The 144,179-nt window shown below is 35.7% G+C and overlaps 1 protein-coding gene across 1 annotated transcript; it reads right to left on the bottom strand.

Moving 5' to 3' along the window:
• Positions 1-38,718: 38,718 nt before the first annotated feature.
• Positions 38,719-97,524, bottom strand: LOC117975111 (NADPH oxidase 4-like). Its single transcript, XM_063608313.1, is given in 11 exon segments — positions 38,719-38,878; positions 47,843-47,943; positions 49,480-49,548; positions 52,080-52,188; positions 54,095-54,214; positions 67,092-67,173; positions 86,384-86,444; positions 91,016-91,078; positions 91,214-91,378; positions 93,654-93,989; positions 97,438-97,524. Coding segments are annotated over 11 exon segments (1,314 nt in total). The 3' UTR covers positions 38,719-38,757.
• Between the last annotated feature and the right edge of the window lie 46,655 nt (positions 97,525-144,179).

Genomic DNA, 144,179 nt, shown 5'->3' with positions numbered 1-144,179 from the left:
GAGAAATTTAGATCAATTTATTATATCAGCCATGGTTCTTAGGTGATGACACAGAATTATCTCTGGCTAGTTTAAGCAGAAGGGATTTGCTATATGCAATTAAGTTTTTTAAAGAACCTTTGGAAAGGTTAGAATTACAGAGTCTGACATGAATGACCAGGAATAACTTGTAGAAGCTCATCTGTTGGGACAGGTGCTCCCAAGGAGCCGCTGCCCTTCTGACACCATAGTTATGTTGCCACAGGCACATCTCCACAGGTGCTGCTGCTTCTCTGACCGCAGAACCACTTCGCCTTTGTTGACATAGTCAGAACCCAGCCTCAGGTAACTAATTTCCAACTCAAAGACTTGCACGGATGCTCCTGGTTCCTATCTCTCAAGTCACGTGTCTAACCTTCTGGGACTAGCATTGTATAGCATATGATTTGGTAGCAAATCTCAAGCAGCTCTTCTAACTTAATTTGAGATGCTTATTAATGGAAGATTCCCTTAATTGAAAAAATGCTTCCCTTACTTTACTTTCATTTTTAGATAATATTTCTATTTTTTATTGTATACATTTAAGTTATACAACACAATTTTTTGATATACATGTACATGGTGAAACTATTACTACAGGTATGCACTTTAACATATCCATTATCTCACATGGTTATCTTTTTGCATCGTAATTTTTTTTTTTTGTTAGAGGACCCAAAGCCTACTCTGTTAGAAAATTTGCAGTATACAATACAATATTATTAACTATAGTTTTTATATATACTTTATTTAGATCTTTAGATTTATTCATCCTATATATCTTCCCATTTCCCCCACCCTCTGCCTCTGGTAACCACTGTTGTTCTATTCTCTGTTTCTACATATTCAGCTATTTATTTATTTTTTTGTATTCCACATATAGGAGAAATTATGCAGTAATTTTCTTTCTGAGTCTGGCTTATTTCACTCAACATAATGACTTCCAGGTTCATTCGTATTATTGCAAATGGCAGGATCTCCTTGTTTTTAAAATGGAAATAATATTCATATATGAATATTATATATTATATAATATAAAATATATATTATATATTTAATATAATATAAAATATATGTTATATATTTAATATAATATAAAACATAAATTATGTATATTATATATTATATTAAAGTAATATATTATAATAAACATATTACATTATCAATATAGTAATAATATGCTCTGTTAATATAATTCATAATAATAAATTTTAATAATAATCACATTCATATTTTATGCTTTTTAAAAAATCTAGTCATCTATTGGGAAACATTAGGGTTTTGTTTTCATATAGTGGTTATTGTGAATAATGCTGCAATGAACATGTGAGTGCTGATATATCTACAAGTACTACTTTCATTTACTTTGTGTGTGTATCCAGAAGAGGGATTGCTGACCCATATGGTAGTTCTACTTTTAATTTTTCGATGAGCCTCATGCTGTGTCCCCTAATGGCTGTTCCAATTTACATTTCCACCAACAGTATACCAGTGTTCTCTTTTCTCCATGTCCTCGCCAACACTTATTATCTCGTCTTTTTGATAAAGCCATCCTAAGAAGTGTGAGGTGATGTCTCATTGTGATTTTAATTTGCATTTACCTGATGATTAGTAATATTGGGCATCTTTTCTTTTATCTATTGGCCAAGTTTTTGTTTTGTTTGGAGAAATATCCATTCAGGTTCTTTGGTAATATTTAATTGGGTTATTAATTTTTTTTGCTGTTGAGTTATGTGAATTCCTTATATATTTTGGATATTAACTCCTTAACAGATTTATGGGTTACAAATACTTTCTCCCAATTTCTAGGCTGTCTTTTACTTTTGTTGATTGTTTTCTTTGATATGCTGAAGTTTGTGGCTTGATGTAGTCCCACTTGTTTGGTTTTTGCTTTTATTTCTTGTGCCTTTGGTGTCCTATCCAAAAAATTATTGGCAAGACCAATATCATGCAGATTTTCCACTATGTTTTCATCCTAGGGGTTTTATACATAATAGTTTGTGTTCAGTTCTTTAATCCATTTTGATTTGATTTTTATTTATGGTATAGTATAAGTGTCCAGTTTTATTCTTTTGCATGTGGATATCCAGCTTTCTTAACACCATTAATTGAAGAGAGTAACTTTTCTCTATGTTTCATTCTCGGTGCTTTTGTTAAAGATTAATTAGGAGCCAAGATGGCCGAATAGCAACAGCTCCGGTCTACAGCTCCCAGCGTGAGCGACGCAGAAGACGGGTGATTTCTGCATTTCCATCTGAGGTACCGGGTTCATCTCACTAGGGAGTGCCAGACAGTGGGCGCAGGCCAGTGGGTGTGCGCACCGTGCGTGAGTCGAAGCAGGGCGAGGCATTGCCTCACCTGGGAAGCACAAGGGGTCAGGGAGTTCCCTTTCCGAGTCAAAGAAAGGGGTGACGGACGCACCTGGAAAAGCGGGTCACTCCCACCCGAATATTGCGCTTTTCAGACTGGCTTAAAAAACGGTGCACCACGAGACTATATCCCACACCTGGCTCGGAGGGTCCTACGCCCACAGAATCTCACTGATTGCTAGCACAGCAGTCTGAGATCAAACTGCAAGGCGGCAGCCAGGCTGGGGGAGGGGCGCCCGCCATTGCCCAGGCTTGCTTAGGTAAACAAAGCAGCCGGGAAGCTCGAACTGGGTGGAGCCCACCACAGCTCAAGGAGGCCTGCCTGCCTCTGTAGGCTCCACCTCTGGGGGCAGGGCACAGACAAACAAAAAGACAGCAGTAACCTCTGCAGACTTAAATGTCCCTGTCTGACAGCTTTGAAGAGAGGAGTGGTTCTCCCAGCACACAGCTGGAGATCTGAGAACGGGCAGACTGCCTCCTCAAGTGGGTCCCTGACCCCTGACCCCCGAGCAGCCTAACTGGGAGGCACCCCCCAGCAGGGGCACACTGACACCTCACATGGCAGGGTATTCCAACAGACCTGCAGCTGAGGGTCCTGTCTGTTAGAAGGAAAACTAACAAACAGAAAGGACATCCACACCGAAAACCCATCTGTATATCACCATCATCAAAGACCAAAAGTAGATAAAACCACAAAGATGGGGAAAAAACAGAACAGAAAAACTGGAAACTCTAAAACGCAGAGCGCCTCTCCTCCTCCAAAGGAACGCAGTTCCTCACCAGCAACAGAACAAAGCTGGATGGAGAATGATTTTGACAAGCTGAGAGAAGAAGGCTTCAGATGATCAAATTACTCTGAGCTACGGGAGGATATTCAAACCAAAGGCAAAGAAGTTGAAAATTTGAAAAAAATTTAGACGAATGTATAACTAGAATAACCAATACAGAGAAGTGCTTAAAGGAGCTGATGGAACTGAAAACCAAGGCTCGAGAACTACGTGAAGAATGCAGAAGCCTCAGGAGCCGATGCGATCAACTGGAAGAAAGGGTATCAGCAATGGAAGATGAAATGAATGAAATGAAGTGAGAAGGGAAGTTTAGAGAAAAAAGAATAAAAAGAAATGAGCAAAGCCTCCAAGAAATATGGGACTATGTGAAAAGACCAAATCTACGTCTGATTGGTGTACCTGAAAGTGATGCGGAGAATGGAACCAAGTTGGAAAACACTCTGCAGGATATTATCCAGGAGAACTTCCCCAATCTAGCAAGGCAGGCCAACGTTCAGATTCAGGAAATACAGAGAACGCCACAAAGATACTCCTCGAGAAGAGCAACTCCAAGACACATAATTGTCAGATTCACCAAAGTTGAAATGAAGGAAAAAATGTTAAGGGCAGCCAGAGACAAAGGTCGGGTTACCCTCAAAGGGAAGTCCATCAGACTAACAGCGGATCTCTCGGCAGAAACCCTGCAAGCCAGAAGAGAGTGGGGGCCAGCATTCAACATTCTTAAAGAAAAGAATTTTCAACCCAGAATTTCATATCCAGCCAAACTAAGCTTCATAAGTGAAGGAGAAATAAAATACTTTACAGACAAGCAAATGCTGACCGATTTTGTCACCACCAGGCCTGCCCTAAAAGAGCTCCTGAAGGAAGCGCTAAACATGGAAAGGAGCAACCAGTACCAGCCGCTGCAAAATCATGCCAAAATGTAAAGACCATCGAGACTAGGAAGAAACTGCATCAACTAACAAGCAAAATCACCAGCTAACATCATAATGACACGATCAAATTCACACATAACAATATTAACTTTAAATGTAAATGGACTAAATTCTCCAATTAAAAGACACAGACTGGCAAATTGGATAAAGAGTCAAGGCCCATCAGTGTGCTGTATTCAGGAAACCCATCTCACGTGCAGAGACACACATAGGCTCAAAATAAAAGGATGGAGGAAGATCTACCAAGCAAATGGAAAACAAAAAAAGGCAGGGGTTGCAATCCTAGTCTCTGATAAAACAGACTTTAAACCAACAAAGATCAAAAGAGACAAAGAAGGCCATTACATAATGGTAAAGGGATCAATTCAACAAGAGGAGCTAACTATCCTAAATATATATATGCACCCAATACAGGAGCACCCAGATTCATAAAGCAAGGCCTGAGTGACCTACAAAGAGACTTAGACTCCCACACATTAATAATGGGAGACTTTAACACCCCACTTTCAACATTAGACAGATCAACGAGACAGAAAGTCAACAAGGATACCCAGGAATTGAACTCAGCTCTGCACCAAGCGGACCTAATAGACATCTACAGAACTCTCCACCCCAAATCAACAGAATATACATTTTTTTCAGCACCACACCACACTTATTCCAAAATTGACCACATACTTGTAAGTAAAGTTCTCCTCAGCAAATGTAAAAGAACAGAAATTATAACAAACTATCTCTCAGACCACAGTGCAATCAAACTAGAACTCAGGATTAAGAATCTCACTCAAAGCCGCTCAACTACATGGAAACTGAACAACCTGCTCCTGAATGACTACTGGGTACATAACGAAATGAAGGCAGAAATAAAGATGTTCTTTGAAACCAACGAGAACAAAGACGCAACATACCAGAATCTCTGGGACACAGTCAAAGCAGTGTGTAGAGGGAAATTTATAGCACTAAATGCCCACAAGAGAAAGCAGGAAAGATCCAAAATTGACCCCCTAACATCACAATTAAAAGAACTAGAAAAGCAGGAGCAAACACATTCAAAAGCTAGCAGAAGGCAAGAAATAACTAAAATCCGAGCAGAACTGAAGGAAATAGAGACACAAAAAACCCTTCAAAAAATCAATGAATCCAGGAGCTGGTTTTTTGGAAAGGATCAACAAAATTGATAGACCGCTAGCAAGACTAATAAAGAAAAAAAGAGAGAAGAATCAAATAGACACAATAAAAAATGATAAAGGGGATATCACCACCGATCCCACAGAAATACAAACTACCATCAGAGAATACTACAAACACCTCTATGCAAATAAACTAGAAAATCTAGAAGACATGGATACATTCCTCGACACATACACTCTCCCAAGACTAAACCAGGAAGAAGTTGAATCTCTGAATAGACCAATAACAGGAGCTGAAATTGTGGCAATAATCAATAGTTTACCAACCAAAAAGAGTCCAGGACCAGATGGATTCACAGCCGAATTCTACCAGAGGTACAAGGAGGAACTGGTACCATTCCTTCTGAAACTATTCCAATCAATAGAAAAAGAGGGAATCCTCCCTAACTCATTTTATGAGGCCATCATCATTCTGATACCAAAGCCGGGCAGAGACACAACCAAAAAAGAGAATTTTAGACCAATATCCTTGATGAACATTGATGCAAAAATCCTCAATAAAATACTGGCAAACCGAATCCAGCAGCACATCAAAAAGCTTATCCACCATGATCAAGTGGGCTTCATCCCTGGGATGCAAGGCTGGTTCAATATACGCAAATCAATAAATGTAATCCAGCATATAAACAGAGCCAAAGACAAAAACCACATGATTATCTCAATAGATGCAGAAAAAGCCTTTGACAAAATTCAACAACACTTCATGCTAAAAACTCTCAATAAATTAGGTATTGATGGGACGTATTTCAAAATAATAAGAGCTATCTATGACAAACCCACAGCCAATATCATACTGAATGGGCAAAAACTGGAAGCATTCCCTTTGAAAACTGGCACAAGACAGGGATGCCCTCTCTCACCGCTCCTATTCAACATAGTGTTGGAAGTTCTGGCCAGGGCAATCAGGCAGGAGAAGGAAATAAAGGGTATTCAATTAGGAAAAGAGGAAGTCAAATTGTCCCTGTTTGCAGACGACATGATTGTTTATCTAGAAAACCCCATTGTCTCAGCCCAAAATCTCCTTAAGCTGATAAGCAACTTCAGCAAAGTCTCAGGATACAAAATCAATGTACAAAAATCACAAGCATTCCTATACACCAACAACAGACAAACAGAGAGCCAAATCATGAGTGAACTCCCATTCACAATTGCTTCAAAGAGAATAAAATACCTAGGAATCCAACTTACAAGGGATGTGAAGGACCTCTTCAAGGAGAACTACAAACCACTTCTCAAGGAAATAAAAGAGGATACAAACAAATGGAAGAACATTCCATGCTCATGGGTAGGAAGAATCAATATCGTGAAAATGGCCATACTGCCCAAGGTAATTTACAGATTCAATGCCATCCCCATCAAGCTACCAATGACTTTCTTCACAGAATTGGAAAAAACTACTTTAAAGTTCATATGGAACCAAAAAAGAGCCCGCATCGCCAAGTCAATCCTAAGCCAAAAGAACAAAGCTGGAGGCATCACACCACCTGACTTCAAACTATAGTACAAGGCTACAGTAACCAAAACAGCATGGTACTGGTACCAAAACGGAGATATAGATCAATGGAACAGAACAGAGCCCTCAGAAATAACGCCACTTACCTACAACTATCTGATCTTTGACAAACCTGAGAAAAACAAGCAATGGGGAAAGGATTCCCTATTTAATAAATGGTGCTGGGAAAACTGGCTAGCCATATGTAGAAAGCTGAAACTGGATCCCTTCCTTACACCTTATACAAAAATCAATTCAAGGTGGATTAAAGATTTAAACGTTAGACCTAAAACCATAAAAACCCTAGAAGAAAACCTAGGCATTACCATTCAGGACATAGGCATGGGCAAGGACTTCATATCCAAAACACCAGAAGCAATGGCAACAAAAGCCAAAATTGACAAATGGGATCTAATTAAACTAAAGAGCTTCTGCACAGCAAAAGAAACTACCATCAGAGTGAACAGGCAACCTACAACGTGGGAGAAAATTTTCGCAACCTACTCATCTGACAAAGGGCTAATATCCAGAATCTACAATGAACTCAAACAAATTTACAAGAAAAAAACAAACAACCCAATCAAAAAGTGGGCGAAGGATATGAACAGACACTTCTCAAAAGAAGACATTTATGCAGCCAAAAAACACATGAAAAAATGCTCATCATCACTGGCCATCAGAGAAATGCAAATCAAAACCACTATGAGATATCATCTCACACCAGTTAGAATGGCAATCATTAAAAAGTCAGGAAACAACAGGTGCCGGAGAGGATGTGGAGAAATAGGAACACTTTTACACTGTTGGTGGGACTGTAAACTAGTTCAACCATTGTGAAAGTCAGTGTGGCGATTCCTCAGGGATCTAGAGCTAGAAATACCATTTGACCCAGCCATCCCATTACTGGGTATCTACCCAAAGGACTATAAATCATGCTGCTATAAAGACACATGCACACGTATGTTTATTGCGGCATTATTCACAATAGCAAAGACTTGGAACCAACCCAAATGTCCAACAATGATAGACTGGATTAAGAAAATGTGGCACATATACACCATGGAATACTATGCAGCCATAAAAAATGATGAGTTCATGTCCTTTGTAGGGACATGGATGAAACTGGAAACCATCATTCTCAGTAAACTATCGCAAGAACAAAAAACCAAACACCGCATATTCTCACTCATAGGTGGGAATTGAACAATGAGATCACATGGACACAGGAAGGGGAATATCACACTCTGGGGACTGTGGTGGGGAGGGGGGAGGGGAGAGGGATAGCATTGGGAGATATACCTAATGCTAGATGACGAGTTAGTGGGTGCAGCGCACCAGCATGTCACATGTATACATATGTAACTAACCTGCACAATGTGCACATGTACCCTAAAACTTAAAGTATAATAAAAAAAAAAGAAAGAAAAATATTAGAAAAAAAAAAAGATTTATTAATAGTATATGCCTGGGGCCGGGTGCTGTGGCTCACACCTGTAATCTCAGCACATTGGGAGGCCAAGGCAGGTGGATCACCTGAGGTCAGGAGTTCAAGACCAGCCTGGCCAAAATGGTGAAACCCCCGTCTCTACTGAAAATACAAAAATAGCTAGGTATGGTGGTGGGCAACTGTAATCCCAACTACTTGGGAGGCTGAGGCTGGAGAATTGCTTGAACCTTGGAGGTGGAGGTTGCAGTGAGCTGGGATTGCCCACTGCACTCCAGCCTGGGTGACGGAGCGAGAATCTGTCATAAAAAAAAAAGAAGAAAAACGTATACATGTGGGCTTATTTCTTGGCTTTCTATTCTGTTTCTTTGGTCTATGTGTCTGTTTTTACATCCATACTGTTTTTATAACCATACTGATTTGATGATAATAGCTTTGTGACATAATTTTTATTTTCTATTTATTGTATTTTATTTCAAACAGAGTCTTGCTCTGACACCCATGCTGGAGTGCAGTGATGTAATCATGGCTCACTGCAGCCTGCACCTCCCAGGTTCAAGAGATTCTCGTGTCTCAGCCTCTCAAGTAGCTAGGATTACAGGTGTGTGCTGCCACACCTTGCTAATTTTTGTATTTTTAGTAGAGAAGGGGTTTTACCATATTAGCCAGGCTGGTCTCAAACTCTTGGCCTCAAGTGATGCACCTGCCTCAGACTTCCAAAGTTCTGGGATTATAGGTGTCAGCCACCACACCCAACCACTTTGTGACATAATTTTTAATCAGGAAGTGTGATGCCTCCAACTTTTCTTTCCCCTCAAGATTGCTTTGGCTACTTGAGGTCTTTTGTGGTTCCATTTGAATTTTATTTATTTATTTATTTAAAAAAGTCTAAACTTTACAAAATGTCACTGGAATTTTTACATGATTACAATGGTACAGGTAACATTGAATCTGTATATCACTTTGGATGGTATGGACATTTTAACAATATTTATTTTTTCTATCCATGAACATGAAATACCTTTTCATTTGTCTATGGTCTACCATGCTGAAGAAACCCAATCTCTGATTTCAGAAGGAAAGCTAGGTTGAACCTAATTAGTACTTTCATTGTTTTTTAATAAACCAAAAAATATATTGTTCAGTATTGTGTATTAGGCACTGCGTAAGCACTTTACACAACTTATATCATATTATCATCATAATGTCATGAATTACATATTATTCTCATTTTAGGGAAACAATGAGACTTATAGATGTTCAAAATAACTTTTTAAAGTTATAACATTTTAGGTAAGAAGGCTAACTCTGATAATCTGTCTCCAACTTAAATTCCTGTTTAAAATCCATAGTCACCTATGTCCAAAATGGTAAAATCATTTCATATTGTCTCATCTCTCTATCTGGACCTTGGCTCCAAATGTAGGCTCCAGAATCATTTATCCTCAGGCAGGTATGAGCTTCCTTTCCCTGATTGCTTGTTGGGTTGTTGTTGTTTTAAACACTAAATTTTATTTTTTAGTGTCACAGAATTTGAGCAGGTAGTACAAAGAGTTCCTATATAACCTCTGTACCTACACATGCATAGTATCCTCTACTATCAACATTCCACACACCACAATGGTACACTTTTACAACAATAAATCTCTACTGATACACTTATGTAACTCAAAGTTCTTAGTTTACACTAGGATTTGCTCTTGGTATTGTATGTTCTATGAGCTTGCACAAATATGTAATGACATGTATCCACTGTTACAGTATCTGTTAGTAGAATAGAGTAACTAACATAAAAATCCTCTGTGCTCAAGACTTGGAACCAACCCAAATGCCCATCAATGATAGACTGGATAAAGAAAATGTGGCACATATACACCATGGAATACTAAGGAGCCATAAAAAACATGAGTTCATGTCCTTTTCAGGGACATGGATGAAACTGGAAGCCATCATTCTGAGCAAATTAACACAGGGACAGAAAACCAAACGCCACATGTTCTCACTTATAAGTGAGAGTTGAACAATGAGAAAACAGGAACACAGGGAGGGGAAAATCACACACTGAGGACTTTCAGGCCATGAGTGGTAAGGGAAGAGACAGCATTAGGACAAATACCTAATGCATATGGGGCTTAAAACCTAGATGACAGGTTGATGGGTGCAGCAAACCACTATAGCACGTGTATACCTATGTAACAAACCTGCATGTTCTGCACATGTATCCCAGAACTTAAAGTAAAACTAAAAATAAAAAGCCTCTGTGCTCCACTTATTCATCCCTCCTTCCTCCATAAACCCTAATGTCCACTGATATTTTTACTGTCTCCATAGTTTAGCCTTTTCCAGAATGCCATATAGTTGGAAATATACAATATGTAACATTTTCAAATTGGCATTTTCTCTCAGTGATATGTATTTTGTTTTCTCCCTGTGTTTTCATGGCTTGGTAGTTCATTCTTTTTAGTACTGAATAATATTTCATCGTCTGGATTCGCACATTTATTTATCCACTCACCTACTAAAGAGCATCTTCATGGCCTCTAAGTTTTGGCAATTATGAATAAAGCTGATAGAAATATTTGTGTTCGAGTTTTTGTGTGGGCATAAATTTTCACCTTATTTGAGTAAATGTCAAAAATCCCAGTTGCTTGATTATATGATAACAGTATGTTTAGTTTTATAAGAAATTGCCAAACTGTCTTCCAAAGTATCTGACATCATTTGTCTATTGTATGATCTATCTATTTCTTCACCAATACTACATTGTCTTGATTGCTGTACCTCTATAGCAAGTCTTGAAGTTGGGTAGTATCAGTTCTCCAACTTTGTTCTTTCCCTCAGTATCACATTAGCTATTCTTGGTCTTTTGCCTTTCCATATAAGCTTTAGAATTAGTTTGTCAATATTTACAAAATACCTTGCTGGAATTTTGACTGTGATTAAAATGAATGTATAGATAAAGTTGGGAAGAATAGATATCTTGAAAATATTGAGTCTTCCTATCCATGAATATGAAATATTTCTTCATTTATTTAGTTTTTTCATTTGTTTTTTCTTTTTTTTTTTGAGATGGAGTTTCACTCTTGTCATCCAGGCTGGAGTGCAATGGTGTGATCTCGGCTCACTGCAACCTGCGCCTCCTCGGTTCAAGTGATTCTCCTGCCTCAGCCTCCCGAGTAGCTGGGATTACAGGCATGTGCCACCAGGCCTGGCTAATTTTGTATTTTTTCTTAGTAGAGACGGGGTTTCTCCATGTTGGTCAGACTGATCTCAAACTCCTGACCTCAGCTGATCTGCCTGCCTCAGCCTCTCAAAGTGCTGGAACTACAGGCATGAGCCTCCGTGCCCGGCCTTAATTTGTTAATTAGAGCTTTGTAGTTTTTCTCACTTGTACACAATTTTGTTAGATTTTTACCTAGATTTTTTTTTTAGAATCATAAACAGGTGTTAGATTTTTTTTCAGAATCATAAATAGGTGTTAGATTTTTTTCAAATGCTTTTTCTGCATCTATTAATATGGTAATTTGATTTTTTCTCTTTAACATTCGAGGCAATGGATTATGCCAATTGATTTTTGAATGTTGATCCCACCCTGCATACTAAATTGTACACCAGGATCTACTGAGATTTAGTCCGGGTATGCAGGGTGGAATCAACATTCAAAAGTACCTGGACTAAATCTCTGTTGATCCTGGTGTACAATTAGCTTTACATATTGTTGAATTTAATCTGCTAATATTTTGTTGAGGATTTTGCATCTATATTAATAAGAGATATTAGTCTGAAGTTTTCTTTTGTTGTAATGTCTTTGTTCTTGGGAGTAGGGTATGGCTGGCTTCATTGAATGAGTTAGGAAGTCTTCTTTCCTCTTCTATTTTCTAAAAGAAATTTAGAGAACTGGTATAATATCTTCCTTAAATATTTGGTAGAATTTACCAGTGAACCTGTCTGACCTGGTGCTTTCTGCTTTGGAAGGTGCTATGTACTTAATGTTTGTGTCAACCCAAAATTCATGTATTAAAATTCTAACTCCCTATGTGATGGTATTAGGAGGTGGAGCCTCTGAGAGGCCATCAGGGTGGAGCCCTGATAAATGGGATTAGTGCCCTTATAAGAGGCCCTTAGAGAAGGCTATGATTGGGTATTTCATTTACTCCAAGTAGGTTAGGCTCTAATAAAACCCCAGCAAGTTAGGGTGTGGCTAACAATAGGTTCTTCTGAGGGCCAGCCTTGTTAAGAAGAACAGAATACTGTGGATATTTAAAAATGTTTTTCCCCATCTCCAAGAAGATGAATTTATCACTTATTTCCCTACTTTGCCATAGCAATTATTTTCCTTTTATCTAATACTTGATTTTTTTCCCATTAGTGTGGGTTTGGATATATTTTGTAAAAATTTTATTTAACATATGGACAGGCCTTTTCCTAACATCTTCTGTGAGTATCAGGTAGGGATCATGAAGTTAAAACTCACAAAAGGTGAGAGACCCCCTGCCCTGCCCCACCTTGACTGATTCCCCTAGAATTTTTATTTTTCAGCCTTCTCCATTAAGAAGTTCATCAATTAAGTTCAGGTTTTTCCTACCTATATCTACCCTCCTTGGCACAGGTTCTTGTGGGGTTTCTGCTTGTGGGTTTCTGCTCAGGGAAGGTGTGATTCTCTCTATCTGCCTGTCTATCTCTGCAATTTTGAGGGCAGCAGTTTGCGCTGTGAGCTCACTTCTGTGATGGATTTAAGATGAATTGTTGATATTTTAGTTTGTTCAGCTTTTTACTTGTTGTTAGGGTACAGTGGTGACTTCTAAGCTCTTTACATGCTAGACTATAAGTCCCCGTTACTTTCATTTAAAAAGAACTTTAAATGAAATACAAATTCCTTACCAAGATCTATACTGCCCTGCAGGGCTTGGCTTCTGTCCATCTCTTCAACTTCAGTTTGTTCTGTCCATTCTCTTTTCCTTTTCCTTTCGGGCACTAAGACCTTCTGTTGACTTGCACTTGCTCAGCTCTTTAAATATTGGAGCTTTCCACATGTAACAATACTTTCCATGGAGCAATATTTTTTCCTTTGGATCTCAGCTAAGTATCACCATTTAAAAAGACCTCTGATTACCTTCTTTACAGTAATATCTCACTCTTATTTTTCATAACAATACACAGTATTTTAAATACTGATCATAGATTATAATTTGTTAAATGGTTTCCTTACTTTCTTAGAAGATATAAAGTTAATGTAGGCAGGACTTTTATGCTGTTGTTTTTTTCTGTTTCATTAACTATTGTATCTTAAGCTTATGGCATAGAACTTGGCATGAAAAGGATACTCATAACAATTTTTTAGAATATAAATACATAGATAAATAGTTATTACAACTAAATAAAATATTTTAAAAACATATCCAAACCCACACTTGTAGGCAGAAAAAATGGAAATTAGATAAAAGGAAAAAAGCCTGCTATTGCAAAGTGGTGAAAATATGATAAATTAATCTTCTAAGTGGCTAGGTTGATATTTTATTCTTCTTTGGCAATCCTACTATAATGGTTGTTTTTTCTTCCCTTGTTACATCTTTCTGACCCTAGTTATGTGATTGATCTGACAATATCTCTACATGCAAATGTTCTTTAAAAATATGTGGAAAATCCCTGTGAACTTAATTAAGCAAAAATCAGTCTTGAACAGAATCCAATTCCAAAACTCCATGATTAATGTGCTTATAAGGTACAAAGTCTTCAATAACATTTGCCCCTGTCAGGTAGAAGATACTATCATCCTTTTAAGGGCTAATTATTTCAGAAGATGTTTTATTAGGTTTACCACATGATATAAAAAAGGCACAAGAATTTCCTCCTCAAGGACACCCAGGAATTGATCTGAGCTCTGCACCAAGTGGACCTAATAGACATCTACAGAACTCTCCACCCCAAATCAACAGAATATACATTTTTTTCAGCACCACAACACACCTATTCCAAAATCGACCACATACTTGGAAGTAAAGCTCTCCTCAACAAATGTAAAAGAACAGAAATTATAACAAACTATCTCTCAGACCACAGTGCAATCAAACTAGAACTCAGGATTAAGAATCTCACTCAAAAGCACTCAACTACATGGAAACTGAACAACCTGCTCCTGAATGACTACTGGGTACATAACGAAATGAAGGCAGAAATAAAGATGTTCTTTGAAACCAACGAGAACAAAGACACAACATACCAGAATCTCTGGGACGCATTCAAAGCAGTGTGTAGAGGGAAATTTATAGCACTAAATGCCCACAAGAGAAAGAAGGAAAGATCTAAAACTGACAACCTAACATGACAATTAAAAGAACTAGAAAAGCAAGAGCAAACACATTCAAAAGCCAGCAGAAGGCAAGAAATAACTAAAATCCGAGCAGAACTGAAGGAAATAGAGACACAAAAAACCCTTCAAAAATTAATGAATCCAGGAGCTGGTTTTTTGAAAGGATCAGCAAAATTGATAGACCACTAGCAAGACTAATAAAGAAAAAAAGAGAGAAGAATCAAATAGATGCAATAAAAAATGATAAAGGGGATATCACAACCAATCCCACATAAATACAGTCTACCATCAGAGAATACTACAAACACCTCTATGCAAGTAAACTAGAAAATCTAGAAGAAATGGATAAATTCCTGGACACATACACTCTCCCAAGACTAAACCAGGAAGAAGTTGAATCTCTGAATAGACCAATAACAGGATCTGAAATTGTGGCAATAATCAATAGCTTACCAACCAAAAAGAGTCCAGGACCAGATGGATTCACAGCCGAATTCTACCAGAGGTACAAGGAGGAACTGGTACCATTCCTTCTGAAATTATTCCAATCAATAGAAAAAGAGGGAATCCTCCCTAACTCATTTTATGAGGCCAGCATCATCCTGATAGCAAAACCAGGCAGAGACACAACCAAAAAAGATAATTTTAGACCAATATCCTTGATGAACATTGATGCAAAAATCCTCAATAAAATACTGGCAAATGAATCCAGCAGCACATCAAAAAGCTTATCCACCATGATCAAGTACTCTTCATCCCTGGGATGCAAGGCTGGTTCAATATATGCAAATTAATAAATGTAATCCAGCATATAAACAGAACCAAAGACAAAAACCACATGATTATCTCAATAGATGCAGAGAAGGCCTTTGACAAAATTCAGCAACCTTCTAGCATGAAGGCATGCTAGAAACTCTCAATAAATTAGGTATTGATGGGACGTATCTCAAAATAATAAGAGCTATCTATGACAAACCCACAGCCAATATCATACTGAATGGGCAAAAACTGGAAGCATTCCCTTTGAAAATGGGCACAAGAGAGGGATGCCCTCTCTCACCACTCCTATTCAACATAGTGTTGGAAGTTCTGGCCAGGGCAATTAGGCAGGAGAAGGAAATAAAGGGTATTCAGTTAGGAAAAGAGGAAGTCAAATTGTCCCTGTTTGCAGACGACATGATTGTATATCTAGAAAACCCCATTGTCTCAGCCCAAAATCTCCTTAAGCTGATAAGCAATTTCAGCAAAGTCCCAGGATATCAAATCAATGTACAAAAATCACAAGCATTCTTATACACCAGTAACAGACAAACAGAGAGCCAAATCATGAGTGAACTCCCATTCACAATTGCTTCAAAGAGAATAAAATACCTAGGAATCCAACTTACAAGGGACATGAAGGACCTCTTCAAGGAGAACTACAAACCACTGCTCAATGAAATAAAAGAGGATACAAAGAAATGGAAGAACATTCCATGCTCATGGGTAGGAAGAATCAATATCGTGAAAATGGCCATACTGCCCAAGGTAATTTACAGATTCAATGCCATCCTCATCAAGCTACCAATGACTTTCTTCACAGAATTGGAAAAAACTACTTTAAAGTTCATATGGAACCAAAAAAGAGCCCGCATCACCAAGTCAATCCTAAGCCAAAAGAACAAAGCTGGAGGCATCATACTACCTGACTTCAAACTATGCTACAAGGCTACAGTAATCAAAACAGCATGGTACTGGTACCAAAACAGAGATATAGATCAATGGAACAGAACAGAGCCCTCAGAAATAATGCTGAATATCTACAACTATCTGATCTTTGACAAACCTGAGAAAAAGAAGCAATGTGGAAAGGATTCCCTATTTAATAAATGGTGCTGGGAAATCTGGCTAGCCATATGTAGAAAGCTGAAACTGGATCCCTTCCTTACACCTTATACAAAAATCAATTCAAGATAGATTAAAGACTTAAATGTTAGACCTAAAACCATATAAACCCTAGAAGAAAACCTAGGCATTACCATTCAGGACATAGGCATGGTCAAGTACTTCATGTCTAAAACACCAAAAGCCATGGCAACAAAAGCCAAAATTGACAAATGGGATCTAATTAAACTAAAGAGCTTCTGCACAGCAAAAGAAACTACCATCAGAGTGAACAGGCAACCTACAACGTGGGAGAAAATTTTCGCAACCTACTCATCTGACAAAGGGTTAATATCCAGAATCTACAATGAACTCAAACAAATTTACAAGAAAAAAACAAACAACCCAATCAAAAAGTGGGCGAAGGACATGAACAGACACTTCTCAAAAGAAGACATTTATGCAGCCAAAAAACACATGAAAAAATGCTCATCATCACTGGCCATCAGAGAAATGCAAATCAAAACCACTATGAGATATCATCTCACACCAGTTAGAATGGCAATCATTAAAAAGTCAGGAAACAACAGGTGCTGGAGAGGATGTGGAGAAATAGGAACACTTTTACACTGTTGGTGGGACTGTAAACTAGTTCAACCATTGTGAAAGTCAGTGTGGCGATTCCTCAGGGATCTAGAGCTAGAAATACCATTTGACCCATCCATCCCATTACTGGGTATATTCCCAAAGGACTATAAATCATGCTGCTATAAAGGCACATGCACACGTATGTTTATTGTGACATTATTCACAATAGCAAAGACTTGGAACCAACCCAAATGTCCAACAATGATAGACTGGATTAAGAAAATGTGGCACATATACACCATGGAATACTATGCAGCCATAAAAAATGATGAGTTCATGTCCTTTGTAGGGACATGGATGAAATTAGAAATCATCATTCTCAGTAAACTATCGCAAGAACAAAAAACCAAACACCGCATATTCTCACTCATCAGTGGGAATTGAACAATGAGAACACATGGACACCGGAAGGGGAACATCCCACTCTGGGGACTGTTGTGGGATGTGGGGAGGGGAGAGGGATAGCATTGGGAGATATACCTAATGCTAGATGATGAGTTGGTGGGTGCAGCACACCAACATGGCACATGTATACATATGTAACTAACCTGCACATTGTGCACATGTACCCTAAAACTTAAAGTATAATAATAATAAATAAAAAATAAATAAATGCATTACTAGCAATGAAAAAAAAAAAACAAAATTTCCTCTCCAAATTTCAAGCATGAATGCCTGGCCATAAGACAAGAAAGTGAGATGGTATAAACATTGGAATGGCAGTTATTCTTTATTGAAATTAGTAGAAAAGAAGTTACAAGAGAAAAATTTCCCTCTTAAAAAGGCTAATTACCTTTTTAAGGTATCTTCTTATGTAGACATAGGATTTGTTTGTATTTTTAATAAATTATCCTAACATGAAAAGTTCTAATTTTCTGTTTGCACCATGGAATTTCTTTAAAATAGTTCTACAATGCAAGTCATAATTTTCTGAAATACTTAGAAACTCTGAAGACAATGGACAGACATCACCATATGATTTCAAATATACCAAGGAAAGATACAGCTTTTTGTCTTCTGTGTGCATATTGAAGAGAGACTTCCAGCTCTTTGAGTGAGGTAAAACGTTTTTCAAATCATAAATAAGCTTCCCAAAGGTAAGATTTTAACAGGTGGTAGTGAAACAAAGCTTTGCAGATGTGTGAATTTTTTGCTACATAGGAAATTATATCACTTGATTTTGTAAGAATTGAAATGTTGAAAAACTTTTGCTGGTGCAAAGTTGCTGGTTAGGTTTTATATGATAATTGTCATGAGTATATTTAAAAAATAGAAAAGTTAAGTCAGCAACCATGATATATCCCAAAAAGTTATACCTCCACCTAGAGAAGTAGGAGACTCATTGTGAAAAGGTGATTTCTTGGACAGCATCAAGACTTCAGTCCTCTGATAAAATGACCCCTGGTATAGATCCTGAGATGAATTGAGTTAGTAGATGCTTGGTGATGCCTGGGAGTCTATCTTATTTGATTGGTGTGACACAATGTATGTGTTCAATTAACACTTGGTGGTTGAATGAATAAATGAAAGATTGAACTTATAGTACACCTTTCCACAATATTTAGCATTAATTTAGAGGTAAACTGCTTATGATTACTGAGATTGGCATCTGCAAAAGATAGATAGAACTAAAAAGATGCAAAAGCAGTTTGGATATTTGAGGACTAGCAAAAAGCCTTGAGCAGGTAAACATAGAGAATTGTAGGAAATTAGCTGAATAGGTTTCCTGGATCCCAGTCATCTAAGATCTTGTAGGCCAAGGTAGGGATATTGGATTTTATTGAGCATATAATAGGAATATCTTATAGGGGTTGTGATCAAAGGAGTAATAGGATCTGAATAATATAAGAACATAAAAAAAGGATCATTTGGGCTGCTTCAGGAACACAGATTGTCAAATGCTGAAAAGAAAGTTGGTAGACCTGGCTATTGCAGTAGACCAGGAATGAATGCAGTGTAGTGAGAATGATCAAGTTTGTACTATATTGTAGAAGAAGAGTGAACAGGACTTATTAAGTATATAAATAAACAATGTGAGCAGAATAAAGGGTGAAGGACACTTGAAATTTGGTCTGAACAATAACACAAAAGGGAGTACCATATTATTAATTTGATAGAAAAAGCCTAGGTAGGAATAGATAGATTATGAAAAATTAAAAATCTGCTTTTATAAATCATAAATTGAAGGCTATTTGGAGGCGTCAATTAGATAGCTGCAGATATGAGTTTGAAAATTAGGGGAGAAATGGAGTAAAGGCATACAATTTTAGAGTGCTTCAGGATTTACAAGTTAGGGAAAGGAGAAATATTCAAGTAAAGACACTAAGAAGAAAGTTTCAGTGGGTCGGTAAGATATCTGGTACTGTGACAGTTATGGACCATACATTGTGTTGTATGATAATTATTGTTTCATTATGTTCCCCCCACAAATTCATATTTTGGGGCCCTAACTCTTAGTACTCTTATCACTCACTGTTGCCATTAAGTGTCCTTCCTATGGAACACCCATCTCTTTGTAAGCTCAGGAACCCAAGCATTTTGAAATTCCTGAGTTTTTACTTCACTAATTTTCCTCATTCTTCCCTGTGTCTTCAACCCTTCCCATACTGTAGGGTCCTTAATGCTTCAGCATTCAGATATGCTTAACTTAAAAAAGAAAAATCACTCTCCATTAATAGCACATGAGCTAAAATAAGTTATGCATAGATGAGAATTTCTTTGACCAAGAAAGGCCAAAATTAAAAAAAAGCTGAGTTTCCACTCAGCTTTTGCCCTATTTCTTTCTATAGCCAAGCTTCTTAATAAGGCTGTTTGTATTTGTGGTCTTTACTGCTATGTCTTTTACTGACTACTTAACACACATCGATTTGTTTTCTGTTCTGCCTCTCTATGGAAATGTTCCTTACCATGGTCACCAAAGGTGTCTATACTGAGAAATTAGATGACATTTTTGCTACTCATTTAACTTGATTCTCTCTTCTACATAAACACTCTTTCCTTATGGTTTCTGAGCAGTAACTCACCTGTAGTTGTTTTCTTCCTGTGTGCTTTTTCCTTCTTGGCATTTCCAAAATGTTCAACTCTTCTATCTCTAGATGTTGAAGGTTTTTTAGTTTGGGTTCTCTAAGGCAGATGTTTGCATGCAGGTGGTTTTTAGAGAGTGTTTGTAAAATTTGTTCTCACTCATAAGTAGGAGCTAAATAATGTGTACATATGGACGCAGAGTTTGGAATGATGGACAATGAGGAATCCACGGGGTTGAGGAGTGGGAGGAGGATGGACAATGGCAGGTTTCTTGGTGGGTACAATGCACATTGCTCCAGTAATGAATGCACTGACGGCTCTGACTTCACCACAATGAACTATGTCAATGTAGCAAAAATTGCACTTCTATTCCATGATTATAAATAAATAAAAATTCAAATAAAGGAAATAATAAAAGAAGAAAAGGAAAAATGCTTGCAGAACTAATATCTCTAATGGCGTAAGAGAAGTATGGAGTGAAAGGAAGAGAAAAAGCAATGTAGTAGAGGCTTCAGCCCACCCTATGGGGAGCTCTGCAGCTAGGAGAAATATGAATATATATACAAACATATAAACATACATATAAGCATATGTATAAACTTTTTATAAGAAATTTGTCCCACATAATTATAGGGGTTGACTAAACCAGTCTGAATTTTGTAGAACAAACAGGAAGGGAAGATAAGCTGACTGAAACTAGAACCTCAAGGACATGAGCTAATGCACAGGTGAAAGTTTCTTTGACAAAGAAAGGTCAAAACCCTTTTTTAAAGACTTTCCAATGGATTAAGCTCCACATTTCAGCTTAAATTGTAGATCCCTTGGGTTCACAATTCATTTTAATCACCCCTAAACTTTCATTGTCATTTTTCAGCATCAATGTATCAATAGCACTCAACAAGAGCCACTTCCTTTGAACTTCCCAAATCCCTAAATTATGCTTTAGTTACAGGTGCATTTAATTCTTCTATAAGCCCATTCCAGTTAATACTGGTAAAGTTTTTAACAATTGCCCACTATGTCATGCTAGGAGCTATCCGTATTCCAACTACTACTAGTGATGGAGTTTTCATTGCCAATTAACTGGTGGATTATCCAGCAGCAAAATCCTATTTCAGAGAATGCTTCCTAAGACTACTTTTGGCACCAGTAGTCTTCAGGTTCCCCAGAAGTCTCAGGTGATCCAACAGCTATCTGCAGTTGGGATGGTCTTTTAGAACTGCCCCACGTCAACGCCAGGAGCTTCAGTATTTGTTTTCCCACATTGTCTAGTCATTGCATTTGAGCTGCCCCAGGCAAGAGACTCAGGCCAGAGACTCCCTTCTGTGAGCACAGTTCTTGAAGAGGGACTCAGCTATGAGCAATCAGCAGCCAACACTAACAGTAGCTGGGGGAAATGAATGCTTTGGTCCTTCAGGAACAATCTGTTCAGTACAGCAGAGCATCCACTACACGGGGATGATCTCATTACTCTCATCTTTCCATTCTACTTCCTGCTTAAGTATTCTTTTCTAAAATTCCAGAATTGTTGATGACTCCCAAGCTTATATCTCTAGTCCAAGCTTCATCTTAGAGCTTCCGATTGATATATCCAATTGCTTATTTTAAAATTTACTTAAATATTTTACAGGAATTAAAACTGAACACATCTAAAAGTGAACTCTTACTATCATCCTAAATATCAATTCTCGGTGAAATGATGTCTCTTGTAGCAACATGGATGGAGGTTTATTATTCTAAGTGAAATAACTCAGGAACGAACCAAATACCATATGCTCTCACTAATAAATGACAGCTAAGCCATATGCTATGCAAAGGCATATAGAGTGGTGTAATGGACATTTGAGACTCAGAAGGTGGGAGGATGGGAACAGGGTGAGGGATAAAAAAGTTACCTGTTGGGTATAATGTATACTATTTGGGTGAGGGGTACACTTAAAACCCAGACTTCACCATTATACAATTTATCCATGTAACCAAAAACTACTTGTACCCCTAAAAATTATTGAAAAAAATTACTTTCTCTTCCAAACTTCCTCCACAACTTAATAAATGGCACCTGTACCCAGGTTATTTCTCATGCAATAAACTTGGAAGTCTTCTCTGATATAGTTTCCCACACATCTAATCTATTTGCAGTAGTCCTATTTCTGCCTGCAATATGCAATGACTTTGGCATGTCTCTACTTCATTCTAACATGCCCTCACTGTCACATCACAGCAATCTCTCTATTTCAGTTCTAGACTAAGTCATAATCTTCTGTTGTTGAAACTACTGCAATAGCCACTTAACTTAATTCTAACTCCCCCACTTGCCTTCTTCTAATCCACATAGCAATTAAAGTGACCATTTAAAAAGATGCTTATAACACTTCAGAAGCTTAATATTTCTCTCCAGTTAAATTCCAAATCCTCAACAAAGACCTGCTGTTTTAGCCCCTGCCTGCCTTTCCAGTTTTATTTCATGCTATTCTGCAACTTAGTTTCAGTACTTTGGCAAGTAAATTCAATGAATCCGTTTCCACTAGATAATAAATTTCATGAAGATAAATTCTGCATTAATTTTGAGAAATTAGATTCCCAATGTCTGGTCCATAGTAAGAATAGGATAAATATTAAATGGAAGAATGAAAGTGAAACTCATCAAAAATTAAATCTAAGCAAATAGAGAAAAGTAAAAACAGAATAAACGTATTTTATGCTTAAAAAATAATAAGATCTAGCCCTCACTTCAGTATGTCAAGGACTTCCAAAAAGTGAAGATTGCTGATAGCTCTGAAAGAAGTCCAGGTTGCATTAAACTAGGTAATACTTCAACTAAAAGGAAATAGAGAACCCAAACTGGTAAACATGGTGACACTGAGAAGTGGGAACTACCTATAGAAAAATCCTCAGTACGAGTTGAAGGCATGCTGATGTGATAAATCTTTCAGTGACTCTAAAAGACAATGTTCTAAGATGGAGATGGTGAACATTTCCATCAGAGCTTCCATAGCATTATAGATCATAAAGAAAAGTTATTAATAATAGGCAATACTGGAACAATTCATAAAAATAGTTTGGTTCAAAAAAATTATTTTCAGATATCAATGGATGAAACATGAGTTGAAATTAGAATACCAGGCTAAGATATGTGGGGCTACAGAAGTAGCTAGAAAGAAGTTCTGGCCCTTAAGATGGTTTCAGCCTAGGAAGAAATATAAAAAATATTTATACTCCCAAGCTATAAAAATATGATAGATTTGGCTTAGGGCTATAGAAGAAGAGTTATGAAAGATTTTATGGACTTAATACTTAGGGAGGATTTTATAATATGTGTCAAGATCTGGGTATTTTACATATTTGATCTCATTGCATTGTCACCAAAATTTTGTGAATTTATTATTATCGTCACTTGCAAGATAAAGAAACTGATATGCTAAGAGGCTTAGTAGCATGCCCAAAGTCATGCTGCCACTATGAAATTGAGATCCATACCTACAGCTTAACTCAAAGTTCATTGATTTTCCAATATACCGTGTTGGTATAGATTACTGCCAGGTGTGTGTGATTGTTTAATGTGTGTATATGTATCTGGTAGTAGCATCAAGGAAAAATCAAGGAAATAATTACATTTAAACTGATCTTTCTGGTTATTCAAATGACTGGTGTATCTTAAATCAAGGTTTGAAGGCCAACGCCAAAAGAGTGTGTTGAGAATTTTAGTTTGTGTCCTTTGATAATAATGTAGCTTTTCTAGAAAAGAAACCCTGCTCTCCCGTCAAACAACTACAGGTCACCGGTGTGTGCATCTTGTAAAACTTCATTAAGGTACATACTTAGTTGATGCCTAAAAATATTTTGAGTGTAGGCACAGACATTAAGTAAAAAAGAAGACCAGGAGCTATAGATATTAAAATTTTTATGAAAAACATTTACAAGTACACATGGAAAAAACATTTTTTATTGCTAGTAGTCTAATGTTAGTAGTCTTGAATTTAATGCTGCTCTATATTAGAAAATGAATTAACTAGCTGGTGTTAAATTATCTCTAAAACTACGATGGTGGCCATGGAAGGAGAAAAGGACAGATGTGAGAAACCTCAAAATGAGAAAATTAAGAGGACTTAGTGACATAAATAATAGAAAGGAAAAATCAAAATTCACATTCAACTTGAAAGTCTGTTTTTTCCCTAAGTTTTTCTTTTTTCTAACTAGACTAATAACTAGTCTTTTCTCTAACTAGACTATTACCTAATTTTTAAGTACTAAAAAGTAATGCGTTGATCATATACATAATTAACTGTTTCCATTTAGTTTTTCTTTATAATATTTTTAAGGAAAACTATTAAGATTCTTTTTATGGTTCTAAGTACCCCTAACAATACTCAATATTTCCTATTAGGCATGGCTTTTAGGTATAACAACACAATGAGAATTACATTTAATTTACCAGTTACTGAGAACTTATTGAAAATCAGAAATTTTGCTAGAACTCAGGGGTGAAAAGATGATTAAGACTCTAAAACCATGTACTACTTTGAAGAAATGCACACTTACTGGAGGTGACAGGCAAGCTGATAAATACCTATGAAATTATAATGAAAATGTAATCACTTCTGAAAAATATTTTTAAAACACACTTTCATAAATAGGTTCATAATATAGAAAAAATAACAAAGTATCCATAGCTCACTACATTATTTCTTCAGGTTGGCCCAATTTCTTTCATAATTATTATAATAGATGCCTTTCTATCTTTTCTATGTTAGACATAATTCAATCACTATTGCTATGTAATTGACATATAGTTGTCACATACACACTGGACATGAGTATATTATTTCAATTTTAATGAGGAGGACACTTGAAGAACAGAGGACTTCCCAAAGTCACACAACTAGTAAAATGGAGAGACCAGGACTTTTAATCATACATTCCTGATTTTACATCCTCATCCTTCATGCTATCCATACTATTTCCTTGACTTTCAAATTCATCTTTGTCTAATTAGTAAAATTATCATTATTAATAGCATTTAGAATTTACTTTGTGACCCTAGACACCTTACATCTTATTGACTCATGTAACACTCATTCTACAGATAAAAAAACTAAAGCTGATAATCATTTTTAAAACATCATCCAAGGTAACAGAGCTCACATTGGTGCAGGCAGGATTTTAACTCAAGCAGTATGACTTTACATTTTAGAGAGTTTGTCTCAGAAGAAATTGTAACCACCACATTATATGGTCAGTTCTGGAATTCAATAAGTCCAGAAAGATATCAATCTATAAAGTCAATTAAAAGAAATCATCAGCCATCATCTTGACAGAAACCTAAAAGCTCCTGGATAAGCAATTGAAGCAGCATCACTGTGTCATGTATTGACCTTAAAATTGCTGCCTCAGGTAAACTGTTTATTCTGAATTTAAAAAAATAAACACCGGAAGAAAAACTCATCACTGGTAGTATATAAAACCATCATAAAGAACAGCTGATGAGGTATATTCTATTTTTCCTAGGAATATAACCTGTTGTCTAGGTTAAGGTTGGAATTATGAGATTCAATGAAATGAGATAGATTGGAGAATGCAGGAAAGATTACTAAAAGAAGAAAGAAGACTTTGGAAAAGCTAATTCTACTAACACAGATGACATCTACCACAATACACTTTGGAAAAAGATGGGAGGAGATGTGTTGAGTAGAAAAATGAGCAGAGAAAAAAGCAAGGAATATTAGGGCTTTGGTGATATTATAATGTTTTAACTCTGACCTGCCAATCACCTCTGTTTTGTGTTAGGGAACTGACAGAGGAATATACAATAAACAATATGCAAAGGGGAGAGAAGGTTCTATTAACAGCGATGTCAGTGACTAACTTTAGTTTGGGGTTCTCTGCTAAAGCTAGGTTGGTGCACAAGACTTAAGCAATAGTCTCAAGTGAAACTTTCAATGGTTAGAAAAAAATGACTCCAAATCTGGGGCACTTACCACCTTTAGTCTATCAAATTGTGAAAGGAAGGCAAAGAGAGAAAAGAAGCACAACAAAGATGACAGCAACCTCATTGACAGCCTAGCATATGTATGGCATAGAAGAAATGGAAGAGAGAATGAGAATATGGGATAAGGTCCTGCATCCACTTTTCTCCCAGGGACAAAAGACAATGAGAGATGAAGGTACTAAGAGGCATGCAAATTGTGTCAGGGGTGCCCAGTATCACCTAGGTTTACTAATTCTCTAAGGATACTCAAGATCTCAGTATAGTTTTACTCACAGCTATGATTTACTACAATGAAAGAATACAAAGTAAAATCAGCAAAGGGATAAAGTGTGTGGGGTGAAGTCCAGGGGAAATCAGGCACAAGCTTCCAAGAGTCCTTTTCAGTGGAGCTGCACAGGATACACTTAATTCCTCCAGCAACAAGTTGTGAGTTGCATGAAGTGTTGTCTATAAAGGAAGTTCTTTTAGACACTCAGTGCCCAAGGTTTTTATTGGAGGTTCATCACATAGGCATCTTGCCTAGCACTTATCACAATTCCAGAGTCCCAGAAAAAAAGCAGCTGTTCAGTATAAACCTTATTGTTTGCACGAAAGTTTTGTAACATTCAGTCATTGTTATCATTTAGGGTAATGAGAATTGTCCTGAAATTTCAAGTTCCCAAATGCCAGCCAAGAGACAAGCTTGCAAGCACACTTTTCTAAAAAGGATATCAGTCTCAGGCCTGGTGTATTAACTTTTTTTCTGCACACAGATATATGCATAATCCTTTACACACAAGAATCATAGCTATTAATAAATGTGACCAATAAAAATTTCACACCCTGTCCAAATTATTGTTCTCTATTCCCTATTCTTGAAGGCAGAAGAAAGAAAGGGATGAGAGGAAAGGCTGACCAATCAAAATAGAAAAGCATCTCTGTCTCCTACAGAAATGCCGAAGTTGGTTCAAAACCAGTAAGTGAAGAATAAAAACTAAAGATATAAAAAGTCGCAGAATCTTCCTTCCCAGTTACCACACCTAGAAAAAATATATACTGTCAAGCCTCATTATATGTAGATTCCATATTTGCAAATCACCTGCTTGCTAAAAATTTTTGGGACCCCCAAAATTAATACCTGCTGCACTTTCATGGTTATTTGCAGCCATGAGTAGAGCAGCCAAACATTTGTCTCTCCAGGCTGACATTCCCAGCTGAGCCCCAAGTGTAGTGAAGTTTTGTTTAGTGTTCCTAAGGACCTCCCATTAAAGTCTTTTGTCAGAATAAAACAAAAAGTCTATCTTCTTGTCTTGTGGATTATATATATTAGATAAACTTTGTCCAGGGATGAGTTCAATGTTAATTAATCAACAATATATATTAAATAAGGTGTCTTTAAAAAGAATCACACATATACAAGGTTATATATTAAAAGGTTGATGGAAATTTGATCATAGGTTCACGGGAGCCTATCTGAGAGTAATGGTTTGCTATTCACTAATTCAGTCTGTGTGGCAAATTTATAGAACAAAACTACCATAAATAATGAAAATTGACTCCACTTCAAACATCACTTCATACAAAAAGAACCTCTATCTACCATAAAGTCACCGGGTTCTGCAGCACATTGTGCACGTTAGGGAGCTATAGCAACCATGGGCACAGAAGGGGCTGTGACTGGGCAGGGCCAGTGCCTCAATGACTCCTCTGAGCCCTGGGGCAGAGAAAAACTCAGAATCAAGGATAATAGGCTAATTCAAACGCTGAATTGGGAACAGACAAACTCAGAGCTTGGATTAATCCAAAAACCCAAACAAATAGGCTTTTGCCAATTGTGGCAGCGAACTTTGGGTCTTCAAGTCTGTAGCTGGGTTATTAACCAACAGGGAAAAACAAGGTTCAAGGTTAAAGTTAGGTTCCAGGAAATAGGTGAGGAAAAGAGTTTATATTAGAAAACAAAACAAAAGATGTAGTCATAGTACAACTTCAAGGTATAGCTGTGGCTCTCAGGGCTCTGTCTGTCTGTTAGACCTAATTTGAAGCACTCTTCCTGTTACTGGTAGATAAGGGTTAAAGGGAAGGGGCAACTGCCCCAAAAGACAAGGCTTAACAATGCCCACATGGTCATAATATATATTACTAGATATTTTGTTTCAATCTGCTTTGGAAAACAGGTATAAGGTAACTATGCCCTCAATATTTCCCAAGTGTCCCATTAGATATTTAAAATAAATAACTAAACAAACCACTTCCTATGATCACTGTAAGAGAAAACCAAGGCACAGAGGCTGCTATTTAAAAATCTTGAAATCTGAGTTTACCAGTCAAAACCTCCATTAAAGTCTTTTATCAAAATAAAACACAAATTTAATTTCAGAAATCACCTTGTCAAAATGCATGTGCATTTGGAATCTGTCATAATTAGCAGTTACTCTAAGTGTATTTTTTCACACAATATTTGGGTCTATATCTGAAATGCAAAGCCAATTCTGGCATGCATGCTTATATCTCCCAGTTGATTACACATTTATCAGCAAGCTGCAAACTTGGCCTCTGCAACACAAGCCACTTGTAAAGATTTCTCAGAGATTTTCTTGCCTAATAAAAAGTCTGATGAGAAACTTTTACTGTCACATATTTTCATATATTTCAGCCCTAGCAAACACATTCCTGACATGTGAATCAACACAAATAAGGGAAGACATTTCAGAGAAACTGTTAGTCTTCAGAATTGAGATTTGCATCAATGCCTCTCTGATTTGTGCATCCTTCAAATATTTTTTCCCCAATTATCTTTTGTGTTATTCTCTCGCTGGCTGCTGCTGATGAGTAATTTTACCACACTGGTGCTATTAAAGCATGCACTCATGACCCCATTGTGACACAAAGCAAATAGTGCACATAGCAAATGCAAGCACATAACTGCTAATCTTGCCTTTTAAATGCATTTGAACTTGACCTATTGAAATAACCATTACAGAATGTATGACAGCTTGGCGAAATACAAGGGGCAAGACACCATCTCAGGAAAGCAGACTCTTTGAAAATAAATCACTTGAAAGACTGCAATGTGGTAGGAATTGATTGAGAAAAATGCAGTACCACAGTGAAGTAACCTGCTTAAACCCTACAAAACAAGTCACTACTTCTAAAAGCTCTGTAAATTAGAGCTCAGTGGCATCTAATTTAATCCATAAATGACTCTAAAAAAAAAATGGCTAATAATTTAATGTAAAGAGCATATATTTAGAAACATCAATAATATAATGTCTTGTATTCTGAAGCAAATATATTTTCTTTTTTCTTTTTTTCTTTCTTTCTTTTTTTTTTTTTTTTCCCCAGATGGAGTTTCACTCTTGTCGCCCAGGCCGGAGTGCAATGGCACAATCTCAGCTCACTGCAACCTCCACCTGCCTGGTTCAAGTGATTCTCCTGTCTCAGCCTCCTGAGTAGCTAGGATTACAAGTGTGAACCACCACGCCCGGCTAATTTTGTATTTTTAGTAGAGATGGGGTTTCACCATGTTATCCAGGCTGGTCTTGAATGCCTGACCTCAGGTGATCCACCCACTTCAGCCTCCCAAAGTGCTGAGATTACAGGTGTGAGCCACCATGCCCAACCAGCAAATATATGTTCATGCTGCTGATGCAGGAACGCATTTCAACTTGGTATAGCCTAGGCATATCTTAGGACCTTTAAAGGTGTCCACAGTCATATATACTGAAGCATTTTTACTTATCCTATCCACTATAAAATTATCAATTCTACTGAGAGTCAAAGTCAACATAGAAACACAAGCTATGATGATTCTCAGAGAGCATTTTTAGAAAAAAGTCTGATATGCATTTTACTGACAGGAAAAGTAGTTTTCAGATGGTATCAGAACACTGGTCTCTAGGACAGGGCTTATGGCAAATGGCTCATATCCCACCTTGGTAAATGTCAGGCACACTTGACAGTAACTCTACTATTATTCTTTATTTTATGTAATTTGAAGATTCCAAAAAAGGGAGATTATGATGTGCTGGATAAAATAAACAAAAATCTGTAAGCAGGAGTTTTTACATGTGTGCAAATATGTACTGTATACTCAATGTTTAGGTAAAATTGACTCCTCAATGGTCAAACATAAAAGCTCAACATTTAAACTTCATAATGAACATACTATGTGCAAATATATATATATTTTAATATTTTTTATATTTTTATATTAAAATATAATATTTTAATATTTTAAAATTATATAAATATTTAATGTTCCTATCTTACTGGGCACAATTATGAGATTTAAAAATAATAACAAAAAACAAACCAAAAATAAAACCAAAATCCCAAACCCCACATGTTAAATTTAAATATCAGGATCCTATCATTCCCAATTACATATCCTGCTGTAAGGAAAATTACAGAAGCATTGAGTGGCTTGGAAATTAGAACACTTTCGAAGTGTTTCAAAGGAGCAGTTCTTAAATACTACTTTTTTATTATCTTCACATGTAAGACTGATCCTTCTTTAGGATGAAAACAACACTATGCTCTTCTCAAAATCCTAGAGAAAATTCTTGATTATTATTGCCAAAAGTGCATAATTCCCAATGAAAAGAGATTTTAAGTATGTTTGAACAAATTTTATTTGTTTCAATTGTAAGCACTGTGTCATGTTCTAAAGCAATAAAGGTTTTCCTACATACTATGACTTTATACATGCTATGACTTTATAGCAATAAAATTATATATAAGTATATGCATATTTTCAATTATTTACGAATATTGAATTTCATTTAGTGCTTTCTCTTCAGCATTGTATAATGCCACACTTCCATTTAACTAGATAACAAGGATCAAATGCCAAACCTGGATTGCTGAGCATCTCACACTTGGATGGGAGGACTACACTTTCTCTAACTGCAAACCCGAAATTGTTGAATGCTATGAAAGCTGGAGGGTGTTACCAAGCATTATTCTAGAATTTCATTTTCACTCGAGTTTTTTTTATAATTCACCATAAAAATACACACATGCACACACACATTATTTAAATATAAAAATATACAAGATAACATGAGATTTGATGAAAACCCATAATGTAAAATATCTCCAGTAAGAGTAAAAAGCTATACATTTACTTTATTCCCATCTAAAAAAAAAAAAGCAGATAAAACGTCTTGCATTTTTTGTAAATGGAAGGATTTCTAGTGATAAGACATAGGTCTTGAATTTAATTCAGTAGAACAGCTCATAAACACTTAAATTTTCCTCCATTAAATCTTAAATAAGTGGGAAAACTTATGCTACCCTCTGCAATTCCTAACTTAATTTTCATAAGTCAATACAACTATCTCTAGCCATATTGGGCCCGACCAAAACTAGCTAAGAGGAATTCAGAAAGCATATACTAGATTTAACAAAAGACTTTCTTTGTGGGGAGCAGAACGAAGACAGACAGTGGTGCTGGTTTGCTGTGTGTGTTTCTCTACTCGCCCAGAAAATAAAATTAAATAATCAATCTTTCAGGCACAATGGACTGCAACTCATAAAAGCCTGAGTTTTACTTTCTTACAACAGTGTTTGATTTTTACTCTGTCATCAAAAGTCTACTAAGGGAGATTTGCCTAGGAAATCTCTCTCTTCACCACACTTCTCCTCCCTCTTCCATATTTTTGCCACACTACATCCCTGGTAGATATTACTCCCATTTTTCTGTAAGTGGCCTAATATATTTCAGGGATGAAGGCTCCAAATTTTCTGATTTCTCTCTCAGAAGCCTATTTACTCCATAACCATTGAATGTGGCTGAATAGAATGGTAACACTGGCACACTCTTAGGGTAGAACAGCATGTCATCCAATTGTATGCTTAATTTTTAAAGTGATTTCTACTTTTCCCACCTCTAATTTAATTTTTTTATTATTTATTTATTTATCTATCTATTTTTGAGACCGAGTCTCACTCCTGTCCCCCAGGCTGGAGTGCAATGGTCAAGCTTGGCTCACCGCAACCTCCGCCTCCCAGGTTCAAGTGATTCTCTTGCCTCAGCCTCCCGAGTAGCTGGGATTACGGGTGCCTGCCCCCATGCCAAGCTAATTTTTGTATTTTTGGTAGAGACGGGGTTTCACCATGTTGGCCAGGCTGATCTCGAACTCCTGACCTCAGATGATCTGCCCTCCTCAGCCTCCCAAAGTGCTGGGATTACAGGCGTGAGCCACAGTGCCCGGCCTTAAAACAAATTTTAATGAAAAGAGAGAAAAAAAAAGATAATCTTCTGCTAACGCCTTTTGGTAAGCAGATAATTGTCATATTTAAATAAAGGTGTAATTGCACCTGGTGGGCACCCAGTTCTGCCATTAAAAATGCCACACTGACTGAAGAGATTGTATTTTCCTAAACCTGTTAGTCCCTGGGAACCTAAAGAATAAACTGTGCAGCACATCTAATCAGAGTGTAGGGTATGTCCCAGGTCATGTTCCAACATACATGCGGTAAGGTATTTTACATTCCTTTGAGGTTCAGCTGCAGATAGAAACCTAGAAAATTTAACAGCTTTGTCTTTAGCCAATGTGTTGGCTGCAGTAAATTTTTAAGCAAGTAAGCAAAGCTCCCATTTTATGCACTGTGGATATTTCTCACCACTAAAATGAATTACATAGTCATACTAAATTGATACTAGGTTCAAGTGAATATGCTGTTATAAGTAAATATATATACTTTTATTTTACAACAGAGACAATGTATGTATCTCAATGTCTACAATTGTTAAGAAGGTTTTCATTCCCTCGGTGAAAGGAGAACGGTTGTGAAATATGACCTTGCAATGACAGAATTTTAATGCATTGTGTATGTGACTAAAGCAATGCATGGCATCCTGGCCTTCTTTATTGCTATGTATATTAGAGTATTTTGCAGTGCTGGCTCTCATCTAAGTGTCAGGGTCTTCTCTAGGTCAAATAGCAGCTCATCAGTGCTTTATTTCTTAAAGAACCTAGATGTAATTTTAATCTAGGGTAAAGTTTCTTGCTAAAATTCTAATGTCAGTGAAAATGTGAAAAGTTCCCTAAAATTTAGCCAAACATCACATTTTTTCGCATTCTCCCAAACCAGAGAAATAGCCAGTTTACCATGTATTTAAGCATCTTTTGAGTTATAAAAGGAAAAACATTATTATGTCCTGATGTGTTAAATGATTTTGCTTTCCCTGACAATTTTTACTCCTCCTATGAGACATTTCTTGCCCTTCCTAGTTCCAAAATGTGAATTTTGACACTTTGCATCAGGTTGTTGGTCTCCGTTCTAAAGCAACATTAAACTTTCTGCTAATTTTTATAAAAGATCCATATGGCCTTTTTTTCTCTTATCTTATAATAAACCCCTCTTTCCTAAGTATTAGATGTTTTCTGCTTTTTCTCTTTAGAAAACTTAGTTTAGCTAGTCTTTGCAATTCTGTCCTTTGAGAATAAAGAATATAATAGTATAGAATAGAATAAAGAGTCTCACAGAATAGAACAATAAAGTTAGCGCAATAGAGAGGATATTTAGAAGAGAAATAACAGTGAGTTCTCATTGTCCTGAGGTGGCTGAAGTAAATGCCAATCTCATTACATTTGATTTCATTTATTTCCTGTCTCACTACTTTACAAAATGCTGACTCTTTTCTCCTGGACAAAAAGTGAGTTATGGTCATGTGAGTAGTGAACAATAGACATTTGTTTTGACACCAGTTTTTCCTGGGTGGTTAGAAAGCTGGTGAAGTTATGATTTTCATCTATGAACTTGAATTTAAAATTATATTATTAGCATTTCCTAGAAACTACACTATTACAGATTTCTCCAATGCAAAACTCTGGAGAACACAATCCCTTTACCACAATTATCATACTTAAAAACAGGTATATGAAAATGGTTTTTAATAGGCAAAACATACAAGACTAACAAATTTAGAATAAGAAGATAGATTCGTAAGAAGAGTATAGTTTTCTGAATCAGAATCTGGAATTAACACTCAGTACCATATTTTCCACATGGCACTAAACAGGGTTTAACAGGGAGATTCAAACTCACAGCGCAAGATATTTTTATTAAATGAAGATTTCATGGGGAGGTGAAGAGCCTTTCAGTAGAAGAGATTAAAAAAATTGAACTCCAGGCCGGGCACAGTGGCTCACGCCAGTAATCCCAGAACTTTAGGAGGCCGAGACGGGCGGATCACAAGGTCAGGAGATGGAGACCGTCCTGGCTAACACGGTGAAACCCCATCTCTACTAAAAAAAAGTACAAAAAATTAGCCGGGCGTGCTGGTGGGAGCCTGTAGTCCCAGCTACTCGGGAGGCTGAGGCAGGAGAATGGCGTGGACCTGGGAGGCGGAGCTTGCAGTGAGCCGAGATCATCTCGCCACTGCACTCCAGCCTGGGCGACACTGCGAGACTCTGTCTCAAAATAAATAAATAAATAAATAAATAAATAAATAAATAAATAAATAAAAATAACTGAATTCCAGTCTCAGGTCTGCTACAAACGCAATAGATGACTTGTAGCAATTTTAGGCCTCAGTTTTCCCAATCGTAAAATAAGACTACTCCTACCTTCAGTATTTTATATTCAACAATATAACTGTATATGGAAAAAGTCCTAGCTAGCACAAGAAAAGGAAACTTCCTAAAGTGAATAGCAACTTAAAAATGTTCCCCTTGGTTTGTTTAGAAAACTCACTTTTTGTCTAGTATAACCATCCTTAAGAAACAAAACATTTTTTCTTAAAATGTCTTCTCTTTTTTATAATGAATATTCTTCATCACTAGCATTATCTGTTAATGACAACAGTCCATTTCCCTCCAGTGAATCTCTTTAACAACGGCTCATAATTTAAATCCATCACCCGCTGTGAATGCTCCAAGTAAACACTGATTTGTGGGTTTATAAATCACATGGCTGTGTAGATTAAATTGATTCAGCCTGTTCCTTGTCTACATTGCTTTTATGCTGTTGTTTTAAATGCCTATACTACCACAGTCACCCAACTGGCATTTTAACATCACTGAATGAAGAACTATCAAGCATTTTTCTTTTAACTTGAAATTTTTAAAAAAGCAAATGAAGTCCCAATTGTATGTATCTATATGTATGGATTTATGTAGTATATATGTATGAGTGTGTGTGTATGAATCATAGTTTTTTAGAATTATTTATATTTAAAAATTATAGCCTTCCCTTGCATAAATCAGGTGATACAGCAAGATTAAAAACCAATGGAAAGTCCTATTGAATTCTCTGTTTGGAAACATATAAAGAGAATGCCCTTGTCCACAAAATAAATGTCTTGGTATAATCCTATAGAAATTGGTAGTTTGGGCCAGGCGTGGTGGCTCACACCTGTAATCCCAGCACTTTGAGAGGCCAAGGTGGGAGAATCACTTAAGCCCGGGAGTTTGAGACCAGCCTGGTCAACATTGTGAAACCCCTGTCTCTACTAAAAATACAAAAATTGGCTAGGTGTGGTGGCGCGTGCCTGTAGCCCCAGTTACTTGGTAGGCTGAGATGGGAGGATCACCTCAGTTCAGGAGGTGGAGGTTGCAGTGAACTGAGATGACGTCACTGCATGCCAGTGTGGCTGGAAGACCCTGTCTCAGGAAAAAAAAAAAAAAAGACAGAAAAAGAAAAGAGGTGTATGAGTAGAAAGACCTATAGCAATAGGCATTTTGTTTAGAGGTTCTTAAACAGGTGTGCTTCTTTCTGGAGTGTGTTTGTAGGTTCCCAAAAATTGTAGAGATGTGCTGTATGTCATACTAAGCATTTTAATCAGATTCTCAAAAGGATACACTATCCAAAAATTAATAAAATGATACATTTTAGTCTATGTATGAGAAGTAATTTGACTTAGTCACACCATTAGCCTGCAACAACATTGATAGTTCCAGAACTCAGATTCCTAAGGCTTCTCATGCTAGTGTGCACTCAAATGCTAATTCCTTTTTTTTTTTTTGAGACAGAGTCTCACTCTGTTGCCAGGGCAGGGTTGGAGTGCAGTGGCACAATCTCGGCTCACTGCAACCTCGGCCTTGCCTCCCCAGTTCAAGTGATTCTCGTGCCTCAGCCTCCCGAGTAGCTGGGACTATAGGCACCCACCACCATGTCTGGCTAACTTTTGTATTTTTAGTAGAGATGTGGTTTCACCATGTTGGCTAGGTTGGTCTTCAACTCCTGACCTCAAGCGATCTGCCCGCCTCGGCCTCCCAAAGTGCTGGGATTACAGGTGCGAGCCACCACGGCCGGTGCAAATGCTAATTCCTGACAAGCAGAGTATGTTTCCTAAACTTGCATCATCTTGTGAACAAATGTTGCTGCTTTATTTGTTCCAAAGTTATAGTGAGCTTATAGAAATTTCAAGGACACCATTTCAATTTTAACATTTATTGCTACTAAAATTAGTGATGTAAGGCTTGTAATATAAGAATGATCCCCAGAGAAATAATCCCTCAAAATAAAACAAAGTTCTCTTAAACATGCAAGATGAAGCCCTGCAGAAGCAAAGATGACCTATGTTTAACATTTAACATTTGAACACCTACTGGAACTTAAATAAGCAAGGAGGCTCATCTAGAGTGGCAGACCAGCTTTGAAACATCATCTTTCTTTTGAAAAATCTTCTACCTGTTTTAATGAAATTAGGTCTGTTAATATAATCACATAAATACATTATGATCAGTATAGAGTCAGTATTGCACATTAAGCCTGGACTAACTCAAAGCTTCTTTTTACTAGTTCTTTCTGTTAAATGTTTTCATGAAAATTCTTTTTAATCTAAAGACTGTTGTCAAGACATACTAGTTATTAAATATGCCTTCAGAGCTAAATCTGCATGAGCATTCCGCATTTCCTATCACTTTTTTGGGTTCATCTTCTTTCCACAGAAAGGAGAATTTCAAGGAAAGGAAGAAATATCTACAAGTAAATATCATTCAGTATGGGTTAGCATGCTTGATTGCTATTGGTGAATTATAGCCAAAAAAGGCCTTAGCATCTATCATGTTATGTTTTATGTAACATTTTAACAATGGCAAGATAAGTCACACTGCTGATTTCAGCAATGTGTTATATTTGATAGCAATTGATAGCTGACTACTAAACAAAATGACTTAACTGTATGAATGCTTTAATTCTTTTTTTTTTTTTTTTGAGATGGAATCTTGCTCTGTAACCCAGGCTGGAGCGCAGTGGTGCAATCTTGGCTCACTGCAACCTCTGCCCACCAGGTTCAAGCGATTCTCTGCCTCAGTCTCCCGAGTAGCCGGGATTATAGGTGCCCATCACCACACCCACCTAATTTTTGTATTTTTAGTAGCGATGGGGTTTCACCAACTTGGTCAGGTAGGTCTTGAACTCTGACCTCATGATCCACCCACCTTGGCCTCCCAAAGTGCCGGGATTACAGGTGTGAGCCATGAATGCCTTAATTCTTAAGATAGTAATGGGGAATATTGTTCTGAGCCAAGAATATGATAGCCAGGGAACATAAGTTTATAAGATCACACAGTGTAGTTCCAACGGTGACTTTAAACCCAATAGTTCCCTATGGAAACTCAGGATACCAAAAAGTGCAACTGTAATATTCAGGATTCTAAACTCAAGTTTGAATAAGAATATCATATTTCCTCTTAGTTAAAAGGTAAAAAAGAGGTTTTACTGTTCAGGAATGTGACTAGACTTTCAATATCTCCATCATAAACCAATGTGTGACAAAGGAGATAAATCTTATATTCAGTCCCCACTGACACACATGATGTCCTTTGGTCTCAAAGTGCAAATTAACTAACTATCCTTAGAGGCTACAGCCTAAGACAAACCCTACCTGGGATAAAAACATTAATAATAATAGAGACAAAAATGCTGAAAAAAGGAAAAAGTTATTAGTATATGTGTATATATATAATATATCCCTTTATAATTTATAATAGGAATATTTTCATTACCATGCAATAGTGTTAGATTTAAATAAAGATGAAAGGAACCCATTAAATCATTATGTCTAATGCATGCTAAGGGAAGGCATATTTCCCTAGAGAGAGGAATAAAAAGAAAAATATATAAAAATAGATACTATAACAACATTTGAGGAAGGTTCAGTTAGCATATAGTCTTCAGATATCAAATAGAAGTATTAGCATAAGTAGTGGAGACGATTAGATATTGACACAAAGTTCCCGTATCAATACAGAGTCTTGTGCTGTGTTTTGAAACATCTAATATATTTGCTTGGAGTGCTTGAAAATTAAAGCTACTCTATTTATACACAACACAGAAAATGGAATTTGAGCTTCAATGAATTTTTAATTTTGTTCAATCTTGCATTTGTTCAACCAAAAACAATTTAAAGAGGAAAACGACAATCAGCCTTAGATTGAGCAAGTTCAGCTCCTCACTAGGGAGTTCTTGAATCCACTATAAAAATCAACAGTGTGCATCTAATAGTTTTCTTTTAATTTGAGAACTGAAAAGTGAATCATCACATCAAATATTCTTCAGGGTCTCTTTGGTTTCCACATTAAACATGTAATGTGACCAGTTATCTTGCCACATTCTCACATTTCCATTTTAAATAATCATAAATTAGAAAACCTTACTATTCTTTGGCATAACACAGCTGTTTGATTCCGCTGAGTTCCAAAGTCTTAGAAATTGCACTCATTCCTTCTTTAGAGTCCTGCTTCATGGCAAAAGTTTTCAGCTGAAAGACTCTTTATTGTATTCAAATCTTGTCCTATATGAGTTGTTCTGGTTACTCAGTTTATGAAGAGTCTTGGATAGTGAATTGGGTCCACAACAGAAAAAACCAACTGTTTTCCTAGAACAAGAGCAGAGAAAATGGAAAATCAGGTGTGAAATTAGGCAGAACATGACAAGAAGTATGCTTTATGAGCATGGTTTAAAGTATTAACAAAGTCGATTTCTTGCTATTTTACATATTGAAAACAATTTTCTAATTATTTCCAAATGTAAATGTCAACCAGGAAAATATTTTATTTACCTCATACTTTTCATTCTAGAATTTAGGATAATTCAAAGAATGTACCTATGAGCACAAATATGCTTATTATCAGGCAGAGATTTATCAGTTTGCCTTAGTCTTTTCATGACTTGTCATCGGTGAAACCAGCAACCTCATTAAGAGCAGTAATTGATAGATGTCAATTGCTAAACAGGTGACCTCTGAATAGATGTTCAGTCCACACTGGACAATGTACATTCTTCTTTTATTAGACACTTTACACATAGTTATCTAAAATTCCTACATGGATTTGCAAAAGCAGTGATGAATAAGGAAGGAAAGAAAAAAGATATTACCAATTTGAAATAATAATTTTAAGTGGCTAATTTATATTCACAGTAAAACAAAAAACATATTCATCTAGTTCTTTTTTATTTATGCACTGCAATAATGGTAACAAATTCCAAGCAGTTTTTATTATTCTCTAATATAAAATTTTAGTAGTTAAATAATACGTATCTCTAACAAATAGACTAAATAAATCCCAGAAAATAAATAATATTTCAAATTGACCTTCTTCTCAAGTTTGATTTGCATTTGATTCTTCCTAGGATGTCAAAATGATTAATATTTCATCTCATATCTTGGGAAAATCCAGTATGTCTTAATTATCTCAGAATAACTCAAGCTGAACAAAAGACATTGAATCCATTAAAATTGGTACCAAAAATTAATAGTAAATACTGAAAAAAAAAGTTATTAAAATTTTTACCTTGAAAAATGAAACTAAAAGCTGTGAAAATAGAATTTTACTTGCAGCCATGATGGGGTAATAGGGAGTAGATCTACCCTCTTACATTAAAAATCTAGAAAAAAGCAAACAAAATAGATGAAATAAGTATTTTCAGACACTGAATAATAGGTAGCATGGAACTATGATCCCTGAGAAAAGGGAAGAAAACAAGCTAAGCACAGTCACCCTCTTTGCTTATTGCCTGGAGGCAATCTACTGGCTACAGCAGACAGGGGAAACTCCAGCAAAGATTGGTGATTACACTGAGGAGACAAAGAACGGAGTTCATTAAGGACCAACCAGCTGGAATTTGTGGAGCAGAATATGGAAGGGAAGGGAGATCCACAGAAAGACGCCTCGGAGATTGGTAGAGGAGAATCCTCAAGTCTTTGATTAATAATCAGTTCATATACGATAAGAAACTTCATGAATGTGAGTAAAGAGCTATCAGAGATCAATAGGACAAATAATTGCCAGAGTTTACACAGGACTGCAAATAATTTGTATTCACACACACCAGAATAGAAAGTCCTATAAATACAGGGCAATGGGTTGTATTCTCAGAAACGTACCACCTTATTTGCAAGGAGTAGAGGGGATATTGGTAAAATTAGCCTTGGACTGAAGGCTGCTCTGGACTTCCACTAACAAATCTTAAAAGTGAGCCTTGTAAGGATCAAACTGAACCCGAGTAACTTAACTGCATGTCAGAACAAGTCCAACACTATTAAATAAATCAAAATTTGGCACCTAACATTTAAACTTTAAAATGTACAGAAATCAACAAAAAAGTACCAGGAATTCAAAAAGCAAGAAAGTATGAACTATAACTAAGAGTGTTATGGGCTGAAGTGTGCCCCTCCAAAACCCATAGGTTGAAGTCCTAACCCTCAGTGATTCAGGATGTGACTGCATCTGGAGATAAGGCTTTTAAGGAGGCAATTTAAGTTAAAATGAAGGTACTAGGGTAGGCCCTAATCCAGTCTGAATGGTGTACTTATAAGAAGTAATTTGAACACAAAAAGAGACACCAGGGAAGTGCATGCACAGAGAAAAAGCCACCTGAAGAGGCATCAAGCACATAGCCATCTGCAAGTCAAGGAGAGAGATCTCAGGAAACCAGTCCTGCCTGCATTTTGATCTTAAACTTCCAGCCCCCAGAACTATGAAAAAATAAATTGCTGTTGTTTAATCCACCAGTCTGTGGTATATTGCTATAGTAGCCCTAGCAAACTAATACAAGGAGAAAGAGCATTCAACAGAAACAGGCTCAGAATGATAGAGACGACAGACGTGGTCATTGAAACAGTGATGATACACAGGCTTCATATATTCAAAGAAAAGCATAATCATGATGAGATGATAAATGGAATATTTTTAAGGCCCAAACATAAATTCTAGAGATGGAATGCAATATTTGAAATGATAAATATACTAGATGAGGTAATAAAAGAATAGGCATTGCTGAAGAAAAAGTAAACTTGAAGAAAAAGCATTAGAATCTATCCAAATTGAAGACCACAGAGAACAAAAACTGAAAAAAAAAAAAAAAGAAAAAGAAAAAGAACAGAGCATAAGTGGCCTGTGGGACAATACCAACTAGTCAAAAATACATGTAACCGCAGTCCAACATGAGAGAAGACCAAGGGAGAAGAAAAAATAAAAAATAAAAGATCTTATTAAATCTCAAGGAGAATAAACACAAAGGAAACTATACCTAGGCAATTGATAATAAAATACTAAAAACGAGTGACAAAAAGAAAAACATAAAACCAAACAGACTGGCGGAAAAGACACATTACAAATCATCAACAGAAAATATAAGAATGAAATATAAGAATGAAAGTGAACTTTTTGTCATAAACTGTGCAAGTCAGAAGGCAATGAAGTGATATCTTCAAAGTACTAAAATATAAATCAAGACATCAACTATTATATATCAAGCAAATTTTATGCCAAACAAAAATGATTTTTCAGAAATGAAGATGGAATAAAAACTGTATACAAACAAAAGCTGAAAGAATTGTCAGCAAACCAGCACTATAAAGGACATTAAAGAAAACTACTCAAGAAGTAGGAATATAAAATTAGATAGAAATTTCAATCAACCAAAGGAAAGAAGGACACCAAAATAGTAAAATCTGTCAGTAAATATAAAATATTTATTTTGTCTAATTTCTAATATTTTTAATATATGCTAGATGTTTAAAACAAAAAATACTAATAATGAGAATTATAACATATGTATATGTAAGATGAATGCAAAAATAGCAAAAGGGATGGAAGAAATGGAAGTACATGAAGTGTTACAATATTATTCAAAGTACCAGCCTGGCCAACAGAGTGAGATCCCATTCCTACAAAAAATTTTAAAAGTTAGCTAAGCATGGTGGTATGCAACTGTAGTTCCAGCTACTCAGGAGACTGAGGTGGGAAGAGCTCTTGAGCCCAGGAATTCAAGGTTGCAATGAGTCTAGATCATGTCACTGCACTCTGGCCTGGGCAACAGAGCAATACTCTGTCTCTAAAAATAAACATAAACATAAACATAAGAAATAAAATAGGCTGTGATAAGCTAATGATGTATAGTGTAAACTTAGAACAATGTTTCTTTAATTTTGGCTTCATCAGAATCATTTTAGAGACTTCGTAGAACACAAATAGCTAGATCTCCCCATCCCTAGTTTCTGATTTGGCAGATCTTGGATAGGGCTCAAGAATTTGCTTTTCTAACAAGATTCCAATTGATGCTGGTCCGAGGAATCCAGTTCAGGAACCAACAACCTAAAGCAATTACTAAAAAGAAAAAAAAAAATACAGGGGCATGTCTAACATTAGAGAAAAAAGTGGAATTATAAAAAATACTCAACCCAAATCAAGGTAAAAAAAGAAAATAAAACAAAGAAAGAACAAATAGATAAGTACAAAGCAATGGTGAACTGCTAGATTTAAAGCCAACTGTATTTTCATTAAATTAAATGTAAATGATTTAAACACCAAAACTAAAAAGCTTCAACATAAAGCAAACACTGATGGAACTGTAAAGACAGATAAATTCATAATTATAGTTAATTATTTCAATACTCTTCTGTCAGTAATTAATACAAGCAGCCAGAAATTCAGTAAGCATATTGAAAACTTGAACATCACTATCAACCTACTGGAACTAATTGGCATTTGTAGAATGTTCTATCTAACAATAATGGAATACAAATTCTTTTTAAGTGCATATGGAACATTTGCCAAGATTGAACATATTCTGGGCAATAAAACAGGTGTCAATACATTTTAAGGGATTAGAATCACAAGGAGTTCATTTTTAGATCAAATCCCAATTGAACTAGAAATTAAGAACAAAAAGATATCTGGAAAATTTCTGCATTTTTGGAAATTAAACAACATTTTTAAATAACCCATGGGTCAAAGAGAAAACATAAAAAATAAAACATATTTGAACGAGATGAAAATGAAAACAAATCAAAATGTATAAGATTTAGCAAAAGTGGTGTTTAGAGGAAAATGTATAGCATTAAACACTTTTATTAAGAAAAACAGTCTGAAATCAATGACCTATGCTTCCATTTTAAGAAACTAATAAAAATTAAAAAAAGCTAATTAAACCCAAAATGAGCAAAAGAAATAAAAACATATGAAAATAAATGATGTTATACTTAATAAAATTTAAATTACTACTGAAACATAATGTAGCTTCCATTAAAATGAAAAGAGAATTGAGTCATTTTGTTTCTTTGTATAAACTTTCTGTCAACACCATATGATGGCAATAAGATAACATTATTTTCTTGCTTGGCTTTGACAGGGCAATTGTAGAGTTAGTTTGGCAAGTTTTTCAGATTTCCTAAAGGCACTTCTTAAATACTTGATAATAAAATCAAGTATTAATTATAAAATAAATAATAATAAAAATTATTATTTTTAAATCACACAGGATATTATGATTTTTGTGTTTCTTTAACATTTTCTTTTGCAATTATTAACTAGCTTAACTCTCTGATATCCTTTTTGTGTGTGTGCGATTTGAGGATTCCCTAATGTCACTCTCACTAACTTAATGAAATCTTACTTTTTTTTTCTTTTTAGAATTCTACAAGGAATCTTTGCAATTCATTTGTACTAAATTTGCATTAAAATGCTGCAATCCAACAATTATCTGGAGACCTGTCTACATGACCTTTCATGGAATGAGTGGAAGTAGATTCGGGTACTAAGTAGAAAATGTGGTTTGGGGTAGACATTAGAAACTAGTTCTATAAATGTTCATACTTGCTTTTTCATGTAGACTTGTAAATGCAGAATCTTACATAATGAGAACTTAATCACTCCGGAGAGCTTATTCACTCATTGTATTACAGATCCAGGAGAACTGAGTCACTTGACTCAGGGTCACAGGAGTAAATGTGAGAGACTAAACTTAGTTATTCTTAATTTGTATTGTTTGAAAACACTACAAGGCAGTAAAATATATAATCTCAAAGATTTCACCCAATCCCAGAGTAGTAATTCTCTACTCAAAAAGCCAAATAAAGTTCAACTTTTCTTTCTCTCTTTGCATCATGCATAAACTTCACAGCTCAAAACAGGATATACATTTTAATTACAAACAATAGGAAACCAAGTTGGGGTTAGATATGATAAATAATTTTCTAATAGTTTATTAAATACTAAATGGTTTACAATGTAATATTTAGAATATCTGTATTTCAAAAAAATTAGTTATTAATTCTTTTAGTGTTACAGTTAACATTCTGCTACAGCATTCTTAGCAAACATGGGAGTTTCCTGCAGCACCTCCCTACCTCCCAACTAAGGGGAACATGGTAAAATAAGATTGCCACTCTTTATCTGTGACAAGCTGACTATGCCCTGCTGTAAAGCACAATGAACTTGCAGTCAGGAGATTTGTGTTCATATCTGCATTCTGGCTCATTAACCATGGCTTTTGATAAATCATTATATTTTGAGGTCCTAGCTTCTTCATTTGTAAAATAAAAATGAAGGCAGGTTGACTCCTAAAGCTCCCTCACTTTCCATGATCATGTAATACCATCATATAATTCAATTTCTGAATTTAAAAAAAGCAACAAAAGAAATGAATGACTGTCACACACATGTGGAAAGTAAATTAATTCTGGCTTTTAGCTTTTGTAGAGCAGTACCTAAATGTGTATACCTGTTGAGCCAGCAATTCCAACTCAAAGATCTTAATCTACTGCAATACTCTCACATGAGAAAGTATGTACAAAGATAATTACCACAGCACTATTTTTAACTGTAAAGAAATATAAGTTATCTAAATATAAAGAATTAGGGTAGTAGCAGTCATGTTATTCATACTCTAGAATATTTTGAGGTACAATTACACAGAAATTGTCCACGATCGAAAGAAGCACATCATTAAAAAGTTAGTTGGTTCTTCCTAGCAAAGCCAAGAAAGAAATAAAACAAAAACAACAAAGTAAGCTGAAGAATTACTTGGCATAGATTCAATTTTTGTTAAAAAACTAAGGTTTTGATTTTAAATATATATCACACACACACATACAAACATATGTTTACATACACTTTCATAAGTGCACACACACACACACTCTCACACAAACTTACAAAAGCTTCTGTAAGAATACATAATGAAGAGTTACCAATCATTACCTCTGGGCCAGGAGTGTTTAATGCAATTTAAATTTGTATTCTACATAGTATACTAACCTAATGCCTACTGGTTTAATAAGTAATCATTTTCTGAAAGTTAAAAAGTGTTGCCCAACACATGATATTTTAAAATCTTAACTTATATGCCTGTCTTCCCTACTGTTATCTCCATATGTTTTCAGCAATTTGTGTGCATGAGGTTAATCAAAATGCTACATTGTAAGTGAAACCATCCATTTACACAGTGCCTTTGTCTAATTAATAAGACCTGAAGAATGTTGATTCATTCTTTTCCTAAATATGCTACATAAAAAATCCTTCAGAAAATGTAAACACATTTAAGGCACCTGCCTGAGAACAAATACACAAAGTCAAAGTGTTGTACAAAATGTCAACAGCAGATGGTGCACATTTGCTCTTCTTAAACCAGTTTTCCATTTTTTCCAGAAAAAGAACAAACTACTAAATATATACACACACGCAAATGGCTCTAAAACACAAACAGCCTAACAAATGAGACTTCTTGAGAACTAACTGTAGGAACCAACAGCCTCAATCTATTTCCCTGTAAATAATCTGTTCTTTAGGGATTTGGTTTCTGAATTCAGCCAAAGAACCTATCAGTTTTCAGCAATATACAATGAAAATCAACAAAAAAATTCTTGTCAGAAGTCAGTAAATGGCACTAAAGAGGAACATGTCTGCAATGCATAGCAAGAGACAGATGAGTATGACAAGATTATCACATCTAAGATGGGTGATACTGGAGAAAGATGGGAAAGGAAGATAGCCAAAAGTGGGTTGAAATCATTTTTTTCTAAATTTCAACTCTGAATATTACAAAAAAGTTCTGCTTTGTAAATCATGCTTACATCTTCATCCCAAAACTACTTCATCAAGGGAAGGGTAATACTACAAAAGTGTTTTAAACATGACTGTAATCTGAATCACATGGGTAACATTATTCCTTCATAAATTTTGCTTCCCAGGCTCCATTCTGTAATTTCTAAAACAAAATCTTTGAAGGTAGAGATAGGGATCATCTTGAATCAGTGATTTCTTCAATAAATAATATTCATCCATGATTTCCTAAATTGGATTTTAAAAAAAAATATCCATTTAATAAGCTGGCCTGTGCATTTATAATCAGATATCCTTTTGATGTTTATAAAAATATATTTTTAAAATTATGAAGTGTTCAACTATATAAAGTAATTGAAATGAAAACTCAAGCCAGAAGTAAAAATTAATACTAGAGTCTTATGATTACAGGAAATTTTAAAATGAAATATTTAATTTATGTTCATTCTTTTTGCTGAGGTATGATTAGGATTAGGTTAGCAATAAAAATATGATTAGTTCAAATGTAAAAAATTAATTGAATTTTGATAAAATTATATGGGTTAATGGGACAGAAATATAACTTAAATGAAAGAAAAAGAATGATGTAAAACATCCAACTGCTAAAAGAAGAGTTTATGTATTTTTGTAATAAATGATAGTATCATCTAGCTATATTTATATTCCAGTGGATATGTTTAAAGAAATTATGTTAATTACAAAATGTCAATATCTGCAATATGTTAGAAATCACATCTTTTACAACTATGTAAACTTATGATGAAACTATTTAGATGTAAACCTAAAAATATGTGAGTGGTTATATACTTTTCAAAATCTTCTTAGAATTCTTATAGATCAGTGCTCTGCACTATGATAAACTTACAAAAGACAAATGGGCTGGCTGGTCTGTGCCCTAAAATGAAAGCTTTCCTTCTTAGTAATTTCTTCAGATCATAGACACATAGTCCATAAGAACAAGATTCTTTATAAAATTATAGTTTCTAAATAATATTTTTGGAAACATTCTAGGTTTAAAGATGGCATATTACAATGCAGAGGGTTTTTTTAAAAAACAAACAAACAAAAAACATATTCATTATGGTAAAAAAAGTTACAAAAAACGTGATTTTTAAATGAATTCATTGTTAGAACTAATTGTAAAGTTCTTTGTTTGGAAACATGATTTTGAAAACTTTTCCTAGGATCACCTGATATATGCTGTGGGAGCGAATACCCATTTTTAATATAGGCCTATACAAATTTATAATCAGATAGGAGAGTTTAGTTCATAAATACATTATAGACTATTTCTATGCCAAACTTTAATTATTTGGAATTACAGAAATGTAGGACGATACCTTCCTTACTTCTTCCTTTGATAGTGAAAGAGTGTTTCAGTGAATTTGTCATTTGTAAACTCATTGCCAATTCATTTTCAAACTTCATGTAATTATTTGAAAATATTTTAATTAATTTATTAACCACATATCAAATTTTTGAGGTATAGTACTTACCCTCTGTTATATTTTGCTATTTCATCAAACAAAAGTTTCCACCGAGGACGTCCAAGAAACAGTCTTGAATTCAGTGCATGATATTTTTCTCCAATTATCTTCTGCCAAAAAGAAAGCACTACATTATTTGAGATTTAGTTAAGTAACCTAGTTCTCTAACATCGTTTCTACTGGTGCTGCGGCTTCCCACCAAATTGCTGTGATATAAAGAATGTAAGTATCAAATGGCAACCTATTACGTAGAATTATTTCAAAATATCATTTCCTTTCTCCTTTCTTTTAAAATCCATTATCTCCTTGAATTCCATGTGTTTGTTTTTAAACAAACAAACAAAATCTATTCTGGTAAAAAGGTACAAAAATTTGATTTTTAAATGAATTAATTGTTAGAACTAATTGTTAGAACTAATCTCCTTGAATGCCATTCTGACAAATGGCTAATTTTCTTAGATTTCAGTTAGTCGTTTCATCTTTAAAGAACTGCAATGTAAGACAAAGAATGAATTCTAATTGGTCAATCTCAAAAAGGCTCAGCACATGGACTTCATTGAAGTATTTTGGCACCACAGATACAGTTGTCATATTTGGCTCATTATATAAGTAAAATACTACAAATTGTCATCGTAAATTTGGGGAAATGATCCTAGACAAGACAGCTCACAACAGCAGAACTCCAAAATTGGGTCTATCAACAAATGGCTGTGAACGGGCTCCTGTTTGCAATTAACAGAGCATTAGATCTAAATCAATGTGAAGAGTCAGAGTGAACTGCGGAGAAAGGAGGAAGTATCTGAGTCCCAGGCAGGCAAACTGCGAACCAGATACAAATTATGCTTCATACCTTAATTATCGCAATACCAGGAGGAAAAGTGATATTGACTTACTTCATGAGACTGGTAAAATGAAATACTTTTTACATACCAAGTAGGGGAGAAATATGACTGGGAAAATTAGAGTTAGATTAGTTTTGAGGTAACTGAAAACATTCAAATTTTATATTCGAAGTATTGTGAAAATGTATGACAAAAAGTACCAAAATAAAATTTGTGAATGCATTCATGCCTAGATTTATACACCAGTCCAGCTCTTCAATGTTGTCTTCAAATATTAGTTTCATCACTTGCAAAATGGGAATAACATTAACTGTTTGACTCTGTTTTAATTACATAAACTAATATATGTGAAATTATTAGCACAGTTCCTAAGACAGTAAATAAATAATGCATGATGGCTATCATTATTTTTTAGTTTTCTTTGTCTAGAAATAAGCTTAATTGTATATGAACTCATCTTCTCTCTCCACATAAAACATGCCCTCAATAAAAAGAAATCACAAGGCTGTTCATGTGTAGTCTGAATTTCAGAAGAACTTGAGGCGATAGTGAAGAGGGGAGGGGCAGACTCAAAAGGTCTGACCTTATGAGTCTGCCCCAGCTCCCTGTGAGAAGGACAAATGGAAGGCATAATATGGTTGACTTCAAGGACAAGCTATGACTTTTCTGGACATATTCCAAAGGAGGCTTTCCTCTAGGAAACTTCTGTTCGAACCACCTGCAGGAATTTTCTTCCACCACAGCTCTTACAGTAAATCTATTATCAACAGGCTTGTTTAATTTACGATAACATCAACCACATACCTGTATCCCATCTGTTTGACTGAGGTACAGCTGGATGTTGACATAGTCAGGTCTGTTCTCTTGCCAAAACTGAGAGGACAGAAAAAGGAATAGACTTATTACAATTCTGTGGGTATACTCAGATTTTCTCCTATTCTAACATGTGATTCTAGAATTTAACACAACCTAGCTTATCATAGTCAATATCTATAAGAAAATGAATACACACACACATACATACACACAAATATATATAACAGATTCTAACGTTAATAATCTGGCCTCTTGGTATGAATTAGGTCTGATGATGGTAGTGGTAGGGAATAATTTTCTGTTATCTTTATAGATAGAAAATTTAGCATGCTAAATGCTATACAAATATTTGTCCTTCTGAAATACTCCTTATTTTATTCCTTAAGAGTCTCAAAATTGTACCAGTTTACTCATCAAGAACATGATTTTCTTGAGAAAAAAAGACAATAGTAATTTAATTTATGCATGCTAGCAAATATAAAACAACACAAATAGACACTTTTTCCTGTTCCTGCCTTCCACTTATTCAGCAATGGGCTCTGGTTTCTCTTGCACAAAAATGCACGAGGCAAAAATATACCTGCAAAAATAAATAGTCTAGAAAAAAATATGGAACAACAACCCCCTCATTTCCCCCTCCCCGAAGGCTTTGGCAACCTGAGAGGATTTTACTGTATCTGAATTGTTTGAAATATTTTTAGCAAGGATGCATATGTAGAGACTATTCTACTTCCTGCCTCTGCAAATTAAACTACTCTAGGGACCTCCTATAAGTGGCAGCATAATATATTTGTGCTTTTGTGTCTGGCATATTTCATTTAGCATTGTGTCTTCAAAGTTCATCCATGTACTATGTGTCATAATTTCCTTCCTTTGTAAGGCTGAATAGTTTTGCATTGTACGTGTATATCATAATTTGTTTATCCATTCAACTATTGATGAATATTTGGGTTGTTTCCATCCTTTGGCTATTGTGAATAATGCTTCTATGGGCATTGGCATACAAATATCTGTCCAATTGCCTGCTTTTAATTCTTCTAGGTACATATCCAGAACGAATGTTTTCATTTATTTTTATTTATTTACTTTGCATAAAGTCTGGAGGACTTACATAATCCACCTCTTCCCAGAAAAGCACAGACACTACCTCTCTAATTGCCTGTCCTACTATTCTTTCTCTTTCTTACTCTGCTTCATCCACACAGATCTCCTTTCTCTTCTTTCAGGACACCAAGCATAGCGCTGCCTCAGAGCCCTTGCCTATGAAGTTAGGTTTCTCTATCTTGATTTTTTTTCTCCAAAATATGTGTTTAGTCGGCTCATTCACTTCAGTCAAGTCTGCTCAAATGGCATTATAGCATTTTGTTTGATGGTTGTTCCTGAACGTGCAATATAAATTAACACGCTCTCTACTGTTTACGCTGCTTTACTCCTACTTTCCCTTCCTTCTTTGTCCTAACCCGAATCTCAGAACCTGATGCTCGATGTATTTATTGGTTGTTGTCTATCTTGCCCCCTTAGAATGTAAACCACATGAGATCAGAAACTTGGTTTTATTTTGCCACCTGATGAGGTTTCAGATCCTAGAATAGTTTCAGATTGATAGTTAGCAGTTAATAAATATACACTGAATGATAGAATGACTGAATGAGTGAATGCATGCACAAAGAGGTATATATAATGATATCCATTTCAGCATTCTTTGTAATAAAAAAGTATCTAACATTAGAGAATTGTTCAGTAAGCTAGATATATCTATACAATGAAATACTCTAAAAGAATCAGGTGGGTCTATCATCTCTAATTGTTGGCACCGGGAAAAACAATGAGGCAGTTCTATATGCACTAATACCAAAAAATAGTCAAGACATAGTAATCAATTAATAAAGGAATTTGCATAAACAATATAGATAGTATGATATAATTTATAGAACACTTAATAGTTACCTCTGTTTACATAGATTAGGTAGGGAAGGTAGTAAGAGAGGATTTTACTTTATCAGAATTGTTTGAAATATTTGTAACAAGGATGCATATGTGTATCACTTGTATAATGTGAATAAAGATAAATAGGTCAAATGTTACAGGTAGGATAGGAAAAGATTCCTGCTTTATCTCTGCAAAAAATAAAACACAGAATTTGGGATTTTTGAGATTTGTATCGTATACCAAAAAGTCTGGTGATTTGCAGTATTAAAGATGGCAATCAAGGGTAAGTGCTATCAGAACAAAGGATGGAAGGTGTTACAGCAGGAGCCTTCTGGTATTTCCCTCCATTGTCTTCCTCATCACCTTTAGCCATATGCATACATTTCAATGTGAAACACCCTATGTTAAAACATAGAAATGAATGTTTCTATGTTAAAATATATACTCACAAATATCCATATCTGAAAAGATGTGTGTCTAATTGCTAACAGATATTATCTCTGATTTTTTATGTTTAAGAGACTTATTTCTTTCCTTGCTACTTATCTGCATAATTTCTATGGTTTATTCTATGGCAAGCATTTATTGCTCTTGTAATATAAAAGATATAACATTTTTAATTTGAAAAATTGCAAAACTAGAACCAACCCTAATGTTACCTTGTTATGCAACATACAGAGTAAGTCTGCAAACCAATGGAAGGACTGGATATCTCTGCATACCCAAATAAAGTATAGTCTTCTAAGCTTGTATGGTTTCCAGTCATCCCTTTAAAATTAAAATAACATGATAGTGATTAGGATGACAAACACAAATATTAAAGAATTTGTATATTTTTGAAAGTTTCCTTTTCATTAGTAAGCAACCAATAGAAATATCCAATAGAAACCAATAGAAAAATCAGTCATTTACATTCTAGCATCTGATAGCACAAGAACTAAATGAATTTAATATGCAATATACTGACTCAAGGATATGACACATTTCATGAATTTAGGTGTTTAAGTGTTAAATGAATTTAAGTGTGAATAATATTCACAAGTATGCATATCATCCATTTCCAGTTGAAGGCCATAACTGAACTGGACCAGAATAATATTGGGCTCTGCATCACAGAAAAAAACAAGTTTTCAACTTTCAGTGAATTCTATCACAGACTCAGTAGGGCTCCAATGGTCATTCAGTCTTGCCCTGGCTTTTTGGCAAAATGAGCCAAAACCATTCCAGAAACTTGGTTGTTTATCCCCTCTTAAAAATCATTAAAGAAAGAGATTTCACAATCATGTACGATGTAATGCATTCCAGCAACTCAGAATTCCAAGTTTGGATCCCCATTTATAAAGTAGGTTTGAGGTTAAGAAAATGTTCTTCCTTTTTCATAACATTAGGTATCCAAATAACTTGTAATGTGTTGTCAGAAACAAACTATTTCTGGCTTGGAGCATGATCATTTTTGTAAGAACCACCAGAAAGTACCAAATTTACATCTAGTATTTAAAACTGAAATAAAATATCATTCAACCACATCACTTAAATTTATTATTGCTTTTTTGGTTCTGCAAAAAAAAAAAAGTAAATTGAATAGATATGAGAATAACTTTCTACTTTTCATTTTGCTTTGTGTTTTCATAAGAATATCAATCAATTAACTTTTACTTACAATCCTGAAACTAAAATAAGTTTTAGTTTAGTATTTCCTGGTCAGACAATTTCACCTTTTTTTTTTTTTTTTTTTTTTTTTTTGGCAGAGTCTCGCTCTGTCACCCAGGCTGGAGTGCAGTGGTGCCATCTCCCCTCACTGCAACCTCCACCTCCCAGGTTCAAGAGATTCTCGTGCCTCAGCCTCTGGAGTAGCTGGGATTACAGGCATGCACAACCAGGCCTGGGTGCTTTCTGTATTGTTAGTAGAGACAGGGTTTCACCATGTTGGCCAGGCTGGTCTTGAACTCCTGGCATCAAGCGATCCACCTGCCTCGGCCTCCCAAAGTGCTGGGATTACAGGTGTGAGCCAATGTGCCCGGCCACAATTTCACCTTTGAAGTTACTTTCTTTAGTCTGTTGTAAATTTGCTAAGTAACAAATGAAGGAATGATGTGTTCAGTTGTCATCTCAGAAAAGCCGGACCATATTTCAACAATAAACCCAGCCCTTTATTTCCATATCGATTGATGTCTACCTTTTGTCATAATTCTAATATTTTCTGAAATAATTTTATTTATATTTTTCATTGCTTTCTTTTTTACCTGCCCCATTTGAACGTAAGCTTTTTAAGGGCAGGGTCTCTGTTTTCATTCATTGCTGTCTTCCCAATACCTGTAAGACCTATTGGCACATGGGTGCTCAAAAATATTTGTTGACTGAATGAATGAGTAGAACCACTTACCGCTGATGAGGACACAGAAAATGAAGGATGGAGGCGAATGACTTTTAACAAAGGAAAAGGACAGAGGAGTGCATAACTGTGATATGACATCTTTCTACAAGAGAATATGCTAGTAGCCACAGACCACATGTTGAGAATCACTGAATTATTCCCCTCATCAATCAGTAAATGGAAGTCCTTGATCAACAAGTAGAATAATTCAATAAGGAATTATTTTATACTAAAAAGAGAGATATCAGAAATATTGGCAGTTCTCTATTTGGATTAACAAAATAGATCAAAATGACATACAACAGGGTGTTGAGTATTGATGCAAATGGAGTTACTCCAATGCCACCAGCCACGCAGAGGCTGACCTCATAGTTCAGTGATTCCTCAAATGGACTTCCAAAAGGACCATCAATATACAGCCTGTAGAGCAGTCAGAAAAAGGCGGGAAAAAAATGAAAATAAGTGAAATTAATTTTCTGTACCATATAGCAAACATGCTGAATGCAATCTCTAGATTTTGTGATGGGTCAGGCCTTATTTCATGGTTTCTCATACTGATTAGCCTAAAGGAGTAGCAGATGTTGTTTATGAAGTGTAAAGATTAAAACAAATACATCTGTTTCTAAGTGTGCCTTTTTTGAGGGAACCATTAATTAAAAGTATAGGGTAATGTAAATATGATCATGCCAGGTAGCTAAGGACAAGTTAAAGCTCTGATCATATTAGATTACTATATATGACTAAATTATAGTAAGAATTGCTTTACTGTATCTAAATTCAATAAACATTTTTTCAATGGCTAGATCAGTACAGGAAATACTTATTTAAACATTTACTATGTGAACAGAAAAATAATTAGGAGTAAGGAAAAGAATCTAACACCGTCCCTCCTCTTGCCCTGGTTGTTCATAAGTATAGAACTTTACTTACGAACCGATAGTTCTTTAGCTGTAAAGGACAATCACAAAGGAAGCTCTGAAGCTCTAACCACTCTGCTCATGTTTATATATTCAAGTATGTGAGTGTGAGACAGAGAGAGAGAGAGAGAGAGCATAGAGAAATCCTTCTTAACTGCAATGGAAATGCTAATTGTTCATATAATATTCATCCTCCCATTCTTTCTTAGTAACAGACAATTAATTTTATTCAGGGAAGCAAAAAGTCCAGCCAAAATACTACATTTCTCAGACTCCCTGCATCTGTTTTGGTTGTGTGACTATATTTTGGCCACTGCCCCCTCCTTCCTACTGGTCTGCTTTCTGAGCTACACACCCACACACACACACCCACCCCACTCCCCACAAAGCTATTCTTTGGTGTTTTGAAATAACTTTGGACAGGACGACTAGAACTCAGCGTTCTAGTCATTTACTAAGGCTGGGATTCCAGACAAGTAACTTGTCCTCCTAAAGTGGATTTCTTTCATCTACAAAAGGGTCAATAAGATGGGATGCTACAGAAAAAAAGTGTGCTAAGAATTGTAGAGGGCCACACAAATATCAGAAATACATTTTGTTAACGGCATCAATGAGTGCCTACAGTATACTGACAGGCCTTCTGCAAGGCCCAGTATTGATGCAAGAAATGGGCTAAGTCCAGTATGAGCTGGGAAATGTAGGTGGGAATTTGGTTTCAAGGCCCTTAGAGAATCAGTTGGTTTTCATTTGAAAAAAAATTTTTTTTAATACCAGGAGAGGGAAAATTTTGCTTTTCTTGGGAAAAATAAGAAGATAAAATTATTAGTATTTGACTACTTCATGACATCTGGTTTTTTGAGGGAGATGGAAATGGAAACTACTTAAACCACTTTTTTTACATATTTAATCTGATTAATGTGTGAAATACACTGCCTTTCATTTATGAGCAGTGACTTTCTCTCTATCATAGTCCATGTTCTTTAAAAGAATGTTATGTTGCTATTATCATAATATATGTAACCAGATTGTAGAAATTAAAGGCAACTCTTTAAAGTCTTGCTATAACATAGTAGAGATGAAATCAACTTCATATATTTTTAAATTTCAGTTGATAACTAATGAAAAGATTCTTTATGAAGGATTGTGTATCTAAGATAATTCTAAGGATAAGAGATGTCTTCTTCCCTGACCCACTCAAAAGTATATAAACATTTTTTGACATTTAAGTTTTTCCTTTGAAAGTAGAATTTATTTACATTTTAAAAAACTGATTTAAATCTTTTATTAAGCTTAATGAGTTTCAAGCTACGTTTCTGTTTTTTGTGGCTGAGTGTGAATATACTTGTTAAAGCTTTTAACATGGTGCCTGAACATAGTAAGAACCTGATAAATATTAGATATTTAAGAATAATATAATAAATATTATACTATTATTAAAAGTAAAGGTTTGTAATTTACAACATTTAATGTTCATATAAGTGTCAATTTTTGAAAAATATTTGCCTTTTAAAATCTTCTCTGATCATCTGTCACTTTAAACAGTTCTTTTAATTAATAAAAAATTTCAAGGGTCTGGTGCAGTGGCTCACATCTGTAATCCCAGCAGTTAGGGAGGCTGAGGCAGGAGGATTGCTTAGGGCCAGAATTTTGGGCCCAGCCTGAGCAACAAAATGAGACCCTTGTCTTAAGTGTTAGCTGGACACGGTGGCACGTGCTTGTAATCCCAGGTACTAGGGAGGCTGAGGCAGGAGGATGGCTTGAGTCCAGGAGGTTGAGACTGCAGTGAGCTATGATCACACCACTGCACTCCTGCCTGGGTGACAGAGTAAAACTCAGTGTCCAAAATTTTTTTTCTTTTTCAAGACATGCCTGAGACTCTTACCTCAGAAACCTAAAATAAGCTATATTAACAATGGATACTCTTCACCGAACATTTAATCCAAGGTTGGTACTGAATGTTCTATGTATACCTTCACTGTTAATCCACACAACAATTTTCATAGGAAAGTATAATGCCTATTTTATTGCATTGGGAACTAAAACTGAAAAAGGTTAAATAATTTTCTTAAGGTCACACTTATATTAAGGGGGGATGACTTTTACTAAATTCATTCTGAGTCTAACTCCAAAGCTTAGTTTGTTAATAATCAGATAATAATCTTTACAATTACCAATTATTTTGGTGAGGGGTATTATATAAAGGTAAAAACAAAGAAAGTTTCCAGGACAATTATCATCTAACAATTCTCTCTTCATGTAGGAAAAAAGTGAGTGTGATAAACTATTCCTCAGGAGAGGATGTTATTGCAGTTTTAGACCATTCTAGTCTCAGGAGCTAATCATATCAATAGAAACAACAAACAAAAGGAGTGAGTTTAGAAAGCCTACGATGGTTCTCCCTTGATGGCTTTCAAATTTTACTGTGTATCAAAATTTCCTGCAGGCTTGTTAAAACACAGAATGCTAGGCCCTACCCCAAGACTTGCTGACTCAGAAATCTGAGCATTTGTAGTTTTCACCATTCCCCCAGGAGCTACTGATGTTGCTGACAGAGCAGGTAAGGAGGATCAGGAGTGAGCTGGTGCAGGTGGTGATTTTACAGAGGGTCCCCAACTTAGGATGGTTCAATTTAATTTTTTTTGACTTTATGATGGAGTGAAAGCAATATGTATTCAATAGAGACTGTACTTAAAATTTTGAATTTTGACCTTTTCCTGCACTAGTAGTATTTGGTACAATATTCTCTCATGATGCTGGGCAGCTGCCACAGCTTCCAGCCAGACACATGATCATGAGCTTAAACAACCAATACTGTACTCTGCAGTGTACAGCAGCATTCAATACAGGTAGGTAATTTTTTTCAATCCCTGCCCCTTTCCCTCCCACATCTTGTATTCCCCAGTGTCTATTGTTTCCATCTTCATGTCTATGTGTACCCAATGTTTAGTTTTCTGTTTTTGCATGTAAACATAAATAAAAACAAATAACCTATTTTCATCTCAATAGATGCAGAAGAAGTTTTTGATAAAATCCAACATCCCTTTATGGTAAAAACCCTCAATAAACTAGGCATATAAGGAACATACCTCAAAATAATAAGAGCCATCTATGACAAACCCACAACCAACACGATCCTGAATTGGCAAAAGGTGGATGTGTTTCCCTTGAGAACCAGAACAAGACAAGGACGCCCACTCTCACCACTCTTATTCAACATAGCACTGGAAGTCCTAGCCAGAGCAATCAAGTAGGAGAAAGAAAGGAAAGGCATCCAAATAAGAAATGAAGTCATACTATCTCTCTTTGCTGATGATTTGCTTCTATACCTAGAAAAACCTACTCTGCCAAGAGAACTGATAAATGACTTCAGTAGTTTCAGTATACAAAGTCAATGCACAAAAATCAGCAGCATTTCCATATACCAGTAATATTCAAGCTGAGAGCCAAATCAAGAACTCAAGCCCACTTACAATAATTTGTAATTATTATCTAATGCAATCTCATGTTAAAAGGAACACTGGAAAAAAAACAATTTGATGTTTATCTCTTGGAATTCTGAATGATTCAGTCAAGGCCTTACAAATTAATTAATTTAAAGTCTGCAAGGATAAAAGTTCTTTGGCAAGGAGTCCCCATAAAATAATCATGCTAACAAAATTATACTCCAATAACCATTATGAATGGATACATTTAATATAAGATTTTTAACAAAGGAAGGACTTCAGGCTACTTTGTCGACTGACAATTTCTGCCCAAAAATAAAAAAAAAAAAACCAAATAAACAACAAAAATCCCTCAAACCTAAAAACTAAAGAGTCTGAAAAGATGTATGGCAGCTGAATGCAGGATGGGGTAACAAAGAAAGAAAATGGCTCTCAAAGGCACTAGACGGAGATTTACCTGTGCTTAATCTATCTCCAGAAAGTGGCTACATCCCCAACTTGTTCTGAAATTTTAGCCACCGAACCTCTAGCTATAGACTCAGCTTGGCCCTGTCCTTCAACCAATTCTTATCTGAGTCAGGAATGAGTTGTGCTCTCAGTCAGCACTAAGGCTCGTTTATTGCTTGCTCATTAGCCTTGCACTAACACAGCTTCTTGACTTACATCTCTGAGCCAAAATCTTTACAATTTAAGCGGTGCCTCAGTTTTACAGTCCTGATGACAGGGTTTTGCCTTGTGAATCCCAGCCCAGGGGTTGGGATCCACTACCCGCTGATAGACCAGAGTTCTTTGGACATCCTACTTGCCTAGTTTTGCAAACATCAATAGCATTAGGCATTCTTATAACTACATTCCACACTCTAGTCAGAATACTACCTTTTAGATCTCTTGCCATCCAGGTATTCGAATTTCACATACTATACAAAAGAAAGCCTAAATTTAAGGATTAGAAGATGAAAGACAGTAATTCTCTAATGAAAGACAATATGTGTACTGTGGAAAATCTTATGAATTACTGTGCTTGTAGAAACTGTACCAGAATAACCACTACCACAAATAGGCAGACACACAAGGGAAAGGGCTCCTTCCTGATTAATCCAAGCAGAGCATATCACCCAGAGCCACCTCTACCAGATAGGACAATGCATCCCTTCTGACAGGATTTAGAATGGATTGAAGATACAAAAGCAGCCCACATGGCAGAGCCTTTCCCCCTGCCCTGAGGCAAGCAATGGCTTTGAGAAATGGCAGAACAGAGCTGACAATGAGAATGGTGATGAAAATTCACTTTTGCAAGAGGCCAGGTGCTTTCTATGATTTTATTTAAATATCACAAAGACTTACAAGAAAGAATTGTGTCATGCATTGGGCATTCCTCAAAGCAACATTAGAAGGAAGATATCTCCATTATCATCATTTGTAATACAGAACAAAAAGTCAACATAAAGTTGCTCAGATTGCCACTCTCCCTCAATCATGAGGACTTAAACCAGAATGTGACTCAAGTGAAAAAGCTTGAAGCCACCCAAAGCTCTTTCCTTCTCCCTCTCTCTCTTCCTCTCCTTCTTGCATAATAGTCATCACATTCTGTTAATTATGCCTCCTAACACCCTTAGACATCTATCTGATCTTCCATATTACTATTACCACAGTACGAATCCATTATCATTCCCTGCCTGAATATGAAATTGCCAACTAGCTTGTGTGCTGGCCCCATGTAGTACCTCATGTACCTCTCTACTTTCATGAGAAATCTATAAAAATGTAAGTCTGATTATCTTTCTCCTTGGCTTAAAATCCTTTCATGGGTCTTCATTGTCTTTATAACAAAGTCCAAGGTCATTTAAGTGGCAGTCCAGGCCAGATGCAGTGGCTCATACCTGTAATCCCAATATTTTGGGAGGCTGAGGTGGGATGATAGCTTGAGGCTAGGAGTTCAAGACTAGCCTGTGCAACAAAGACCAGGCCTGTGACAACAATGTGATAAGACCTATGTCTCTGGCCAGGTGTGGTGGCTTATGCCTGTAATCCCAGCACTTCGGGAGGTCAAGGCAGGCGGATCACCAGAATCAGGAGTTCAAGACGAGCCTGGCCAATATGGTGAAACCTTGTCTCTACTAAAAATACAAAAATTAGCTGGGCAAGGTAGCACACACCTGTAATCCCAGCTACTTGGGAGGCTGAGGCAGGAAAATTTCTTGAATCTGGGAGGCAGAAGTTGCAGTGAGCAGAGATCGTACCATTGCACTCCAACCTGGGTAACAGAGTAAGACTTCATCTCAAAAAAAAAAAAAATCTATGTATCTAAAAAAAAATTATATATATATGTGTATATATATATGCATATATGTGTGTGTATATATATGTATATATGTGTATATATGTATATATGTGTATATATGTGTATATATGTGTGTATATATATGTGTATATATGTGTATATATATGTGTATATATATGTGTATATATATATGTGTGTGTATATATATATGCCAGGCCTGGTGGCACACACCTGTGGTCCCAGCTACACTGGAGGCCAAGGCATGAGGTTCACTTAAGCCCAAGATGTTGAGGCTGCAGTGGGCTGTGCTTGCACCACTGCACTACAGCTTGGGTGACAGAGTGAGACCTTGCCTCAGAAAACAAAAGGTATTCTAGGCCCTGTCCACATTTCTCCTTATACCTCGACTCCAAGTGTATGTGTGCTTGCACATGCATGCACACATGTGCTCCACACATACACAGTTTTCAGCCACCTGGGAGTAATCCCTCAATGACCCACCACTTCTAAGTTAAGTATAATTTGAGGGGCCAAACACATCTGGATTGGAGACCCAGCTCTGCCATGTGACTTTGGGTAGGGCATTTACCTCTTTGAATCTCAGTCCTCTTATCTGTAAAATTAGGGAAACAATACTACCTAACTTATAGAGGAATAGTAAGAATTAAATTAATAATGCATATAAAGCACAATTCCTGGCATGCGTAGTGTTCATTATGTGTTACTATTATAAACAAAAATAACTTGGGCCAGGCACAGTGGCTCACACCTGTAATCCCAGCATTTTGGGAGACCAAGACAGGTAGATCACCAGGTCAGGAGTTCGAGACCAGCCTGGCCACTATGGTGAAACTTTGTCGCTATTAAAAATACAAAAATTAGCCCGGTGTGGTGGCGCGCACCTGTAAACCCTTCTACTCGGGAGGCTGAGGCAGAAGAATTGCTTGAACCTGGGAGGCGGAGCTTGCAGTGAGCCGAAATCGCACCACTGCACTCTGGCCTAGGTGACAGAGCGAGACTCTGTCTAAAAAATAAAATAAAATAAAATAACTTGGCTCAGGATCAGATGACAAGTACATTACAGACATGCAGATTGAACAGAAATTATTAAAGATAGATGATGTCTTGAAGAAGAACTCAAAACTTGGCTAGGAAAGAGAAAGGAGGATAAGCTGGAGAACAGACTGTGGAAAGGTCATCTGAGGCTTTGCAGTTTAAGGGTATTACCCCAAATCACCATTTGAAGTCATTTTTACATAGCCCATTAGCAATGAGATTGAGGTAGGACATTGCTTTTATTGTCCAAACAATGAAGGTTGTTCTTTGGCAGCAAACCAAGTCATAAAAGAACAGCTCTAAAATTTGTCATAAATGATATTCCCCTCTCTAAACAGTTCTGGTATTAGGAAGCTCAGAGAACTTGATCTTTATGAGAACCAAGTAGAAATAGTTTATTCTTGTATTTTCACAATATGTTTACATACATTGTGGTTAAAACTTCCAGAGCCACTGGGTCATGTTTTGCTGGTTTAATTGCCAAAATGGTTGCAAGTAATTTATGGATAAAATTATATCAGATGTACTTAAACATTGTACATGTCCAAGCTGTATTTACAAGGATAAAAATATATTATAACTACCCTCTAGTCTACATATGTTATGAACCTAAATCCTTCAGAGTTTATTAGCAATAAAACTTGCTTCTTTATCTCCATTTGTTTCCTCCAACCTATAAATCAACAATATGCATTTTGTATTAGATACACATTCTTTTTTTATTCCTTTCCACTCATCCATCTCTTTCTGACAATTGTCACACCTATTCATGCTCTGAGAATTTTCATGGAGCAATGTCTACAATTACATCCTGATGAGAATGGATGCCCTGGCTTTGGCAATGGGTCAAATAAGAGCTCACAAATGTAAAAATTGATTAATGGACATTCTTGTATTTTAGAAGAGTGTTCCCAAGCACCATTGCAGGTGATATTTTTTAAATGCCTTTCCTTTAAACATACACATACATACACATATACATTTCAGAACTAGTCAGTTCTCTTCATGAATATTTTTCACCTAAATAAAGGACATACATTTCCATATTTCAATATTTGTTAGATGTCTCTTGGTAACAGGAAGTTAAAGATTATAGGGACACGATGTTGACTAAATAGAAACCCCAGTCCAAATCCAAACTACCACAGCTCACACTAACCAGTGCACAATGAGTTCATGTTAGTAATGTTATGCTCTATGTTGGTTATGCAATGATCTGTAAATAGTCTGTGATATGGTATAATTTTATAGGGCAAGGAAGTTGCTTTGTAACCCATATTTTAGGTCTTAAAACATATTTCAAACAGAAAAATGAGGAAAAAATCTCAATGTAGATACATATAACAGTGGTTGTGAATGAAATACATTCTAATTGTTTGACTCATTTTTCAACTTTATGGATTTTTTTTTATGTTAAAAGCTACAAATTCTTTGACTTTCAGTTATCTGCAATGATGAATAAATGTGTGTGTTCTGACTGCAACTACCAACCATTTCTCCTTCTCATTCCCTTAACTGGGACCATCCTCTTCCCTGAGACAAAACAATATTGAATTTAGGCCATTTAACAACTCTAAAATGGCCTCTAAGTTTCAAGTGAAAGGAGAGTTGCATGTCTCTTGCTTCAATCAAAAATTGGACATGATTAAACATAGTGAGGAAGGCATGTTGAAAGCTGAGATAGGCATAAAGTTAGGCTTCTTGTGCCAAACAGTGAGCCAAATTGCTAATGGAAGGGAAAAAGTTTTTGAAGAAAATTAAAAGTGCTACTTCAGTGAACATATGAATAATAAGAAAGCAAAACAGCCTTATTGCTGATATGGAGAAAGTTTTAGTGGTCTGGATGATTAAACCAGCCACAATACAACATTCTCTTAAGCCAAAGACTAATCCAGAACAAGGCCCTAACTCTGTTCTATTCCATGAAGGCTGACAGAGATGTGGAAGCTGCAGAAGAAAAGTCTGAAGCTAGAAGAGGTTGGTTCATGAGGCTTAAGAAAAGAAGCCATCTCTATAATATAAAAGTTCAAAGCAAAGCAGCAAGTGCTGATGGAGAAGCTGCAGTATATTATCTAGAAGATCTAGCAGACATAATAGATGAAGGTGACTATACTAAACAACAGATTTTCAATGTAGACAAGACAGCCATCAAGTGGTAGATGCCATCTACGGTATTCACAGCTGGAAAGGAGCAGTCAATGCCTGGCTTCAAAGCTTCAAAGGATAGACTGACTCTTGTCTATGGACTAATGTAGCTGATCACTTTAAGTTGAAGCCAATGCTCATTTACCATTCTGAAAACTTAAGGCCCATAAGAATTATGCTAAATCTACTCTGTCTGTATTCTATAAATAAAAGAACAAAGTCCAGATGAAAACACATCTGTTTATAGATAGTGTAGTTTACTGAATATTTTAAGCCCACCAGAAAAAAAAAAAAGAAGATTCTATCTAAAGTATTACTACTCACATAGGCAATAAGCAAAGCTCACACCGGAACAATAACAATGAAATGGATTCAACCTAAGTGTCCATCAATGGATGATTGGATAAAGAAAATACTGTATATATACATAATCAAATACTATTCAGGAACAAAAAAGAACAAAATAATGACTTTTGCAGCAATATGGATAAAACTGTAGACCATTACCCTGAATGAAATAACTCAGACACAGAAAGTCAAATACTTCACGTTCTCACTTAAAAGTGGGAGCTAGATGATGTGTACACATGGACGTAGAGTATGGAATGATAGACAGTGGAGACTTGAAATGTTGCAGGGGGGCTAGGAAGTGGGTGAATAATGAGAAATTACTTATTGCATACAATGTATGTTATTCTGGTGATGGATACCCTAAAAGCCCTGACTTGGCTACTACACAATCTATCCATGTATCAAAATTACATATGTACCACATAAATTTATACAAATAAATTTTTAAAATTACTGCTCATTGACAATGCACCTAGTCAACCAAGAGCTATGATGTAGATGTACAAGGAGATGAATGTTGTTTGCAGGCCTGCTAACATTACATCCATTTTGCAATCCATGGATCAAAGAGAAATTCTGACTTTCAATTGTTATTATTTAAGAAATACTTTTCATAAGGCTATAGCTACCATAGACAGTGATGCCTCTGGTAGATCTGGGCAATGTAAATTTAAAAACATCCTGAAAATTATTCACCTTCTAGATGCTATTAAGAACATTTATGATTCATGGGAGGAAGTCATAATATCAACGTTAATAGGAGTTTGGAAGAAGTGATTTGAGCCCTCATGGATAACTTTGAGGGGGGTCCATGACTTCAGTGGAGGAAGTAACAACAAACATAGTATAAATAGAGAACTAGAATTACAAGTGGAGCCTGAATATATGACTGGATTGCTGCAATCTCATGATATAATGTTAATAAATGAAAAGTTGCTTACTATGGATGAGCAAATAAAGTAGTTTTGGTTTTGTTGCTTGTTTGTTTTGTTTTTTGTTTGTTTTGTTTTTGGAGATGGAGTTTCACTCTGTTGCCCAGGCTGGAGCGCAGTGGCACAATCTCAGCTCACTGCAACCTCCACCTCCTCGGTTCAAGCAATTCTCCCGCCTCAGCCTCCCAAGTAGCTGGAAATACAGGCGTGTGCCACCACAGCCGGCTAATTTTTGTATTTTTAGTAGAGATGGGGTTTCACCATGTTGGCAAAGCTGGTCTAAAACTCCTGCCCTCAGGTGATCCACCTGCCTCGGCTTCCCAAAGTGCTGGGATTACAGGAAGAAAGTAGTTTTTTTGAGATAAAATCTACTCCTGGTAAAGAAGCTATGAAAATGCTGAAATGACAATTTACTTGATAAAGCAACATCAGGGTTTGAGAGGATTTAGTACAATTTTTAGAGAAGTTAGGCTGTGGGTAAAATGCTATCAAACAGCATCACATGCTACAGAGAAATCTTTTGTAAGAGGAAGAGCCAACTGATGCAGCAAACTTCATGGTTTTATGCTAAGAAACTGCTGCAGGTGCCCCTACCTTTAACAACCACCTTCCTAATCAGTCAGCAACCATCAACATCGAGGAAAGATCCTCTACCAGCAAAAAGTTTATGACTTGCTGAAGGCTTAGATGATTTTTAGCATTTTTAACATAAAGTATATTTTAATTAAGGGATGTACATAGTATTTCTAGACATATCGAGGCTACTGCACACTTAAAAGACTACAGAATACTGTTAAAATTACTTTTATATGCACTGAGAAACTAAAAAAAAAAGTGTGACAGCTTTATTGCAGTATTGACTTTATTGCAGTGGCCTAGAATCAAACCCTCAATACCTCTGAGGTATTCCTGTAGCTGCAAATAGATAACCACCTGAGAAACTACTATGACTACCCTCTCCAAGCAAAGGCATTAGGCAAACTGTAAGCCTAAAAGGCAGAAAAGCAGGCATCATCAGCCTCTGCCAACAGCCACTGTAAGTAAAAATACAAATAGGCGTGCACCAATCCTTTTGGGCACATTCATGCTCCTGGTCAACATGTACATATAGAGCAAAGTATGCATTCAAGGCTGTATAGGCACATGTATGTCTCCGTGTGTGTTATCAGGGGATTGCAAGTTTATTGCTAAAAATTAAGCCTGGATTAAAATTTGAAACAATGTACAAGCAATATAATTAGGATTCTGCATTTATTTTTGTGATCATAATTAAGTGAGTATTATCAAAGCTAAGTATTAGAGGGAAAATAATTTCCCCAGAAAGCAAAGTTTATGAATACTTGAAAAAACTCTCAAAGCGATCAAAGAATTTGGCATAGTGATTAGATGAAATATGTATAAACCAAATTCTATTCCTTTAAGTTGGTGGCCTTTCTTTTCTATTTCAGATATTAGTTTATTCTTTAGCCTGTTCCACACTAACTATTAAAGAGAGTTAAACACTCATAGAGGAGGCTCCAAGATGCCACAGGAATGATCAAGATTCAGCATGCATCAGTCTTTAGGGAAGGAGATGTGTTATAAGAGTCCTGGTATTTCCTTAACCTTCGGGAAGATGAAGGCATATTCCTTCAACAAGGACATACGCTTGGGGCATCTATGAGAAGGAAAGGTCTGCTTCATATAACAAAGTGTCAGAAGATTTCACATCCCCAGTTTTCAATATGATAAATAAGAATGTATAGAGATTGTCAAAAATCATATGTAGCCCATGGCTATTTTGAAAATGACTTGCTACAATATAAATGAATCCTTGCATTTAAAGGACAGTAAATAGAAAACCAGATGAGGTATCACCGACAAAATACTGTCCCTGTTGATACGGCATCAAGCAAAAAGAACCAGACACAGATGCACACAGCATGTTGTCTGCACTGTGCAGCAGCTCCTCAGTCAAAGCTGGGTTGCAATTACAAGTAAGTATTTCTTCTATGACCCAGCTGCAAGGAGCCTGAGACATTATATTGCAGAAGATGTCTTAGTTAGTTAGGGTAAGTTATTCAGGATTTTCAGAAATCTTAAGAAAGATTATATTTTGTTTTTGCCTGCCCAAATCTCTCCCTGCACTATGCCCATTGCCTCGTCAAAACCCAGTGAACTCCTTTTGCTTACTTGGGATAATTTCTAGATTGAATGAAGGGCAGAATTTCGGAGTCTTGACTAGATGGAGGCAGTAGTAAATCTCGAAATCGTTCTGTCAAAAGAAAAGTAAACATCAAGCTGTGAAAAGATAAAAGTCATGAAAATAATTTCAAAATGGAAGTATTTCCTATTGATTTATTTTGTTAGCCATTTTGACTGTATATCCATCCTTTATTAGAAATTTACCCATCATTTTATGTATTACTAATATATATGTAGTGTATGTATGTGTGTGTGTGTATATATATATAGATGGATTATAATATTTTAATCATAAATATATATGTAGCCATTAAGGATAAATAGGTATAAATATATAAATAATATATATTCATGTATATATTTATTTTAAATACATAAAATTAAGCCTGGATTAATATTCAAAATAGTTATATTTATCCTATAAATATACATAATATATACATTTCTACATATACATATTTCTCATATATAAATACAAAAATATATTTTTTTCCTTAATGGTAATATATATCTTTATGATCAAATCTTATCATTGAAAGGTTAGAGAAAATATACATGACCAATAAACATACTAAGAGATGCACAGTCTCATTAGTAACCCGTGCAATGTGAATCAAAACCAGACACCATTAACTAGCATTTACATCATGTAGCATTCAATCGACAGAAATTAGTCTCCCAAGACCAAGTGTTGGAGAGGATGTTGATCAACCTAAGCTCTTATACACTGCTGGTGGGAGTCCAAATTGGTACAATAGCTTTTGAAGACAATTTGGCATTATCATTTAAGTTTTACTTTTGCAAAGTCTGTGGCCCAATATTTCCATTCTCAGGGATACACCCTGCAGAAACTTTCACATGTGTCTTAGACAGCAAGTATGAGAATGTTCACAGTAGCACCACTCACAGAACAACATAAATGGAAGCAGCTCAGTTGCTCATTGACATGAGAGAATGGACATTTGTGCTTATTCACAAAATGAAGTACTAACTGAAGTGAAACTGAATGATTTTAGTTACAAATAAAAACCTAATGAATCATATTAATATAATGTTGAGTGAAATAAAATCTCAGCAGATTACATATAACAGAACATAATTTTTATTGAGTTAAAAAAACTAAGCAGTGTATTATTTAAGTATGATATATATGAAATAAAGCAAACCAATTAAAAAGGAAGGACATGCACAATTCAGAATAATGATTATCTTTTAGGAAAGGTAGGGGGATGAAACAGGAGAGAAGCAAAAGGGTAAATGTAACTAATTGTTGGTGTTTCATATGTATTAATTGTAATATCATAAATGAATAAATGAATAAGTGAATGACGGCCAGGAAAAGACCAATAATGACTGCATATCATGAGCTAAGAATTGATTTAGTAAACTTCAGTGCATATGAATTCATAATGAAGAAAAGAGAGAAAATAGGAGGCGGAGGGGAAGAGGAAGGGAGAAAGAAAAGGGAAAAAAAAGGACAAAGGAAAAAATCCTAGATGTTACCTTGGAAATACTTACATTGCATAGCTATCTGCATGGCATAGAGTATGCACATTTTCAGGAATAGGTATGCATTACCTCTAGAGTCATACCTATGGAAAGGCTTCCTTGATCCCTCCATTACTTTTTTGTTCTCTCCTCCTGCCCAATTTGGAATAGGCTGGACCTACTGTATATTCCCAGCACAACTTGTGCTTCCACTTTCTCAGAGTTTATCACACTATGTTTTATTGTTATAGGTATTTATCTCTCTATCCCTCTTTCTTCTTCTAGTAGATGAGCATTATGCCACCAAGATACAGAACATTATCTGATACATAATTAAGGTGCTGGATAAATATTTGTTGAAGAAATCTTTCCAACATCTATTTTTACTGGAGAAAACTGTTTGCTAAGGTTAATCATAATAACTCCCAGCAGAGACCAAACGGTCATATATCAACCATGAACAGCAAGTGGACCCATACTCCCGTCTTGACACAGTCGCACAGTCAGGATTAGATAGTATGCAAAGCTAACACTCCGCAGCTGCAGTAAATCCTTCACTAACTGAAGGTGAGCATTTCCACAAAATGATGAAAATATACACTTGATGGCAATTGCCATTTCCTAGTTTATGAATAGCTAGATGTTAAATTATTTGGAATACGGCAGTCACAAAGTGGCCAGTGCTTCCTGAGAAGCAGAATGTATATTTTATCTTCATATTTACTAAAACGTACTGAATCAGAGATACACAATTGGCTTCTACTGTTTTTTTTCTCTTAAAATTCTGACATTTCGTACAATATAGGTGAGGAGGAACTAATGAGATCCAAACACAGATGTGCTTACACTCTTTAGTCTAGAAATCCAAAAAAACACTCTGTGTTTTTCTCTAATTATACTCCTTAATATTAGTTCATATTTTTAAATATTATATTATTGGCTGATATTTGGGCTGATATTACTCTTTTTAATTTATAAAATTAACATTTCTTTCAATCAAGTGACTAGTAAACTTTCTGATGATAAATAACCCTTGGTTTTCAGTCTACCTGCCAATTTATGGGGTACTCATTAAATGAGTAATGTGTAATGCTCTATCTTTTCCATTTTTTTCCCACTTAGCCTTTTCCTAAAATGAGTCTTGAAAAATCAAGCCAAAACCCAACAGCAAACAAGAACTGTACATATCAAGTAAAGAACTGTTAAATCAAACAGCTATATGTGTTATGATATTCCTTGAAAGGTAATAGTATAAATTAAAGTTTAGTGAATTTCTCCCAAACTTGTTAAAAGCAAACAAAAATCAGAATTCTTAGTGCACACAACTATAATATAATACATCCTTTTCACAGCAATAAGTTTTTCTCTTTTTACATAACCGTAAAGGACATATGACAATAATTCTGGAGAAAAGAATCTCTGCAGATGATATATTGACAGGACTAAAATCACATACACAGATGCACACGTGTGTGTGCATACACACACACACAGAGCAAAAGCAGCATAAAAGACATCACTTATAAAGCTATAAGGAAATCTATACCTGATGTTCCTATATTTGGAACATCCTTTAATCAGATTATCATAAATACAAAGAATACCAAGCAAACATATCTTGAATAGCTATCATGGTTGTCAAAAAGAGTTCATAGGCAGGGCATGGTGGCTCACACCCATAATCCCAGCATTTTGGGAGGCTGAGGCGTGTGGATCACCTGAGGTCAGGAGTTTGAGACTAGCCTGACCAACATGGTGAAACCCTGTCTCTACTAAAAATACAAAAAATTAGTCGGGCGTAGTGGTGGGTGCCTGTAATCCCAGCTACTCAGGAGGCTGAGGCAGGAGAATCACTTGAACCCAGGAGGCGGAGGTTGCAGTGAGCCAAGATCCTGCCATTACACTCCAGCCTTGGCAAGAAGAGCATAACTTAATCTCAAAAAAAAAAAAAAAAAAAAAAAAAAAGAAAAGAAAGGTTCATATATACATAAACAGAAAATAAACACAGAACTTTAAAAGCATGTCTTTTAAAAACATTTTATTTTTATCATTATATTAATAAATTCTTAAATGTGAACAATTAATTTTATCTTATAAAAGCATACTGATGATTAATTTCTTTATAAAAATAGATAAATGATAACAATTATCCTTAGAAAAGTTCAAGTAAACGGAAAAATTATTTAGTTCTTTAGTCTCACAGATTTTTGCCTATCAGTTATTTAATTAGCATCCTATTGTCTATTTGATTATGAGGAAAAGGCCAAAATAATTTGATGTTTTATTTGTTAAGTAAAAAAAAAAAAAAAGATATATTAATGCTACTTCTTTTGCAGCAAAATGTCAAACCAGATGATCTACTTTCTCAGCAGGCTCAAACTGTTTTTTAAGAAAATGGCACAGTTATCCAAATACTACAGCTCAGTCCTTTCACAGGACTTCTTAGAAGAAATTCATTAAAGCCACTGGAAAAAAAAAACAAAGAAACAGGATTTTCTGCAAAGTGATACTGTGATGAGCTGACTAACGATGTGATAATGTCTGAACATGATTTTCTACCAGTAGGAGATATATCTTAATTAACACAAGCTTTTGTAGACTTTCATCTACTCTTTCTTTCTCCCATTCAATCAACAAAAAGATTATGAGGCTCTTAGACCTGGATGACATACTGCACACAATTACATTAATTTGCATTCTCTGGTTAATCAACTGTGACACAATATACTTAATTATTTGAAAACAAAGATGAGAAAATTAAAATACTCTTTCCATTTCTAATTGAAACTTTTTCTACATCTTTTTGTGACGAAGATGTTTCATTTTCTCCTTTGCAGAAAATGACCAATCTCTAATCCACCCCAATATGCAGAATATACCAAATGCAATAAGGATTTACATAACAATAAAAAGCAGTACGCATTTTTTTTTTTTTTTGAGATGGAGTCTTGCTCTGTCACCCTGGATGGAGTGCAGTGGCATGATTTCAGCTCACTGCAACTTAGCAGTATGCAAACCTATTCCTGGGATGAGAAGAAAATAAAACCTCTTACCACTACAAAAAAAAGAAAGAAAAGAAAGAAAAAAATATATAAAAAACAAAAGTAACAATGATTAATGCCATTCTTGTATAACCTAAATATCCTTTGCATCTAGAGATGTGATCACTGTCACATAATTAGTTTTTTTAACAGCAACCGAAGAAAGACCTATTGTTTGCTAGAGAGACCCAGACAGGTTTTGCCAATTCCAAATCATTGTTTTCCTTCAGGTAATCCCCCTTTCCTAACTTCCTCTCTATAACCTCCTCTATAAAAATGAATATTTTAACTGTTTTGAGTATTAGATTTTTCAGGGTAATAAAAAAAGTCATATAAAATATTTCTAAGGGAGATAGTATTTCCCTAAACCAAAGGTACTTGAACAGAAGTTCCTTGCATTTTTATTAATAGGTTAATTTTTTATCTTTCTGTTAATGCTCACATTATACAAATTTGCCAGTTTTAATTTTTTTAAAATGGCATCAAAACAAATGCATTATTCACAATAGCAAAGACTTGGAACCAACCCAAATGTCCAACAATGATAGACTGGATTAAGAAAATGTGGCACATATACACCATGGAATACTATGCAGCCATAAAAAATGATGAGTTCATGTCCTGTGTAGGGACATGGATGAAATTGGAAATCATCATTCTCAGTCAACTATCGCAAGAACAAAAAACCAAACACCGCATATTCTCACTCATAGGTGGGAACTGAACAATGAGATCACATGGACACAGGAAGGGGAATATCACACTCTGGGGACTGTTGTGGGGTGGGATGAGGGGGGAGGGATAGCATCAGGAGATATACCTAATGCTAGATGACGAGTTAGTGGGTGCAGCGCACCTGCATGGCACATGTATACATATGTAACTAACCTGCACAATGTGCACATGTACCCTAAAACTTAAAGTATAATAAAAAAATAAAATAAAATAAAATAAAATTCAAAAAAAAAATCCTTAAAGGACATTAAAGATTAAGACTCTATTAAAGTCTTTACCTTAGTTTTAAGAACACCTAGTATATTGTAACCTATTAATAGTATTAGAAGTTATATTGCAAGGAATCAGACAGTACTTCATACCCCAAAAGGGTCAATAAGATGAATGCACCATAATATTGATATTATTTCACATTTTTGGCAATATAGGCTGAGGATTACTTCTTAATGCAGGAAAAATTATGAGAGAGTATACACGAGAAAGGAGATACCAAAGGACAAATCTTTCTTCACTCATACAGTCTGCAGTATTTAGCAGCAACAGGTCATAAGAGAAAAGACACTGCTGCCAAGTAGATCTTAAGTATTCTTACCACACACAACAAAGGTAACTATTTGAGGTGATAAATACATTAATTAGTTGAGTGTGGTAATCACTTCACAATGCATATGTATACCAGAGATATGTATTCCCTGAAAATACATAATTTTACTTGTCAATTATACCTAAATAAAGCAGAAAAGAAATTCTCTTGGAAAAAGAAAAAATTAAAAGAGACAACACTCAACTGGTTGTCAGAGAGCCTGAGTTCTTGACCTTAATCTGCTTCTATTCTTAATTCCTTTTCTGAACTCACAACTGAGTCAGATGAGTTCAGTGATCTTTAAGCCACCTTTTAACTTTGAGTTGCTTAAAAAATATTTGCTTATATTCTCAAACTTTGCATCTGACAAAGGACTAGTTTCCAGAATCTACAAAGAATTAAAACAAATCAGCAAAAAAAACCAAAAAACAAATAATCCCATCAAAAAGTGGACAAAGGACATGAGTAGACATTTCTCAAAAGAAGACATACAACAGCTAACAAACATGAAAAAATGGTCAACATCACTAATCATCAGGGAAATGCAAATTAAAATCACAATGAGATGCTACCTTATTACAGCAAGAATGGCTATCATTAAAAAATCTAAAAACAATAGATGTTGGTGTGGATGTGGTAAAAAGGGAACACTTTTACACTGCTGATGGGAATGTAAATTAGTGTAATGACTATGGACAATACATGGAGATTCCTTAAAGAACTTAAAGTAAAACAACCATTCAGTACAGCAATCTCACTGCTAGGTATCTACCCAAAGGAAAAGAAGTCATTACATGAAAAAGACACATGCACATGCATGTTTACAGCAGCACAATTCACAACAATAAAGATATGGAACCAACCTAAGTGCCCATCAACTAACAAGTAGGTAAAGAAAATGTGGTATATATACAACATGGAATACTACTCAGCCATAAAAAGGAACAAAATAATATCTTTTGCAGCAACTTGGATGGAGCTGGAGGCCATTATTGTAAGTGAAGTAACTCAGGAATGGAAAACTAAATATCCTGTGTTCTCACTTACAAGTGAGAGCTAAGCTAACCTTTGAGGACTCAAAGACATAAGAAAGATATAATGAACCTTAAGAACTCCGGAGCAGGAATGTTGGAAGTCGGGTGAGGGATAAAAAACTACATATTGGGTACAGTGTACATTGCTTGGGTGATGTGTGCACTAAAATCTCAAAAATCACCACTAAAGAATTTATACATGGAACCAAAAACTACCTGTACCCCAAAAACTATTGAAACAAAACAAAACAAAAAAGAATATTTGCTTAAGGAATGAAAAGAAATCGTATTAAAGTCACTGAAAGGGAGTGGGGCCACATGTCTTTGTTTGACTGAGACTATTCTGGTTTATGCCTGCTGTCCTAGCATCCTGCTCCATTTCATATTCACATGAGATTTTATTTTTAATTATATATTAATAAGAAAATAAGCTAGGGGTCATGTAGTTGATACAGAGAAGTATCTCCCAAGTGCCCCTTCAGTGAAGAACTTGTTGCCCAGCTGTGGAGAGTGCAGCTGGCAGGCAATCTCCATCTGTCAGTTCCATCAGGGTCGGCCTCAGATGCAAAGCAAATACCTCTCACACAGCAGCTCACATCCAGTGACTGAACAAGGCAAGGATATTTCAGCGCTACACAGGCAACTCTGATGGGCAATATTTGCTCTAGATCTTCCCACCAATTTGGCTGGGCTTTGTTGAACCTGCCTTGTTTCAAATTCTTCCTTCACCCAAACCCTCTTTGTTCTCTTTCCTGTCATGGGTATTGATCCCTAATAAGCATTTTACATTACACACACACACACACACACACACACACACACATATTCTAGCTAATCCAACCTGAAACACAGTTGCTTCCTAGATCTCCACTTTGTACTGAGAACTTCTACCAAGTTCTCGGCTACTGTGGGGTGTGATGCATGTGCATGTGTTTAAGTAGAATAAAGATCAGCAATAAATCATTTCTCTTTTTCCAGAACCTTCCAGATGTTACATAAATAACATCTCTGTGGCATGTGCAGGTGGTCACTGTCAATCCATTTTGACCACTCTTCCAGCCATGCTGTCCAGTATCTTGATCACGCCCACCTTGACTCTATCAGTTAAGTATTGCCCGTTGGCTCCTGATCATATATAATAGCTTTTTATTTTATCTATATCTTGTTTGAATTTTTAATTTTTAGATTTGTTTGAATTTTAGTTTTCAGTACTTATCTAAAAGTAATCTATCAATCATCTATCTATACCTGTGTGTGTATATATATACATATGTATATTTAAAGAGTAGATGTAGGGCATGGATGTGCACACTACCATGCATGAACATATCTTCAAGAGTAGCTGTCATTCATTCATACTCCCCATATTATAGATCTTGGAGTATTATCCCCTCCTCCACCTTCCAAGGAAAACACCACACCAATGCAGACACACAATACACACAAACACACACACATGATGCTTGAAATAGAAGGTACAAATGAGTTTTCTCACAACATGTAGGAATTACTATTTAAATATATAGACACAAAATGTGAACATCTAAAATAAGTAATTTCTCAGTAACATTTCTGAGCATGCACTGTAAGTCAGGCACCAAGTGAGGTTCTTCATGGGCTAAAGGTCTAGCAGAGAAGAGTCTAAATAATGTGCTTCCTTCCCTTTTTAAATAATTTTGTAATTACATTCTAAATTCTTTATCAAAAGATACAAACACTACAAGTAAATAAGTCCTAAAGGTATGTTCTGAGAGTTTGGAACAGAACAGTCAACTTAGCCTGGATATGCTGGTAATAAAAAGCAAAAGAAGCAGAGGGGTTTTATAAAAAATAAAACAAACCAACAAAGGAAGTCCTTTTGAGCCATGGTACTAGATAAGGTGAATATTTTTGCTCTGTTACATATATATCAATAATCTATAATGATAGAAAATTTAGAATTGGAAATAAAATCAATATTTTGGATAATCAGAACTTCATCAGTTAAATCATGTTTTATTCACTTTTTCACTCATCTAACAAACTTTTATTGAGTACCTATTATTTGTCACATACTGTGAATAAAACAAATGATTATCACCAAGGCAGCTCTGTATATTAAGCACACACAAAAAATGCCAGGACAACAAAAGAACTTCAATGCCATTATAGCTACTTGAAAATAATTTAGAATGTAATTACAAAATTATTTAAAAAGGGAAAGAAGCACATTATTTCTAGGGATTTAAAAAAATTAATGGTTTGTCAAAATTTGGTGTTTATTTTCCTTAGAAATATGCATATTAATCTTAGAAAAACAAATTCCTTCTAAAAAGAAGAATTAAAGGGCAAACTTAGAGTACAACCACACCAACTAGAAAGATATGGAGCATACATCTCCCTACTAAAAAGTTTGTTTAAATCAAGCGAATGTCCTTTATTACCACGGTAACTCAATAATAATGCATGGTAATACAGAGTAATACATGGTAGCTGAATAGTAACAATATTTATAATAGTAACAACAGTTGCTATTTAAACTATTGGTTTCAGATAAACATGAGAGGCTCTCAAATTAGTACTACTTTACATAAACCAGGAAATCAAGTTGCAACTTATTAAAGATATAGGCAGGCCAGGTGTGGTGACTCATGGCTACATTCCCAATATTTGAAAGCTTGAGGCCAGGGATTTGAGACCAGCCTAAGCAACACAGCAAGACCCTGGCTCTTCAACAAAGTTTAAAAAATTAGCCAGATGTGGTGGTATACATCTGTAGTCCTCGCTACTTGGGAAGCTGAGGCAAGAGGATTGCTCAAACCCAGGATTTTGAGGCTGCAGTGAGCTATGATTATGCTACTGCACACCAGCCTAGGTGACAGAGTGAGACCCTGTCTCTCTCTCTCTCTCTTTCTCTCTCTCTTTATGTGTGTGTGTATATATATATATATATATATATTATATATATATATGTTTACATACACACATACATATATACACACACACATATATTTGCCTATATATATTACATATGTAGACAAATCTTGTCTCATAAGATTCTAGGATTCAAATGAAAATGATTTATAATTCTAGAAGAAAATAAAATGATTTACAATTCCAGAAGAAAAAACCCTATCAGTTGCATGCTCTGGTTATATAAAACTATCTTTTTTGCAAATATTAAGGCCATGTCAAAGTAATATAAAAAACAGAATTTTATACTGTCTTACATAAGGGGAAAAAATCCCTAAACCCATACATGTAATTTTCAGAAGATGAGATGTGTGTACAACCAGAGCTAATGAATGAATAAGAACACTGATAGGAAAACAAAATAAGCAACATAAAAATCCTCTACTTGACATGTATTCTCCATAGTATTCCTGTAATATTTTCTGAACTATACCAAAATTTATCTACTATCATTCACACATTATGAGGAATTGAATTATCCATATCTTAGAATTTATTTCTTTCAAAATAATTATACCACTTTACAGCAATAATGAACTGAGAAATTAGGAAACAACTCCTCAATTTGGTATGTTGTAAACAAGGAAACTAAAAACCAACCAGCTGGCTGATTGTCTCAAGGTCACATGGCTAGAAAGAGGCAAAGATACTTAAAGAAAAGACAAAAACAAAACAAAACACTCACAGTCCAGGGTTCTTTCCACTGCCATCATACTGCCTTATTCTTTCCTGAGAATATACAGTACTCCCTTTTCTCCCCTCCCACCTTTTACTTTCTTCTGGCCTAAGGATTACAGGATAAGAGAAAGCTTAGCAGGGTCATATGCCATCTGCATGCCTCAACACCTGGTACTTTTAAATACTGTAAGGTCTGAAGGTAGACAATGCAGTATTACACAAAGGAAGATTATTTAATGGATCCTTTTATTTCCAGGGGGAGCAGAGTGATAAAAGTCTATTTCTGTGATACTCGTTATTTTGCTTCTTACTTGTTTAACACACTATTTTAAAAAAATCAAAAGCAGTTTTTGAAAGAACTACAGACAGACTTCTTGGCCCCTAAATACATCAATGAATCAATGCCTAGGACTGGATTTCTTATAAAATATAAATTCTCTTTTATTGCCACAGAGGCTAAACTATAACAAAAAATGAAAGAGGGTGGGAAAAAAAAAACAGTTTCAAAGAAAGTGAAGGCAAATAACAGACATTGTTGGGTAAACACATTATTGTTACTAAGCTTTCTACAATCCACCTTTTAAGAAAAATGTTATATTTTCATTTGTCACATCAAATGCATTTTTTTAAACAATGTTGGCTTTCGTCAAAAGAAACACCTCAGACTGATCAAGACTCAGCTCCATACTAATTCAGTTCCTGGTTTCTGCACAAACTGAATATATCTTAGATGTATATTCAAGAAAAAACAGGCCATTTTATCCAAGACCAAGACCACCCCCACCAAAAAAAAAAAAAAACAAAACAGGAGATTTTCTTTTATGTTTTATGAAGTTCAAATCTAAAGACCCGAGCAAATAAAATGAATGCCATGCGATATATGGGCCTTTAAAGCCAATAGAAAACAGCCATGTAGTGAGTCTTCTCTGTTCTTAAATAGAAGATGTCTTGGCCGAAGACCAACACTATGCATCAGGGAAAAACAACAAGCAAATACATAAAATGATTAACAAGTGTATCAAGAAAATGAGTACTTAAAAATGTTCCTGATAATAACGATAATGGCACAAAACCCTTGTCCTTTTGCTTCCTTTGAAATTACTTAGTCCATTAACACTAGGCTCATTTGGCAAACTGACATATGCCTTCTTAGCCATTCAGTCAGTACATTATGTGGTGTTTTTGACATTGATTAATAAATTATGTTACCAAGAAAATCCCTCATAATTCTTATTTTCTTCCATGTTACATAGTAAAATCAAGTAGAAAATACTGGATAACAGAGACTCTAAGCAACTTTTAGGAACAGAACAATTCTAATAAAAATATAACAATCCATAAAAAGAAACCGCTTCACCATAATAACTCTACTTCCAGGTCCAGTAATTGTATGATTTGTTTATTTTCAAAACTAAAAAGTTACATTTTGGCCAGGCACAGTAGATCACTCCTGTAGTCACAGCACTTTGGGAGGCCGAGGTGGGCTGATCGCTTGAGCCCAGGAGTTTGATTAGCCTGAAGCAACATGGCAAAACCCTGCCTCTACAAAAAATATAAAAATTAGCCAGGCATGGTGGTCTGAGCCTGTGGTCCCAGTTACTCAGGAGGCTGACATGTGAGGATCCATAGATCCTTCCCTAGATCCTGGAAGGTCAAGGCTGCAGTGAGCCATGACCATATCACTGCACTCTAGCCTGGGAGACACAGCAAGACCTGTCTCCAAAAACTGAAAAGAAAAAAAAAAAAAGAAGGAACATTGTGAAAATTGGATAGAAAACAAAAATTTGGTATTTACTCCTATATTTGGGTTTGTAAAATGGCTGGAATGAATAAAACTTAATGACTGGTGAATTCTTTATTTACTAAGCAATTTTTATATTTCTGTAGTATTTTAAGTGAGCTGTCACCTACTAAAAAATGTGACAGCATATATTTAATGTTCATAAAATGAAAAACCTAGGGAAAAAAAATTTATCCTCTTTCCTGAGAACAGATGGGCACTTAAATTGTAGTACACTTATAATGTGCCTCTCATTTCCCTGATAAAAAATTTCCTTGATTTCTGAGGCTGTAGAATTTATGCCCAGTTCACATTCATTGAATGATTTATTATATTGTGATAGTAAATAAGCCATGTTAAGTTTCATCATTATCCTAAATGATTTCCACATAGACTCACATGAGGCTAGAACTACAGTGTTTCATTATACAAAGCATATATACTTTAAGATATAATAGGTTAATCCTCATCCTGAGACAGATCCATCTAGATATACACAGGTATGTATATATACACAGGTATATATATACAGGTATACATCTGTATTTGCCATTCATCTTCTGCTGCTAATCACAAGCCAGATCAGTATAAAATCAATCATTCTCATAGTTCTGGGGAAATGTAGAAACAGGAAGAATTTAGAAATAGGCCCATTTGCTATGTGCCTCTTTTTGTATACTAACTCTCTCCACTTACTGGTCGCCAATGCCCTCAGTAATTCACAGCAATATGTACCATCGCCAGACCTTTCCTTTGCATCTTCCTAATGACATGATTTTTATGAGGCTAACAGTGATATTGATCAGTCCTATTTATTTATTTATTTATTTACTGGCTTTTTGCAGCAACCATAGATCACTCCTTTCTCAAAACTCAAAAGATAAAGTCTTCCATTTGCTTGACACTAAAAAGTCTTTAATGTGATGTATTTGCCTCCAGCCTAGTCTTCTTCCTTTCTATTTGATATAACTTTGGCAGGGTGACCCATATAAAGGGCAAATTTGATTTCAGTTCCTGTTTAAAACTCCTCAATATTTCACCAGCATCTTTTGGGAAAAGACCAAGTTTCATAGAAAGATCTACAAGCTCTTCCTTGGCCTAATATTTGGATGCCACCCCAGCCAGGCCTCCCAATAGCATGACATTTTCCTGACATTCCAAGCTAGTTCACCCTTTGAGCCATTCAAGCTATTTTTTCTCCCTGGAATAATCCCCCACTCTAGGCAAGTTCTATATATCTCTAACACTCAGTTTGACCCAGACAGCCTCCCAAGTTTTCTTCCCAGCAACTTGTACATCTTCCATTTGCTCCTGGAACTATATCCTAAATCTCTCCAGCAATATAAAACTTCTTCTCTCCACTTCATTCTCATCATTCAAATAAGTGTATAAATATATTTTAGCATAATTTGTATATTGTTATAACTATTATAAAATAATCATATATCTTTAACTTATGTCTTCTTCGTCCTTATTTCCTCCTTTCAGCTGCTGACTTATTTCTTTATTTCACTTTACATACAAACTTCTTAGAATTTGTCCAGTGGTATTCTGGCAAATGTTTAATAGCCAGGTCTAATGATAGATAAATACATAAGACCTACTTTATGGTTGTCTTTGTTAGAGAGCTGCTATAACAAAATACCACAAATTAGTTAATTTATAAACAACAGAAATTTATTTATCACAGTTCTAAAGGCTGGGAAGTACAAGATCAAGGCACCAGCAGCTTTGATGCCTGGTAAAGTCTGCTCTCTACTTCTAAGATGGTGCCTTACTGCTGTGTCCTTACATAACAGAAGAGCAAAAGAGCAAAGGGGGAGGAACACACATGGTAGAAGAGCAGAAGAGAGTCAATCAACTCCCTCAAGCCCTTTCACAAGGCACTAATCTAATCCATGAGGGCTTTATTCTCATGATTTAATCATCTCCTAAAAGTCTTACCTCTTAGTATTATCATATTGGTGATTAAATTTCAACATATGAATTACAGGGGACACATTCACACCATGGGAATGATGTTGGTCAATTTCTGTGGAATAACTACTATCACTGTGAGTGATGGGAAGCTATCAGACATGACTTCACTGACTATGGAGGTGGGAAGAGAAGCACATTCTCCCAAGCCCTAGGAGGTAACCCAAACATACTGCCAGATTTGTCTATACTTACCAACTCCACATCCTCTCTTATTTAGTGTCTCTTAAACTTTTTAAAGATATATTTTTATAGATATAAAATACTCTCTTACTCTTATTATCTCTTAAACTTTTTTAAGATATATATTTTTAAAATATCTCATTTATGGAGCTATTTTAAACCTGTTCTTTAGTCCTTGTACGCTGCAAATGCAATTCCCCTATATATTTCTCCTCTTTATTCGGGGCTCTGTTCAGAGAGCTTTTCTAACCTTGTGTAACAGTGCAGATCCAGGCAGAAACACGACTGCGTAAGTTAAGTGGAAGAAATTCATTAGAGGGAACTAATGACTCAGGTGAGGGAAGAAGTGAGAAGCCAAATTGAGGATGGTGAAAAAATACAAAGAGTGGAAGAAAATTACTACCATCCACAGGGGCTGGTAGGACATAGGGTATAGGTGAGGCTACTACAATCTATAAACCATGGCTAAATGGCAGGAGATAGAGTCACACCAAAACATCTCCAAAAAAATGATAAACTCCCCATGGACCAAAACACAATCTCTATAAGAGCGGAGACTTTGTCACTTTTGTTCAATGCTGTATCTCCAGTGACTAATAAACAGTCTGGAACACAGTAGCTGTTTAACATACATTTGATTATTAGCCAAAGTTAATAGTTTCAATATTATCTTCCACAAATGACTAATCATTGTAATTCACTAGTCATGGCAACAGTAACAACAAAAAGAGTACTTCCAGGCCCTCCTTTGGGTATACAGCAGTTGATAATGAATATTTGTTGTAAGCTTAAAGTTTACATTGTATGAATATGAATTATGTAAAATCTGTGAGATTCCATATATCCAAATATGATTTATTTATTTGTTTGTTTATTTATTTATTTATTTATTTATTTATTTATTGGCTTCTTGCAGCAACCAAAAGCCATTCACAGTGATATCTAGTGTAAGGTGGTTGATGTAATTGGCCTAAAATATGTTGTCATAATAAAGTAATAACATTAATATAAATTAGTGTGGTTATAATCTGACTTACAAGGAGTTTCCAAAAATGAAAAAAAAAAAACTTTAAACACGTAACACATGTTCTGTTTAAATCTTTTCATGAAAAATCTGAATAAAGCCTATAACACGACTGGCTCCTACAGTGATATAGAAACAAATAAGAGAGTTATCGACTCTTTTGTGGCCCAGTCCTTAACTAACCCTATATTTAAGATTACTTGCACTGTGAGAAGTCAATATATTATGTGACTGAGGCAAATCCACAATAATATATGGCCCTGTCTTCTCATTTTTAATCCTAAAAGATAACCATAACTTCTCACTGTAGAAAACTTCTCCAGTAGGCAACAGGGGAATTTATACCCAAGATTCATAGAAACATCATGTGATACATGCTACAAGTCCTTTATTGAATATTTACTCACAATTATTGCTAATTCATTAACTGCTGAAGGGATCAATGGCAGAAAGTTTACATTAATTACATGTGGATGTTATGTATTTAATTCTGTTGTAGCACAACACAAACACCTGTGGAATAAGTGGCTATTTAGACCACCAAAATAAGCAAGGGTATAGCATTATCTCAGACATTAATCAATACTAATCATATGTAACGAAGAAACAAAACATTTTTGTACACTTAAAATGATAATCAAGTCAATAATCTCTGACCATATGTTTGAAACTGGAAAGAATGGCTGCTTCTAGAAGAGCAATAAGGTATTCATTCAATTAAAAGAGGAATCTACTTGGGTAATCCACTCCATCTACTGTACTACCATCATTTCAAGAAAAAACGCTGAATCATGTCTAAAATGTTTTAAGGGTCTTCTAAACTGTAACAGGTCTTCCACGTATTTAGGAGATGCAATTAGAGGTCAGGTGAAAATGAAAATCTAGACAACAAATATGAGACTTGGTACTTCTTTGTCTTGTGCTGCATAGCTGCTTCCCTTGCTCCTTCAGCATTCTATAGCTAGGTATAGTCGATTAGTCTTGGAGAGATCATTTATGGAGCTATTTTAAACCTGCTCTTTAGTCCCTGTATGCTGCCAATGCAGAACATATTTCAGCAAGTAAAAAGTCATATTAAATATCTCTAAGTCAGTTTTAAAAAAATAAACCTTTGATATTCAACCTCTTAGGTATCTCTTTGGTATTTCCTATACCTACTGCTCTTAATACCGAGTTTTAATCAATTCTTTTAGAATAAAAACCAATGATTCTTGATTTCGAAGGTAATGCTCCTACTTTTCCTTCAATAGTTGTAATCTCATTGTTGTAAGGCAGCTAAATCTCTTTGAACTAAAGTGTCAGATAATGACATGACTATTTAGGTGTTCTCCGCATGACTGCTTATATTTTTTTCCAAGTCAACAAATATTTCAAGTCAACAACAAAGAAGGTCTATTAATTGAAACGCATCTGACTGGAACTGAACTCTCTGAATAGAATGATCTTGTTTCTCTCAGTGGCATAGTACATTAAAAAGGGAGAATAAAATTAACACTATGAAGTGTTCCTAATAGAGATGATTAAAATAGTAAGACATCATTTATTTTAATGAGCTACTGGTAATAGAAAATAACTTTGTGGGCCGGGCGCGGTGGCTCACGCCTGTAATCCCAGCACTTTGGGAGGCCGAGGCGGGCGGATCACGAGGTCAGGAGATCGAGACCATCCTGGCTAACACGGTGAAACCCCGTCTCTACTAAAAATACAAAAAATTAGCCGGGCGTGGTAGCGGGCGCCTGTAGTCCCAGCTACTCGGGAGGCTGAGGCAGGAGAATGGCGTGAACCCGGGAGGCGGAGCTTGCAGTGAGCCGAGATCGCGCCACTGCACTCCAGCCTGGGCGACAGAGCGAGACTCCGTCTCAAAAAAAAAAAAAAAAAAAAAGAAAATAACTTTGTGAAAAAACTTGGTAACAATAGCTAATAATAAACCATCAGGAGTTTCTGCTTAATCTTATGAATTAAATTATGTTTTCATTGTATGTTTTCTTTCAGATATAGAATTCTATCAATTTACCATTCATGACTGAATTTAATTCCTACTATATTGGGATTCTCACCAGAAAAGAACTTTCCTTATTCTTTATTTCCAAAACAGTAGAAAAAAAAAACAACACTGTGACAGTATCAACTTATATTGGGCATATTGTGATTATTCATATGTTCATACTCCACCAGTGTATATCTATCAGAAGACGACCATGATCTCTTTTCAATGCTACCATCTGAAAATTATCCATGTAAGCCTGGTTTTTCACGACTCTGCATGAGTTATTACTGCTCAAAGATCTTTTTAATTCACTTAGATGTTTGCCCATTAAATCCTATGTTGCAGATTTCCTTCCTTTTATTTAAGTCTCCAATTCCAAGCTGGCTACCCTTTCTAAAGACATTACATTTTATACATACCACTATTATTTTTTTTAACTCTATGAAATAAACTCCTTATATAAACTATTGTTCTCCTCATTTCAAAACACATCTTTCTTATTATCCAACATCTTATCCTTCCTTGGTTTTTACAGAAATTAGATTCTTCCTTCTAATGCTACCTTCTTAACTTGTGTTCACAAATCCATTACTTCCAATTTCCACCCTCACCCCTCCACTGCCTCCTTTCCCTCTGCCTTTAAGTACCTTCAAGTCTTCCTTTGATTTTAATCTGTCCAACTAGCAACTTAATTAATACCATTTTCATCATAGTGCTTCAAATGCTTCAAAAATTCCCTAAAGTCCCTTGGTTACTCTAATATTTTGCTGAGGCATTCATTCACCAAGCTGGCCCTAAATGGCTTTTCTATGCTGCTACCCAGAACAAAATCTTTGCTTTTGTTTGATTGACTTTGTCTTTGTTTCATTTTGTTTGATTGACTTTGCTTTTGTTTAATTGATTAAAGACTGATTGGATTCATCCTTTCCAAAGAGAGTTAATCATTGTCTTTCCTGATTTTTGGCAACACTGTGACTTTCACTTAAATTACCTACATCTTTCTTCATTTGCCTGACTTCTAAGCTTCAGTTCAAATTCTGTCTTTTCTGTGAAGCTTCTCTTACAGCCCTAGACCACATTTAATCTACATTTTTTCTGGTTCCCTACAGATTTTACTTACCAACTCCTTGTTTAGCACCTAAGTATAAGAATATTTAAATTTACTTTTGCATTCATGTTTATATCTGCATTCTTTCCTGCAACAATAACATAACCAACCAACTAACAAGCCAACATTTACTGAGTACTCACTTGTCAGTTATTCTGGCGGGTCAAGGAAATATTAATATAAGAGTGAATAATGTTTCTTTTATTCACTCAAAGCTCTTACTACAATGCATCTCTCAGGTAATAAAAAGTATTTACCAACAGGCCTGCTGTTAAAAGTATCTATTCCAAAGTTACTGTGAAGTTGCTCTATATACTGGAACACCACAAAAAAATGTCATGCAAGAACTGGAAGATTTGTGTGATCTCAATATCAGGTGTTGATTATTTTGACTCATGTTTTCTAAGAAACACATTTCAGCATTCCCACTATTGCCAGCACACCTGACAAGTAGGTAGAAACCTATGATTTGCAAGCACACTGAACAATGTATTATTAATAATTACTGATATCAAAGGTATTCTGATTGCAAAAATGCATCTTAGAGAAAACATAGATGTCAAAACTGTACAAGCAAAAAAAAAAAAAACAGAAGAGCTTGAAACACACACACATCTCTATACATACTGGTAGTTATATTAAAACACATTCAAATTATTACATTCCACTATTTTCAAAGAATGTATCTTAAAACTGTATGTTCCACATACCTGTCCAGTCTCCTATTATTTTAAGATGAACCCCAAATGTTGCTTTGGTTTCAGTTGGACACTAAAAAAAAATACTAGAATCAATTGTGATTAATAATTACATAATATGAAACTATAATTCAATTATAACTTTTATCCTGATAGCAAGTCCCCCATATCAATAGATAACAGGAAGGAACAGACTAAAATCTATATAGATCCTTATTAGTGGAAGAAAAAAAAATCAATGTCAACAGATCAATAAGACAATCTACATTTCTCTAAAACCCAAAAATACTTATATAAAACAATAAATTACACACGTTAAAATTGCTAGTATATTTCATTTAACTACAAGTCTTGCTAAAACATCTTATAAGTTAAAATATATATAAGAAAAGCCAGTTTTTAATCACAAAGGAAGAAACAAAAACTAATGCTTTTTTGTGTCATTTTCTCCCTAGATAATATATACTTACCCTAACAAATTCCAGGGAAAAAAAATTCTTAATGTGACATTAATTTTCCATGCCCAACAATTATGCTCCTACAGAAATAACTCTATTTCATTCCCTCCCTTAATCCTCAGAAGACATCTGGAGTGGTGAGAGTACCTGGGGAAAGGGATGAGTTGTGGAAGTGTAGGTGAAAAAAGTGCTTATGGTCCCATATTTAGGAAACCTAGAAAACATCTAGGTAGTCAAAATGAAAGAATAAAATTTAGTTTCCAATAAGAAAAATGAAAAATTTCTTCTTGTTTTCTGGATTCCTACTCACTTATCCTCAATTCCAAAATTTGAATAATGGTTTTTTCATAACTTATTTGGTAACAATACCTGACTTGAATTAATGGGAGGCTAATATTTCTGTGTAAAAATTCACACATAAGCATTGTCCTACAGAATTATCCACTTGTTTGAGATGCTGACTAACATCCTGTTGGATATGTTAAGTACGATATGAAATATGCATACCTTTTAAAGTCCATAAATTCTGAATTCTAAAAATGCATCTAAACTAAGGGCTATGGGTAAGGGACCATCTGCCTGTGACTACCCAGCTTTTATCAAGTACCATGTGTCACGGGAAGTGTTAAGTGATTTATTTTCAAAATCTACAATAACTTTACAGAATTGTCTTTTATAGATAAGAAAATTGAGTAATTAAGGCTTAAAATACTGACTTGCCCAATAAAAAGACAAGACAAAATTTGGATCCAGGTCTCTTAATTCTTAATTATTGCAGGTCACTGTCTCTATTAAAGCAAAGATACATAAAATGGGTGAGAGTTGCATAAGAAATCAAATGAAATAGGAGGAAAAAAGGCATGTGTTGATCATTAGAGTTGGTATGCCACACTATGAATTAAAAGGAAATGGGGGGGGGGGGGTTGCTGAAGTTATGGCACAGGTGAAAGAAAACGGCAGTGGAAGGGCCCTGTGATTAGTGATTGGGTTACATAAAGCAAGTCCAAGACTTCAGAGCTCACTGAGTTGACTAGTTAATGTAGGTCTTGTAGGAATGCTATAAGGAGAGAAATAAATGAAGATAAAGGTACTGTATCTTATGTTAACAACTCATTAGGCAAAAAGGAAAGGTAGCCTGAAAAATCAGTGAAAACACTAAATATAAAGGTAGGTATTTGTCATTGGTTCGTAATAAACTATGAACAAACTAAAAGCACATAATCTATGTCCAAGGTTTGGAATTAATGTACCATGGAATGTCCAAGCTACTACTTTACAATCAGTGTTTCTTATAGGATTATTACTGCTAACAGTAGTATAAAATATTAAAATTGAAATATTTTAAATAACATTGTTTAAACATTTGTATTATTAAAATTATTTTATTTTATTTATAAGTGTGATTCTGTACTTAATTGTTTTATTTGCATTGTAACTTTTGTTGTTGTTGTTGTTGTTGTTGAGAGTTGAGTCTCACTCTGTCACCCAGGCTGGAGTGCAGTGGCGCGATTTTGGCTCACTGCAACCTCTGCCTCCCGGGTTCAAGCTATTCTCCTGCTTCAGCTTCCCAAGCAGCTGGGATTACAGGCGTGTGCCACCATGCCCAACTATTTGTCTTGTGTTTTTACTAGAGTTTGGGTTTCACAATGTTTCCCAGGCTGGTCTCAAACTCTTGGCCTCATATGTGAACATTGATGCAAAAATCCTCAATAAAATACTGGCAAAACAAATCCAGCAGCACATCAAAAAGCTAGCTAGACTGCTAGCAAGACTAATAAAGAAAAAAAGAGAGAAGAATCAAATAGATGCAATAAAAATAATAAAAGGGATATGACCACTGATCCCACAGAAATACACACTACCATTACAGAATACTATAAACACCTCTACACAAATAAACTAGAAAACCTAGAAGAAATGGATAAATTCCTCAACACATACACCCTCCCGAGACTAAACCAGGAAGAAGTTGAATCCCTGAAAAGACCAATAACAGGCTCTGAAATTGAGACAGTAATTAACAGCCTACCAACCAAAAAAAAGTCTAGGATCAGACAGATTCACAGCCAAATTCTACCAGAGGTACAAAGAGGAGCTGGTACTATTCCTTCTGAAACTATTCCAATCAATAGAAAAAGAGGGAATCCTCCCTAACTCATTTTATGAGGCCAGCACCATCCTGATACAAAAGCCTGGCAGAGACACAACAAAAAAAGAGAATTTTAGACCAATATCCCTGATGAACACTGATGCAAAAATCCTCAATAAAATACTGCAAACCGAATCCAGCAGCACATCTAAAAGCTTATCCACCAAGATCAAGTTGGCTTAATCCCTGGGATGCAAGGCTGGTTCAACATATGCAAATCAACAAATGTAATCCATCACATAAACAGAACCAAAGAGAAAAAACCACTTGATTATCTCAATAGATGCAGAAAAGGCCTTCAAAAAAATTCAACAGCCCTTCATGCTAAAAATTCTCAATAAACTAGGTATTGATGGAACGTATCTCAAAATAATAAGAGCTATTTATAACAAACCCACAGCCAATATCATACTGAATGGGCAGAAACTGGAAGCATCCCCTTTGAAAACTGGCACAAGACAGTGATGCCCTCTCTCACCGCTCCTATTCACCATAGTGTTGGAAGTTCTGGCCAGGGCAATCTGAAGTAAATTTCTTATGAACCCAGGATTAGGCAAAACTTCTTAAGTTATTTAAGTAAAGACAAACTTACTTGTGTATTTTCTCCCTTTTCAATCATTCCCTTCTATTTTCATGTTACCAATTTCATGTATATGGGATGTATAGATGCAGACAGATGGGAACATGTTTTACAACATGCTTTACAACATGTTCCCATCTGTCTGCATGTATACATACCATATATATAAAATAGTTTTGCTATCTTTCTTAAGTATACATTTAAACATGTGGTCTCTGCTCTCAATTATCTTTCTTAGAAAATGAATAAAGTCCAAATATCCAACATCAATGAGAATATTAAATAAATTACAGTACTTTCCTACTGTGAAATATTATACGGTCATTAACATGAATGAGGCACATACGGTAATATGGAAAGATGTCCATCACATGTAGTTGAGTGAAAGGAGCCAGTTACAAAACAATATGATCCAGCAAATAAATGTTAGAAACTCATGTATGCAGAAGCTTATGGGAAAATATCTGGAAAGATATATGTCAAACAGTAGAGAAAAGGATTGAAAGTGGGGAAAATTTTTTTTAAGTTTCTATTTTATTTTATATCTGTGAATTGTCTAAATGTTTATAATGAACTCATGCTATTTTTATAATAATATTAAATGATATGCTGACTAGCTAATCATATTTGATGGTGTCCATTATTTAGCTAGATGCCCTCCCATGCCATTATTTACTCCATTTGATTTTTCTAATTTTACTTCCCATTCTCTCTCCCATTACACTGGATTTTACCTTTTCTAAACACTGCCTGTTTTGTTTCATGCTTCCACCTCAACCCAGAGTATCCGTATTTCCCCTAAATTCCATCTCCAAAGAAAATTGTGCATATATTAGATTTCCATATACATTAAAATACTCCATAAAAGGAGAAAAGTAAATATTCAAGAAATTATATATATATATAAAGTTTCTTTTTTAAGACAAGGTCTCACTCTGTTGCCCAGGCTGGAGAGCACTGGTGGGATCAAGGCTCAATGAAACCTCAAACACTGGGGCTCAAGCAATCCTCCTGCCTCAGCCTTCCTAGTAGCTGGGACTACAGGTGTGTACCACCACACCTGGCTTTTTTATTTATTTATTTACTGTAGAAACGGGGTCTCCTTATGTTTCGCAGGCTGGTCTCAAAATCCTGGGCTCAAGTGGTCTTCCTACCTTGACCTTCCAAAGTGCTGGGATTACAGGCATGAGTCACGGTGCTTGGCCTGTATTTTGAATCAACAAGCTTTAATATGTTTTAATACATTACTTCCTCAATTGTAAGGTGTCAAAAAGTAATAAAGAGTAGTTACAAAGTTCTTGAGCAGATAACTATTTTCCTTGTAAAAAGATGGCTTACTTAAACATCAAGAATGCTATGATAGCCTTGAATACCTTTTAGAATGAGACAGGACACAAAAAAAGAAAAAGATGCATAGCACCCTACAAATGTGAAAAAGCATGAGATATGTTTCTTACCGTTGTGAGGGTAAATGGATGATTTTCTAATGCAGATACACTGGGACAATGTAGAGTAATATACTAAAAAGCAACAAACGGATAAGTTTTAAATGACCAATTAAGAATTTCAACTATTTCAATGATGCTATGTTTGCTAAATTCCAAAAATTACATAAGGATAAAGGCTATTTAAAAAGTTGCTGACCACTGACTCACCTGACCAGGTCTTGCTTTAAAATTTTCTTTGACCATTCGGATTTCCATGACATCTGAGGGATGACTTATGACCAAAATGATGGTGACTGGCTTATTGCTCCGCATATACCTGTAAAGTCTTTCGGCACAGTACAGGCACAAAGGACCAGAAATCCAAAGCCAAGTCTAAGACAAATTTTTGAAAATATACTTCAAGAAATACTCGTATTGTAGAAATCTACACCCTGCCCAATTGCTTATTGCATACATTACAGTAATAGTATTTTAATTTGTATTTTAAATAAGAAAACATAATAAATGAGTAAAAAATAATAGATGCTCACTATCATTCAAACAAACAAAAGTATAAAATAAAACACAAAGTAATATCAAGACCCTGCCCTCATTCTCATGCTCTGGGTGTAACTATCCATGAACAAACAAGTGTATATTATTTCATACACCTTTCTATGCCTACAGATATGTAATGTATATACACAACATATTTAATAAAAGAATAAAGGGAAGTTAAAAATCTCCGATAAATCTGGGGATAATTTTAGAAATAAAGTAACAGTCTAACGTTTATTAAATAAGAAAACCCTAGATTTTTAATGTACATAGTGTATATGCATAATATACATACATATAATATGTGTATATATGTTAAATATGTATAGCACATATGTTTAAAAATGCAATATGCTAGGCATGTTGTTTACCACTTACTTTTATATAATATAATAAGAACATAAAATAATATTTATAATTTGGAAACCATGACAATTTTGAATATGTGTTGCATGGTTAGCCCTGATCCCAGGATACATGCAAACTTTGGGAAGTGCAGAAGCCTATGTGGCTTACTGTTCTCTTAAAATTACACACTTTGGCCGGGCGCGGTGGCTCACGCCTGTAATCCCAGCACTTTGGGAGGCCGAGGCGGGCGGATCACAAGGTCAGGAGATCGAGACCATCCTGGCTAACACGGTGAAACCCCGTCTCTACTAAAAATACAAAAAATTAGCCGGGCGTGGTAGCGGGCGCCTGTAGTCCCAGCTACTCGGGAGGCTGAGGCAGGAGAATGGCGTGAACCCGGGAGGCGGAGCTTGCAGTGAGCCGAGATCGCGCCACTGCACTCCAGCCTGGGCGACAGAGCGAGACTCCGTCTCAAAAAAAAAAAAAAAAAAAAAAAAAAAAAAAAAAAAAATTACACACTTTATCTTTCGCATCCCTTTGAGGCCTCCGACTAAAACTTGTCTTAATGGTCATTTTTTAAAGCCTCACTTTAGTTGTTTCAAATCTTCCTTCTTTCATGCAGACAGATCATGCCTCTTCTGCATATAATAACATTTAGCCCCACACTGTGTTATGAGTAGCATTGCAAGACAAGGTCTGCAATGTAGCAGCCTTGCACCTTTGAGATAATCACTTACTCTTTGAGTGTCAGGTCCCACATGAGCAAAACGGGAGTCACCATACCTGCCCTGTCTAATATTTGTGAATATTATGTGAAACTCAGAAAAGTTCTGAAAATTATAGAGACTAGTAAGGATCTAGAGGATTATTATTAATAATAATAAACACATGACTAATACACTATTCCAAAGTCATCTACAAATTCATTCTAGCTTTTGACTTCTCTTTCATCTCTTCCAATAGAGACATTTGACATCACTATTTCCTACTTCCACTTTTTATAGATGAGGAATAAACGGTGTAATTTGCATGGGGGTAGTTCTCACAGGCACAGAGGAAGATAAGGGCCCTTATTGAACTAATTGCTGAATACTTATGGACATTTACCAGGAGCAAGCATATTAGTCAAAGACCTGTGTTTACATGCTTCCTCTGCCACTTACTGGTTTGGAGACTTTGATTAAGGTAAGTACAATTTCTTTATCAGAAAATCGAGGGTGATATTAATTACCTCAAATAGTCATTGTGAATATTGCAAGAAACATTCTGTATGTCTAATAAGTGTTCTGTATTAGGCATACAGGACATTTTAGCACAATGCCTGGCAGATAATATTAAGCATTCAATCAACTGATTTTGCTATTTACTATTTACAATATTATACATAATATTATAATACAATAAAATAATAATTTGTGGTATTGGTGGTAGTTTTTTTACTACTATTTTTATTATTCAATCAGCTTGTCTCAAATGATGGGAAAAATATTTGTCATCTCTTGGCTGCAAGCACCAGTGCTGTTGTATGCAAAGCTCATATGGTCAGTTAAGTAGAAATGTTATATATCCTCTAATATCATAGATCTTTTGCATTCAACTGTCAGGTACCTGTAATGGAATAATAGGTACTAACTTACTGTTGAAACATCCTGAAATATCCTATTATGCATGAATATATAGCTTGAAAAACACATTTATATGTGATGTTGATCAGTCAAATGGAAACAAACTTTGTGGAGATCAAACACAAAATTAATCTGACCTGTGGAAAATTAGCTTAGAATCTGGGCTCTTCCATACAAATCTTCACAAATGTGTTCTGGGTAAATGCTTCCAGTTTTGAAAATCCTTCAGGGAAAGGTTCATGAAAATGTTCTGAGAAATACTCTGGTAAGGAAATATTCTGAGAGCTGGTTCGGTTAAGACTGATGCAGCCGGGAGGGTTGGTATCTAAATTAGTTTGATACTTCAGCAGCCCTCTAAAATTAAATTTAAAAAAAACAAACAGAGAACTGAAAAGATTTGAGATCAGGGGACATGGTAAAAGAAAATAATGTCTTTTATTTTGTTTTTGTTTTTGCTTTTTGTTTTTTTTTTGCTAACTTTACACAACATTTATCCAAAAAGTGTTCCTTATGTATTATGTTTAGGAGAAATTGAAAAATCTTAAAAACTTTTAAGAAATTCTTATCTATAGGACTAAAACAAAAATTTTGGCACTCCAAACAAATGCTATAAATATGTGGTAGAGAAGAATACATGCAATCTCTCCAGGCATTGTTGAATTTGACGGCCTTTACTTCAAGACTATTAGGCATTCATACAATCACATACAAGTTTTCACTTCAATAAACAGTATAATGAGGAATATTTTGCTAGATCTCCAAACATAAGGGAAAAATACAGGGAACATATTTAACTTGGCCAAGCCTGGATAAAACAAGCCTTGTGGATTTGCAGAGAAATATTAAACAGAAATAACTGGAACTGGAAGTTTGTCTCTCCTATGGTCTGAAAACAATGTATATACAGCAATCAGTCCCTAAATCTGTTTACTTTTCAATTTCTCCATAGACAGAACCACATAAAAAGTTCAAAATAATAAATCAGGCAGGAGAGCCCACACCATAAAAATCTCATTCTGATTATTTCTTATTTTGTGAGAAACCAAGACAAACAATTCAACTTTCTGTGTCCTGCCTTTCTTGTCAAGAAGTGGTTAACATCTACCTCATAGGGATAATGCATAAAATGACAGATTGTACACAGCATCAACAAGGTCACTGCTGCATAAGCAAGTATTGCATGACAAAGTAAGATTTGGAAATGCTTGAAAATTTTGCAGTATATTTTATTATTTTAAAGAATGCTAAGGAAAAATTTATTTCCAAGATTATCTGTTTTTGGTGGGCTTACAGTACAAGCTTTTTAAACTATCTTTCATGCTCCCAAATACTTAATTTTAGCAGTTTAATTGCCTGAGGTCAGGAGTTCGAGACCAGCCTGACCAACATGGAGAAGCCCCGTCTCTACTAAAAAACATACAAAATTAGCCAGGTGTGGTGCTGCATGCCTGTAATCCCAGCTACTTGGGAGGCTGAGGCAGGAGAATTGCTTGAACCCGGGAGGCGGAGGTTGCAGTGAGCCCGAGATCGCACCATTGCACTCCAGCCTGGACAATAAGAGCGAAACTCCATCTCAAAAATAAATAACGGCTATGATGCTTTTACAAAAATAATATTTTTAAACAAAAACTGTATAATGATACTAAGAGATCCATATATGAAGGTTAGGAAGGCAATGACCAGGCCAGTCTCTTGTTGTATTCACCATCTCCTCATCCTGATCACATTCCTTTCTTCCCTCTTTGGTTATGCTCACTTCCTTTTATAAATTTTATTTTCTTCCTTAAAACTAGTCATCATGAAGTCATTAGGGAGCCTTCAGTACACGTCAGGGGCATGCATTACATGACATCATAGTAGACCACACACAAACATACATTTTTTTAAAAAGTAATACAGTAGATATAGCCTATGTATGAGATAAATTGATAAATATCATACAAAATTGAGCCACATTTTTGTCACTAATCATTTATAAGTTTCTAGTCACACAATACAATTGCTGGGATATTATACTTAGACAACCTATGAATTTGATTCAGCTTTCTTTACATTAATAATTTACCCAAACCTTTTGCTCCTATTGGCCATCGGAAGGATAGTGACTGATAGCTAAGTAGGTAAAAAACCCCAAGCATTTATTCTACTGGCCAAAAGTTGAACAGACATGAGCATAATGCACTTAGCACTACTTCAATGGTTCTTCAGAATTCAACAGAGTCAAATCCGGCTCCTAACACTCCAGAAACTCATGATCTAGTTTGGAAGATATCTTCAAAGAAGGTGAACATAAGTCAGACTACAGACACTAACTGGAGTAGTGTTTTAATAATAGCTTAGTAATGTATGGAAAACACCAGGTCTAGCCCAGAGAAATTTATATGCATTTTACATTATCCTCACAAAAACTGCATGAACTAGGATCATTATTCCCATTTTAAAATTTAAAAATAAAAGTATTTTAAAAGATAAAATAATACCCCAGTGTCACACAGTTGATAAGTAGCAGGGCCAAGATTTGAATTCAGATCTGATTCAAATTCTATGCTCTTCACCTCTCATGATATATCACATTAGTTCACTGAATCCTCACAACATAACTCTGAGAAAGGTAAGGAAGGGGGAAGATTAATACTTGCTAAGAAAGTATCACATCAGTAATTTTTAGAACATCTATTTCTCATTTAAACTTCAAAACAAAATAATCATACAAGGTAAGTATTTTTATTTCTATTACACAGATGAGAAACCTAAGGCTTTCATTCAGGTAGGAGATTAACTAAGTATAGTCAAAGCACAGGGTTCAGAAAACTACCTAGCTCACTCCATCCCCCTATGTCATGCAAAGCAAATCAGATGGTTAAAGAGGTAGACATTGTAAAAGGGGTTCAAAATAAACAACAGTCAGATTGTGTGTGTGTGTGTGTGTGTGTGTGTGTGTGTGTGTGTGTGTGTGTTGGAATGGGGCTGCTTATAATTTAGGGTCCTAACACCAGGCAAATAAATGTCGTTAATCCCTTCTCCTGTCATAACATTCAAGTGGACATAACTCTACCATGCTCTAGGTCCTTAGAGTAGTGAATGTTGTTACTATACAGTAAAGTTCTTCAGGCCAGCCCAATCAAACAGTTGTGCTGTTCTTGGCACATAAAGTGGCACGTATTATTCTAAAATTCCTTTTAATTTTGAGAGCTTTGTATTATGTTCAGCTACACTCAAGATAAATAGCATAGGCCATCTCTGTCCTAAAACCCCATTAAAACTGTCCTTACTTTGTCTTCTTTTTTTACTTTCAGATTTCAAGCTTTATTTCAAGACTATAGTAATAAAAACAATATGGTATATGCATAAAAACACAAAAAACAAACAGAATAGAGAGCTCAGATTACTTTGTCTTAGTTGTAACTGTTGCCACCAAAGAAATGTGGATAAGATCTAAAGACAGACAATGATAAAATCATTCATCAAAAAAAACTCAAGTATGACATCCCAGGTCATTTGGCTGTAATTAGGTGGTGAAGGTACTGAAAGTTCACCGGAAGACAGGTTTTTAACTCAGTATTGAAAGGCCACCTACTGGTTAAAAAAAAAAAAAAAAACTTGTATGGTAAAGATCAGTGGCCTTAGATTAGGAGTACTTAAGTATCTCCCAACACAACAATGTCAGTCTGCAGAGCTGGGACTGAAAGCCCAGTTAGTCTGATTCCAAAGTCCGTGCTCCTTCCTCTGTACCAGGCCTATTCCCCTTGCAGAATATCCACACTACTTTATGGACAATCTTTAAATTGAAGACCAATGTATACATTGAGCAAAATTTGATGGCTTTATATGGCTATAGACTTAGAAACGGAGGGAGCATGTTTTATCAAACCAATAATTTTATGTGTTATTTTTCAAGCTCAATTGAATGCAATAACTTACTTTTTCACTGTATGAGTAAAGAGTAAAAGTGCTCATTTCTTTGGTATTAGTGCAGAATTTCTTAGAATTCTTATATTTGAAGGCCATTATAACAATCTTTTTCTAAAGAATATTGAAAAGGAATGTAGACTAGATATTAAGGATATTTGGATTGATAGAAAAAATCTGATATTATCTCTCTAATCCATTTACTTCACTGTGGCCACATTTATTAAAATTTGAGGCACGTGTTCTATATGATTTTTATGGTATTTTAAATTCCTGGTACCTTTATTTATTTTAGATGCATGCCTTTCTTTAAAGTAGAATGAAGTCTTCTCAAATGTAACAGAACCCACTTAAGATAACACAAAGCTCTGTGTCTATTTGCCAAACAATACTGCCCCTGCTTCTTGCCCTACACTGCCACTGTGATATAGCTCATTTAGACATATTATTTTATTAATTTTGGAAGCTTATTAGTTTCAATATTATGGTCACTGCCTTCAAAGGCATGCACAGTCTAGAGCAGCGCTGTCCAATAGAGCTTTCTGTGATAGTGGAAATGGTCTAAGTCTCTGATGACCAACATAGTAACTATTAGAAAAAAGTGGCTATGGAGCAATTAAATTTGGCTAGTACAGGTGAAGAACTGAATTCTTAATACTACTTCACTTTAATTTAAATTGAATAGCCACAGCACAGATATAATGGGTCATCAAACATAAAACCAAAAATGATCATTAAAAAGGGCAAAATGATTAATGCCATATAAACATATGATAACCTCTTGAAAGTAGAGATGGGTAATGAACTTTGATTATAAAATTCCAGAAAAGCTTCACAGAGAAGAAGGCAGCTGAAGGATGTAGAGATTCCAGGGGTTAGAGAATAGGAGAATGGCATTCCAATATGAGGAAGCCAGATGCACAAAGGTACTTGGTTTATTCCTAAATAAGCAGAAGGGATCATGTCTTATGCATTTATCCCTTATACATTCACACTCACTGCCAAACCTCAGCATCCCTCTAATACTTTTCTTGCACATAATAGATCTCTAATGCATTTCTAGTGAATTGATTTTAAAAGCAAACAATAAACACATAATTTGTTTTAATACAGCAAATCATGTAGGAATAAAAAAGACAGCATTCTTGTATGTATTGTTGTAGCTTTAATAAATAAATGCTAAATAATTTTAAAGCAAAAAACAAGAAGGGAAAAAGATATTAGTGAATGGTAAACAGAGAGTCTTGCCAAGTTATAATGACATGGTGAGGGATGAGGAAAGGAGGTGCACAGACTATGTGGAAATATAAGTGTTTATTATTAATTTTTTAAGTTTCATTGTATGATGTTCCAAGGAGAAATTTTGAAGTATCTGTGGAATGTCTAGTGTTCTCCTATCATGAGAAATAAAGGATTTTATGGAGTTTCAAAACTGTTTCTGCATTCAAAAGGATCTTAACATGTGCTATCAAACATTCAACCATGTTTCAAAGTTGTAGGTTTCTTTTTTTTTCCCTTGTTTTCCTCAAGAGACATTATAGTTATCCTATCTGGGTTTTTTTGTTTGTTTGTTTTGCTTTCTGTTTGTTTGTTTGTTTTTAATACCCGGCTGTGACAAAGTCTTATAAAATAACACAATACATTAAATGAATCCTAATAAGTAATAACATGATTTTATGGCAATCAAAACATGATTTTATGGCAAAAGATAAATATTACAAAATACCACATCTGACAAAAGGACAATGCCAGAATCATCCCTACTTTAATTTCATGTTAAAAAATATCCCACAAATGCAGTGTCACTTGTGTGACCTTTATATTTGTGGTATTTTAATCTATTTTGAAGGAGGAAAAAAAAATTCTTATCCCTTAGGAACCTACTTTTTTTCCTAATATTTTATAACATGATTTTTTTTCTTTATGGTAAAAATATATCTTGATTCTGACAGTTATTTTTATTTTGCTTCAAGTACAAAGAAAAAGAGTTTAATTCAAAAAATAAAACCAAATTGTATATTTTAAAAGTTATTGCAGTTCTCTAACTTCTGTAGACTCCACTAGAATGTGCACTTCTTAAAGTCAAGGGTTTATCCTGCTCCACTGCTATTTTTCTACTGCCTAAAATAGTGCTTATGACTTATAATAAGTGCTCAATAAATATTCATTGATTAACTTAGTGACCAGAAATGTATAAACGACTTTTGTTGTGATTGTTGTTGAAACACGTGATTGGGGAGTCATCTGGTTTTAACAGATATTTGAGCTCATTTTCAGCCTTCAAAAAGGAGGTCTATATTTTAGCAAATGGCATGTAGTAACATGACAGTTATTAAGTAACAAACAGTAACATTAAGTAACAGACAGTTATCAAGAGAGTCAAGTCTACTTGCTAGGTGCATTTAGAAGTGGAGTGCTGTCCTAAACTACAGATCCAGTGTGCCTCAGGAAATCCTAAGTATCTGGGTACCCACCCTACCAAAGCTTGTACTCCCACCCCCACTTTGTTTCTCTGGCCTAACAGAGTTCTTGCCTCTGCATTCTTTCCTGGCTCTTGCCTTTGATAGCTAAGAGTACTGCCATCTGCAGCTTAACCACAGCAGGAATTGTGTCTAGCTCTTACTGGTGGGGTGGTCCAAGCTTACAAGATAGGAATAACATCATGTGTTTGTAATCTGTGCAGGTGCACCGGACCTTGCTCTTTAGAAAGACCCTGCTATTGGTTCACTGCTCTGTTGTCATCATCTCCAAACGCTTAATAATTTTTTGATCAAGGAATCCCACATTTCATTTTGCAGTGGGCCCTGCAAATTAAGTAGCTGATTCTGCCACAATCTCTGTGCAGCTGACTAATGTATAGCCTAGGGTCTTAAGGGCTTAGGATCAACATTTACAACTTCCTTGAGTTCCTGAAGTAAAATAGGTCATTTCCCTAAGTTTCCTTAACTCAAAAAGAGAAATAGTACCTGTTCCTCTGTACTTCACAGGTATATAAAGGGAAGAGCTTTGACCCCTTGCAAAGAAAAAAAAATGTAAGCATCCATTACTTCTCAGTATTTCCTCAGCTTTCATGCTTCACTAAAATGACAGTGGAGGATAAAATATTTATTTCATGTTTCAGAAAAACAGTACTATACTGAAAATATTTCTTAAATAAATACAGTCCTTTTTCCTTCTCCTTTCCCCCAACTTTCTCATCTTATAATACCAGCTGTAAACACTGGCTAATATAAAAAAGTTCCCTGCAGAAAAACTGAGATAAAAATTATGTGAAAAAGTATTTGGTCTATCTCCAAAACTGGGGAAAAAATAAACTCGCAGCTTGGAAGTTTAAGAAAATCCATTAATATATACAACTTATAGCATAAATGACTTCACGTACATAAAAATGCTCTGTATATACTATATCTATGTATATAAGCAGACATATATACATACAAACTATAGAAATATAAGGCATCTTTAATGGGGAAAATGTCACATGACCTTAATCCCTACTGCCAACTGGCTTACAGCATAAAATATCAACAAATGTGAATAAACCATAAGATCTTAGTCCATAATTACTATAGAGAAATACTACTTTTTACATAAAATTTAAAAATCCAATGAATAAAAAATTGGAAGTTGGCAAACAAAATTGGAAGTTGGCAAACAAAATTGGAAGTTGGCAAACAAAAGATATAAAGGTAAAAAAAACTTTATATCTTAAAGATCATAGTTATATAGGACATTGTATTTATTAACATATTGAAAATATGTAAATATTATGGAGGAGAAGAATTTGGATTCCATCTAAGAGAGATCTAATTATTCAATAATATTTTTCACCCCATATATTTAAGTGAAAAATTGAAGAACTAAAAAGTGAAATAAAACAATTCAGGAGAGCTGGGTCTGAGCATGCTGGATCAAGCCTGTAAACCCAGCACTTAGGGGCTGAGGTGGGAGCATTACTTGAGGCCAGACTTTTGAGACCAGCCTGAGCAACACAGAAAGACCATGTCTCAAAAAAATAAAATAAAATAAAATATAAAATAAAATAAAGTAAAATAAGAGGCATGGGTTTTTTTTCTTTCAGAATTTTTAGCCACAGAGCTGCATAAAGACCCCGAACAAAAATGTGCCAGTCTACAATATAATCAACATAGTTAAGATTTAAAAGCTAATTCCTTTGGCATGGGAATCAATATACTAGTTGCCATAATAACTAATTACCTAGATAAGACTAAATATAAATGATAGTTACAAAATGACAGTCCAAGTTATAGTTAAACAAATTTAGAGATTATCCTTTATTGTCATCTGTAATGCCTTGATACTTGAGGAAAATTGGAAAAGCCTAGAAGGACAACACGTTCCTAGCTTTAACTAATTAATGCAATTCAGCTTCATCCAGTAAATACTGAGTGAGTGATATGTGAAAGGGATTCCCTGCATAAAGATGGGTAATAAACACTCCTATCCCCAATACCACTCTAGTTTACCTAGAATATGGCACAATGTTCTATTTTATTTTTCTTTTTAGGGTTGGAACTCACAGATACATAAGGAGGTTAGGGAGAAGAGAACTCAGTGTTGCCCTGTTACAATGAAAAGCATCACCAGGAAGAACTCAGCCAGAGCCCACAGAGGGAGCATTTAGACCCAGTCCTAGCCAAAAAGGAATTGCCCATTCCAGCAGTCAAAACCTAAGCCCCAGCAAGCCTTGCCATTCTGGGCTAAAGTGCTCTGGGATTGTAAATAAACTTGAAAGGCAGTCTAGGTTTAAAGGACTGAAATTCCTTGCAAGTCTTGGTGCTGTACAGGGCTCACAGCCAGTGACATGGAGGGCACACACCCCAGTGAGACACTAGCCAGAGCAGCCAAGAGAGTGCTTGCACCCTCTCTACCAAGCTCAGGCAACACAGCTCACAGTTCTGGGAGAGACCTCTTCCTTCTGCTTAAAGAGAGGAGAGGGATGAATGAAGAGGACTTTGTCCTGCCTCTGGGATGCCAGCTCAGCCACTGTAGGATAGGGCCCTGGGCCCTGATTCTAGGCACTAACTGTCGAATGACATTTCTAGACACACCCTGGGCAAGCAAGAAACTTGCTGCCTTGAAGAAAAGGACCCAGTCCTGGCAAGATTAATCATCTTCTGACTAAAGAGCCATTGGCCCTTGAATAACCAGCAGTGGTACCCAGGCAGTACTAGCCATGGGCCTTGGGTGAGACTGAGAGAAGTTCTGGCTTTAGGTGTGAGCCAGCAAATTCCCAACTGTGGTTGTTATGGAGAGGGACTCCTTCTACATGAGAAGAGGAAAGGGAAGAGTGAATGGGACTTTGTCTTGCAGGTTACATACCACTTCAGCCACAGTGGGGTAGAGCACCAAGCAAGGTTCCCTGATTCCAGGCATTGGCTCTCAGATGACATTTCTTGACACTCCCTGGGCCAGAGGGGAATGCATTATCCTGAAGTAAAAGTCCCAGGCCAGGAAGCATTCACTACAAGCTGACTGAGGAGCCCTTGGGCCTTGAATGAACATAGGCAGTAGCTACGCAGTACCTCACTGTGGGCCTGAGGTGGGTTATATTGGTTGCAAGCCTCATTGTAACCACAAATCAGAAAACATACAACAGATACATAAAAAATAGAAAAAGAAGAAATTGAAACATACCCCCTCACCAAAAGGAAGACAGGATGGAAGGAAAGAAGAAAGAGAAGACCACAAAACAATCAGAAAGCAAATAAGAAAATGGTACCAGAAAGGCCATACTTATCAGCAATTACATAGAATGTCAATGAAATAAACCATCCAATCAAAAGACATACAGTGGTTGAATGGAGAAACAAAAAGACCCAACGATCTGCTGGTTACAAGAAACACACTTCACCTATGAAGATACATATAGACTGAAAATAAACAGATGGAAAAACATATTCCATGCCAATGGAAACCAAAAAGGAAGAGGAGAAGCTATACTTAATATCAGACAAAATAGATTTCAAGACAAAAACCATAAGAAGAGACCAAAAAAATCAAATCATATTGTGATAAAGGGGTCAATTCAGCAAGATGATATAACAATTGTAAATATATATACACCCAAAACTGCAGCACACAAAAATGTAAAGCAAATATTATTAGGGCTAAAGAGAGAGAGAGAGACTAAAATACAACAATAGTTGGAGAATTCAACATTCCACTTTTAGCATTGGACCGATCTTTCAGACAGAAAATCAAGAAATAAACATCAGACTTAATCTGCACTATAGACCAAATGGACCTAATAAATATTTACAGAACATTTTATCCAATGGCTGCAGAACACAGATTCTTCTCCTCAGCACATGGGTCATTCTCAAGGATCATATGTTAGCTAACAAAAAAGTCTCAAAACATTCAAAAACTTGAAATAATATCAAGCACCTTTCCTGACCACAATGGAATAAAACTAGAAATCAATAAGAGGAATTTTGGAAACTATACAAATACACAGAAATTTTACTATATACTCCTGATAACCAGTGAGTCAATGATGAAATTATTGAGGAAATTTTCAAACTTTTTGAAATGCATGATAATGGAAATACAACATACCAGAAGAATGAAACTTGATCTCTATCTCTTCCTAAATTAAAAAAATCAAAATTGATTGAAGACTTCATCTAAGACCTAAAACTATGAAACCTCTAAAAGAAAACACTGGGGAAACTCTCCAGGACATTGGACTGGGCAAAGATTTCTTGAGTAATATCCCACAAGCAAAGACAATCAAAGCAAAAATAGACAAATGGAATTACATCAAATTAAAGAGCTTCTGCACAGCAAAGGATACAATCAACAAAGTAAAGATCTGACCCAAAGAATGGGGGAAAATATTTGCAAACTATCCATATGACAAGAGATTAATAACCAAAATACATAAATAACTCAAATAGTTCTGTAAGAAAAAAATCTAATAATCAGATTTAAAAATGGGCACAATATCTAAATTGACATTTCTCAAAAGACATACAAATAGCAAACAGGTATATGAAAAGGTGCTCAACATCATATCATCAGATAAATGCAAAGTAAAACTACAATGTGATATTATCTCACCACAGTTAAAATGGCTTTTATTGAAAACACAGGCAACAACCGATACTGGTGAGAACGTGGAGAAAAGGGAACCCTCATACACACTGTTGGTGGGAATGTAAGTTAGCATAACCCTTATGGAGAAAACTTTGGAGGTTCCTCAAAAGACTAAAAACAGAACTACCATATGACCCAGCAATCCTATTGCTAGGTATATACTCAAAAGAAAAGAAATCAGTATATTGAAGAGATACCTGCACTTGCATGTTTATTGTAGCACTATTCACAATAGCCAAGATTTTGAAGCAACCTAAGTGCCCATCAACAGATAAATGGATAAAGAAAATGTGCTACATATAACAACGGTGTACTATTCAGCCACAAAAAGAAGGAGATCCTCTCATTTTCAACGACGTGGGTGGAGCTGAGGTCATTGTGTTAAGTGAAATAAGCAAGGCATAGAAAGACAAACTTCACACGTTCTCACTTATTTGTGGGAGCTAAAAATGAAAACTGAACTCGTGAAGATAGAGAGTAGAATGACGATTACCAGAGGCTGCAAATGAGATAGGGAGAAGTGGGGATGAGTATTGGTTATAAAAATATAATTAGATGACTAGAGTCAACAATAATGTGCATTAAAAAATAATGAAAACAGTACAATTTGTATGTAACACAAAGAAAAGATAAATATTTGAGATTATGAATATCTCATTTATGCAAATGTGATCATTACACATTGTATGCCTATATCAAAATATCTCATGTATCCCATAAACATATACGCCTACTGTCTATTCATAAAAATTAAAAATAGAAAAGTTTTTAAAATGGAGAACATTACATAGACAACAATAAAAATATATGTGTATATATATGTGTGTGTATAGTGTCAATTTTATGTACAATAGCTAATATTTCTCTTCTAATAGGTCTGGGAGATACAATTATTTTTCTTTATTGCACAAATCAGGAAGCTCTATAGAAAACTGATTTGTCTAAGATTAGTGATCTTCTAGGAATCAATCCTGTTTCTTCAGTTTTATAACCCAGGGCATTTGTTTCACTATATTTAAAGTCAAAATACCAAAATGTTTGGGATAGCAAAACTATGGTAATTCACAAATTGCATGCTTACTTGGGTTCATTTATGTATTTACTTTGGAATTCCATTATCAATTTCGTCCCTCACATTTGAATAATAACTTGATGGGTAATCTAATATTTAGAGAAAATTCATAGCAAAATTCTAAAAGGTATGGGTTTTGGAAATCTGTGGACTTAATTGATTTTTCTATATGATGAATAATGTCTTTTCCCCATTGCTTTCTTTGCTATGTTTTGACTTAATCCTTTTATAAAGACACACTGGCAATAAAATACTGATAAGAATATCTCTTCCATAGCATTTTTATCTGCTCCAGTTTAAATCCTAGTCTTCTTCATTGTTATTTTCAGGTTACATGGAAGAATTCTGGCAAGTAAAGTATCACATAAATATAATTTTATTATTAGATTTATTATAAAATGATTACATTATATTATAAAGTTATCATATTATTATGTATCTTAACAAGGTCAAACATTTTAGGAAATTTATCAGGCAGCATCATAAAGAAGCCATTTTCTTCTTACTCCATTTTCTGGGAGCTAGTTAGATTTCACCTTCAAAACCTTGAACTCTATGTACCCTGAATCAAAATTGAACTTCTTATTCAAAACAGGCAAACATATATGTATATATACTCACCAACTTACATGGATAAATAGAAAAATATATCCTAGATTTTTACATGACATAAATATTTTTCATTCATAAGCAAGGGTACTTTCTAAATGATGAATAAATAATTCAATAATTCAAGAAAAGGGTAGAAGTTAAATTCAGGGGTCAAACTTCATGGGCTCAATCTTAGTTTTTTCAGTTATTAGCTGTGTGACTTTGGACAGTTACTTGATTCAATCTTTCATGCTTCAATTCCCCATCTGTAAAATAGAAATGATAGAAGAACTTATAGTACTGTGCATATTAAAAACAAACAAAAAAAAGTGTGTGTGTGTGTGTAAAGTGCTAAGAATAGTCCCTGTCACATATTCAACATTATCTAAAACTAGGGAATTATTATGAATAGTATAATTATTATCCTCTAAAATGATAATGCAATTGTTAAGTTGTTCATTATATTTGTCAAGTTCTCTTTCCAGTAGCCTTCATGGAAGGAAAAAAATGCCCCAGTGGCTTTTATTTTTCCCGCAATGCAGTGTTTCTAATTCTAAATAAAACTGAAGCAGGCTCTATAAAATGTGTCAAAGTGATATTAGATATTATAGCTTTTAGGTTAAAATCTAGCTTTAAAAACTTCAATTCCATATTTTTTGAAACATTTTTGACCACACAAACTTTAGGGTATCTAACGAAAGTTGAGAAACTTGCTTTATACAAAAATATACATATGTGTCTCAAAATTAAACATATACATAAATATGCAGATATATGTGTGTATGTATTTCAGGAATTAATGAATCCCTGAATGCATTCAATGAGTCCTAGGGATTATGGAGCCATGTTAAAAACCCCTATCCTATGGAAGGAGAAGTAGAATTTTGTGATAGAAATAATGGGCACCAAACTGATAACGAGTATGCCAGACTCATTAGAAACTAGGCATCTACGAAGTATTAGAACAGGTCATCTGTATCAGTGATAGAGAGTTTATAAAAGATTTTACCCACTGTCATGAACACCCAAATCCTCAGCCTTCCAATGACCATGGTAGTGGACATCTAATTACAATCTCTAAAGTGAGACAAAGCTAGGCAAACCTACAGTGTGTATTATTTGAAGGTTCTGTTTCTCAAATACACACGCAGAGCCCCTATTCAAGGTAAGGACTCCTTTTGTGGCTCTAGCTCAAACAGTGCATTAGCCTCTCTTAAAACTTTCCCCACTGCCTAGGAATAGGTAGAATACCTATATGACCTAGTTTTTCTATAGCCACTGATGAATCATCAATAGCATCCCCATTCATTCTCAAAAGTATCTGGTTTGGACAATAAATTACAAAGTCACTGCAAATGTACAGGCAAGAAATGGGAAACTGAAAAGAATGTAGAGGAAAGTAAAAATTTTCTCCCTCAGTACTAGAATAGGATTGTTTAAAATACAGCTTGTGGGCCTTCCATTCAAAATGCAATTTGACTAGATTCTAAGAAGAGCAAGTGCCTCCCACCAGCAGCAAGATGACCAAGCTTTTCCCTCTGCCACATCAGTGTGGGTGAAGGAAGACTTCCACCAAAGTGGCTTCTAAAAGAGAAGATACTTGGGTATCAGCAGTCCTTAACACTTCACTATATTGCATAAATATCTCTATCCCCTAACAGTATATCCTTAATGTCCTCCTCCTGAGGCCCGAGGCCGTAATAGATGGAGGTTATTTTCCGGTCAGCACAATAAGCCAACCCCCACAATATCTGTCTCACCCTGGTTAACGTCTTGAGTCTAAACTCCTGTGACGTTCCCTGTTAAACTATCCACCTATGACACTGCTGGGGGTTCATTAATGTCACTGTTGAAAAGCTTGCCCACTGTGTTCCCCCGGCATAAAGAATAAATGTTTTTAAAAACATGCACATAAAAATACTCCTTTTAGATTTCCTAAAAAAAAAATGATTCAAGTAGAAGATAAATCATGCTCTATGATTAACTCTTGCTAACAGGTAGTACCAAATGGCAAAGAGCTCTGCTTAAAAGAATAATTCAGGTATCATTCATATAATAAAAAGATCTGAGAGGTGCAGCAGAGCTAGCACAAAAAAATATTTACACTATTAATGTGCTGTCATTGCCATCCAAACATTTGAGGAGGATCTTCCCCTCTATCATTTCCAGAATTATCACATTATAGTCTCTCTCACTCACTTAAATAAAGACATAAAATACAATCACCACCCACACAGCACTCTCCAAGCTAAAGCCAGTGGGAGTGTTGACTATGGTGAGATTGCAGAAGCTAAGGTGCCAAATCTCATTTACAATGCATTCCCTCCACATTTCTTCGAAAGGAGCTGGGTTAGGCTCTTAAGCAGAGGCTCTGCGACATTCTTAATTTATTTTCCCTCCAATATCCTTTTTATCAGTAAGTGAGAATAGCAGTATGCATCTCCTGAGTTTTTCAAAAGAAAATGAGGAAAGAGATATCCAGTTCTATACATGTTTGGAAAGAGGAAATGGTTTTGTTTTGTTTTAACCAGGTATCTTAGGAATTGAATATCTTTAACGCAGCACACCAATAGCAACCTCCTAAAAACGTATATTAAAAATCAAAACAAAAAAATCCTCAGGAAGAAGGCTTGTTTTGCAAAGATAAACCTTTATTGCTAAAAATCAATAGAATTTTAGAGATCTTAGAATATTATAATTGTTGCCATATCAAGGAATATTCCTTTGAGCTGCTAAGTAGTTTTCACTATGTTCATCAAATTACTTTGCTGATAAGAAAATCTGGGCTTTTCAAAAGTGTTGTGTCTTTATCAAAAAACCTGATTTTTCAAAGTTAAATGTGGAGTGTCATTCTTACAAAGCTATAAGTATTGGTACTAGTATAATTTGTTCTTACTAACATTTATTGAGTATGTCTATATTCTGCCTACTTTGCTGCATTACTTTAAACCCAAGACAACACTATGATATCAGTGATTTTATGAATCCCATTTAATTGCTAACAAAAATCAAGGACAAATTATCTGCCAAGCTCATACGGGTATTAAGTGATGTATCTTTTAATTTCTATGCTATACTAACATCTTGGAGAAGAAAATTAATGTATTTTAAAGATGTATTTTAACACTAAAAAGAAACATCTAGTTTAGTGTACATGAAACGTCATCTTTTTAGGGTGGCATGCAACAGATTTATTTATAAAAAATGAAGAGAATCGCTAAAATATACAACAAGAATGAAAACCAGGTTAAGCCAAGGGCACAGATAATCATAGAACAAAAAATTGGGGTCCTAAATAATACCGATTGCAATGTTTGTAGTGAAGAAAGTGAGACTTTCACTCTGCCAAAATCAGATCACATACTCCAAGAACATTTAGTTTGGTGTAAGTTTTAAAAGGGATACAGAGAAGTGTTGCCAAATGGGGGCCAGCATAACTTAGTGGTTAAGAATGTTAATTTTGGTACCTGATACCTGGGTTCAAAGTGGAAATCTACTTACTAGCCATGGCCCTCAGCAACTTATCTCTCACTGCTCCTACTCTCTCAGCTGAACATTGAGAATAATAATAACAATAATAATAATAATCAATTTTCAGGATTGTTAGGAGGATTTAATGAGAGCAAATGTTAGTAAAAGAGAAGCATTCAATTAATACTAATTGTTAATATATTCAAAGAGACAGTTCAGAAAATTGAGATCTGAAATATCACAACGTGAGAAACAGATGAATAGAATTTAGAAAAGTGGGCAACTTAACTTCCATGGCCTCCAGAATCACAGACTTTTAAATAGCTAGACAGAAATTACAGTAAAATAATTCCAACCAAAAAAGAAAGAACATTGTGAGAATTAGAACTTCCCCTAAGACACAATAGACATCTTCAAAATTAGGCATTGACTTAGTAGATAAATTGTAGAGGAGCTTAAAAGAGGCTTGATCAAGATATCTTTTCAGCTTCCTTTAAAATTTAAGATTCTATGAAAAAAAATGACCTTAGAAAATCATATGAAGCAACTTCTCTTACTGTAGAAGTCTGCTTAGGTAGAAAAACCAGTCAACAATGTCTCATCACCTCATCTTTGAAGCCTAATATTTTCTAGAATTTCTAGCCCACACATAATTCTCTGAATTGCTAGCATTCATGTAAATAACACATGAGTGTTTACATTTTAAAAATATGCAGTTTTATAATACGTCTAGCTTTTCCTATTGATTTTTCAAAATTCCAAATCAATGATCAATGCTGGATGACTAGAGATCATGCAATATATTGCTCTTCTTTACCTTATGGTACTTACCACATTGATGGACAGAGAAGCTAATGCCAAGCAAATAGTGATTTTCTGTTCAGACCTAAAGCATACTGTTGAACAGAAATATCAATATAATTCCAAGAAATTTACTTTGAACAATTGTACTTCATTTGTATGACCAAAAGTTGAAGAACAAAGTTATCTAGGTATTTCAGAAGTTAAAATATGTCTGTTTCCAACATTTGCACAAATAACTTAAATAGACTTAATTACAAGCCAATCCTTCATCAATATAGTTTTTTTTTAATTTTGAGAAAATGGTAAAATGTTATCAGTAGTAACATTTCTCATACCAGAAGCATATCTATGTTGCTTTTTTAAAAATTAAATTTCCTGGAAAAAATGTGCACTGCAGAATGTTTATTGTATTATGCATGGCTTGCATGACGTGTTTCAAAATTAGAATAATTGCTTTCTTCATTTATACCTATAATAAATAAATACACATTAATTTAGTTTAATAGTTGATTGATTATATATAATTCATCCTATAGATGCCTACTATTTCTCTGTATAAATCAAAGTCACTTTCTATGACGCTTGTTCTATAAAAGTAAAAATCAAAATTTAAATATGCATTCCTTTTACTTCCAAAAAAGTAAAGAACTCTCAATGTAATCCTCCTCTTTAAAAAGAAGTCTGTTTGAACTGCTGATCCTTTAAAAAAAAATTGACACTATTTTGATTTACAAAGAAATCGTTTTCTTTCAGAGTTTTAATTTAGTAAAACATAAACGCAAAATAATATATGATTATACTAATAAATGATTGCATTTTTATTTTCTATATCTATCTGATATAGGGACATAGATGAATAGACAGATCACAATCTCAAAGCAGTAAAGATAAAGGCATTTAAACAAATACTAAGATCAAATTCTCAGAAGTACAGACCTCTCCAAAAAAATAAAGCCTTGTAGTAAAAACTTAGGAGTTTCTGAATCAGAATGCCTAGGTTTGAATCTAGGATCCATCAGTAAAGTAAACTTCAACAAGCTACTTAATCTTTCTAAACATCAGTGTTCCCACTTCTGACACATGATTTGGCTCTCTATCATTGGTGTATAAGAATGCTTGTGATTTTTGCACATTGATTTGCGTCCTGAGACTTTGCTGAAGTTGCTCATCAGCTTAAGGAGTTTTGCGGCTGAGATAATGGGGTTTTCTAAATGTACAATCATGTCGTCTGCAAACAGAGACAATTTGATTTCCTCTCTTCCTGTTTGAATACCATTTTTTTTTCTCTTGCCTGATTGCCCTGGCCAGAACTTCCAATACTATGTTGAATAGAAGTGGTAAGAGAGGGCATCCTTGTCTTGTGATGATTTTCAAAAGGAATGCTTCCAGCTTTTGCCCATTCAGTATGATATTGGCTGTGGGATTCTCATAAATACCTATTATTTATATTTTAATTTTTAATCCAATGATTCTCTTACACACACACACTCACACACATATATACAATCACTAGAATAAAGTGTTACAAAAATACTTATTTTTACCATGAGTGATGCATTCTACTTTTCTTTTCCAGATCTTTCTTATTAAAATGCTATCTGTTCCTCATTAAACTATAAAGTTAATTTCTCAAGAAAAAGGCATAACCTGTAGTTTTAAAAACACTAACTTTATAATACATTTCTGAAGGAAGTACTTTTTGTTCTATTTTACACAAAAGAAAACTGAAACTGAGAAGAATCATGTAACTGTTGAATTCCAATGTCAGATCTGGGACTTCAATTCAGTTCTCACAGACACCGAAATCCATATTTTTATCTGCTGTACTATCTTGTGTCAATCATTGATCATTTATGTCTCATTTTAATTTAGCCTTTGCAGAGGAACTTATCAAGCTCCTTTAATTCTTATGGTAGTTTATCTTTCTGTCTCTTTGCATCTGTATTATGGAAACCTTATAATTCATTGCCTCGCATTTAGACTATTACAACAGATTCTTCCATTCTTCAGATCTGCCCACTCCCATTCATCCCCTAGGTAAGTTACCATTTAGATCAAAGAGAAAGAACAATTCCTCAGTTACATTTATTCATGTTCTTTCAGTCCCAGGCACAGGTCTGAACACAGAATAACTACTTAAAAGTTGTTCTCTTGAGTTCATTGGATTTAGTTCAGTCTTTGGATCAAAGTCTGCAGAATCTAGACATTCCATCAGATTTACTGGGAATAAACTGAAAGGAATTTAGTATCTGATCACACAGTAAGAATTCTGCTGAGAAGAAGTGAGACTGTAGGACAAACTTTATCAAGTAACTTACTGTTGAGTCAAAATGAGAGTGGAATTCTCAAGACTCACATATGTTTATTACACATCTTACTATTATTCCAATACCAGCTGGCATGAGATTATGCCCCCAAATTATCATCAGTAATAACATTTTCATTCAAGTCAAGCAGTAAGAAATTCTGGAAGCAATGTGCTTGGTTTTAATCCCAGCTGATAGATATCTCCTGCCACTCACCCCAGAGAAAACCAGGCTAGTTAACCTGCCCCATCTCCATCCCACAGTGTTTTACCCCACACAGGGTCCTAGTCAGAATTCCAACCCGGACAAGAGAACCAATATAAAAACAGGTCTGATATGGTTTGGCTGTTTCCCCACCCAAATCTCATCTCCAGCTGTAATCCAAATTGTAATCCCTACATGTCAAGGTCAGGGTAGGGGTGGTCCTGGTGGGAGGTGATTGGATCATGGGGACAGTTTCCTCATGCCGTTCTCATGATGGTGAGTGATTTCTCACAGGATCTGGTTGTTTGATAAGTTTCTGGCAGTTTCCCCTGCCTCACTCTCTCTCCTGCTGTCTTGCTTCCCCTTCTGCTGTTATTGTAAGTTTCCTGAGGCCTTCCCAGCCATGTGGAACTGTGAGTCAATTAAACCTCTTTTCTTTATAAATTACCCAGTTTCAGGTATTCTTTATAGCAGTGTGAAAACAAACTAATACAAAGGCTATTTACAGCAGAGAAAATCTGTATTAGCAATATTGGTGATAAAATAATCTCTCAACCTAGAAATCTTTCCTAGAAAAGTAGTAGAGAAACAAAAAAAAAATCATTATTGAATAAGAATTAATCTAGAATGTGAGCATATCACAGGCAATCCACAAAGAGATTGCAAAGACAGAAAGAAATTTTATATAGCCAAGCAGATACAGCCCATTACACACATATTATCAAGATAAATAATAACTAGTCTTTGAGTAAGAGGGCTTGACAGCACCACTTTAACTTTACCAGCTAACTGGGGTGACCATTTATTTTAGCTAATTGGAATTGGCTTTACTTAGAAGAGAAACAAACATTTTTTTTTTTTTAATGATGTTTACATTTCAAAGAGACAGCTTCCAGGTCCTTGAGAAAGACATTCCTGGATGATTAAGCTGAAAAAATCTTGCCTAGGTTTCAAAAGGATGTATTTTTTTTTTCAGAAATAGTATCAAGTATGTATAATTACAAGTTTTCTAAAGTAAATGCTCAAAATAAAAGGGGGGGGAGGGGAATCTCTTATTTTCATAAAGCATGGATCTAGCTTTTTAAAATTGCATTTTATTTATTTTTCTAAATGGCTGTAAAACTGTGGTCCTACCACTATTGAAAAATTCTTTTCACCATGATCTGAAATTCCGCATTTATCATAAACTATCTTCACATATGTATTTTTGAGTTTTATATTCCATCCTAGCTCTATCAAATTCATTGATAAACCCATAGTATTTTTTAAATTTCAGCTGCATAATATGCTTTAATATTTTAGAATGCTATTCTTTCTCATTATTCTTCTCTTACTGAAGATTCCCAGATATTCTGAGATCTTTTATTTTCACAGAATTCATTTAAAAGCAACTTGTCTAGATCCAACAATCCCCATAATTTTAGATATCTGTTTCTAAATAGATATTCGGGGGTAGTTATAGATATAAATATCTTGGAAGGAGGCATGCAAGAGACTTCTAGATATTACCTAATTCAGTATCTCATCTTTAGGGTGGATTAAATATCTTTCTAAATCTATGACCCTCAGTTGTATTCTTAATGATTCCTAAGACTACATGGTAGATGTTGACATTTAGTTAGCAATCGGCAGAAAGGCTTTTACAGATTACATTTTTAAAAACCAATCTGATGTATTTTTAGAGGGCTGTAATTAGAAGGCATAAGTACACAAATGATCAAAGTTATCAAGTTATCAATTTACTGAAATCAAACTTTATGCTTTATTATTCATCTGGGTCTGCTGTCCATTTAAATTTAGTGAAAAAAATAATCCAAATTAAAATAATTTGATGAGAAATACTACAGAATAACTAGTATACTTTTAATGTAAGCATATAGAGTTTTTAAAATTTATCTTTTTAAAAATTAAAATGGCATGTACATGGTTTTAGAAGCTTAATAGTGGTACAAGACTTATAATAGTTTCCTGCCCTAGTTCTCCTTACCCTTAGGCAATTTCCCCAGAGGTAATTAATTCCATTCTTTTTGCTGGTTCTGCTGGAATTCACTTCCAGAGTTGTTAAAAAAAAATGCTTTTAGTCTGGGAGCAGTGACTCTGGATTGTAAATCCTAACACTTTGGAAGGCCAAGGCAGGAGGATTGCTTGAGCCTAGAAATTTGAGGACCAGCCTAGGCAACATAGCAAGACCCCATCTCCACACACACACAAAAATTAGACAGGTGTGGTAGTGAACACCTATAGTCTCAGTTATTGGCAGGCCAAGGCAGGAAGATCACTTGAACCCGGGATGTTGAGGCTGCAATGAACCATGATTGCACCACTACACTCTAGCCTGGACAACAGAGTAAGAATTTGTTTCAAAAAAAAAAAAAAAGAGTTTTTAGTGTGCTTTCTTATTCTTTATTTATCCTGCTATTGATTTATCCTCCTATTGTTATATAACACTTCATAAACAAAATGATACTTGAATTGAATTTTGAAAGTTGAGGCCTTCTCCAGGTCTTCAGTGGGAATTTGGGATGGGAAAGGCAGACTAAGTGTAAGGAGCAATATGAACAGAGGCACATACAGAAGTACCGTGGACACCATTTGAAACTCCTATAGGAATCTCCAAATGCAACGCTTAAATTATTGATCAATCAGGAAGCATGTATGTGTAAGCAGAGAAAGGAGAGAGCTGATATGTATTATATGATATTTAATAGCCAGTAAAATCTGCAAATAAATATATGCAGCGTATATACAGGAACTGTTCTGGCACCACCTGGTTGTTGGCTTATTCATTCAAACCTTTAGCTCAACAAAAGAATGTTTAAACAATGACATGGAAACAAAAAGTAAACTAGCATTGTTTGCTAATTTATAGGACTCAACAAACAGTTTGTGTGCTAAAAAAACCTTTGTGAAGACATCTGCTGCACTGAAATACAGACAATTTGTCCAAGAACAGGGTAGACAGCAAGAGCTTACATGTTTAATCAACTAATTGTTGCCCTTGCTTACTTAAGATCTAGCATCTACCCTACAACATAGTAAACCATAATAAATATTTATTAATTGAATAAATAAATGATCATATGGGCAAATAAGTATAATCACAGCCCTAAACCAAAGGAAACATAATGGAGGTTCTGGGAAGAAGGCATAAGGAGAAAAAAAATTCTAGCACAAGGCGAGTGGATTACCTGAAGTCAGGAGTTCAAGACAAGCCTGGCCAACATGGCGAAACGTCACCTCTACTAAAAATACAAAAATTAGCTGGGCGTGGTGGCATGTGCCTGTAATCTCAGCTACTCAGGAGGCTTAGGCAGGAGAATGGGCTTGAACCTAGGAGGCAGAGGTTGCAGTGAACTGAGATCACACCACTTCATTCCAGCCTGAGTGAAAGGGCGAAACTCCATCAAGGGGAAGGGGGGGAAGGAAGGGGAGGGGAGGGGGAAACCTACATCTTCAGGAGTAATAGCAACACTACAAATCCATGGGGAGTTATTTGAAGAAACATATCCTAATTTGGGAAGAGGCAAGTCAAAGAAAGTAATTAAAACTATTCACTAAAAGAAATGGGAGGGTTACCTCAATTCAGTGGAACAGTAATTAGTAGGATCAACCATAGAGATATATAGTGAGCTCTCTATTCATATATGTTAAGCCTGGAATACAGGTCAACTTCTATCTCCGAGGGATGAATAATGAACGCTGTAAACTCTAACAAGTTTGGATCTGAAATATGAAATCTCTTGGCACGATTATGAGATGGGGTGGAGGAGCCAATCCTGCAACAATGGTCTGGGCAGAAGTTCATGCAAATATGCATGATGTTTTAATGAAAATGTAATGTTGCCAATGCTAACTTCACACATGCAGTCATATTACCATGACAACCATTAGCTCTCTAGAGTTCAGATATGGAGTAATGACTTGCTTAGGTCTGAACATTTAACTTAACAGTTTTTCATGCTGCTAACAATGATTAAATTGAAAAAGAACTCTGAGCCAAATCTGACAGATATGGGAAAAATTCATTTCTGAAGGCAATATCTAAAATAATTGCTGGCTACATTTGCTTCCTAATTCTGAGAGAAAAAAATTCCAAACTGTGTGGCAATACAAAAGCCTTGTTTATGAGTTTTTGGGTGGTGAATGCTAGAATTATTAAGTGAAGATGATTTTGCAGCATGAACTTGAATAATAATTACAACCAGGGCAGTATTTGAAACACTTCACTGACAACTACTTCTCCGGGAAAGGAGAGACCCAAACCAGGTCAATTAATTACATCTCTAAAGAAATCTTTTCTCCTGGAAGACTTCTTGTTTTTAATTCATGCCACATCACTGGCACATTGCTGAGTAGTAAATCACACCCTTTAAACACTTATCATGTTCCTGGTCCCTTGACTGCCATCTGTTGACTTTTAAAACATAAACGACTGCCAGGTACTGACATAATTTAAGGGACAAGAGAAAAACAGGTTTTACTTGTTTGTGTTTTTTACAGCTGAGACTGAGCAGGTTTATTGGCACATGGAGAAAGGTAGCAGTATTTCATGCTCCCTAAACTTAGTCTCCATTAGCACTTACTCAGGATACCTCATAAAACAAAATACACTTTATGATTAATTACATGGGATGGGGGTTACATGGGGTAGAGCAATGAGAAGACGGTAAATGACTCTCTGTTATCTATTCAGGGTCTGAAACAAAGATATTTGTAGAAAATTAAAGTTGAACTCACTCATCTCCAAGGGCAAGGAAATCCAACTTGATAGTGGTGTGGGGGAGACAGGAAAGAGAAGAAAAGGAGGAGAGATTTTTGGGAAGGAAACTGACATTTGTGACAGGGTTAAGTTTTCAAATACAGCTCAGTGTTTTAATATAAGATCTTGATTAATCTTTACCTCAGCCCCAGGACCCAGAATGATTGTACAGATCACTTGCTTCCTGCATTTGGAGGCCAGTAGTCTTGTACCCTGAGTATGAGCACCAGAAACAAGAAACTATCTTTTTACTTATGCAAAAGAGTCATTTTCTTGCCAAGCCATTAGCTAGAGGGACTGCATTAGCTCAGAGTTGATGCCCTTTACTAATTCATGCAAAACTTCCTGAAATGTTAGTAGCAGTCTCCTTTCTCCAACAGGTTTGTACTGTTACCCCAATTTAAGACATAAAGAAACCAACTGCAGACAGATTAAGTACATTACTGAAAGTCATTTAATAAACTAAGAGTTAATTTTAATATCTCAGTATGTCTACTTTCAAGACTCTTACTCTTACCATTTGGCCATGCTTGATAAGTCTGGGCCTTCGGTAACCAAGTCTCTGGATGGAATGAACTGCTTCCTAACTACAGCTGATGCTGCCCATATATAGGTGTTTAATTAAAGCCTGGAAGCCAAGACTAGGGCCTACCTCTTCTGTCCCTAGATTATTTCCCAGGCTTAGTAGTACCCCAGAATACTTCAAATATGTTGACCTATCCTCCCATTGAAGGCATTTATTATTTTCATTTCTACATTGAGCCCATCTTTATGTCATGTAGCTCCTTACAGTGAGGTCACCCAAGGATTCGTTGGCACAAATGGTAAGTCGGTAACTATGCCATAGGCCAGTTTGCATTCCTTTCTTCAATTGTCAGATTCTTTTATTAGAACAAATTTAATACGTTCTAGGAACCTCTCACTGGGTATATGCCATACACATCTCTCTTTACTTCAATTGTCCCATGCATCTGATTAGATTATTAATGTTTACCATCACAAATCATAAGTGCAAAGAGGCAGGAAAAATAGATACCAAGGAATTAACACTCTCAGTTTTCACCTAAATTTAATTACACATCTTAGCAGGTAACTGGAAACTCAGTGCCTTTTGGCCATGCTTTAACTTTGCCTGATCACCAAACTTAACATACTATCTCATAATTTTGATTTTCCATTTATTCCTCAAATGCATCATAAATATTTAACAAATATGTGTTAAGTGCCTGTCATATGCTAAATGCTGTATTTCTGTGCTAGAAATAAGCAGAAATAAAAAAATCACGGGTCCTGCTCTCAAGAAACTTAATTTAGTGAGAGAAACAGATATGAAATAAATGCATATATAACTGCACAATTACAAAAAAGAATTTCAAGAAGAATAGAAAAAGGAATTCAGAAAGAGAATAATGAGAGGAAGGAGTCTATTTTAAATGGATGCTATGGAAAGCTGGTCTGAGGAGATGAAGATGAGGCCTAAAGGAAGTACGAGAATTAACCAGTATATCTGGTAAATATTTAACAGCTGCTTTTCCAAGGATAAAAAAAGACCTGATTTGTACTGGTAGCTGGTTTCTGTATTATAAATATATCCACTCTGTGGCCAATTTCAAACTATCAAGGTGAGGTCACTGAATATGGATTTATGGAGACATATTAATACCAGTATTTTATATTTCTGCTATGTAAATATAATAGATGCAAATAATCTAAAGAGTATAGATAGATAATAATCAAATGTAGCAAAATAGCGAGAAACGGATAAGTTTTTAGAATGTATTACCATTGCTTTAAATGTAATTAATTATGTTTATATATTTAATTTTTAATAATTGCTGTGTTTGGCAACTGGCTTCTGAAAATTTAACAATTGAACCTCAAGAGCTGGTGTGAGATGGCTCCAGTACAACACCAGAACTTGAGCAAAGAGTGGGCAGAAAAGTAATGCAGACAGAGGAGACAATACATGGGAAGTCTCTGAATTGAGAAATAGCTTGATACATTAAACCCATTATTAGCAATCCCATCATGCTGATGCTCTCCATCTGCTATGGGTTGCCTTGTGTCCTGCAGAAATATATGTTGAAGTCCTATACCCTGGCATCTATGAATGTGACCTCATTTGGAAGTTGGGTCTTTGCAGGTATAATCGAGTTAAGATGAGGTCAGTTAGGGATTGCTCAAATCCAGTATGACTGTTGTCTTCATAAGAAAAGAGAAATTTGGACACAGACACACACACACACATAAAAGATGAACACATGAAGATAGAAACACACAGGGAGAATGCCATGTGATGACAGAGACAGAGGTTGGAGCGATGCATTTGTAACCCAAGGAATGCCAAGGATCAATGACTTCCGTCAGAAGCTAGGAAGAGACAAGGAAGATTTTCTCCTACAGGTTTCACAGGGAGCATGGCCCTCCCAATGTCTTGATTTTGGGCCTTTGATTCTGGCACCTTTGGTTTTTTAGCCCCCAGAACTGTGAAACAAACAAAAATTCTGTAGTTTTACATGAGTTTTATGTCTGTAGTTTTGTGGTATTTTGTGACAGCAATTGTGCTGGTTAATTTTAGATGTCAACTTGACTGGATTAAGGAGTACTTAGAGAACTGATAAAGCATTATTTCCATGAGGTATGTCTGTGAGGGTGTTTCTGAGGAGATTGGTTCATGAATTGTGAGTTGGTTGACTGAATGGGGAAAGATCTGCCCTCAATGTGTGTGGTTAACATCCAAACGGCTGTGGACCCAGGTAGAACAAAAAGCCAGAAGAAAGGCAAATTTGCTCTCCCTCTTTCTCTCTCTCTTCTGGAGCTGGGACACCCTTCTTCTCCTGCCTTTGGACATCAGAACTCTAAGCTCTCTGGTCTTTGGACTCCAGAACTTACACCAGCAACTCCCTGAGTTCTCAGGCCTTTAGCCTCAGATTGAGTTACACCGTTTGTTTACCTGGTTCTGAGGTTTTCAGAGTTGGACTAAGTGATGCTATCAGCATTTCAGTGTTTCCAGGTTGCAGAAAGCCTGTCATGGGAGCTAATTCCCCTAAAAAAATCCCATCTCATCTCATCTCTCTCTCTCTATATATATATGTGTATATATATATACATACACATATAATAGATCATATATATACACGCATACACATATAATAGATTATATATATATATATCCTATCAGTTCTCTCTCCCTGAAGAACCCTAACACAGCAGCTCTAGGAAACGAATACACCACCTCTCTTTCAAAGTTTGTTCTAGCCTATCCATAGCATCTTTTATGGTAATTCCATAAAGGATTAAAATACATTTAATCAGTAGGCAAATATATAATGATAAGCCTGCAATTCTTCAATATATAAGCAGAAGGTGGAAGAAAGCTAAGGGATATAAGGCAGATGAAGTGCAACCCAGCAGGTAAATTGCTAGGAAACATGCATTCCATCCAAATATAACAAATCACCATTTGGTCAGAAAATTATTCTTCTATCCATTAGCTAGCTGACCTTGAACAATCTATACAACTGTCTGCAATATCTATCTTACAGCACTGCTGTGATGACTGGAGCTAATTTATATGTCAAAGCATAGGTTTGTAAAAATAGTACTAAAATGACAGTGATAATAATTGCTAATGTTAAGTTATATTCAGCAAGTTGTTGAGTTTCTCCAGACTTTAATTTCCTCATGTGGAATTCTTTTCACCACATTTTATAGGAATATTATTTACTAATTCATTCAATAAATATCACCTAGGCATCTACACTATGCCAGACACTGTTGTTGGTGCCGGGGACATACAGCAGTGAACAAAACAAAATTCTTGCTCTTGAGGAGCTTCCTTTCTTGTGGGGGAGGCTGGCCACAAACAAGCAAATCCATAGAATGTCAGATGGCAATAAATGCTGTGGAAAAAAGGGGAACAGTATTGGAAAAACAGAATTGGAGGTGGTGGGAAATTGAGCAGCGGCCTTTGCTATGTTATATACCACAGTCAGAAGCAAGGTGATTTCAGAGATCATACATGAATATGCCCTGTAGATGTTTGAGGAAAGTACATCCCAGGGAAAGGGAACAGCAAGTACAAATGCTGTGAGCTGAGGCAATGCCTGTTTTGTTAGATAAACAGCAATAGGGTAAGTGTTACTGAGATCAGAGTTACTTCCAAAAACCTCCAGGCATTAGGACACTGTAATCCAAGTCATTAATTAGTAAGCACCTATATTCACTTGCTGCATGCTAAATATTCCTAACATTAGATTAATTATAAATATTCTTCTTTATAATATCTAACGAAAATCATATCAATGCAGATGTAAGTTCACATGAGACATAGAAATTAAAAACGAGAAAACAGAATTGAGACTTGGGGGAATTAGAAAGGAGTCAATGAAAAAAAAAGGAGCCTTAAGAAAAACTATCGTCTGCCTAAATTCCCTGGAAGCTTTTTGTTAGATAATAAAACTATGGTTTATCCTCTCCTCTCCCTTCCCTTCCCTGCCCCTTCTCCTCCCCGCCCCTTTTATCCAATCTATCCCACCCACTGATGCCAGTGTAAGTAACCTGCCCGTGTCTCTCTCTCCTGTTTAAAAATCAGCTGATTTATTCCTACTGCCTTCAGCCTAAAGTACTTAACATGGCACATAAGATAAATCAAAACTTGGTCTTTATTTCTGATACTGGTTTTTCATCCTCATAAGGCTCAAGAGTTAACCATATGAGACTATGTATTTGTCATCTGTCAAGGCCTAGCTCAAAGATTCTTTTCTGAAACTGTTCCTGACATTCCTTGAAGAATGGGCTCCTCCTTCTTTCATAATTTTATGGTGTTAATGCTATTATGAAACTTTTCACCTATGCTTTGTGTATTTATGATTCTGTCTAACAGTTAGATCACATGATACCATTTGGCTCTGTGTCCCCAACCAGATCTTATCCTGAATTGTATTCCCCACATGTTGAGGGAGGGACCTGGTGGGAGGTAATTGGATTATTGGGGGGATTTTCCCCCATGCTGTTCTCCTGATAGTGAGTGAGTTCTCATGAGATCTGATGGTTTGAAAGTGGGCACTTCCCCTCCGCTCACGCTCTTTCTCTCTCTCCTGCTGCCTTGTGAAAAAGGTGCCTGCTTCCCCTTCACCTTCTGCCATGATTGTAAGTTTCCTGAGGCCTCTCCAGCCATGTAGAACTGTGAGTCAATTTAACCTCTTTTGTTTATAAATTACCAAGTCCTCAGGTAGTATCTTTGTAGCAGAGTGAGAATGGACTAATACATCATAATATTCTGAAAAGAGGCCCTACATTTCATTTTCAACACTTCATTGTCAATTTGCATGGTACCTGAAACAATGGTTTAGCTTTTCATATCTTTGTTAACAACTCATAAATACTTTTTGTTAAATTACCAGAAGTTTCCACTGTTTAGATAGATGGGAGAGGTAGTTTCCAGGTGGTAGGGAGATGATTTTATGCCACTCTTACTTCTGGCTTGGTTTCTACATTCCGAACCTGGGAAGTGGCTCCTTGGGAGATTGATATTCTCCAACCGTATCACTTATCTCTGCCTCTGAATCTCAGCTCCAACCCTATTTGATCTCTCTGCTATATATTTTTGACTTTCCAAATGCTTTCTGACAAGAACTTTCAAAAAAATACAGAAAAACGTGTTTTTAAAAATTTCCTGAACTCATTAAATGAAACCAAATCTTCCAGAGTCTTTAAATTTTTTATGCCAAATTTAGTAACTTTAATAGACAGTTGATCCCTGCTTTCACCTCCAAATTTTGAACAGTAATTTTAATTTTCCTCTGATTATTGTAGAAAATGAATTTATATAGTGAAATTACAATTTTGAGTGTTTGCTATATTATTTGTCTTTCTTAACATTACTTTTTTTAGTAATAAGCTTTTATTTCTAATATTAAACTTTATAATAAATAAATTTTACAGTATTTCGGAAATACAGAAAATGACACTTGCAAATTTGTAAGTTCAACTTTTCAAAACAAAAGCCTTCGATTTTCAGCTTTTATTCCTTTACATATAATTTAAATTTCTTCTAATGACATTCTGATTTAGAGGAGTTTACTGAACAGTAGCCTTGCCTTTGACATGGCAAGACCGTTTAGATAAATAAAAGGCTTTGTGGTTGGGGAGGAACACATTTGAAATGTACCGTATTATAAAAGATCTACTAATAATACAGAGTATGATAGAATGCACCGCATGTTTCCTTAAATTGCAAATCCTGAACTGTATTAGTCCATTCTCACAATGCTATAAAGAACTACCTGAGACTGGGTAATTTATAAAGAAAAGAGGTTTGATTGGCTTGCAGTTCTGCAGGCTATACAAGGAGCATAGCTGGGGAGGCCTCAGGAAAATTACAATCACGATGGAGGGGTGAAGTGAAAGCAGGCATGTCTTACATGACAGGAGCAGGAGGAAGAGAGCAAAGGGGCAGGTGCTATACATTTTTAAACACTCAGATACTGTCTTCCCATCTCATGCACTATCACAAGAACAGCAAGGGGGAAAATTCGGCCCCAGGGTTCAATCAGCTCCTAGCAGGCCCCTCCTTCAACATTAGGGATTATAATTAAACATGAGATTTGGGCAGGGACACAAATCCAAACCACATCGTGAACCTTGACTCTAAGAGGAGTGACAAAGTGGGTAACTGGGTAGCCTTTTCATAAAAATAAGGTGGAGCTTGTTTGTTTGCAACTCAGAACTTGACACACTTGCCAGAAGATCACCATTACATTTCTTCAGGGAAATGGGAATTTTGGTTTTCTAATTTTGGAGGAGTTTGTTGTTGTTGTTGTTGTTTGTTTTCTGTTTTTTTTATAGTTTCCCATCCCAATGTGCATAGTGGGCTCATTCTTCCCTTTGTAGCAGTTTTGCAGATTCTTCAACCAGCATTAACAGCCACTCATCTAGAACCAGATCTTTCAATTGCAGCTTAATATTTCTGTTCTGGAACTTGGAAGATCCAGTCATGGAAATATCCTGTAACTTGGCTCAGTTGTGTGAAATGAAAATTTTTCCCCCAGTTTTCTTGGCCATATTCTGAAATAAAAGCAGGATAACTTAAAAGTCTGCTTACTGATATCTAAAAATACCTGCTGGGATTTTGACTGGGATTTAGCCAGTGAACATATAGCTCAATTTGAGGAGAATTTACATCTTAAAATATTGAGTCTTCCTATTCATGAACATATATTCTGTTCTCTTTATTTAACTCTTCCTTAACTATGAACATATATAAAAGATTTCTCAATAATGATTTACAGTTTTCTCTGTTAAGATTCTTGCGACTATTTTTTGGTATATGATATATCAATAATATTATAATATTATGTTTTAAATTTTATTTTCAATTGTTTACCACTGGTTTATATGTAAATTTTGATATATTACCTTGCACCAACATCCTTGCTAAACTTCTTAATAATCCAGATAACTCATCTGTACATTCATTGGATATTATAGATACATAATCATGTATTTTGCAGCTAATGAGCATTTTATTGCTTTCTTTCAACCCTTATAACTTTTTTCCTCTTGCCTTCCTGTTTTGACAAGAATGTATAGTATAATTTGAAAGGGAAATAATATTAGGAACTTTTTTCTAATTTCTAATCTCATTGGATAATATTTTAACAATTCATAATAACATTTGCTACAAGTTTTTGCAAAATCCTTCTATTAGATAAGAAAAATTCCATCTATTCCTACTTTGCTAAATACTGTACCATAAATGATTATTGCATTTTATCACTAGCTTTTGATTTTTATTATCAGTAGCCTTTTTTGTACATGATTTTTTCTGCTTTGATATAAAAGTAAATTACATTAATTGATTTTTCATTATTAAGCCAAACTTCCACTTCTGGAATAGAGCCTGCATGGTTGTGACAATACTGTACTTTTTACGTATTGCTGGATTTGTGCACTAATGGTTTAAGACAGCTGCATCTCTGTATATAAATGAAATTAACTTTTCTTTTCTTTTTTTCTTTTTTTTTTTTTTTGAGACAGAGTTGCGCTCTGTCACCCAGGCTGGAGTGCAGTGGCACAATCTCTGCTCACTGCAAGCTCCGTCTCCCGGGTTCACGCCATTCTCCTGCCTCAGCCTCCCGAGTAGCTGGGACTATAGGCGCCCGCCACAACGCCCAGCTAATTTTTTGCATTTTTTAGTAGAGACTGGGTTTCACCGTGTTAGCCAGGATGGTCTCGATGTCCTGACCTTGTGTTCCACCCCCTCGGCCTCCCAAAGTGCTGGGATTACAGGTGTGAGCCACCATGCCCAGCCTATTAATACTTTCTTTCCACATAATATACCTGTTTGCTTTTAGCATTATGTTTATGCTGCCCTTATAAAATAAATTGAAAATATTTCTAAGTTTTTCTATTCTCTAGGAGGTTTTATATAATAGTTCTCTTGAATATTTGGTAGGATTTGTTAGTGTAAGATTTCTTTCTTGAATATTTGGTAGGACTTATCAGTGAAGTCATCTAAATTTGGTGCTTTCTCTGTCGAAGACATATACATAAAAATACACATGCAAAAAAGTGAGAGGAGCCAAGATGGCTAGCTAGACACGGCAAGGAAAAGCATCTCCCATGGTGAAACCAGACCATCATGAAGTCCAGTATACTCTAAGGAGATCTTTAGAAGGAAATCATTAAGAGTGGAAAAAGGGAGCATGCAGACACTGGGCTGAAGGGGGAGGAAGCTGGGAACCCTGCATGAGACTGCCAAGCACCAGGACTTGTTCCTAGCCCCCAGTGACTCCTTGGAAGGAGTGAGTTAAATAGGTGAGAAGTGGCCCATGGACTTACCATGGACCTCTAGAATATTAACCGTAGGAATCCCCATGACCACCATATACATCTGAGCTGGCATGGAGAGCTGCTTGGAGAAGTGTCAGGGACAAGACTCCAGCCTTTGGGGAACTGGGGGGTGTTGGCACAGCATGACTACAGTAGAGCACAGCCAGGGATGCACATCCTCCAAGGCTTACCACACTCCCCTAGGTGGCTTTGGCCTTTGTTGACTGTCAGACCTGAACAGAGCAGAGCTATCTTGTCCATGGGACGGGGCCAGTCTGATCTGAACACACCCCCGTTTGCTGGTCCTTCTCTGGGGCACCTTCCTGGCCACACCCATTTGCACCGCAGCCTGAGATCCCCAACAGAGGCATTTTGCAGCAGCTGCCACCATAGCTACTTGGTGTGGACCCTACCTAACCATCGGAGAGCTTTAGCAGACAGGCCTGGCTGACATGCACCTGCCAGCAGCCTCCTACCACTGCTTTGCCCTCAAGCACCTGCCCATGGCCTCTTCCTACTACTATGCTATGGTGTGCACTCTGTGAACCTCACAACCCCGGTCTATTCGTTCATTCTCACACTACTATAAGGACATACCCGAGACTGGGTAAATTATAAAGAAAAGAGGTTTAGTTGACTCGCAGTTTTGAATGGCTGGGGAGGCCTCAGGAAACTTACAATCATGATGGAAGAAGAAGCAAACATATCTTTCTTCACATGGTGGCAGGAGAGAGAATGAGTGCAGAGTGAAGGGGGAAGCCTCTTATAAAACCATCAGATCTCATGAGAACTCACTCACTATCACAAGAACAGCATGGGGGAACCACTCCCATGATCTAATCACCTCCCATGAGGTCCCTCCCCCAGCCAGTGGGGATTACAATTCAATATGAGATTTGGGTGGGGACACAGCCAAAACATATCACCCAGTACCACAGATGCATGCATGTGGAACTCACCACCATAACCCAGCCCCTGCTGGTGCCTATGTGCATGGAGACCCAGCCATTCCACCACCACTAGCATGAGCATGTGTACACAGACTCCATCACACTGTCATCACACTGTTGTCAGTGTGTGTGCATGTGTGGACCCTGATGCCACTATCCTGATGAAGTGCTTTTTCCAGCACCCCTTATCAGAGTATTGGTGCTTATGGACTGGGAACATCTCTAGCACCTCCAGCACAGCAGCTGCTTAACCTCAAGGGGACAGAAAACGAAGTTATGGGCCTGGACACTGCACCTTATGGTTAGAGCATGCAGCTCAAGAGTGCTCAGCTGAGCCTGGCCCCCCGTGAAATCATCCAGAAACAAAGCCACTCAACTGAACCCAACTTACAGCAAATCAACCCGAAAACTAGCAGAAGAAAAGAAATACTAAAATCCGAGCTGAACTGAATGAAATTGAGATTAAAATAAATACAATAGATTAATGAAACAAAAAGCGGGTTCTTTGAAAGAATAAGATTGATAGACCACAAGTTGGAGTAATAAAGAAAACTGAAGATCGAAATAAACACAATTTACCAACAACATCCAAGCTGAGAGCCAAATTAAAACACAATCCCATTCACAATAGCCACACACATACAAAAATGCCTAGGAAGACAGCTAACCAGAGAGGGGAAAGATCTCTACAATAAGAATTATGAAATACTATTGAAAGTAATCAGAGATTAAGCAAACATGGAAAAATAATCCATGGTCATCTGTAGGAAGAATCAATATTGTTAAAATGGTCATACTGCCCAAAGCAATTTATAGATACAATGCTGTTCCTATCAAACTATCAAAAACATTTTCCACAGAATTAGAAAAATATATTCCAAAATTTATACGGAACCAAAATACAGTCTGAATAGCCAAAACAATCCTAAGCAAAAAGAACTAAGCCAGAGGTATCACACTCTACTACAAGGCAACAGTAACCAAAGCAGCATGGTGCAAGTATAAAAACAGACACATAGACCAATGGGACAGGATAGAGAACCCAGGAATAAGGTCACACACCTACAACAAACAACTTTTGACAAAGTTAACAAAAACAAGCAATGGGAAATGGACTCCCTATTTAATGAATGGTGCTGGGTAACTGGCTAGCTATATGCAGAGGATTGAACCCGGACCCCTTCTTTTTACTATAAACAAAAGTCAGGATGGGTTAAAGACTTAATGAGTTAAATGAAAACTGTAAAATGTAACTCATCTTGAGGGCTAAAGACTTAAATGTAAAACTTTTTGAACCTGGACCCCTTCTCTTTACTATAAACAAAAGTCAGGATGGGTTAAAGACTTAATGAGTTAAATGAAAAATGTAAAATGTAACTCATCTTGAGGGCTAAAGACTTAAATGTAAAACTTTTAACTATAAAACCCTAGAATAACACCTAGGAATAAACATTCTGGACATAGGTCCTGTCAAAGATTTCATGACAAAGACTCCAAAATTGAAAAAAAAAAATGGACAAGTGGGATCTAATTAAAGAATTTATACGCAGCAGAAGAAGCTATCCACAGAGTAAATTGAAATAAACCTAAATTGAAAGAAAAAATATTTGCAAACTATGCATCTGACAGAGGTCTAATATCCAGAATCTATAAGGAACTTAAACAAACAAAACCAAAATAACCCTATTTAAAAAATGGGCAAAGGATATGAATAGACGTTTCTCAAGAAAAGACATACACTCAGCCAACAAGCATATGAAAAAATGCTCAACATCACTAATCATTAGAGAAATGCAAATCAGAACCACAATGAGATACTATCTCATACCAGTTAGAATAGCTTATTAAAAAGTTGATGCTGATGAGATTAAGGAGAAAATGGAATGCTTATACACTGCTAGCAGGAATGTAAATTAGTTCAGCCCCTGAGGAAAGCAGTTTGGAGATTTCGCAAAGAACTTAAAATGGAATTATCGGTCATCCCAGGAATTCCATTTCTGGGTATATATCTAAAAGAATATAAATGTTCTGGCCAGGGGCAGTGGCTCACGCCTGTAATCCCAGTACTTTGGGAGGCTGAGGCGGGCGGATCACAAGGTCAGCAGATCGAGACCATCTTGGCTAACATGGTGAAACCCCGCCTCTACTAAAAATACAAAAAATTAGCCGGGCATGGTGGCAGGCACCTGTAATTCCAGCTACTTGGGAGGCTGAGGCAGGAGAATGGCGTGAACTCGGGAAGTGGAGCTTGCAGTGAGCCAAGATCACGCCACTGCACTCCAGCATGGGTGACAGAGCGAGACTCTGTCTCAAAAAAAAAAAAAAAAAAAAAAAAAAGAATATAAATGTTCTGCCAGAAAGACACATTAATGCATATGTTTATTAAAGCACAATAGCAAAGATGTGGAATCAAGGTAGACACTCATCAGTGCTGAACCGGATAAAGGAAATGTGGTAGATATGTACCACGGAATATTACGCAGTCATAAAAAAGAACGAAGTCATGTCCTTTGCAGCAACACATGTGGAATTGGAGGCCATTACCCTAAATTAGTTAATGCAAGAAAAGAAAACCAAATACCACATGTTCTCACTTATAAGTGGGAGCTAAATATTGAGTATACATGGTTATAAATAATGGACACTAGGGCCTACTCGAGGGTGGAGGGTTGAAGGAGAGCGAGGTGTGAAAAACCACCTCTCAGGTACTGTGTCTATTACCTGGGTGATGAAATAATCTGTATAAGAAACCCCTGCAACATGCAATTTACCCATGTAACAAACCTGTATAGGTACCCCTCGAACCTAAAAAAAGTTGGAAAGAAAAAAAAGTGATTTTCAAAATATATGTATGTATTTTTAAAAGGCCAAATACTGTGGCTTATGACTAATCCCAACACTTTGAGAGGCTAAGGTGAAAGGATCACTTGAGCCCAGAGTTCAAGGCCACCCTGGGCAACATAGGGAGACCTTGTCTCTATGAAAAACAAGAAATTCATCAGTTATGGTGGTGTATACCTGTAGTCGCAGAGAGGAGGCTGAAGTGGAGGATCACTGGAGCCTAGGAGGTTGGTCCTGCAGTGAGCCATGATTATGCCATTGCACTCCAGCCTGGGAAAGACAGCAAGACCCTATCTCAAAATTAAACAAACAAAAAGTATGGTTTATTGTGTGTGGCTCAATACTTTCTCTTGTCAACATGCCACACCCAATGGGAAGGAGAATTAATCTCTATCTTGACCTCCAAAACCATAGATTAGGTTCACTTAATTTTATACTTTATGCAATTTAATCATAGAATATGTATACTTTTTAATGTAACTTCTTTTGCTCAGTTATGTTCATGAAATTAATCCATATTTTTACTTGTAACTGTACATTGTTTATTCTCATTTCTGAAGAGTATTCAGTTTAGCCATTCTGGCATAGTGGCTTTAATTTACATTTCCACAGTGACTAAGGATGTTAAGCATCATTTCTTACGTGCTCTTGATCTAAATAATTGGATATTTTCCCACTTTATTGGCGGCATTTTTACTCTCTTGATGGCATATTTTTGATAAACAGTAGTTCTACATTTTAAAATAGTCTGATTTATTATTTTTTGTTCTCTGATTTATACTTTATTTTTTTTCGAGATGGAGTCTTACTTGGCTGGAGTGCAGTGGCATGATGTCGACTCACTCCAACCTCCGCCTCCTGGGTTCAAGCAATTCTTCTGCCTCAGCTTCCCGAGTAACTGGGACTACAGGTGCACACCACCACGACTGGCTAGTTTTTGCATTTTTAGTAGAGATGGCATTTCACCACATTGGCCAGGCTGGCCTCAAACTCCTGACCTCGTGATCCGCCCGCCTGGGCCTCCCAAAGTGCTGGGATTACAGGCGTGAGCCACCGCACCCAGGCTATACCTTTTTAAATAAGCAAAACTACTGCCTACTCTAAGAGCAATAAGATGTTTTCTTTGTAAAACATGCATTGTTTACCTTTGTGAAAAAAAAAAAACCTCAGGACGCCCAAATTACTAAGCCAAGGGAAAAGTCAAGCTGAGAACTATGTCACCCAAATCTGCCTCCCATTGTATTCCTAAATAAGGTAGCTACAAAGATAAAAAGCTACATACCTCCCCCACAGGGAATTTCCTTGTGGACAAAGGACAGACGGAACTCAAAGTCATCCCTCTGAGGCTCACCTGAGACAAATGCATATCTGATTGCTTTCTCCACTGTATTGTTTATGTAAAAATGTAGATTCACTGAGCCAGACCAAATTGTGTATTCGTGTATTCAGTGGAAGGCTGATCAAGGACTCAAAAGAATGCAGTCTTTTGCCTCCGCCCCCCTCTTCAAGTTGTCCTGATTTACTGTACCTAAGGCAATGTTACACATATTAATTGATGTCTCATGTCTCCCTAAAATGTATAAAAGCACACTTGAACCCTGACCACCTTGGGCACATGTCTTCAGGAGCTCCTGAGGCTCTGTCAGGGGCCATGTCCTTAACCTTGGCAAAATAAACTTTCTAAATTGATTGAGACCTGTCTCAAATACCTTTTGGTTTACAACCTCATATTCAGATCTGCAATCCACCTGGAAATGATTTCTGTATACACATGAGCATTTTTTAGTTTTTATTTTATTTTTTCTTATTTTGGCTCGTTTTTGCTATCGACCTCTAGCTCAACTAAATTGTGGTCAAGAAACATTCTGTATGATTTCAGTCCTTTGAATTTTATGAATATGCATTATGACTAGTGTTTGGCTAATTGCTATTAAGTTCTCCTTGAGACAATAAAAATGATGTGCATTCTGCAGAATTATATGGTTTTTTTTTTGTTTGGTTGGTTTTTCTGTTTTTTTGAGATGGAGTCTCACTCTGTCGCCCAGGCTGGAGTGTAGTGGCATGATCTAGGCTCACTGCAAGCTCCACCTCCCGGGTTCACACCATTCTCCTGCCTCAACCTCCCAAGTAGCTGGGACTACAGGAGCATCTTTTTTCCCGTCTTCTTTCCCATCTTTTTTCTTTCCAACCTTTCTGTATTTTGTTTTTACATATATCTCTTAAATAGTGTAAAATCAAGTTTCGTTTTTTGTCTAGGCAGATAACAACTGTCTTTATTTACATTAAATATTTTTAATATTTGGCTTTAAATCTACAATCTTGCTCTACATTTTCTATTTGTCTTATGTAGTCTTATACTTTATAATCTCTTTTCTTGCCTTCTTTCATATTACAATTATTTTCTCTTTCCCCCAAATTAACTCAGCATTTATTCCTTTTTTACTATAGTTTACTGGTTTTCCTGAGAAACATGTACTAGAATTAATTGGATTCTCTCTTCCCAGACAATGCAAGCACTGCAGAACACCTTTTCCTTCAAAGTATATGCATTTTAAAATTTATTTTAATTATGTACATATTATAAGACCCCTGAGACAATATATTATTATTTTTTGCAGTCGGTATTCACTTAAATTTACCCGCATATTTTATCATTTATTTTGCTTTAACACAACTTTAAGAAGTGATGCTTTTGGCTGGGCATGGTGGCTCACACCTGTAATCCCAGCGCTTTGGGAGGCCGAGGCGGGTGGATCACAAGGTCAGGAGATCGAGACCATCCTAGCTAACACAGTGAAACCCTGTCTCTACTAAAAAAAATACAAAAAATTAGCCGGGCTTGGTGGCGGACGCCTGTAGTCTCTGCTACTCGGGAGGCTGAGGCAGGAGAATGGTGCAAACCCGGAAGGCGGAGCTTGCAGTGAGCCAAGATCGCGCCACTGCAGCCTGGGCGACAGAGCGAGACTCTGTCTCAAAAACAAAACAAAACAAAACAAAGAAAACACTGACTTTTTTTTTTTTTTTTTGGTCACCCACATGACTCAAACTTTTAATAGCTGTTTTGCTTCTGATGCACTCTTAGACCTGTTACTGGTGGCAGGTATCTGAGTTACCATCTGCGAATCTGTACGGGTCTGCAGCAACCTGAATTCTTACCTCCTCAGAATAAAGAATTCAATTTAGGGGCATAAGGCAGAAAAAGAGACAGGAAGTTTCAGAGCAGGAGTGGAAGTTTATTAAAAAGGCTTTAGAACAGGAAAAAAAGGAAAGATCACTTGGAAGAGATCCAAGTGGGCGACTTGAAGAACAAGTGTCGCATTTAACTGTCATCCTAGGACTTTGTAGGCTGGCATCTTATGCCCCTTTTTGTGATTCTTCCCTTAGGGTGGGCTGCCCGCATGCACAGTGCCCTCCTTACGCTTGGGAAGTGAGCACGTGCACTGTCTTTAGGAAGTGGTACACATGCCCATCTGAGGCTTCCTTCCCTTTTCCGGTGGAGTGGCCCCAGAAGGTCATACTCTGATATTTTGCCTCTTAATGCACATGCCTGGGAAGTTGCTTCTTCCTGGCTGCTGCATAATTTTAACACTTTAATGTTAATAGCTTTGGATGGTAAGGAGGTTGTCTGTCCCTGATGCCCTGGCACAGGCTGCCAAATTATCATTTTTAGAGAGGCAGTGTGATAATTGTCAAACCATCACTTGACATTGCTAGTGGGTAGGGGTGAACAGCCCTCTCCTGCCATGCTCATGCCTGTCTAACTACCTGTAACAGACCTAGAGTACGCTTGTCTGATTCCAACCCATTCACAAGGGATTTACCAGAGCCACACTATTTGGTGACATTTATTTCCAAGGTAATTTTCCATGGACCCAGGAATCTTCCCAAAGTACTGCCCAGTCTGTTGGATACCTATTCTGGGCTGCCAATGCCTACAGAGCAGAAGGATTCCAAAAACCAGGCTCTTCTCTCTAGATTTCTGGTTTCCTCCGGGTATTGAAGCCATAATTATTTCCTACTTTATTATAAGGAAAATGTTTCATATATATTGTTTAGCTCTTTTGTTATCCTCTTCAGGAAGTCTCGTTCAAAATATTCAGTTTGCCATTACCAGAAGTCTATAATGACCTTTTACAAGGCTTTTTCTCTCAACTGGACTAGTTCTCTAAGAATTATCTTATTTTCTGTTCCACTTCTCAGTGCCTGCGTGGCACTTAGTAGGCAAATAGTGAACATTGTTAAACAAATTATTCACTTTATTCAGATAGCCCCAAAGAAAATACTACAATACATCAATAGTGCTATCTCAAACATCCATACATTTAGAGATGAATCTGGATGAAGACAGACACATTTTCCTATGGCTGTGTTTTAATAATTTATGTAATTACCTAGTATACCAAGGCGTCATTAAAGATATTGCTAGTGAGGCCAGGTGCAGTGGCTCATGCCCATAATCCCAGCACTTTGGGAGGCCGAGGTGGGTGATCACCTAAGTTCAGGAGTTCGGGACCAGCCTGACCAACATGGTAAAACCTCATCTCTACTAACAATACAAAGATTAGACAAGCGTGGTAGCACATGCCTGTAATCCCTGCTACTCTGGAGGCTGAGGCAGGAGAATTGCTTGAACCCAGGAGGCGGAGGTTGCAGTGAGCCAAGATTGTGCCTTTGCACTCCCAACTGAGCAGCAAGAGTGGAACTCCATCTAAAAAAAAAAAAAAAAAAAGATATTGCTTGTAAAAGCTCAATTTACATTTCTAATGAAGCGTAGTGCCTATTAAGAAATGGAGGTACATTGTAGTAAGTGTTTAATTTTACACTGATATTTTAAACTAGGCAGAACCAAATAAGTATTTTTTTGTGTGATGATGCCAAGAATTTTTTTCACCCAGCAATCAGTTTTATGAGAAACAGCCTACAGATCTGTAGATAAAAGGGAAGATGAGTGAAAAATCAAAATGGGAAAGCACATCTATTGCAAAATTGAGAGAAACTGAGTAAAATAATCTGACAATTTAAGCCAAATATAATCATTTATTTATTCTACTTGCTATATATACTACGTAAGTCATGGTTCATAGACTATAATGGGCAAGTATGGCATTGTTTTCCAGTCACTTTATAATATAACCTCTTCTCCCACTCACTCCATCAATAGAATTACAGTAGGAGCTGCCCGTTTTTGTTTCTGTTTTTTACTTCCTTTCTTTCCCTTTCACTTTCTCCATTTCAACCTTCCTTCCTTTTTCCTTCTTTTTCCTTCTCCCTCTCTTCCTCCTTCTCTTCTTCTTTCTTCTACTTCATTTCCTTCTCTTCCTACTTCATTTATTTTTATTTTCCTTTTAATAACTTTAAGCATTACAAAAACACTAGATACTTATTCAAATTCAAGTTTTGTCACTTAGTCAAGTCTCTGAACATTTGTTGTCACAGTTCACTAATCTCTAAACAAAATTATTAGAAAAGTGATGTTTAATGTGTCTCCTAGTTATAATAGTCCATAAGTCTATGAATGTTCCATGTTGCTAACAAGACCCTATTTCTCTGGCCACAATTGTTTGTCCAGTTTTGGGCACACAATCCGAGCTGAACAAATGATTCCCTTCTCTGCAGTTTTTGGACTTGGAACCAGAGATAGCAGCAGTTAGTAATGTTTTCTCTTTGGAGGTTAAATTGAAAGGTGTACAACTTTAAAACTGCTTGTAGTCAACTTTACTGCTAAGTTGAGAAAGTTTGAAAAGGAAGGGAAAAACAATGTGAGCATTCAAGAAGCAGCAGAGATGAAAGCCCAAGTCCCTGATGTCATGTGAGTTCTAGTGTTCACTACCTGTCACTAGATCTAGTGTCCCTGGGGTACAAATACAGCCCTCTCTTTTTTCTGGTTTGGTTTCCATAACATGACCTAGAATCCTTCCAATAAATTACTTTTTTCCCTGAGATCATTTAAATTGTATTTCTGTGTCTTTAAACTTGAGAAATCTTAAAAATCATACGATAAAAAAGCTATATTTTAATCATTGTGGCTATATTTTTCTTGAGAAATGTTATTTAAATCTAGCTTTTCTTATATTTTTGTATCCCTTTATGATAACTGTCTGCTCACATTTTCACATGCTATCTGCCATTAACTCCATATAGTTAATGCCAAGGGGACACAATCCAGCTTTGTCTTTAGTGTGACATTATTCAATTTTCAGGCAAATGGCGAGTATTTCTCAAAAAGCTTTTGGTTTATAGGACATTCCTTCAATCTTTAATGTCACATTCATATAATCTCATACTCAGTTCTATTAATATACAGAGTAAGAATTATTTCTTTAGTTTTACAAATATTTCCTGAACATTTGGTTATGTAATGGAGCTATATACGATTAAAAAGTAGCAACTGCGCAATCACAGTAACACCACTAATTTGTTTCAAAACAAATTCTTTAACTTCATATGTACACAAAATTATGCTATTGGTAAATTTAAAAGTTAGAGACCCAATACTATGCCATTTATATAACATGTGAAGAATGCTAGAGGCTGAGATGTCTTGTCAGCACATCCAGTACTGATTATGTAACTTAGATTAAATCCTTTTACCTGTTAAGGGTCCCAATTTCTTCTCTTCTGCAAGTTGGTATTAATAATATCACCTTATCTCCTTCAAAAACTTTTTGTAAAAGAGCTCAGGCAGCAGTGGGATATGATGGAAGATTTATATTATTAATTTTTTACTAGCATAGAGAATTACCCAAATATTTTAAATTTCAATAATATAAAAACAATTCTGTAGTTTTGATAATCTATTCTTATATATTTCATTCTCAATGATAATATATAAGATAGATCTAGAAGATTAAGTCACAGGATACACAGGAAAACTTGATTTAAAAATATCTAATGTATGAGCCAATTTTCTTAAGCCATTTACATATCTTGCTGAAAAATAGAATGCTGGAAAGGGCTCAGATAAAGGATTTAGGTAAGGAAATCCAAGCAAGAGTTACTATTTGAAGATCTTTTATTATGAATCAGGAACTTTACAAATATTGCTTGCCATTTGACAAATAACCCAGAAAGATAAGAGATATTATCTCAACTTCACACAGAAGGAAATTGAGATTAGAAAGATTAAATCATGTGCCAAATTTATGTAGCTAGTTAATCACTGACCTGGGATTCAGCTCCTCTCCAGCTCATTATGGCTACAGAGAACAACTTTTTTCTATTCTGCAACACAGAACTGCTTCTCTAGATGTCACTAGCTATGCCTTATCCTCTGCAATTAGTTTATAATTTCTTTTGGAGTACATGAATGAAATAATTAATGAAATAATTCATATGTACATAAGTTAATTGATATATTAATAAAGTATATAAAAACAAATCCAGTAAATTTTACTTTTCCAAAGATTTTACAATACTCTGAGAATCGAGGAGTGTGTATGATTTTGTAATCAGTACATTGCATATTTCTAAGGCAAAGTTTAAAATTATATATTAATGCACATCTGTCAATTTTTTGGAACTTTGCATGGTGATGTTTGGATTTTTTAGGTATCCAATACCATATGTTTTCTTAGGGCCCTAGGAGGTGAGTTTTTGTGGCTCATGTCAATTTTTTTGAGTTAGATAATCCAAGCTTGCTCTTTTGGAAGTATATGCTCGGAATTTTTACATGTGCATCATTTTCCAAGTTATTATTTAAATCTTTTTTTTTTTTTTTTTTTTTTTTTTTGAGACAGAGTCTCGCTCTGTTGCCAGGCTGGAGTGCCGTGGCACGATCGCGGCTTACTACAACCTCTGCATCCCGGGTTCAAGCAATTCACCTGCCTCAGCTTCCTGAGTAGCCGGGACTACAGGTGCATGCCACCACGCCAAGCTAATTTTTGTAGTTTTAGTAGAGAAAGGATTTCACCATATTGGCCAGGATGGTCCCCATCTCTTGACCTCGTGATCCTCCTGCCTCAGCCTCTCTAAGGAGGCCTCCCTCGGATTACAGGCATGAACCACTGCACCTGGCCTATTTAAATAATTTCTAATAGATATAGCTACAATTTACCATTAATACTCTCAACAACCCTAAAATATAGTCACTTTACATATAGATAAACTAATATACAGAAAGATTATTCTACATGAGATAATATAGCTTGTAAATGGTACAATCAGTTAATAAGACAAACTTTCTGACTCCAAGGTGTAGATTCCATAGCCACAAACAACCTCAATTAATGTTGAATTCATAGCTATATTGAGGTCAACAGGAAAAATGTGTAAAAAAGATGCAAACACATTAAATCAGATTTCATAACTATTCCTGTGGGTATAATCTAGCAATTGTATATATTACATTGTAATATGAAATGTATTTCTTTGAAAAACTATGCCCATACAAGGAACTTCACATGAGTATCTTTAGCAGCTTTATTCCTGATTGCCAAGACTTAGAAACAGTCAAGAGTGTTCACTTCAATGGGTGAATGGATAAACAAATTGCAGCACTTACATACAATGAAATATTATTTAGCAATAAAATAAATGAACTATCCAGTCATGAAAAGACACAGAACCTTAATTTCATATTTTTACGTGAAAGAAGCCAATCTGAAAAACCTACATACCATATGATTACAACTGTATGACATTCTGGGAAAGACCAAACAATGGAGATACTAAAAAGATAATTGGTTTTCTAGAGTTCATGGAAGAAAGGGATGGAGGAGTAGGTGGAGCACAGGGAAGTTTTAGGATGGTAAAATTATTTTGTAGGATACTGTGATGAATACATGCCATTATTCATTTATCAAAAACTCATAGAATGCACAACACCAAGAGTAAATCCTGATGTAAACTATGGGCTTTGGGTGATAATGGTGTGTCTGTGTATGTTCATCAATTGTAGTGAATGTACCACTCTGGTGGGGGATGTTGATAACTGGGGAGGTTATGCACGTGTGGGGACAGAGAGTGTGTGGGAAATCTCTGTACCTTCTGCTCAATTTTGCTATGAACCTAAAACTGCTTTAAAAAAAAAAGTCTATTTAAAGAACAAAATAGCCATAGAGTATACAACATAAAAAGTGAACCTACCTGTAAACTAAGGACCTTAGTTAATAATAATATATAAAATTGGTTTATCAACTGTAACAAATTTATCATACTAATGTAAGAGATTAATAATAGGGGAAACTGCAGGGAGTGAGGGGGTATAGGGAACTTTATACTTCCTGCTCACTTTTTCTGTAAACCAAAAGCTGCTTTAAGAAATAAAGCCAATTAATTCAAAAATGAAGTAGATGTATATTATGTTGATATTATGAGTATACACCTATAGAAATTGCCTTTGTCTGGAGAATTCAGTAAATGCTCCAAGGTCAAATGAAAAAAAAAAAAAGACCGTTTAGAAGATATGTAAATTGATTAGGTCTGTGAAATAAAATTTCCAGAGACTATAAGAATCACATATTCAAAAAATGCTTAGATTGCATCCTGGGAAATGATCATGAGGACTTTAAATGTAGCTCTAGAGAAGATAAAGATCTTGATGAGCGGGTTTTGTATAAGAGCTTGAGTAAGTTGTATCATATATTAAGAGTGAGATGGAAAAACATGCTATTTCTTAATAATTTTGTTATTTGAAAAGATATACTATTTATTTATTTATGCAGTTATTTTGAGATAGGGTCTCACTCTGTCACCCAGGCTGAGTGCAGTGGCATAATCATAGCTCACTGAAGCCTTGACCTCCTGGGCTCAAGTGATCCTCCTACCTCATCTTCCTAAAGAGCTGGGACTACAGGTGTGCACCACCACACCTTGCTAATTTTATTTTTTGTAGAGATGAGGTCTCACTATGTTGCCCAAGCTAGTCTCGAACTTGTGAATGTAAGTGATCCTCCTCCCTAGGCTTCCTGAAATGCAAGCTTTGCATGTGTGAGCTACTGAGCTCAGCCTAAAATATGTGGTTTAAATATATAAATGTAACTAATTTAATAAACTAAGAATTAAAACTAGTTATCAGGTAACCTCATAAACATTAAACTGATAAGTGAATGTATATTATTCTAGGGCAAAATCATTTGATTAGTAAAATTCTCATTGGGAATATGGAGGCTCACTTTATTTGGGGAATTATATTATATTGAAGCATTCATGGTATTTTTTAAGTGCTTATCATATATTAGGCTCTGGGTTAGGTATTGTAAGGCAGATACAAAATAATCACCAAGATATGGTTCCTGAACAGAGTCCCTAAATTATGATTCTATGATAGGGTTTGAATGGAAATAATTGAAGGGTAACTCTAGTCACTGCTCAATGTTTATGAACAGTTCCTGTGAAACATGGAATTTATTATGCCAGTCTAAAGGAAGGAGAAGTTGCCTTGTCTGGAGAATTCAGTAAACGCTCCAAGGAGAAAACAATATTTTTGATGACCTTCAGTGGATTTGAAAAATGGAGAGGAAAAGATGAAAATTTTAGGTTGAAAGAAATTCCATAAGCACAAATAAAAGTGCAGAAAATAATAAATTGTGTCTGAGAGTTGACAGGTAAGTCAGTAATTTGGTTAGATCACAAGAATCTGAGTATGAAGTGGAGGGGAGAATTCTTATGGAAATGGTAGATGTGGATAAGGCATGTGCTGGATTGACAGCAAGATAAAGCATAGTCCTTTTTCAGTTAGCAATAGATGGGGAGATAGTAAAACGATTAAGAGTTTCTGAGCAAGAGCTAGCCCTTAAAAAACTCAAGGTTATTCTTCAGTTTTGTGATAATAGAACTTACCTTACTGCATTACACTTTATCAGGTCCTTTTGTCCTCTAGACTGTGAGATTCTCAAGGGCAGATGTCATGTTTTATTCATCTTGTTATTTTCAGCACTTAATATATAACTGGTACACAGTGTAAGAACTATAAATGCTTATTAATGAATAATTGAATTTCGTTTTTCTTAAACACTTTTAATATAATTTTGAGAACTTAGAAATATTGGTTTGAAAATACTCAAATCTGAGTCAATTCTAATAACCACTGACTTACTACCTCTGATTGGACTCTTCTAACCCTCCACGTCAGACATCTGGCGTTGATAGGGAAGGGACAAGGGAAGGAATTGAAATGTCATGGTTCAAAGAGACTAAGCCCCTAATAAATATATTACTGCTTTACTGAAAAAATACCCACATTATTGAGGTATGATCTACGTACAAAATGCTGTACATATTTAATGCACATAACTTGATAAGTTTGGAGGTAACTATACACCCATAAAATCATGACCACAATCTATGCCATAAACTTATCTATCACCTCCATAAGTTTCCTGTATTTATTTTTTATTTCTTTTGCAGGAGTACTTGACATAAGATATATCCATGAAAGCAAACTTTTAAGTATACAACACAGCATTGTTAACCACAGGCCATACACTGTACAGTAGATCTCCAAAACTTATTCATCTTGCATGACTAAAACAATTTTGTACCCTTTGACCAATACTTCCCCATTTCTCCCTCCCTCCAGCTCCTGTCAGCCGCTATTCTAGTCTCTTGTTCTATTAGGTTGACTATTTTAGATTCCTCATAAAAGTTGGGGTCATTCAGTGTTTGTCTTGGCTTATTTCACTTAGAATGTCCTCTAGATTCAAACACGTTGTCACAAATAGCAAATTTCCTTTCTTTTTAAGGCTGAGTAATATTCCATTTTATATACATATACATGTATACACACACTATATATTCCATATTTTCTTTATCCATTCATCTGTTGAGGGATATTTAGGTTGTTTCCATATTGTGGCTATTGTGAATAATGCTGCAATGAACATGAAAGTACAGATATCTCTCCAAGATCCTGACTTCAATTTCATTGAATATATACCCAGAAGTGGGATTGTTGGATCAAATAATTCTATTTTTAACTTTCTGAGGAATCTCCATACTGTTTTCCATAGTAGCTGCACTAATTTACATTCCCACCAAGAGTGTGCAAGGATTCTCTATTCCCCACAAAACTTGTCTTTGAACTACTGCTTTTCTTTGAACTCACTGTCCTCCCAATATACTAGACCTGGTAACTGGATATTTAGATTGTTTCTTGTGCCTAAAAAGTCTTTGTGACATGTCTGTGACCCCAGCTTCTCTAAGACTGTGGCTTATTTTGCTTCTCCAGGTTCCCTGCTTAAAGTTTAACCTTGAAACTCAGGCCAGTGCCTGCAATCCAGTGAGCTACCTGCTGACAGGTGTCCTTCAGGCGTTTCTCCTGGAATCCTGAATGCTGCTGTTGGAATTTGTCTCTATGCCCTCCTCAAACCTCCTTATCAGGACACTGCTCTGAATACTGCATTCTGTCCTTCAGACTGTCCTTCCCCTCAGCATCTGCTATTCAGTTTCTATAAGCAGCGCCTGTTCCTCCTATATAGGAAGATTTTGTTCTAGGTCTGGTCCCAGCCTGCTATAAATAACTGAGTCACATACAAGCGACTTCAAAAACATTACTGAATATAACATTAAAATAATCTACATTTTAAAATTAAAAATACACAATCAAAATAACACCACTTCTTTTATTCTGCCTTATCCAACTAGCATAGCAGTATAATTTATCTTTTTACATTACAAACAATGGCCAAAATGATCAGAAAATATGTACTTGAAGTTAATTACTTTTACAAATGTGATAAGATGTCTTGGAGAAATAAGAGAGGAATTTCTGCCACAACCCATTCTGATGTCTGAGAAAAAAAAAAGCGTTGTCCTCAACACTGCATAAACTCAGGTGAAACTTAATATTGTTTATTTTTAACATTTCCAATGGTTATTAACTAACAGACTGTCAGTGTTGGAAGAGACTTTAGAGGTCAGCAATGATTTCTTTCTTGAATGGGATAAGTGCAGTAATCTTATAACTCTTTAAAAGTAAAATGGATTAGCTAAACTAATTCCCTTTCCACATTGAAATGCTATGCAACATATTTGAAAAATCGTTATTGTTTCCATTCCAGTGGCAACAAACAGAAAGTTTTCCTTGCCTTGTCTGTCAGCCTTGTTACTATCAAAGATTTATCCTAAAAAGAGCATAAAACATTTTCTTACAAAAATTATACTTTTGTGGATTTGCTACAATAAGTTATCCCCTTAATTAAGACTTTCCCACCTAGCAAAGGGAAAAACTTCTGTCATCGCTATCCCTGTGGTAACATTACACATTATAACATTACCACATCTCTGTGGTAACATTACTCCAGTAATTGCACTGATCCCTCTAAGGTCTGTCTTTTTACCTGAGCAAACATTCCAAGGGTCGCATCTTTCTTTACCCAGGACTACTACTGCACTTTGCACATGGCAGTGGTTCAATAAGTATTTTTTAAAAGAAATAATAAAGGAATGGATAAATGAATGCAACCAATAAAAGATAGGTAAATAATTATTTGTATCAACACACAACTGAATGTATATCTGAAATGGAGTAATGGTTAAAATCATTGATGCCTTTGAAAAATTACCTGACTTGCACATTCTTACTTTCCTTCTGTTACTATCGTAACAGTAAGGCAAGCCAAACACAGTCTCTCCTCTTGGGTAGTGAATTCTTACTCATTCTTCTTAGGATAAAAATTTGATTCTTTGTGAAGTATTTCTCATTCCTTCAGGCAGAACTTTATATTCATTTCTCTTATTACTTTGTAATAAGACAATTACATTGTATTGTCATTTTCTCCTCAGGAATTATCTAGGCCTTAAATGAAAACTAAATATGAGTCTTTATATATCACCCAAGGTTGTTCACTGTGTCTCTGTAC

Source organism: Pan paniscus, chromosome 9 (assembly GCF_029289425.2).
Source record: "Pan paniscus chromosome 9, NHGRI_mPanPan1-v2.0_pri, whole genome shotgun sequence".
NCBI classification, from domain to species: domain Eukaryota; kingdom Metazoa; phylum Chordata; class Mammalia; order Primates; family Hominidae; genus Pan; species Pan paniscus.
Note: the sequence above shows the minus strand (reverse complement) of the source record. Positions and strands in the feature narration are given on the sequence as shown.